At 40.0% G+C, this 121,172-nt stretch overlaps 2 protein-coding genes across 3 annotated transcripts; both read left to right on the top strand.

Annotated features, from left to right (window-relative positions):
* The first annotated feature begins 4,207 nt into the window (after positions 1 to 4,207).
* On the top strand, positions 4,208 to 104,868 carry xpo4.S (exportin 4 S homeolog). 2 transcript variants are annotated; one of them, XM_018250288.2, is made up of 23 exons: positions 4,208 to 4,343; positions 20,520 to 20,625; positions 21,755 to 21,896; positions 23,465 to 23,603; positions 49,984 to 50,100; positions 52,218 to 52,371; positions 57,882 to 57,994; positions 69,001 to 69,158; positions 72,021 to 72,195; positions 77,026 to 77,202; positions 86,086 to 86,228; positions 86,700 to 86,845; positions 89,071 to 89,248; positions 90,774 to 90,933; positions 91,415 to 91,584; positions 93,055 to 93,229; positions 95,375 to 95,668; positions 98,079 to 98,259; positions 98,957 to 99,075; positions 99,605 to 99,735; positions 102,236 to 102,353; positions 102,435 to 102,527; positions 104,123 to 104,868. In XM_018250288.2, exons 1-23 carry the CDS (start codon positions 4,278 to 4,280, stop codon positions 104,318 to 104,320), a joined length of 3,453 nt encoding a protein of 1,150 aa, XP_018105777.1. In that variant the 5' UTR covers positions 4,208 to 4,277; the 3' UTR covers positions 104,321 to 104,868. The 2 variants fall into 2 exon arrangements, with proteins under 2 accessions (XP_018105777.1, XP_018105778.1); XM_018250289.2 differs by lacking the exons at positions 4,208 to 4,343; positions 20,520 to 20,625; positions 21,755 to 21,896; positions 23,465 to 23,603 and adding an exon at positions 36,775 to 36,813.
* A 6,595-nt stretch (positions 104,869 to 111,463) lies between these two features.
* On the top strand, positions 111,464 to 118,001 carry eef1akmt1.S (EEF1A lysine methyltransferase 1 S homeolog; the record flags this gene model as incomplete). The annotated part of the gene is given in 5 exon segments (NM_001092497.1): positions 111,464 to 111,475; positions 112,813 to 112,983; positions 114,252 to 114,334; positions 115,476 to 115,756; positions 117,490 to 118,001. Coding segments are annotated over 4 exon segments (663 nt in total). The 3' UTR covers positions 117,633 to 118,001.
* Between the last annotated feature and the right edge of the window lie 3,171 nt (positions 118,002 to 121,172).

The raw sequence follows: 121,172 nt of genomic DNA on the forward strand, positions 1-121,172 counted from the left end.
TGCTAACTTTTAATCTAAAATTGAATCAAACTAAGGTTAGGGAGATGAGTAACTACTTAAAGTAATACCACAGGTTGAAGCTGCTATGCTGGCACAAGTACATATATTTAGGGGCAATATTGTGTTTTTTTTGGCTGCTGCTGGCACAGGTACATATTGGGGGCAATATGATGGAATTTTTTGCCTGCCACTGGCATAGGTACAGATTGGGGGCTTGGGAGCAATCTGAGGGATCGACCATTGGCACAGGTAAATGAGGCAACACGATGTCTGCTGGCAATATTTGCAATGTCCCACAGGACTTCAAGTAACTTTTCCCACCTACTATCTGTCTTGGGTAGTGCAATTTCTCTATTTAGCTACTGACTGTTCACCTACCTTCACCTACTCAATCTCACTCATGGGAAGCACCGCTAAAAATTCGTAAAGAAGTAGTCCTCTCTATGAGGGGCCTTTTGGGCATTATGTACAATTTGGGCTAACTTGCACAATGTGCATTATCTGAACCAGGACTAGCAGCAAGTGCCTTAGCTGTTAACCCACCTTAAAGGACCTGTAACATCGAAAAATTAAAATGTTTTAAAGTAATAAAAATATTATGCAGTGTTGCCCTGCACTAGTAAAACTGGTGTGTTTGCTTCAGAAACACTACTATTGTTTATATAAATAAGCTGCTGTGTAGCCATGTCTGCAGCCATTCAAAGTAGAAAAGGCTCAAGTTACAGAGCAGATTGCAGATAAACTCTGTAGAACATAATGGTATCTGTGACCTATTATTTATCCTGTGCCTAGGGTTGCCACTCGACCGGTATTTTACCAGCCTAGCTGGTAAAACACCTGCCAAGGCTGGGGCCGGTAGTACAAATTTACCGGCAATGTAGTTGCCGGTAATTTGTAATGCCCTTAAAAAAAGCCCTTGGCCTACCCCAAGTTCGCTCAGAATTTACCTTTTTTCAGTCTTCTGGCCATCGTGCGATGTTGCTCTGCCCCCTTCGCATCACGATGCCCATACCCCCACCGGCCGGTAAACTTTTTCAGAAAAGGTGGCAACCCTAACTGTGCCATTTTCAATTTCCACCATTGCTACTCAGCAGCTTGTTTATATGAACTAAAGTAGTGTTTCTGAAGCAAACACATCTGTTTTACCTGTGCAGGGCAACACTACATAATATTTTCATTACTTTAAAACATTTTCATGTTTTGGTGTTACTGTTCCTTTAAGTGTTGCAGTCATTAAAATGAGCTTTATATTGAAAACATTTTCTGTAACTTTGATAGTGTGGGGTACATATGGTTGCCACATTTTTGGCAACAACAAAAAAACTAGACCTTCTTTTGGTATTGCATCTTATAGTACAACACCAAGTAGGTTGAAACCATTCCTAGAACAGTAAAAGTTTTTAATCTTTCCACCCACTGAAACTTGCTGATTATGTTTCTGTGAAATGATATATACATTACACCCATGCCAGGGGTGGGCCAAGGTATTTTGGCACCCTAGGCAATGGCTTCAATCAGTGCCCCCCCACCCGGTCCTGAATTACCATTTCCCACCTTACCATTCATATTGCCCCTGTACCTGTGCCAGCAGCAGTCAATCCCTCAGATTGCTCCCAAGCCCCCAATCTGTACCTCCAAAATCCATCATATCCCCCCTTATTAGTACCTGTGCCAGCAGGAGCCAAACATCCATCACATTGCCCCAAATATTTGTGTACCTGTGCCAGCAGCCCCATATACCTGAGCCAGCAGCAGCCAATCCCTCATATTGCCCTCAATTTGTACCTGTGCCAGCAGCAACCAAAAAATCCACAATATTACCCCCAAATATGTACTTGTGCCAGCAGGAGCCAAAAATACATCATATTGCCCCAAACATTTGTGTACCTGTGCCAGCAGCCACCACATTGCCCCATATACCGAGCCATCAGCAGCCAATCCCTTATATTGCCCCCAATCTGTACCCCTGCCAGCAGCAGCCAAATAATCCACAATATTGCACCCAAATATGTACTTGTGCCAGCAGGAGCCAAAAATACATCATATTGCCCCAAAATATGTACCTGTGCCAGCAGCAGCCAAGAATTCATCATATTGCCCATAATCATCTATTTACCTGTGCCAGCAGCAGCAAAGATATAGCCCCCAAATATGTACCTGTGCCAGCAGCTGCCAAGAGGGAGGTGGGGAGTGCTTATGCCCGCAGTATGAATCACGGGCAAGAGGGAATTGAAATAAGCGGTTTATAAAATTGCAAAACTATTAAAGGTCATGCAAACTAAGGTTTAAAAAGAAAGAGAAAAATTCCCCTTAAAAGTGTGCCCCCCCATGATTGCACCTTAGGCAGGCACTTACTCTGCCTACCCCTAGTTCCGGCCCTGTCCCCTCCCCCCATGATATTAAGTAGTCCTTCCTAGAGATGTGAAATATATAACAGTATTCCCAGTGGTCAGTGTTTCAAGCATGGTGCCCATCTCTCATCTTGAAAACAATAATCTGGCCAATACATGAAAAACATTTAAATACTAAGATACTCACCTCAACATGGCTTAGTTACTATCAAGTGCAGTTCATTTCTTATTATTACAGATACAAAAAAAGCAAATCAATCAAAAAAAGGATTTTTTTTTTATAAATTAGCATTTCTGTATTTCTGTATAATAGAACTCATACCTGTAATTAAAGGTTTGGGCTCACTCATCAAGCAGAATTTAGCTAGAGATGGGGTTGCCGTCTGTGTGATTTTGAATTGGGCATCAACACTTTAGAACATTGCGAAAACTGGATAGAAATCAAACAGTTGCATCTAAGTGATGCAATAGCCTCAACCTGGTGTCATAACTCCACCAACATCATTGTGCCCACCTCTGATGTCATCATGCCTGTTATTACATCACTGCCCCACCCCCAAATGTATCTGCCTCACCCCTGTTTTCGGGTTTAGCCATCAGCAAAGGTGGCAACCCTAATTTATGGCCATACCACTTCACTTTTACAAAAGGATGCTACTTCTTAATCCACCATACTTTATGTTTTCCCCTAAACACCAACTGGCACCACCAGGTTTGCCAGGTGGGTGGGGTTTCCAGCCAAACTGGGCTTCTAATTTAAACCCAGGCTGGTTTTGAAAGTACAAACTAGCCAAGGTACGTATTTGGGCTACTTTTTGGGCCTTTGGCAGGCTTCCAGCCAAATTGGGCTACTAATTTAAAGTTTAGGCTGGTTTTGAAAGTACAAACTAGCCAAGGTACGTATTAGGGCTACTTTTTGGGCCTTTGGCTGGTTTGTACTTTGGAAACCATGCAAAGTTTTTTCTTGCCCTAATGTGCTAAGCCTGTGCCTCCCAATGCATGTTGGGTAATATAGTTTTTATTTAATAATTTGCCAACTGCCAAGTTTAATATAAGACTACAATCAGGGTCGGACAGGGGGGCCCAGGGCCCACCGTTACTCCTATTCAGGGCCCCCTCTGGACCCCCTACTGCGATGCCGTGCATGCGCAAAAGACGCCGCAAATTGTTTGTTTTTTTGTAGGGCTAGATCGGAAGAGGTGGTTTGGCCTGGCGGGGGCCCATGAGGGCCGAGGCAACCGGGTTTTTTCCAGTCCAACCCTGACTACAATACCCAGAATGCAATGAGGATTGACTTGTGTAGAAGACTTGAGAGTTACCACATTTTGGGCTCTGTACCCCAGTCTCCAGTCACGCATTTTCCGGTGACTTTCCTCGATTTCAGGCAATTTTGGTAGCAAAGATCTGCTGACCACCAAAATGCCTAGAGGTTGGCCTGTTTTTACCAATATCTATTGAAACTGTATATGAATTAGGGTCTTACGGGGGTGAATCTTTGCTTTGTGGAAAAATTTGCAAAACAATGTTGAAAATTTTAAAAAGCCATATTTTCACATATATTTATTTTCAGACTCTTTTTTTTTTTACTGCACATATTGGGCTATTTTTGGGCTACTTTTGAAGTGCCTCTAGTTTTGGGCTGGTTTTGTAGCTGACTTTGGCTGGTTTTGAAAATTAGACCTGGAAACTCTAGTCACCACATACTCCCATCAGAACCCAACTCTTTCCTCCTTGTACCCTCATTGCCCAGTTTGTCACTACTTGTCCCCTCACCAACAACTCTCCAGACCCTCCCATCTGCCCTCCTTCAATCCCGACTCTTCATCTCTTTCCCGAAGCTCCGCCCCCTCCCTTCAGTGGCGCCATTGGCTCTGCTCCCCGCTTTCTCCCACACTGCACCGCGTGGCGCGTCATTGAACAGAGCCCATGATGGCGGCGCTGGGTGCGAGCGAAGTGATCGCCCAGCTGGAGAGCGCTGCCAAAGTTTTAATGGTGAGCCGGGGGCCCGAATGGGCCAGGGTGGGTGCTTAATGGGGTAAAGCAGACTCGGGAATAAACTGAGGGATGTGTTTAAGAAGCAGGTTGGTAGTATTTGCCCCGTTGCCATATGAGCAGTGCTTGTGGGAATAGTATGTAGAAGGGTTAGTTCCGGTACCGGTGATGCGTGGACTGCTCTTGTTGTATCATTGGGATACCTCTGCTTTAGGCTTAACAGCTTTTGTCGAACTGCAACTCCCAGAAGCCCCAGATAGCCATGGTCTGTGTGAGCTCGTAGTTCTGCAGCAGTAGCATCTGTGGAGCCACAGGTTGAGGGGTTCACTTGTGCTTTGAGTTCTTATTGGCCTGAGACACACGAGCACTTTCATTACTTTACTTTTTTCGACATCGGTAACAAATGAGCGCCAGTAGTTGCTAAGCAGGAGAACTTGGGAAGCCACATGGGGGATTAGCAGCGACTGTTGGTGCAGGACTGGCTCTGATTGTCTTCAAGTCTGTTGTCTGCAATTCCTGCTGCCACATAAACAGCTTAAAGGAGAGCTAAACCCTAAAAATGAATGTGGCTAAAAATACCATATTTGATGTACCGAATTTATTGCACCAACCTGACGTTTCAGCTTGTCAATAGCAGCAATGATCCAGGACTTCAAACTTGTCACAGGGGGTCACCATCTTGGAAAGTGTCTGTGACACTCACATGCTCAGTGGGCTCTGAGCAGCTGTTGAGAAGCTAAGCTTAGGGGTTGTCACTAATTATCCAGCAGAAAATGAGGTTCCCCTGTAATATAAGCTGATGCTACAGGACTGATTATTAAATGCTGATGCTAATTGTGCTGCCATGTAGTAATTATCTGTATTAATTACAGATAGTGACATTTCTATTCTATGTGTACTGTATATTGTGAGTGGGTCCCTAAGCTCAGTAAGTGACAGCAGCACAGAGCATGTGCAGTGAATCAGCAGAACAGAAGATGGGGAGCTACTGGGGCATCTTTGGAGACACAGATCTTTACTGTGGTTGCCTTGGGTTGGTACAGAAGCTCAAAACATAATGTACAACATTTCTAGCTACTTCTTTAGTTAGGCTTTAATTCTCCTTTAATGGCTGTGACTTTCATGAGGAATTAAAAAACAGAATTTCATATTACTGCATCTTGTCATGTCCGGATATTTTGCTGCATCCTAAATATGCAATATTCCCTTCTCATAGGCAGCCTGTTCTCCGTTTGTGTGTGTGTATATATATATATATATATATATATCTATCTATATATATATATCTATATATCTATATAGATATAGATATAGATATAGATATAACCCTTACTGTCTCTAAATAGAAATATACCCTTGGCAATCCCATGGGCCCTGAGTCCCTTTTGCATATGAAAAGTACTGAGAACTGGGATTTACTGTGCAGTGCCTCCACCTATGGAACACTGACAAAGTTCTGCTGCTTTATTTGATATCCGCCTATGGAACACTGAGGAGCACATCTTAGGGGATTTCCACTAGGAAAAATAAAACACAGTTTGCAAATGAATCAGATATAAACTTTATATAAAACAGTAGTGAAAGAACTTGGGCAATCTAATACACAATACACTCCTGCACTGCGGACACGTGGGACCTACCTATCTCACTATTAGGTACCTGACTGTTTCTCCAACACAGTCCGTATTATTATCAAAGTCCCAATCCTCTGGAAGGGGTGAATAACCACACAGTTCAGTTTCAATAGAATGTCCCTTCCCCATAGCTCTTATACCCCAGGTAGCACTACCTTTCCCAAAAGTACCTTTCCCTTTGGAATTTAGCAGCCGCTCCCACGTAGCATGCACAAGACCGGTCCTCAGATTGGGGCCCCACGTTTGTATCCTTGCCAGTATTCTCCCTTGGGTGGCTCACTCACCGGGGTGCTCTCAGAGACAGTCACACTGGAGATTACAGGCAGCTCTGCAGCAGGATCAATCTCACCAGTGGCACCTTTCACCTCCTGAGTCTCTAGCAGCTTGGCAAGGAACAGAATGGGCTCTCTCTGTACTTCTACAGATGCAACAGGTTGGACAGTCTCGTTACCACCATCAGTTATAATAATCAGTACTTAGTTAGGTCATTTCTGTCACATGACTCACTGAAACTTTTTTATTCTAATAAATAAAGTGCCCTCTGTTGTACAATATGAGGACATTAGAAGTCACTTCCATGGCCTGTATAAAAGCACTTTTTGTAGTCAACCCTTTTAATGATAGTATTACAAATTTGCACCCCAAGTGAATTTGTTGTGCTTTGAAACTATATTAGGAAGCCTGTAACAATAATGTTTTTATTTTGTAATGTTATTATAAGCAGGGGTGAACACATTTTATATTCCAAAGAGTGCTTGGACCTAAAAACCTCAAACATCTGGTTTCAGATAAAAACCTTTTCTGTTTATTCCATATTCCTCCAAACTGATTGCACACTTAGCCCTCCATTGTTGTGTCTCCTGTTCCTCCTTGTGCTAATGGTCGTCGGTTATTTGAAATCTAAATGGGATACTCCTGAGATTCTCACCCCATTTTTGTGAGCCTGGCTACTTGCCGTTTGTTGTTGCTTTACTCTGAAAGGGTCTTCCCAACAATTTCAGCTTGGGACCATACAATTTCCAACTATTCTGCATGCAGTGTACATTGTGATGTTCTTAGAATGGCAAGACATGCACGTTCTGTAAAGACCAAAAACTGCATTACAGTTGTTTTAGCCTAAAACAGAGTTTGTTGTTGCTGAGAATAATATGAGGACATTAGAAGTCACTTCCATAGCTTGTATAACAGCACTTTGTGATCATGAAATACATTGGTGAATTATAATGTCCTTTATATTTTACAATGGAGGAGGCCACATTATTCACTTTATCTTGATGTTCTGTGCTCGAAAACGGGTATGGGATCCGGAAACCAGTTATCCATAAAGCTTACGGGAAGGCCCTCTCCCATTGACTTCATTTAATCAAATGGTGACAATTTTAAAATATGATTTCCTTTTCCGCTGCCATAATAAAACAGTATCTTGTACTTGATATAATTATGGTATAACTAATGCTTATTGGAGGCAAAACAATCTTATTGGGTTTATTTGAAGTTTAAATTATTTATTTTTATTAGACATAGGGTATGGAGTTCCAAATTACAGAAAAAAGCCTGGAAAAACCCAGGTCCTGAGCATTGTGGATAACGGGTCCCATACCTGTAATGTGCTATAATTCGAAAACTCACAGAATGGCACAATCGCCCTGTTTTTGCCAACAATGTAGATTTGCCTGGGATTTGTGTCCTTCTAGCAGTGTTCCAAGATAAGTTTACCAGAACATTTGATGTAACTTGCGGACAAGGGTGTACCAATTTGTTAGGTACCCCACAGTGTCAAAAATCACCTTTCTACCCAGTGTGGGTACTAGTCCAATTCTCTCTAAAAAACAAAAAACAAACAATATAGTAATGTTTCTCACTTAGCTGTACTGTGAATATGCTCAGCAAACGATTGAAGATGGCGTTGCCATAATTAGGGATGTGCCAAAACCCAGAATCCTGGGAAACCGATTTAGCTAAATATTTAACGTAGCACAAACAAAAATTGACACTCACAGCAAATTTTTACAGATGTATAGGGTTCGGATTAGGTTCTGCCATGCTTTTGGATTTGCCTGAATCCTGCTAATAAAGGCTTGGATTTGCCCAAATACTGAACAAATTGGGATTCGGTTGCATCCCTAGCTGTAATGGAAAGTACCCTGTGGCACAGGCCTAGAGTCTCAGATTTGTGATTGGTGTCATTAAATGGGTTGTTCACCTTCCAAACAATTTTTCAGTTGAGTTGTTTTCAGATTGTTCTCCAGAAATAACGGCTTTTTTTTCCCCTGAACAGTTACAATTTTGCAACATTTAGTTGATTCATTTCTTAGTGGCATCTCTGGAATATTAACTATTGTATCAATTCTAACAGCTGGCAAACTAAGGGATTCTGCTCAGCATGGTTAAAGGGGTTGTTCACCTTCAAACAACTAGATGTTTTCCGATAGATCACCAGAAATAACTTTTTCCAATTATCTTCTGTGTGTCACCATTTTTCTAATATTAAAGTGTAGTGTCTTTTTTTCACCTTCTTACAGACTAATTTACTCACACAGGCGCATGTAGGCGCCGAACGCAGGTTGAGATGCAACATGATGCATTTTTCCTGCGTTCGGCGCCTACATGCGCCTGTGTGAGTACAGCCCCATTGAAAAAAACTAAATGCGTCTTTTCCTGCACTCCCCTGTGGCTGAACGCACAAAACCGGAACGCAGGGGAGCGCAGCTTCAAATGCTCTTCTGTAAGAGCCATAAAGCAGTTCTGGGGGGGGGGTCGCCAACCCTGTAAACTGTTCTAAATTGATACATTTAGTTGATACATTTCTCATATTTGTCCCTGCTGAGCAGAATCTCTAGGTTTCATTAATGACAGCTGTTAGAATTGATACAATAGTTGCTAATACTCCAGAGATGCTGCTGAGAAATTTATCAACTAAATGTTGCAAAATTGTAACAGTTTACAGTCTGCACCTGAATTACTGAGCTGCCAGACTCAAACACCAGAGACAGGGACATTCAACTTAGATTTTGAAAAAACTGTAAAAAAATAAATAATGGAAAGTAATTGAAAAAAGTCTTTATTTCTGAGGAACAAGCTGAAAACAACTGAACTGAAAAAAGTGTTTGGAAGTGAACGACCCCTTTAAAGATAAGAAATGTATCAATTAATTGTATCAATTTAGAACTGTTTAAGAAGGGACTCCCCCCCCCCCCCAGCTGCTTTAGAAAGACATAAGAAGGTGAAAAATGAAAATGTAATCTTCAATATTGGCCCCTTCATAGGCCAATGGCCCCTACACGTTGGGTGTTTGTTCTTTGGTGTTCTGTTGCTTGAATTTTAGGTGTTCCACAGAACTACATCAATTACACATGGCTACATGAGAGGCAGAAATTATTCCCATATTGCCATGGAGTGCAACGGCAAACACTTGTCTGTAGAGGCACTAAGTAAGGTACCCTTATTAAAGGTCTTATTACAAGTTTCTTCCTTCTACCTGTGGAAGGCCCTTGTAAACTTTGGGGGTTTCAGGGCCCCATAGGTTCTAAATTGGACTTGTAAGGGAGTCAGGCTTTGAATTATTAGCCCATGACCAGTGATGCTTCTTTGTGGGTCTGAGTATACCAGGGGATGCTTGATGGATGGTTGTAGGTGTGGTTTACAGCAGGTGTTTGTTTTAAAAGCTCTGTCTATTGAGATTTGCTGTACAGGTATAGAATCCATTATCCAGAAACCCATATCCAGAGAGCTCCAAATTACGTAAAGGCCATCATCCATAGAATCCATTTCATCCAAAAAAATTAAAATGTTAAAAATGATTTCCTTTTTCTCTGTAATAATAAGACAGTACCTTGTACATGATCCAAATTGAGATATAATTAATCCTTACTGGAAGCAAAAACAGCCTATTGGGTTTTTTTTAACGTTTACATGATTTTCTAGTAAACTTAAGGTATGAAGATTCATATTACAGAAATACCCATTATCTGGAAACCCCAGGTCCAGAGCATACTGGATATCCGCTCCCACACCTGTACTATTGAAAAAGAGCTGAGAAATTGATGAGATGAGGTCTTTGGTTTAATACTGGCCAGGGAACGGTCGTGTGTGGGTTTTGGGCTTTTTCCCACAATCCAAAAACATATTGACAAGTTCATTGGCATCTAAAGAAACTGACTGCTAAGTGTGTATATGAATGCCTGTACATAAGGGCTGATTTACCAATATAGGCTCTAAATTGAATAGGGATGCACCGAATCCACTATTTTGGATTCGGCCGAATCCCCGAATCCATCATGGACGATTCGGCCGAATCCTGAATCCGAATTCTAATTTGCATATGCAAATTAGGGGCGGGGAAGGAAAAAGTGGAAAAAATTGGTTTACTTCCTTGTTTTGTAACAAAAAGTCATGGTAAATCCCGCCCTCCCCACAATTTGCATATGCAAATTAGTATTCAGATTCGGTTCGGGCAGGAACAAGGATTCGGCCGAATCCGAATCCTGCTGAAAAAGGCCGAATCCCGAACCGAATCCTGGATTGGGTGCATCCCTAAAATTGAACAAGTGCAAACAGTCAAGTCTTTGCTTTCCCACCCTGTAGTACACTGTATAAAACTAATTGTTAATTGGTTGCTATTGGCAAACCAGTCCCGGTGTAGATAACATTTACTGTAAAATGTAAGTAAACCTTTGTGCATCATTCATGTAAGGGCAGTGGGATTATACTGTGATTCCTTTACAGAATGTACAGAACTTTTATTTTGCTTGAGGACCTGATTTTCTTTACTGAGCCTGTTTGTTTAGGTTACATACAGGCAGTTGGTATCTGTGCTCTTCTGTTCCGTGTGCTTAGTTAAAGGTATTGGTGCATCAAGGGTATGGATGATTGATCAAAAACCTAAAATCCATAATCTCCCTAGTATTCCCATGGGGATGTCTGTGTTTTCTGGACTCAAGATAGCCGTATAACAGCCACAGGATTCAATGGTTCTTGTTAATATGTAATTGCGGCAGTTACTAATATGAGCTGAAGTCAGCAGCTACAATTCTGGCGGCATTGTTGGTTGCAGGGTAGGAAGATAATTTCAAAAGCCTAGAGGCACATTTATCAAGGGTCGAATTTAGAATTCATGTGAGTTTCTTTTTAAACTCACATAAACTCCCATGAACTCGTAGTTCATTCAAATTGTATTAATAAAATTGAATTTTTAAAGCTCTGATGAATAGAATCGACCCAAAAACTTGAATCGAATTCTAATCGAATTTGATTCGAATTTAAAAAACTTGATTCAAGTTTTTTTTGGAGAATGTCAGGAAGGCTGCAAACCATACAAAATTGATCCCTGGACCACTTCCATTAACTTAAACAGCAATTCTGCAGGTTTTAGGTGGTGAATAGTCAAATTCGAGTTCTTTAAAGGACCAGAGTATGAAAAATTTCGAATTTATTAAAAAACCTCAAATTGAATTTGAATAACTCCCTAGTCGAATTTGACAGTTTTGACCATAAAAAAACGTGAGAATTCGAATTTTCAATTCGACTCTTGATAAATCTGCCCCTTAATGTCTGCTTTTAAAATGAATGTTTAGGCTCAGTTAATGTGGCCATACATTGAAAGATATAGACAAATGCCAAAATTTCCCTGGTTTGTTATACATTGAAAGATCCGCTCTTTGCTAAGGTGACCAAAATGAGCAGATCTTTCCCAGATATGCCCACGTTTGAGGTTGGCGACATAAGGTTGATCCAATCTTTTTGCACTGCGGCCAAACAATCAGATCGTTATGACAGGTCTGCAGTTTTTCAGGGCGATAGCCGCATCAATGAGCCAATGCAACCTTTGTCCTGACAGGATCTGGAACCTGGCTGATTAACTGCCAGAAGGGGCTACTGGGGGGGGGGGCAGCCATTCTCTCCTGCTGAATGGTTAGTTTAGTAAAGGAAAATGATCCCCAACCAGTGGCCCATGTTGCTCTCTAACCCCTTGGATGTTGCTCCCAGTGGACTCAAAACAGGTGTTACTTTGAATTACTGGCTAGCATTTGTTACATAAAAACTAGGTGTACTGCCAAATTTGGGACTCATGTAAGCAAGTCCACATAGAGGCTACCAAATAGCCAATAACAGCCCATATTTGGCACCTTATGGACTTTTTGAATTTTTATGTTGCTTTCCAACCTTGTTCTACATTTGAATGTGGCTCACTTGTAATACAAGTTCGGGGAACCCTGGTATAGGGCAGGCAGTAATAAGGTGCCAGTTTGGTGGGAAGGGAGATATCTACCACTGTATTTAGCCAAAGTGAAAGTCTGGTGTTAACTGGTATTATTTCTATATTATAATGGCCATTTACATTTGGCTATGAAACATATCCACACACTACTTCTTGACAGTTTAGTGTTGGGGATAACAAATTACCTCAAGCTTCTGTAACGTGCTAAACATTTCCCTGACTCTGCATTGTTCTCTGGGGATATCGCTGCGCAATACTTGTTCGCACCTAACTGCTATGGCACGCCTTCCAATTATTCAATAATTTCATAAAACAGCCCCAGTTACCACATTTCCCTTTGGTATGCTGATAAATATTCTCTTTTAAATGTCTAATTGATCATAAATCCTTGCTTAAAGGGGTTGTTCACCTTCCAAACACTTTTTTCAGTTCAGTTGTTTTGAGATTGTTCCCCAGAAATAAAGTTTTTTTTCAATTACTTTCCATTATTTCTTTTTTTTTTTTTTTTACAGTTTTTTTCAAAATCTAACTTTAGAGTTGAATGTCCCTGTCTCTGGTGTTTGAGTCTGGCAGCTCAGTAATTCAGGTGCAGATTCTGAACTGTTACAATTTTGCAACATTTAGCTGATCCATTTCTTAGCAGCATCTCTGGAATATTACCAACTATTGTATCAATTCTAACAGCTGCCAAACTAAGGGATTCTGCTCAGCAGGGTTAACAAAGATTCGAGAAACGTTTCTAATTTTTTTCCTAAGCAGAACATCAGAGCAGCCTCTTGACAACTTCCTTGACTACTTGGTGGTCAGACTGGTTGGAAAATGACCAGCAGGTGGCGCTGTTGTAACAAAATTAATTCATATTAACAATACATGTATCACTTAATATCTTGGAATTAAAAATAAATAAATAATGAATGAACATTACAAAAGTGCTTAGAATAGCACCCACATCAATTTTACATTAAATTATTTTTAGTTTACTTATCCTTTAAGTGATCCAAATATCCTGGCAAACCCAAGCTCCCCTTTGTCTCCCTTAAAGGAGAAATAAACCCCTTATTAAAAAAAACCTACCCCACATAGACCGCCCCCCCCCCAGTCTAGCTGCAACCCTGGGCAAATGTCCCTAACTTTTTACTTACCCCTTGGTGCAGATTCAGGGATCGGAGTTCACTGCAGCCATCTTCCAAGTCTTCTTCTGGCGCTTCAGCAATTTCCGTCAATTTCGGCACATGCGCAGTTGTCGCGAACCGGGAAATTGCTCCTAATGCACATGGCTCGCTTCGCCAGTCTCATTCTCAGATTATCGAAGACCCGGAAAATGGCTGACGTGAACTCCGATCCCTGAATTTGCACCGAGGGGTAAGTAAAAAGGGGTAGCAGCTAGGCTGGGAGGGGGGGGGTCTAGGTTTTTTAATAAAGGGTTTAAACATTCAGTAGCTGCTTCTCATGTTGGGCATTGAAAAACATTGCAATGCCCTGGTGTTTAGAAGAAACACACCAATTATGGCGTCTAATATTAGTAAGTGCTTCCAGATGATCTCACAAAAGGAGGAAATGGCTGAGAAAGCGACACTATTATTTTACTTGACATTTTCAGGCCACCTTGAGGTGCAGATCCATACAACGTGCATCACAGTCGGCAAACATTGTTATTAAGGATCTCGGCAAAACCTTCCATTGTTTGTTTGTGTGTGTGCAGCCAGCTGCCTGCCATGCTTAAGCATTGCGCTTACACAGTTCAGGGTGGCACAACTGTAAGCAAAGATATCTCCTAACTTTTTCTTAAATAAATGTTTTTATTTATTTTCACAAAAGAAAGAAAAAAACAAAACAAAATTAAACAAAGTATATAAATAATCTGTTCGGAATTTGGAAGACCAACAGGAAATGCCATAAATTACATAGCTTAACATATATAGATACTGAACAAGATATTCATACGATTTTACCATGTCTAACAAACGGCAGATTTAGAGGAATTAAGGACCATACCCAAAATATCACCCCTGTCGCTTATAGATTACTTGTGGAGAGCAGATTTGGTGACTCCTGGGGGGTGATTGACGATTCTGTGTCTGTGATCTATAAAAATTCTGTATATATTGAGTTGTGTCTTGTACTGCGTTGTTGCTGAGTAACAGTTCTGTATCAAACCACGTGGTATGTCGAAACGCGTAAATCGTTAAATGTTAGTATGAGTGGGGAGTGAGGATATGTATGTCATCCAGGTCGAAAAATTTTTTTCTGTGTATTCCTCTTTATTCGTAGTGGTTTCTAGCCAGTCCATGTGAAAGATATAGTGAAGTTTTTGTTTAACTAGCGAAAGTGGGGGCACCGATGGGGAAAGCCAATGATGAAGAATAGTTTTTCTAGATGCTGCCATTAGTCTGTCCGCTAAGCGACTCTCAGATCGTGATAGCTTTAGTTGTGAAGGGGGAATCCCAAAAAGTACCCATAATAAAGAAAAGGGAGCTGTCCGTTGAGTTAAAGATCTCCAGTATCCCTGTACATTTTCCCAAAATTTCTGTATTACAGGGCAAAGCCAAATGCAGTGTACCAGGATATCTCCTAACTTAATACAGTTACTGTACACTAATGCATGTGAATTTATATTTGAAACCTTAATCCTGCAGTGAGGCGAGTACCGGCAGCAATCCGGCAGTGTGTGGCAGGTTGCGGCACAATAGCTAGTGGAGAATTTTCACATGACCTCATAGAAAATAGGTGGATAAACTCTATTTGAACTGGCAAAAATGTCTATACTGTATATATTCCCTTTTTACATACACAAACCTGGTTACTCAGCTTGAGGGAAACCATGATAAGCCTACCTCTGACTCCAGAGCATCATTTTCCAACCTGTTTGCCTTGCAAGTCATGCAACCCCCTCCCTTACCTTATTCCATATTTAAATAATTCTAGGACTTGAAGCCCCTCTGCTTTCCAGCCAATGTATTCACCAAACTCTAAGTAAAGACTGAATTCAAGTCCCAGAATCATTTAAACATAGGAGAAGGTGTGGGAGCAGTTGCAAATCTTTGCCAGCCAAAGTGAGGTTGGAAAATGATGCTTTGGGGACAGTGAATGGATTGAAAGGTTCTATCAGCCTAAGCAGGGGTGGAGAAATGGTCCCTACGAGTCAGAGGCAGACTCATGGTTTCTCTCAATTTTGCTTATGTTAAAAAAAAATTTAAATAAATAAATCAAGATCTGCTATCCAGAATGCTTGGCACCTGGGGTTTTCCAAATTAGGGATCTTTCCGTAATTTAGATTTCCATAGTTTATATAAGACTCCATACAGATCGCTTAAAAATCATTTAAATGTTATGTAAACCCAATAGGATCGTTTTGACACCAATATAGATTCATGCAGCATAGTTGCCATCAAGTATATGGCACTGTTTTATTATTATTATTATTATTATTATTATTATTATTATTACTATAGAGAAAACAGAAATTAATTTTTAAATTCTTTGCTTAAAATGTGGCTTTCCCATAATTCAGAACTTTCTGGGTTAATGGGTTTTCCCATAATTCAGAACTTTCTGAGTAACTGGTTCCCGGTTAAGGAATCCTATAGCTTTAAAGGTATTAGTGTATTTTTGCCTTGTATTTGTTACCTGGACACTCCTATGTCTGTTGGAGTTTTATTAAAGAGGATGTTCACCTTTCAATTAATTTTTAGTATGATGTAGAAAGTGATATTCTGAGACAATTTGCATTTGGTTTTTATTTTGTGTGGTTTTTTTGCTTTCTATTCAGCAGCTCTCCAGTTTGCAATTACAGCAATATGGTTGCAAGGCTCCAGATTACCATAGCAACCACAAATTGATTTGAATGAGACTGGGATATGAATAGAAGAGGCCTGAATAGAAAGAGAAGTAATAAAAAGTAGCAATAACAATTAATTTGTAGCCTTACAGAGCATTTGTTTTTTAGATGTGGTCAGTGACCCCCATCTGAAAAGATGGAAAGAGTTTTAAGAAGAATGCAAATAATTTAAAAACTATAAAAAATAAATAATGACTTAAAGGTGAACCGCCATTTAAGTGCCACATTGTTTTTAAGCACAGTTGCCCAAAAATGAATTTCTGCTGCTGTTGCAGTCTGTGGGGAATAAACCACCACAGGTAAACAATATGGCAGCTCTCACGAATACAAGCACTGAGAGGAGCAAATTGTCTTCCCTTGCAAAAAGCTTTGCCCTTAGGGCTAGTCCACACGGGGAGATAGCCACGCGTTTGCGGTTGCGGCGACAAAGCGCCGCGCCAGTCGCCGCGACCGGCGCAGGCGACAGTTTTGTATGGGCGCCTATGTAAAAACGCCTGTGCTAACCACACGAGGCGATGCGCTTTTCAACAGTCGCCTGAAAAAGCCTGGCGAGGCATTTTCAGGCGACTGTTGAAAAGCGAATCGCCTCGTGTGGTTAGCACAGGCGTTTTTACATAGGCGCCCATACAAAACTGTCGCCTGCGCCGGTCGCGGCGACTGGCGCGGCGCTTTGTCGCCGCGACCGCAAACGCGTGGCTATCTCCCCGTGTGGAATAGCCCTTATACAGGAATTTAACTCTGCTGATAAGAAGTGTGTATAGCGGGGAAGGGGGGGATGGTACATGGAGGGAGTAAACGTGGTCCCTGAAAGGTGTTTATTGTGATTGGCTATATACTGTCTCAAGGGTATGTCATTCAAATGCTATCTGCAGATGTGTCTCATTCACTGTCTATACAAAAAGAACTTTGTGTCATGGGCTCCTTATGTAAATAATTTAAGAAACGGACACGGATTTTAACTCTATCAGGACCTTGTGCATCTGCTGACTTAAAGCTTAGGTAGCCATACTCCTGTTTTGTACAGAAATGTTCACTGCATTTTTTATAAATACAGTAGAACCCCTATTTTACGTTTTTCAGGGGACCAGAAAAAAATTGTGTAAAATCAGGGAAATGTATTATGCATAATATATAGGTGGGACCACAAAACAACAATGTAAAATGAGGGAATGATGCACCAAATCCACTATTTTGCATTCGGCCGATCCCCCCAAATCCTTCGCGAGAGATTTGGCGAATACAGAACCGAATCCGCATATACAAATTAGGGGTGTGCAAGGGAAAACATTTTTTATTTCCTTGTTTTGTGACAAAAAGTCACACGATTTCCCTCCCCACCCCTAATTTACATATGCAAATTAGGGGTCAGTCTGGCTGGGCAGAAGGATTCAGCCGAATCCTGCAGAAAAAGGCCGAATCGCAAACCGAATCCTGGATTCGGTGCATCCCTATTATGATTAGTGGTATGACTATACCTGATTAACCCCCCCCAGCACAGATAAGCCAAGGACTTTCATTGATTTAAATGGGTGGTTCACCTTTAAGTTAATTTTAGTATGTTATAGAATGGCCAATTCCAAGCAAATTTTCAATTGGTTTACATTATTTATAGTTTTTAAGTATATATTTTTTCCCCTCTGACCCATTCCAGCTTTTGAATGGGTGTCACTGACCCCATCTAAAAAGAAATGCTCTGTAAAACGAAACATTTATTGGTGTTTACTTTTTATTGCTCCTCTTCCTATTCAGGTCCTCTTCTATTCATATTCCAGTCTCTCATTCAAATCATTGCATGGATGCTAGGGTCATTTGGACCCTAGCAACCAGCTTGCTGATACTGCAAACTGGAGAACTGCTGAATAAAAAGCTAAATAACTCAAAAACCACAAATAAAAAATATAAACCAGTTGCGAATTATCTTAAAATATCACGCTTTTATACTAAAATTTAACTCAAAGGTGAACAACACCTTTAAAGGCAAACTATACCCCAATTCAAAGTATTGTATGATTTCTTTACTGCTTTCCTTATAAAAGCAGTAGGGATGCACCGAATCCAGGATTCGGTTCGGGATTTGGCCAGGATTCGGCCTTTTTCAGCAGGATTTGGATTCGTCCGAATCCTTCTGCCTGGCCGAACTGAATACGAATCCTAATTTGCATATGCGGGGTGGGAAATCACGTGACTTTTTGTCACAAAACAAGAAGTACACAATATTTTCCCCTTCCTACCCCTAATTTGCATATGCAAATTAGGATTTGGTTCGGTATTCGGCCGAATCTTTCGCGTAGGATTCAGGGGTTCGGCCGAATCCAAAATAGTGGATTCGGTGCATTCCTAAAAAGCAGCCCTTGCAGTTAATCAGTGTCTGTGTGAGGCTCATGGCACACTGAGTGTTTCCATTCCCTGTGGGAGAAGCATCATGATCAAAATACCACTGGCAGCTGCTTCCCTAGTCCTCAAAATAGGAAAGGTACTGTATGCGGCAGAGCTTTCTGTTGTAGCCAGGTATTTCTCTGCTACACTGAATTCCATGGTTCTACCTTTCATATCCTCCCATTTCACTAACGTGTGTGTGTGTGTCCCTTTATGTGTGATATTGTATTTTCCCCTGCAGGCTTGTCATGATATAATGCCCAGGGGGCAATTGGTGCCTGTGTGCCATAAGTGTTTTGACTTCCATCAAATTTTGACTCCCAACAAAATCCTTCATGTAGAGAGACAGACTGTTGAGAGGGAATAGCATTTTAAATTGTGTGTATCTATGAGTCTTGCACTACTCCTCATATTACTATAACACACTCTGACGTTTATGTTTGCATCAGCCAACATTAGCCAGTAGATGGCACCATCACTCCAGGACTCCAGGGATTCAAAAATGAAAATAAATCAGGGCATTCTTTTATCTTAAATGATATCCTAGAAGGCAAGCTATTACTCTGTGTTGGATGCTACATCAATATTCAGATATCCCTAAGAGCATTTGCAGTTTCTATTTTTTTTAAAGAAAATAAATAAATACAATTGCCCCTAACTTTTGAATCACCGCTTTCTAGTCACTTGAATGACACATTTACCCAGAAATGCATCATTAACTCAAATGTGTAGCCTATGAGAAGGTATTTTTGGAGGGATACTCTTGCTTGTGGGGACCGTGTGCCATTGCCTTAAGACTTGCATAACATAATTTTATGTCAATTCTTAATCAAACAAGTACTGAGAAATACAGGGTGATGGCTTAGTAATATATGGCTTCTATTTAGATTGAATTAATATAATGCAGTTCAGAAGTATGGTAAAAGGGAAAGGAATCTATGGTTAAAGGAACTTAGTGTAAAAATAAAAACTGGGTAAATAGACTGAGCAAAATAAAAAAAATTCTAATATAGTTATTTAGCCAAAAATGTAATGTATAAAGGCTGGAGTGACTGGATGTCTCACATAATAGCCAGAACACTACTTCCTGCTTTTCAGCTCTTTTGGTTTCCACTGATTGGTTACCAGGCAGTAACCAATTAGTAACTTGAGGGGGGGGGCACATGGGTCATATCTGTTGCTTTTGAATCTGAGCTGAATGCTGAGGATCAATTGCAAACTTACTGAACAGAAATGGACCATGTGGCCCCCATTATAGTCACTGACTAACTCAGAGTTAGAGAGCTGAAAAGCAGGAAATAGTGTTCTGGCTATTATGTTACACATCCAGTCACTCCAGCCTTTATACTTTACATTTTTGGCTTACTAACTATATTAGAAACATTTTTTATTTTTAATTTACCCAGTTTTTATTTTTAACACTGAACAATTCCTTTAACCGTAGAATTCTTTCCCTTTTACCATACTTCTGAACTGATTGTTTGATTAAGAATTGACATAAAATTATTTTATGTAAGTCTTAACGCAATGGCACATGGTCCCCACAAGCAAGAGTATCTTATAGGCTACACATTTGAGTTAATAATGCATTTCTGGGTAATTCAAGTGACTAGAAAGCGGTGATTCAAATGTTGGGGGCAGTTTTTATTTATTTATTTATTTATTTATTTTAAAAAAGAGTTCAAAATTTTTCCAACAATTTGAGAAAGCTTCCATAGAAGTCATTGATAAGCTTTGATTTTTCAGGTTGCTCTGGGACAAACGCATTAGCTGCTGAGAGATGCAGTAACGGGTGCTAGTGCTGTCAGGCCATGTTAGCTTACATACTGCATGTGGAACACATCTGACCCAAAATCCTCTAGTTGAATAGCCCTCTTATCTATCTATCTATCTATCTATCTATCTATCTATCTATCTATCTATCTATCTATCTATCTATCTATCTATCTATCTATCTATCTATCTATCTATCTGCATCAGAAGGAGAGACAACTGATTGCCTGTCCCTGTTTTAACTAGTGAATAAAAAGAGCAGTATTGGTGCAAACCCACTACATATGTTTGGCTGGTGTCTAATCCATTTCCATATAACTGATTATTTTTCCTTACAGGCACCGCCATCAATGGTTAATAATGAACAACGGCAGCATGCAGAACACGTTTTCCTGTCCTTCAGAAAGTCCAAGTCGCCTTTTGCAGTTTGCAAGCACATACTGGGTAAGTTGGTTTGCACAGATTGTGTTTTAATTTTTACAATTTACAATATAAATACTGGCACACTCAGGATTTGTACATTATGTCCACATTTAGGGGCAGATTTATCAAGGGTCGAATTGAAAATTCTAATTTGACTGTCAAATTGACTATGGAGTTATTCAAATTCTATTAGTTTTTAAAAGCACTCAAATTCGTTTTTTGAGATATTTCATACTCTGGCCCTTTAAGAACTTAAATTCGAATATTCGCCACCTAAAACCTGCCAAATTGCTGTCAATGGGAGAGGTCCAGGGATCAATTTTGAGTTGTTTGCAGTCTTCCTGAATCGAGTTTTTTAAATCTGAATCAAATTCGATTCAAGTTCGAGTTTTCGGTTCGATTTTATTCATCCGAGTTTGAAAAATTTGATTCTATTAATATATTTTTAGATTTTTCGAATTTCAATTTCATGGGAGTTTATTGGAGTATTAAAAAACTTGCATGAATTCGAAATTTGACCCTTGATAAATGTGCCTCTGTCTACAAGTAGCTGCATTCACATCGAAGAGCTCTTTCAGGGTGCAAAAATCTTGACAAAGATCTCTGGGGCAAAAAGTTGTTTTTTAAATATTATTTTTCAACAACAGAACTATGTTACTATTCTAAGACATTGTTGCATTTAATAAGTAAATGTTTCAACTTACATACAAATTCAACTTAAAGGGATAGTGCTGCTCCAGCAGAATTCTGCACTGAAATCCATTTCTCAAAAGAGCAAACAGATTTTTTTTATATTTAATTTTGAAATCTGACATGGGGCTAGACATTTTGTCAATTTCCCAGCTGCCCCTGTTCATGCGACTTGTGCCTTTCTGGCAGGCTGCTGTTTTTCCATCTCAATGTAACTGAATGTGTCTCAGCGAGACATGGGTTTTTACTATTGAGTGTTGTTCTTAGATCTACCAGGCAGCTGTTATCTTGTGTTAGGGAGCTGTTATCTAGTTACCTTCCCATTGTTCTTTTGTTTGGCTGGTGATATCACTCCAATTTACAGTACAGCAGTAAAGAGTGATTGAAGTTTATCAGAGAACAAGTCATATATCAGTCATATTTGCCTTTTGTGTCTAAATCTAAATTTTTTTTTTATCAGAAACAAGTAAAGTCGACTATGTCCTTTTCCAAGCAGCAACAGCTATAATGGAAGCGGTAGTAAGAGAATGGATCCTATTGGAAAAAAGTAGCATTGAATCACTCAGAACATTCCTTTTAACCTATGTCTTACAGAGGCCTAAGTGAGTAAAAGCTTCTGATCCAATACTGTTCTAGTACAGGTTAGCCTGAGAAACATAGGGTCAGATATATTTTCTCTGGCTGGTCAAATAAATGTAATTTTAAAATGTAAAAAGTGGAAATGTGTTCTGTGGTTGAAGTTACATAGTTAAATACATAGCATCCATACCCACACCCCTCCATACTTTTACATAAATTATATATACCCATATCTATACTAACTATAGAGTTTAGTATCACAATAGCCTTTGATATTTTGTCTGTCCAAGCCATTCTTATAGTCATTAACTGAATCAGCATCACAACATCACCCGGCAGTGCATTCCACAACCTCACTGTCCTGACTGTGAAGAACCCCCTACGTTGCTTCAAATGAAAGCTCTTTTTTTCTAGTCTGAAGGGGAGGCCTCTGGTACGGTGATCCACTTTATGTGTAAAAAGGTCCCCTGCTATTTGTCTATAATGTCCTCTAATGTACTTGTAAAGTGTAATCGTGTCCCCTCGCAAGCGCCTTTTTTCCAGAGAAAACAACCCCAACCTTGACAGGCTCCCCTCATAATTTAAGTCTTCCCTCCCTCTAACCAGTTTAGTTGCACTTAGTCTCTGCACTCTCTCCAGCTCATTTATATCCCTCTTAAGGACTGGAGTCCAAAACTGCACTGCATACTCCAGATGAGGCCTCACCAGGGACCTATAAAAGAGGCAGAATTATGTTTTCATCCCTTGAGTTAATGCCCTTTTTTATGCAAGACAGAAATTTATTTGCTTTAGTAGCCACAGAATGACACTGCCCAGAATTAGACAACCTGTTATCTACAAAAGCCCCAAGATCCTTCTCATTTAAAGAAACTCCCAACACACTGCCATTTAGTGTATAACTTGCATTTATATTATTTTTTCCAAAGTGAAGAACCTTGCATTTATCAACATTGAACCTCATTTTCTAGTTTGCTGCCCAGTTTCCCAACTTAGACAAATCACTCTGCAAAGTGGCAGCATCCTGTATGGAACCTATAGTTCTGCACAATTTAGTATCATCTGCAAAAATAGAAACAGTACTTTCAATGCCCACCTCCAGGTCATTAATAAACAAGTTGAAAAGCAAGGGACCTAGTACAGAGCCCTGCGGTACTCCACTAACAACACTGGTCCAATTAGAAAATGTTCCATTTACCACCACTCTTTGTAGTCTATCTTTTAGCCAGTTCTCTGTGCTAATTACAAGACCAATGAATAACAGCCTACCCAAGTGGTAGTTATGTGCAGGTCGACATTGTCAACCCCCACATCACTTCACTATGCGCACCCAACAGTTGCCATAACTTGCAGCTCAGGGCAGTTTTACAACATTTTACCCGAAGGGCAAAGTGTCAAAGAGAAAACAGAATGGAGCTTCCTTGCCCATAGAGCTTACAATCTAAGTAGCACTAACCTGGCTTTGTACGTTTCTTTCTTAAATATGTAATGTTCAGTTTTGCCTTATCCTTTTAATCTTTTATTGATTTTTTTTTTATGATTTAATGTTGCTCTCAAAATACCGGTCCATTTAATGCATCTTTTTCCTTTGCAGCCTTCAGAAGTATGTACGAGAGCAAATTCTTTTAGCGGTAGCTGTTATCGTGAAAAGAGGATCTTTAGACAAATCAATTGACTGCAAGAGCATTTTCCATGAAGTCAGCCAATTAATAAGTAGTTGTAACCCCACAATGGTAAGTAAGAAATAGATTTTTTTTTCTCTTTAGTAGGTGAGCAAAAAATGTGTAATTTTTTTTTTGTGCTCCCAGCCAGAAATAGTGTTTTGACACGAATGACTGTATGCTGTTCCATTTTGCAAAAAATATAGGATAGGAAAGGTAACCTAAAACTACACAGCACTTTATGAAAAGGTGCACATCTTATCCATATTCTCCCTATAGCCACTCTTTTAAAGGGATACTGTCATGGGAAGACATGTTTTTTTCAAAACACATCAGTTAATAGTGCTACTCCAGCAGACTTCTGCACTGAAATCCAATTCTCTAAAGAGCAAACCGATTTTTTATATTCAATTTTGAAATCTGACTTGGGGCTAAACATATTGTCAGTTTCCCAGCTACCCCAGTCATGTGACTTGTGCCTGCACTTTAGGATGGAACTACTTTCTGGCAGGCTGTTATTTCTCCTACTTAATAATGTAACTGAATCAGTCTCAGTGGGACTTTGCTTTTACTATTGAGTGTTGTTTTTAGATCTACCAGGGAGCTGTTATCTTGTGTCAGGGAGCTGCTATCTGGTTACCTTCCCATTGTTCTGTTGTTAGGCTGCTGGGGGGGGGGTGATATCACCGCAACTTGCAGTAAAGAGTGACTAAAGTTTATCAGAGCACAAGTCACATGACTGGGGGCAGCTGGGAAACTGACAATATGTCTAGCCCCATGTCAGATTTCAAAACTGAATATAAAAAAATCAGCTTGCTCTTTTGAAGAATGGATTTCAGTGCAGAATTCTGTTGGAGCAGCACTATTAACTGATGTGTTTTGAAAAAAACATGGTTTCCCATGATAGTATCCCTTTAATCCAACACTTGCACAACATGCTGGCGTGCCTCATGCACATCTTTTAAATCTCTGAGGAAGTGCCGGGCATTCGGCAAGAAACACGTAAGTCAACGAACACAGCACAGCCCTCTGCACGCTAAAAAAATTTCCACTGTGTGTGTTGAAAGAAAGCTACCTTTTTGCACAAGACTGTGTCCTTGCATCATCCTCCGAGTTAGCGACTATCTTGCGGGAGAATCTGTCTCACAAGCATCTTTTAAATCAAATACATTTGCTTCTCTTTACCTCCATCTGCATAACTTGCTGTGCTGTCCATTGCACCTTTTCCCTTCACTGCCATCTAAATCTGCTACAATTGTATGCCATTTAGATTTGCCCACTACACAACTCCTGAAACGTATTTAACCACATAACTTGATGATGCCTTCCCAATGCCAATCTTCCAAATTCGCAATGGCAGTATTATTTTGCTGACCTGCCCTTTCAAATCTGCTGAACCTCCTCCCATTTGCTACCATCTAAATCCCTGTCTCATTCTCACCACCTTCCTGTCCTTTTGCCTATCTATCGAATGTACACTGCTTTCCTTTCTCACAACCTGCCTTCGGAAGATGCTATTACCAGCTTCACCTGCAGATGTACCCCCTCACAATCCAGTTAATAGTGCTGCTTCAGCAGAATTCTGCCCTGAACCCATTTTTTTTTAAAAGAGCAGACAATTTTTTTATATTTAGTTTTGAAATTTGGCATGGGGCTAGACATGATCAACAGCCTATCAACAGAACAATGTTCTGTTGATAGAACCAGATAATCAGCTCCCTGATACCTCTGCTAAAGGATTAGTTTGCATTGCTACAAGTGCCCCCTAGTCCCTGCCTTTATGACTGGGGTCGTATTCAAGTTCGAAGAGATGGGGAGAAAGCAATAGCTGTCTCAAGCATTGCTGGCTCAGTCTCAAAACTCAGGCACAATGCACTGAGATGGCTGCCTCCACGCCAATATTACAGCTAAAAAAGATACATTTGTTGGTTCAAGAATAAAGTTTTAAATGGCAGATTGAATGATTTCAATGTAGACCGTGTAATTTAGAAATAAAAAGTAAACCATAAAAATCCTGACTTTGCCCAAGTTACTGCAGCAGCTCCACCTGCAGACATACTCATGTTAGAAATTCACTGAATCTGGTTCCTCTTGCTATCTTTCGTACTTGCCAAAATTTAAGTCCACTGCACCTGCAATGACTGGACTAGTGGTCACACTTCAATGACTTTTCTCATACTCAAACACAGCTGGGAAGTCTCCTACCGAGGCACAAGCCTAAAAGCATTCCTTAGACTCCAGGATTGGAGAAAGTTATGCCAATAATTTTGCACTTAACATTAATCACAAACCTTAGAAAGCGAAACCTTCAAATCTTAGCAAAGAAAATTGGGAGTGCAAAAGGAAATTACTTCCAGTCTCTCTTAATATCAGACTTTGTTAATGTAATGTAATTTTTTTATATGCAGACTAGGTTAGATTAAATTGGTTTGTCACTGCCCTTTCTGTATGATCACCTTTCATTCCCAGCACACTTGCTTCTTTCATTAAAATAAGTTAATGTTTATGGTCTAGTCATGTGACCCAAGCGTGCAATCCACATTCTTTCCGTTTGAGATGAAAATGCTATCCATCAGGCTGAGAAACTGGAGAAGTCTTTGAATCAGGACCATGAGTGATCAAAGCTATAGGGAAATGCACTGCGTGGTTCAGTAGCTGAAAACATTGGTAAATGTAATTTAGTCCTACAACAGGCCACAAACACCCAAGGGCAGGGGATATTTAGCTCTGCGGCCTTGCAGAGCTGGGATTCTCCATTAGATTACAGCGTCCTTGTCTGTACAGGTTCCTGCATGTATTCCTGTTTCCTCCATTGCTCCAAAACATACCTACTCGATCGATCTTCGCGGGTGTGTGTGAATGCGATAGGGATCTAGATTGTAAGCTCTGCCTGGCAGGATTTGATAGGAATGATGTATAATCTATGTAATGTAAGGCTCTGTTTGGCAGTACTCATGGTTTTTATGCAACAAAAACAAGCCTAGAATTCAAAAATAAGCACTTGGTGTGAGGCCACTGGGAGCAACATCCAAGGGGTTGGAGAGCAACATGTTACTCACAAGCTACTTGTTGGGGATCACTGGTCTAATCCATGGTCCTTTGGGTACTGTGTGTTGTACTTCAGCAATAACTGAAGAGAGTAACTGGTTGACTCTCGTTGCCTTCTGCAACCCAGACAATGGGACAAATTCAAAATTTCCAGAGATGTATTTGAAACCGCTAAAGCGTGTCTTTGTTTACAATAGAATTCAGAATTCTGCTACTGTCCCTAGAGCAATACATAGTGTTTTGGATTGAACTAACCAAGTGGGGCTGTCAGAGCTATAAAACCTGTGATGGCAGACAGATCTCTCTGAGTGTAATTATAATCTGTATTATGCAGCATTATACATAGCATATTTCTTAATAAAAATACACTTAAAAAAAGCACAGAACAGTAGAACTCCCAACTTTTTTTTTTCCAAGGACTGAAAGGATTTAAGCACAGAAGTCAGTTTTACGTTGAAATTTATACTGCTTTAATAACCAGGGTTAAGCAATTGACAGAGAGGCCTTGCACATGCCCCCCCCATTATGTAAGTCACATGCACAACCTAAAGCAATAAGTGATTGGGGCAGACTAATTGGAATTGACTATTTACAGGCAGAACCATGGCAACATATAAATCTGGTTAGTATGTTAAACCTCTTATTTCACTAATATTCTCAGAGGACAAATGGCAGTTTGTGCCAACATCAAAACTGACACAATTTTTATGTAAAATCCAGGAAACATTATTTAAATTCAGGGAATTGTACCTATTGAGATGCATTATACATTTGTTGGACCATAAAAATGTTTCACTGAATATTTATATTGCTAAACTTGGGTGATTTAAAGGGATTGTTCACCTTTGAGATAACTTTTAGCAGGATGCAGAGAATGATATTCTGAGAATTTGCAATCGGTTTTCATTTTTTATTTAATATAATTTTGAGTTACTTGGCTTTTTATTCTGCAGATCTTCAATTTGCATTTTAAGCAATCTGGTAGCTAGGGTCCTAATTACCCTAGCAACTATTCATTGATTTGAATAAAAGACTGGAATATGAATTGGAAAGGGCCAGCATAGAGAGATGAGTAATAAAAAGTATCAATAACAATACATTTGTAGCCTTAGATAGGGCCAGAGACGCCTATTTGAAAGCTGCTAAGAGTCCAAGAAGGCAAATAATTATAAAACTATAAAAAATAAATATCGAAGACCAATTGAAAAGTTGTTTCGAATTGACCATTCAATAACACACTTAAAGTTACCTTAACGTGGACCTGTCACCCAGACATAAAAATCTGTATAAGTCCTTTTCAAATTAAGCATTAAACCAATTTCGATTTTTTATTAAAGCATTCATAGCTGTTGTAAGCTCGTTTAAAAATCTCAGCTGTCAATGACATATTGTCTGCCCCTCCTCTATGCCCTAGAGGCAGGGCAGACAATTACTTTCACCTTCCATTCAGCACTTCCTAGATGTCACTGCTCTCCACACATTCCCCCAGTTCTCTTAACCATTTAAGGGCTAGTCCACACGGGGAGATAGCCCTGCGTTTGCGGTCGCGGCGACAAAGCGCCGCGCCAGTCGCCGCGACCGGCGCAGGCGACAGTTTTGTATGGGCGCCTATGTAAAAACGCCTGTGCTAACCACACGAGGCGATGCGCTTTTCAACAGTCGCCTGAAAAAGCCTGGCGAGGCATTTTCAGGCGACTGTTGAAAAGCGCATCGCCTCGTGTGGTTAGCACAGGCGTTTTTACATAGGCGCCCATACAAAACTGTCGCCTGCGCCGGTCGCGGCGACTGGCGCGGCGCTTTGTCGCCGCGACCGCAAACGCAAGGCTATCTCCCCGTGTGGAATAGCCCTAATTGTGTAACCAGTACATGGGAATCGACATCAGGTCCCCCCATTCTGATGCACAAACAAGATTCTGAGATGATACAAGGCTTGTCTTAATAACAGTGTCCACAAAATGGCTCCTGCCTGCTTGTTATAATTATGAATTCCCAGACTGATAGAAATAATTAAATAATTGATCAAATAATTTATATTGTGTAATTAAAGTTAATTTTGCTTGACTAATGTGATGAAACAAAACCTTAAAAATGATTATGGCTAAAAATGGCATATTTTATATAGTGAACTTATTGCACTAGCCTACAGTTTCATCTTGTCAATAGCAGCAATGATCCAGGACTTCAAACTTGTCACAGGGGGTCACCATCTTGGAAAGTATCTGTGACACTCACATGCTCAGTGGGCTCTGAGCAGCTGTTGAGAAGCTAAGCTTAGGGGTTGTCGCAAATTATCAAGCTGAAAATGAGGTTGGGTTGTAATATAAGATGATGCTACAGGGCCGATTATTAAATTCTGATGCTAATTACACTGGTTTTTGTGCTGCTATGTAGTAATTATCTGTATTAATTACTAATCGGCCTTATTTTGTGACATTTCTATTCTATGTGTACTGTATATTGTGAGTGGGTCCCTAAGCTCAGTAAGTGACAGTAGCACAGAGCATGTGCAGTGAATCAGCAGAAAAGAAGATGGGGAGCTACTGGGGCATCTTTGGAGACACAGAACACAGATCTTTACTGCTAAAGGGCTGTGGTTGCCTTGGGCTGGTACAGAAGCCCAAAACATAATGTACTACATTTCTAGCTACTTCTTTAGTTAGGCTTTAGTTCTCCTTTAAAGATCCTTTAAGATCTGGCTCATGCTGTGGACCCTGGATTCTAAGTTCTGCTGGGGCACAATTACTATAAAAGTAAAGAATTCACCACCCAGAATTGATCAGTTATACCTTGGGTGGTGTTCTCGGATATTTAAATAAAAGAGCAGCTGAAAGCCAATGTCTCCTGTAACCTTTGGTGGTTTATTTTGGGGCATAATGCATGTGGACCTGTGCCAGACTATTATGGGATACAATCCTTTCTGAGAACAAGAGGAGGGCGAGCAGCCAGCACGTGTTTCTTTTGTATTTGAGAAGCTGCGAAAATAAGGACCAAATGTAAGGATATGACATGCAAAGGCTTAGTAACAAAGGCACACACACAAAAACGAATATAAAAGATCTTCTATAAAATCAACTTCTAACAATACAAGCAACAAGAAAGGCAGTTTTGAATAACTGTAATCTAATTATCTGCCTCTCAAGGACCAAACATGCAGAAACTTAAATTTCCATGGCTAGCGCAAGAATAACGTCATTATTCGTAATTAGGAGTTTCCTAATTAAAATAGGGATGCACCGAATCCACTATTTTGGATTCGGCCGAACCCCTGAATCCTTTGTGAAAGATTTGGCCTGATACCGAACCGAATCCTAATTTGCATATGGAGATTAAGTGTGGGAAGGGGAAAACATTATCTACTTCCTTGTTTTGTGACAGTCACGTGATTTTCCTCCCCACCCCTAATTTGCATATGCAAATTAGGATTCGGTTCAGCCTGGCAGAAGGATTCAGCCGAAGCAGAATCCTGCTGAAAAACCCCGAATCGAATCCTGGATTCGGTGCATCCCTAAATTAAAACAATAGGAAAAAAGGTATTTTTAGCACAAGACAGCTTCATTGAGGTTGAACATTATGAAAGGAAGTCATACATTGTATCACCCGCAAATGTGAGGTTGGCCCATATATATGGCAGCCTTTAGTTATTTCCTGAAATCCTGTCAGTTATTCCCAAGTAGGGACTAAGTGTTTTAAATTAATAAAAAATATCCTGTATTGGTGCTCTGCACTCTGCACTGAAACACTACTATAGTTCATATAAAAAATATGGTGGAAACTGAAAGACTATATGGCACAGGTTAAATAGTGGATAACTGATAACGCCATTATGTTCTACAGAGCTTATCTGCTGTATTACCTGAGCCTTTTCTCTTTTCAATGGCTGCCCCCATTGCTATACTGCAGCTTATTTATATAAACAATAGTAGTGTTTCTGAAGCAAACACACCAGTTTTACCAGTGCAGGGCAACACTCCATTATATTTTTATTACTTTAAAAAAACAAATTTTTTGATGTTACTGTTCCTTTAAGGTGGGGTTTTTCTTGGATTCCCCATTCGATACCATGCGCTCCCCAGTTCGTCCTTCAACTGATACATTTTGAAGAAAGGGCATGGTCTTCTAATGCACAGGTTATTTTGCCTTTCCTTTTCGGAATTGCCATTTCTGACATTTGTGCTGCCAAAAAGAAAACTATTCTGATGGTCATGCAGAACAATGGATATTGGTGTACTTAAAGGAAAACTGTACCCCCAAAATGAATACTAGAGCAACAGATGGTTTATATGAAATTAAGAGGCATATTAATGAATCTTACCAAACTGGTATATATATTTTTATGTAAATATTGTCCTTTTACATCTTACCTTGAACCACCATTTTGTTATGGTCTCTGTGCTGCCTCAGAGATCACCTGACCAGAAATACTACAACACTAACTGTAACAGGAAGAAGTGTGGAAGCAAAAGACAGAACTCATGTGTCCTAACATACATAGTAACATAGTAAGTAAGGTTGAAAAAAGACACATGTCCATCGAGTTCAACCTTTTTTTTTTTTATTAACTACCTATCTGCCAGTTGATCCAGAGGAAGGCAAAAACCCCATCTTAGAGGGGAAAAATTCCTTCCTGACTCCAAAATGGCAATCAGACTAGTCCCTGGATCAACTTGGACTATGAGCTATTTCCCATAACCCTGTATTCCCTTACTTGCTAAAAAGCTATCCAACCCCTTCTTAAAGCTATCTAATGTATCAGCCTGTACCACTGATTCAGGGAGACAATTCCACATCTTCACAGCTCTCACTGTAAAAAGCCCCTTCCGAATATTTAGGCTGAACCTCTTTTCTTCTAATCGGAATGGGTGACCTTGTGTCAGCTGGAAAGACCTACTGGTAAATAAAGCATTAGAGAGATTATTATATGATCCCCTTATATATTTATACATAGTTATCATATCACCCCTTAAGCGCCTCTTCTCCAGCGTGAACATCCCCAATTTGGCCAGTCTTTCCTCATAGTTAAGATTTTCAATACCTTTTACCAGCTTAGTTGCCCTTCTCTGTACCCTCTCTAATACAATAATGTCCCGTTTGAGTGATGGAGACCAAAACTGTACGGCATATTCTAGATGGGGCCTTACAAGTGCTCTATACAGTGGAAGAATGACCCCTCCTCCCTTGACTCTATGCCCCTTTTAATACAGCTCAAGACCTTATTTGCCCTTGATGCTGCTGACTGGCATTGCTTGCTACAGCCAAGTTTATCATCTACAAGGACTCCAAGGTCCTTTTCCATAATGGATTTGCCTAGTGCAGTCCCATTAATGGTATAAGTGGCTTGGATATTTTTACATCCCAGGTGCATGACTTTACATTTATCAACATTGAATCTCATTTGCCACTTAGCTGCCCAGATTGCCAGTTTGTCAAGATCATGTTGCAAGGATCCTGGATGGAATTAATTGGGCTAGATCATTTTGTGTCATCTGCAAACACTGATACATTACTTACAATACCCTCCCCTAAGTCATTAATGAACAAGTTAAATAAAAGTGGACCCAATACTGAGCTCTGGGGGACCCCACTAAGAACCTTACTCCAAGTAGAGAATGTCCCATTAACAACCACCCTCTGTACCCGATCCTGTAGCCAGTTTCCTATCCATGTGCAAACGACTTCATTAAGCCCAACAGACCTTAGTTTAGAAAGCAGTCGTTTGTGGGGCACAGTATCAAAACACTTTGGCAAAATCCAAATAGATCACATCTACTGCCCCCCCACTATCCAGAATCTTACTTACCACATCATAAAATGCAATCAAATTCGTCTGACATGACCTATCCTTCATAAAGCCATGCTGATTGTTGCTCATAATGCCATTCATTAGGACAAAATTTTGAATGTGATCCCTTAACAAGCCTTCAAATAATTTGTCCACCACAGATGTCAAGCTTACTGGCCTATAATTGCCAGGCTGAGATCGTAATCCCTTTTTAAATATTGGAATAACATCAGCTTTTCTCCAATCCATAGGCACCATACCAGATGACAGTGAATCTGAGAAAATCAGAAATAAGGGCTGGTCTAAGACTGAACTAAGCTCTCTTAGAACCCGGGGGTGTATGCCATCAGGCCCTGGAGCCTTGTTTACATTAATTTGTATTAAAGCTTTTTGAATCATATCCTGAGTCAGCCACTGACTAGATTGAGCTGAACCCTTCGTGCAGTTATTAAGTGAGCCTGTGAACCCAGACTCCTCTATTGTATACACTGAAGAAAAGAACTGATTTAACACATTTGCCTTATCTGTATCTGTTACAACCATACTGGTACCATTATTTAATGGAGCAACACTCTCAACCTGCATCTTTTTACTATTAATATATTTAAAAAACTTTTTAGGGTTAGTTTTCACCTCCACCGCAATTAACTCTTCATTTCTTTTCTTAGCCTTCCGGATTGCTGATTTACAACATTTATTACAGTGTTTATATTCATTAAATGCAGCTTCTGTCCCTACAGATTTGTAGTTTTTAAATGCCTTTCTCTTCTTTCCCATTAACTTCTATACTTCTGTTTTAAGCCACACAGGATGATTCTTAGAGCTTCTACGTTTAGTCCTTAAGGGAATAAATTGAGAACAGTAATGATTTAATATCATTTTAAAGGACAACTATTTCTGTTCTGTGTTTTTAGCTGAAAACCTAATGCCCCAATCAATGCTCTGTAGGGCAGCCCTCAAGGCACTAAAATTAGCTTTTCCAAAATTCATGGTTTTTGTTGCCCCAGTATATTTTAGTTTTTTGCACCAGACATTAAAAGATATAACATTATGGTCACTATTACCCAGGGGTTCAATGACTTGCACATTTGCTATAAGTTCTGGGTCATTTGAGATCACTAAATCAAGAATAGCATTTTTTCTGGTAGGCTCCTCAACAACCTGTGCTAAAAAATTGTCGTGCAATAAGTTTATAAACTTGTTCCCATTAACTGATCTAGCAGTACCGTTGCTCCAGTCAATATCTGGGTAATTAAAATCCCCCATTATCATTACTTTACCTAAACTAGCAGCCTTTTCTATTTGCATTAGGAGCTTTGTCTCTTCCTCCTCACTTACATAAGGGGGTCTATAACATACTCCTACAATTAATTTGCTGGATTCTTTACAATTGGTGAAGAACTCCACCCATACGACTTCTGCCCCCTCATTTTCTAACATAACCTCCTCCTTTATATGAGCTTTTAAATCCTGCCTAACATACAGACATACCCCTCCTCCTTTTCTATTGCCTCTGTCCCTCCGAAACAAAGTATAGCCACTGATATTTACTGCCCAGTCATGCGACTCATTCAGCCATGTTTCGGCCACACCAATCACATCATATTTTCCTTCCAACACCAGCAGCTCCAGCTCTCCCATTTTACCAGTCAGACTTCTTGCATTTGTAAACATACATTTAATACTGGTACCATATTGAACATATGACATGTGGTCCTCCCTATCCTTACATGTATGATTTGTTTGCATGCACTGTGAATCCTACGATCCTAGGGGGCGGCCCTTATTTTTTTTTTTTTTTTTTAAATGGTTTTCTAGGATTACCCAATGTCACATATTACTAAAAAATTTAATTTTATGAAAATGGTTTATTTACATGAAGCAGCGTTTAACATATGAGCTGTTTTATGCAATATATTTTTTATATATTGCATAAATAAATATATATATATATATATATATATTTATAATTTTTTTTTTTTTTTTTTAAAGAGACCGATATTGCTCGGGAGTTATAGTTTTCCTTTAATAAAAAAAAAAAATTGCTCTAATTCACTTGTCCCAAAGAAGAGGGACAACATCTGTTCCTGCTCCCCTTTGTCTGGTCTGTGGTCGGCACATGCAAAGAACAAATCTGTCTTTGTCATATCTTTTACCTCGCTTCAAGTGCATGGTAGCCCAGCTCTATCTGCTGGGGTTGTTAATCATAAAAGGGATGCAGACCGAAGTTACCCATGTGCTAATGTCTGCATCTTGAGCTGAAGTGACATCATTCAAGATGCGAACTATGGAGATCTACTATTACAGGTTTGGGATCCGTTATCTGGAGACCTATTATCCAAATTATGGAAAGGCCGACTCCCATAGACTCTATTATAATCAAATCCAAATTTTTAAAAATTCTTTTTTTGTTCTTTGTAATAATAAAACAGTAGCTTGTACTTGATCCAAGCTAAGATCGAATTAATCCTTGTTGGAAGCAGAGCCAGCCTATTGGGTTTATTTAATGATTAAATGGTTTTCTAGTAGACTTAAAGTAAGAAGATTGAAATTACGGACAGATCCGTTATCCAGAAAACCCCAGGTCCCGAGTATTCTGGATAACAGGTCCCATACCTGTACTTTTCTGCAAAATAACCTGTGCACCTGTGATTAGAAGACAATGGCCTTTCTTATAAAGGCTCTTTAATATATTTTTTATATAGGTAGGCACATTGACCATTGTAAGTATTTGTTTATCTTTTCGTAGGTGCAGCACAAGCTGTTACGGTTCCAAATTAAGAAAGACAATGAAGTGCAGGAAAAAATATTGTTACTATTTGGATGGGTTGATTCTAATTTCATAGACTTATTTCTTCTTCCTTTTGAGAAGTTTAAAATCCTAGCTGTAAAGCTTCAGTTCACATTGTGCTTCTGGCATCGTTATTTTCTGACACTTGAGCTAATACCTCTTTAATGAGAATGATGTGATAAATTCCGGTTGGGGGAGAGGACAGTAAATTATTCCTCTGACCTCTAATTCCTTTTATCCTAATACTGATCTTATGTCGCTTGCGCTGTTGCCTTCTACCCCCCTTTAGGGCAATCCCTTGCCTACATGTACTGCTAGGCAGCTGTTAGTGTGTGTGTGTGTGTGTTATCCATGTGCTGCTTGTTAGTAATACTTCCTCTTTAATGAGCTGCACACGCCTTTTGATGCACCGTTGTGTCAAAAAAGAATTGGGAATTTGAATCTGATTATTTAAAGCCTAGTGGATGTGCCCCTTTTCCATATTATTGCATAAAAGGGGACCCGTCACCCAAAACAATTATTCAAAATCCTATTTTATCACATTAGTCAAGCAAAATGAACTTTAATTACACCATATAAATTATTTGAATCTTGTTTCCTTTAGTCTGGGATTTCAAAATTATAGCAGGCAGGAGCCATTTTGTGCACACTGTTATTAAGGCTAGCCTTGTATCATCTCAGAATCTTTTTTGTGCATCATAGTGGGGGACCTGATGTCAATCCCCATGCCCTGTCTACACAATTAAATGGTTAAGAGAACGGGGGAATGTGTGGAGCGCAGTGACATCTAGGAAGTGCTGAATGGAAAGTGAAAGTTATTGTCTGCCCCACCTCTATGCCCAAGGCATAGAGGAGGGGCAGACAATATTTGATTGACAGCTGAGATTTTTAAATGCGCTTACAACAGCTATGAATGCTTTGATAAAAAATAGAAATTGTATTTCATATTTAATTGTAAAAGGACTTTTATTATACAGATTTTTGTGTCTCGGTCACAGGTCCACTTTAGGGCAGAGTTTTTCCATTAAGCAGATCCTCATGATATAGTACAGTACTAAATAAATATAAATTTCTGACATCTTAATATTTTATTGCGCTGACTTTTAAGGTTTTAAGGCAATAACAGCTTTGTATCTTTTAGAGGACAGTTGTTCCAGCTTTACTCACTGTAAGAATGGGTTTTAGGCCCATTCTTCCAGGTAGATTTTGCTCCATCTTGTTCAGGTTAGTTATGACACTTGTGCTCCTCAGCCATGAAATAGACTTTGTGTTGGATTGATATCAGGGTATTGGCTGGGCTGATGTAAGACATACAACCACTCCAGTGTTAATATGGCCTTGAATTGTCATTCGTTAAGCTTCAGTTTTGTTGCAAGGCTGAAGAAAGTTCAGTTGAAGAGTGTATATCACGGAGCACCACAAAGCCATGAATAAAATTGAAACTTCATCCTTTTTTATACCTTTAATAGCATGGATAATTCTGGGTCACATTCATATCACAGAACCATATACTTAAGTTTTAATTTTATTCTAGGCATTGTGTTGCTCCGTAAACGCTTCGATTGAATACTGATGCTGGCCAGGGGCAGGACTTCACATCGCAGTATGCCAGAGTGGAATTCCAACTGGGGTTCTCCCACATGCTCCGGTTGAGGCTGAAAAAGGTTCCCTTCCAGTATTTTATTTCCAGTCTCTTCTGCTGACATGCACCATGATGCTACTAACAACTAAAAAGGAACATTAACATCTAAAAAAAAAAATTAGAGTTTTAAAGGAATGACAATATAAAGTTCAGTTCCTTGCACCGGTTAATCTGGTGTGTTCTTCAGGTACAATTTAGGGACCGCCATATGGTGTTTACCTTGACGTGGTTTGGTGGCTTTTCAACTTTATGATCATAACTTTGTAACTAAAAACCCCTGTCTTTGTTAACACATGCATTTGCATATCTACTGAATTACTTAGACAGGGGCCCAGGGAATGTGCACTGACCCATTTGGTTATGCCAGTAGCACTTCCCTTATACTTCTATATATTTTTACTTAGCAATGCGGGTGCTCCCACAACCCCCCTTTTGTATGTGTTCTTCAGGTAGACTACTATAGTTCATGTACACAAGCTACTGTGTAACCATGGGGGCAGCCATTCAAGCATAGGATACATTGTAGATAACAGAAGGGTTTGGAGGTGTTACTGTAGACATGAGTCATATTGCTGTGCCTAACTTGGGCCTGCAGAAAATATGCCTTTACTCAAAAATAACCATATAAAGGAACATCTGGAGTTTCACAAAAACACAGATGACTGTTACCTTGTGGGGAATGGTTCTTTGCTCACATGAAAATAAATCCTGGCCCTTGTATAAATCAGGTTTGCCAATGTAACACTGCCCGCATCTAAAACACCGCCCTCTTCTAAAACACAACATTGTAGTAAAGTATCTGTCGTGGGCCTGCTGTTCATCAGCTGATGGTGGATCTGAGCTGTGGCTCCTCTTAATTTGCCAGCACCCCAACCATGTGTCAAGAAGTGGTATCAGAAGGCATTTTTAGTTCAGATGGATCAGCTGCAACTGTAAGGTGCCATACACACACACATGTTCACGCAGTATGGTTACTATCATCCTGGCCAAATCCTCTTTATGCCTCATCAGAGACCCTAACAATGGGAGGTTTTTAATTCAGAACTGAAAAAATACTAACTGCAAATACCTTTGTTTACATACTAGGAAAAATGTTAAATTTTCTGCTCTTTAACGACTTCAGAGAGTTTATGAAAAGGGCATATGCATCTGATTTGTTGCACATTGTTTGTAGTTGTGTATGGAAACTGTTCGTGAGCCAAGATGCTGAAGGAAGCAATCATTTATAGCAAAAGCTATGGTTTCTAGCGCATAAAGTTGCTCCAGGAAAACACTTTTTGTGCCATCAGCCAAATTGTTGCAGTTGTGCAACCAGGTCACATCAGAGTTGGAAGCGCTGAGCTCCACACCTCACTCCTGCACAGTCGACCAGCTCAAAACATTTGGGAAATATCTAGAAGGTGATGAGTGAAGCTGCACAGACTTGAAAGTTCTTAAACTGCATCTATTACCCAGAACGCACATCTCTGCTCTGCTTTAGATGTAGTCTTAGCATTTTACAGCTTGTGGGTGCTGCCATACCATTCATTGCTTTGATGTCAGAAAGTGATCCCTGGCAGCTGAGCTGTCACTATTGTGACTTCTTGACCTGTCTGCATTGAGTAAAAGTGCATACACCATTCATTGGATAAACCCTGACTGCCACAGTTGTTTAACTATAGAACCTCAACTCTAATGGCCATAAATAGATAGTAGAAACAACACTGATTGGTATCCCTGTGTGTATATATATATATATATATTATATTTGATCCTTATTTAACCCAAACTATAGGTAGAGGTCTGATGAAGTCAGATGAAAAAGTGTTAATATTATTTAAGAAAAAAGAAACCCCACCAAATAGATAGTTACTATATCTATACCATGTAAACTCAAACCATAAATTGCAAAACCAAAATAATTAATGAAAATAATAATTCATTCATAAAGGTGCTGACTAATAAATTAGGTAAAGTGCTAGTGCAAATAAATAAAGTGAAATCAATCAGTCCGAGGACTGATAAAAAAAGTTGATTATTCCTGAATCCAAAGGGTGTATTACCCCACCAATAGATTCCAATAACACCCCTTAATAGATAAATGAATTCATTAATTAATATATAAAGTGTGATTCATCAAGATAGATTTGGCAAATTGATATTGCAATAAATTACACCAATAAAGTGCAGTGCAATAAATAGGCTAAAAAATGAGACTTGGTAATTAATTAAATGGTTAAAAAGGAATTGGTAAAAAAATGGCCAAAAATTCAATATGGGTTAAAAGGTTATTCGGTCATATTCCAAGAATAAGATTGTCCCAAAAACAAACTGCCTATTTTGTTTCTAAGGCCTGGGACACCACAAAGTCAAGGCAGGACAGGGTAACCGGAGCTGTGGCCTTGTAATTTAAATTGCCCTAACAGTTAAAAGAGGCCAAGTAGCCCTAAAAAGCCACAAACTCACGGCCCCTTAGAATGGAAGGAAGATAGAAGAGGTGGTAAAGCAAAGGATTTAGACCAAAATTCCTGCCCCCATCAAGAATATCCAGTATGTTCCCCTAATGGAAATATTTCTTCAGAATCAAAATTGTTATCTTAAGGAGATCAATTTTCAAGAGGACGCCGACACGCGTTTCGCTTAGAAGCTTTGTCAAGGCGAAAGTTGGTCTAAATTTTGGAATTTTGGTCTAAAGGAATTTCTTAAAATCTATTTCTTGAAAGAGCAAACAGAATTTTTTAGATTTAATTTTGAAATCTGACATGGGTCACTCTTTACTGCTATACTGCAAGTTGGAGTGATATCACCCCCTCTCCTTCCCCCCCCCCAGCAGCCTAACAACAGAACAATGGGAAGGTAACCAGATAGCAGATCCCTTACACAAGATAACAGCTGCCTGGTAGATCTAAGAACATCACTCAATAGTAAAATCCAGGTCCCACTGAGATACATTCAGTTATATTGAGTAGGAGAAACAACAGTCTGCCAGAAAGTAGCTCCATCCTAAAGTGCTGGCTTTTTCTAAAAGAAGGTTTCTTTGTGGGTGCAGCCCCTAAACGAAGCATCGGTGTGCCAGAACAGATTGCCTAAGGTTTATCAAGTTGGGGTTGTCACTGGAAGACATATAAGCTCAATAATATGATTATTATTAGGAATAATAACAAATTTATATGAAGCTCTGCCATATTCAACAGCACTGTACGTACAATATATGGGTATATACACTGAACATAAAAAAACAATAAATACAATAGGTAGAGAGGGCCCAATTTTAGTTGCTAATGTTTTTTTCAGTGTCATTATACAAATGTGTTTGGGTTGTGCTCATTTTTTTCCAATGGAAAAAGCTCTGTTAGGTTTTTTTACTGTGTAGTTACTATTGTGGAATTTGTGCTAGTTTGCTACAGGTTGCAACACTTTGTCTATATTTTTCGTCTGAGGCGAGTTTCTTAACTTCATTGGTGCAGCGCCCCTGACTGTAGGACAGAAATTGCTATCGGTAAAATATTTGATTTGTTCCAGTTGACCTTTAGCAGTGAGAGCACTTTCACCACCTGTAGTATTTTATTTATTGCGCTGTTGGTATTTGCAAGATAGTCTAAGGCAGGAGTCCCAACAGGCCCAGACTGGCAATCTGTGGGTTCTGGCAAATGCCAGCTGGGCTGCTGTAAGATGCCATAGTGGGCTGGTGGGAACTGTTTGGGCCTCTTTTTACTTGGAATGTCAGGGCCTATTTTTGATCCCAGTCCAGACCTGATCCCCAACCTTTTTTTTTAACCCATGAGCATATTCAAATGCAGAAAGAACTGGGGAGCAACACAAGTATGAAAAAAAATCTAAGTGGGTGCCAAAAACTGCTGTGATTGGCTGTTTGGTAGCCCCTATGTGGTTTGGCCATATGTTGAAGTCTCTGTTTAGCAGTATGCCTGGATTTAATGCAACCAATTGAGATTGAAAAACAAGCATCTGCTTTGAGGCCCCGGTTAGCAACATCCAAGGGGTTGGGGAGCAACATTTTGATCACTGCATGTAGCTGTCTGGGTATAAAGAAAGCTTTTCCTTTCAGTCTCAGACCTCTTATTCCAGGATTGACCCTAATTGTGGAGATAAGGGGCATCACTGTGCTAGAGAGGTGGGGGGGAACAACCCTGCTTGGAGCATCTAGATGGATGGGGGTGTGGAGAGGTAGACCTTTACCAAAACCAAGGGTAGAATTTCAAATTCATGTGAGTTTTTTTAAACTCCCATGAACTTGAAATTTGACCAATCGGAATTTATTTAAAAAAAACACATTTTTCAAACTTGGATGAATAGAATGACCCGAAAACTCGATTTTAAATTAAATTTAAAAAAAACCTCGAATGTCAGGAAGGCTGCAAACAACTTAAAATTGATCCCTGGACCTCTCCCATTGACTTAAACAGCAATTTGGCAGGTTTTAGTTGGCGAATGGTTGAATTTGAGTTCTTGAAGGGCCAGAGTATAATAAATCTTGAAAATCAAATTTGAATTTTTCTTTTTTTTTTTTAAAAAAACTCGAATTGAATTTGACAGTTTTGACCATAAAAAAACTCATATTCTAGTTTTGAATTGCAGTGCATGCCAAGTGCCCTGCCGAGCTTGCAGATCCAGGTAGCCAGTCATAACGAGGCATGTTTTGTGGTCTTTAAAAGAAAGAGAAAACCGAACTAGCAGAGAAACCGCATAGATTCACTTTAAGTGAGAGATTTTGAATAATTTTAAAGAACCATTTGCATCTCATCCCCATGACTTGATTTCTATTGTACAGCTGCTCGAAATTTCTGGCCGAACTCAAAGACCATGCGTAGAGGTTTGGGTGACTGTACGTCCAGAAAACTGGGTGTTTGGGGCTCCCATGCCAATAGTATCCCTTTAGTGAGGTCTCCAGTAGCTGCTCATTGGAGACACAATCATCCATCTTTTCCCTGTGACACTTTGAACTAGTGCTTGTGTTTACAGTTTACATTAACCTCTGAAAAGCTTGAAATAGCTGCCATTGTTTTGGAATTGAATTGCTACTTGAATTGAGCACTTAAAGCAAAGCGGTACATTATAGCCTGTGATATGCATAGTATTCCAGATTGATTTGCTTAGGTATCGTGCAACGAGCAGGGATTAAGTTAGGCGCGTGCTAGCTAAGATAACAAGCGTCTGTAAGGTCAAGGTACTGACATGAGAGGCATTTATGAACAAAGATATGGCAGTTGGTGGATATATGGAACGGCTCTCAGCTGTTGTTGGAGCCTACATAAATAGTATCATGTCGGCTTTAATCTTTCGGGTGCTGCGAGGTACTGCAAATATTTCCATTTAACCCATGGGCAATTGCTAGTGCGCCACTCTTTAAAAATATATTCTCTTCTTTCTATCTTTGGCTCCTTCCAGTCTACAACTAAAGCCGATTGCTTTAACGCTGCAGCATCATTGGCACCGCTTAGAGTCGTAATTGGAGAGAAAAAAAAAAAGACATATAATGCTTAGGTTGGCATAGGAATGATTTCCATTTGTGTGATCAAGGATAATGCATAGATCAAGGAATGCCCAAGTTTATGAATAAAAAATTCTCAGCTTCCACCCTGAACTTAGATTTTGCGTTTCACAATCTGGTATTAAAAATAGTCAGACAACAGTAAAGCAGTGTTAATGGAGGGTGGCTATGCTAATGTATCAAGGGATCTAAAAATGGCTCAGTGGTTAGCACTGCTGGGTTACAGCACTGGCATCAGGAGTTTGATTCTAGCCTAGAGACTATTTGCAAGGTGTATGTTTGTTGTTCTTGCTTCTGAGTTTGCTCCTGTTGTGTTATGGTGATGTTAAATTGTAAGCTCACAGATATAATATTCAGAGCAAGCTCACCGAATTTCTTTGTTGGCTTCTTCCACAGGTATTCTGTGTGTAATACCCAATAGTTCAATGCATTCAGTAGTTGTGGAACAAATCCAGGGCAGCAACTTGTCTGCAAAGTTCTTTATTGGGATAATGAGTTACACCAATAATGAGTTAAACACCGGTGTAACTCATTATCCCAATAAAGAACTTTGCAGACAAGTTGCTGCCCTGGATTTGTTCCACAACTACTGAATGCATGTAAGCTCACAGAGTAATAACAATCACGAATAATGAACAATTATTATAATGCCATTTGTAGAGATGTCTTCACTGTATAAACACGTAATTCGGTTTAGTTTTAATGCTTGTGGCACATGGGACCTTTGAGCTGACCAGAAAGCCCCCAAAGCAATACCCTACCAACTCCAGTGTGGAGGATTCCCAGTCCAGAAATAATGTAGTGTGCATTTTTGGGCTGGATAGTGTCAGTACTGGTACTATCAGGTGGTTTCCACTTAATGGGGTGGTTCACCGTTAAGGCAACTTTCAGTATGTTATAGAATGGCTAATTCTAAGCAACTTTGAAATTGTACTTTATCTTTTATAGCCTTTTATTTGCTGCCTTCTGCTGCCTTTTTCCAGGTTTCAAATGGGGATCACTGACCCCGTCTAAGTATCGTTATGGCTACTTATTATTACTTATCTTTTTAGTCAGACCCTTCCCTATTCATATTCCAGTCTGTTATTCAAATCCGTGCATGGTTGATAGGGTTAGTTGGACCATAGCAACTGGATTGCTGAAATTGCAAACTGGAGAGCTGCTGAATAAAAAGATAAATAAAAAAACTAGATAAAAAATGAAAACCAAATGCAGATTCTCTCAGAATGTCACTTCATTATACTAAAAGTTAATATAAAGGTGAGCAACCCCTTTAAAACAATAAGAGGCTTTGGGGGAAGAACTGCTTTAAAGGGGAAGGAAACCTAGTCGGCACAAACCCCCCACCCCCCCTCCCGTTTGTTGCCCACCCTCCCTCCTCCCCCCTGGCCTACCCGTCCCGCTGGGCAAATGAGCCTAACTTGTTACTTACCCTTCTGTGCAGGTCCAGTCCAGGGAGTTCACCGGCAACATCTTCTTCCACACGATCTTCCTGCTTTGAACGGCGCATGCGCAGTAGGATCATTTCGCCGGTATGATCTATTGCGCATGCGCGTGACTTATGTCGCATGCGCAGTAGATCTGTACCAGCGTAATGATCCTACTGTGCATGCGCCAAAACGCCGTTCACAGCAGGAAGAAGATCACGTGGAAGAAGATGTGGTCGGTGAACTCCCTGGACTGGACCTGCGTAGAAGGGTAAGTAACAAGTTAGGGGCATTTGCCCAGCTGGACGGGTAGGCCAGGGGGGAGGAAGGAGGGTGGGCAACAAACGGGAGGGGGGGAGGGGGGTTTGCACCGACTAGGTTTCCTTCCCCTTTAAGGAATACGTTAGTGGCAGAAGAAAGGCCCATGTAGCATCGGGGCAAACCGATAATACAAGGCTACGGATATTAATATTCAACTGCATGTTGATCCAGGAACTGGTCCAGTTGCTCTTTAAAGTCCGACACCCATTGGATCAGATAGACATTAAAGGAGAACTAAACCCCCCCTGCAGCTGGGGACCCCTGTTAGCCCCACCTTCACTGGTCCCCCTCCCTGCTTTCTCCTTGCATGGTGTTGCACTGGAATGGGTCTCTTCTTTGGTGACACTGACCTGTATGTGCAGAACAGCACAGGGGAGCCATGTTCGCTAGCTGCGGTATCTTCTGGATCCTCTTCTTTCTTTTCGGTAATTTACGGAGCTTTTCAGCTTCAACTGCGCATGCACCAAAAGTGCAAGTGTCTGCACTCACTTCAGGTAGATACTGAGGCTGTAAAACATGGCTTACCTATGCTCCACTGCTCTGTTCTGCATATCAGGTCAGTGTTGCTAGAGGGGAGACCCATTACAGTGCAGCACCATGCGGGGAGGGAAGGGGGCGATTGGGGGACCCCAGCTGCAGGGGTTTTCGTTCTCATTTAAGGGGCCTATTTATTATGCTGTGCTGAAATTCACTAACAAAATGGTGTAAAAAGCTGTGTTGAAAAAACTGTGAATTTATCAAGGTGTATTTTTTTTCAATGCCATGTGAATGACCTATTTGCCACCGTTTTTTTACACTGCTTTAGACCTGGCAGAAGTTGCTCAAAGAAAAAATGTTTTAAAAAAGTATGCCTTTTTACATGATGATGTGTGGCGAATTATGTACGTATTTTTTTTAGGGATGCACCAAATCGAATCCGTATGCCCGGCTGAATCGAATCCTAATTTGCATATGCAAATTAGGATGGGGGAGGGAGATCGAGTGGCTTTTTGTCACAAAACAAGGAAGTAAAAATGTTTGCAATTCCCACCCCTAATTTGCATATGCAAATTTGGTTTGGTATTCGGCCGAATCTTTCGCAAAGGATTCGGTGCATCCCTAATGTTTTTTACAGTACATAATAAATGCCCCTGTGGAGCATGTATGTTTGGGGGGGGGGGGTAGAATAGAGTAACTGATGCAGATTAATAGAGAAGGGATAGAGCCCCTTATACACATGTATGTTATTGGGGGGGAGTAAATGATTTTAATGCACAACCCTCATTACTGTGTTAGCCCACCCCACTGGTCTGGGCACAGAAGTTAATTGTAGTGTACATATAAGTAATACCCAGTCACCTTTATTACATTTTGGGTTATTGCTTCCTGCAAAAGGATTGTAATGCACAAATATAAAGATACCTAGTTAGTCACTTTAAATACATTATAAAGGGAAAGTTGTGCATGTGGGCTCATAAATGTCACATTGCAGAAATACAGGCGGGGGAATCCAGGGACTAGGGGGATCTGGTATTTCTGTATGTTCAGCATTGAGGCAGGGGTAGAATCTGGTACCTAAACTGAAGAGTCATGAAAGGGCAAGTTAACCTTTCTCATGGTTCAGGCAGCAGTTATTTCCAAGGCAATTGGGTGTCTAGAAAAATTGTGCTCATCAATGTTTTTTCTTCTTAAAATGAGTTGCTTCACAAGTTGGTATTATTTAAATGCTATTAGGCAAGTGTCGGACAAGGTGGTTTCTGCACTGGTGTGTTTCCATCTTGTACCCTGCTAGTAAATGTTGTTCAGCTGAGAATACACAATCTATGGTCAAAAACTGCCTGGACCAGCGGTGCCAGTGGAAATAGCCCTAATCTCACAATATCCTTGGTGTAAACTTATGTATTCCATGGCAGGATGATATCTGAGGCACGATTGCTACACTAAAAGTATTCCCCACGCCTGTCTGGGAATCCCTGCCGTAAAGAATATTAAAGCGGTTGGTCTCCTTCCAACACTTTTCAGTTCAGTTGGTTTCAGACAGTTCACCAGAAATATAGATTATTTTTTACAATTAATTTTTATTTTCTGTTTGTGACTGTTTTTTCTAATATTGAGGTGTAAAGTTTTATTTTTTTACCTTCTTAAGCAACTCTGGGAGGAGGGTGACCAACTCTGTAACTGTTCTAAATGATCCATTAGTTCATTTATTTCTTATCTTTGTCAGAATCCCTGAGGGCAGAGACACACCTGGAGATTCAGGTAGATTTAGTCACCCGGGGACAAATCGCCTCTTCTTCGGGCGATTAATCTCCCCTAACTAGAATCTAAATCGCCAGCGGGATGGCACTCGGAGCACTTCGTTTTCTGAAGTCGCCCCGAAGTTTCTTTGTGAGGCAACATCGAAAAATGAAGCGCTCCAAGTGTCATCCCGCTTGTGATTTAGATTCTAGCCTGCGGGAAGGCATTTTGGGGAGATTAGTCACCCGAAGAAGAGGCGATATGTCGTTGGGCATCTAATCTCCCCGAATCTCCAAGCGTGTCTCTGCCCTAAAGGCAGCTGTTAGAATTGATACAATAGTTGCTAATATTCCACAAATACTGCTGAGAAATGTATCAACTAAATGTAGAAAATTTTAACAGTTCAGAATCTGCACCTGTATCACTGAGCTGCCAGATTGAAACACCAGACAGAAACATTACATTTTAAACTTAAATAATAAAATAACAATTGGAAAGCAATTGGACTTATCCAAACTAAGATATAACCAATCCTTATTGGAAACAAAACCAGCTTATTGGGTTTATTTAATGTTTATATGATTTTCTAGTAGACTTACGGTATGAAGATCCAAATTACAGAAAGATCCATTATCCGGAAAACCCCAGGTCATTTGCATTCTGGATAACAGGTCCGATACCTGTATATGGGGTACTGTTGATCATGCATTCTATGAGGAATGTCTCTAGCAAGGCAAGCAACACATCCACTCACAAGTGCACATACACCCAGCAGGAACACAATATATGCTCTCATATTTTGAAGGTTTATTTAATGGAAAATAATTGGAACATGAGAACTACTTATAAATAGGGAACATGTTTGAGAGCGAAACCAGAGCATGTTCTATGTCAGGCACCTTTAATCTGCTCCTCAAACACATAGTAGGAAGTGATAAAACTCGGATTCCTTTCCACGCGCTGCTGGAAGGAAACGGACGCATCATCGTATGTCTTTCTCTCAAGGAATGGAAATAGTTACACGTGTGTCTGAATATAACTGTACACTGTTGGCTTTTAATGATCTTATGGTTTAGGCTTGCTTCCCCTTTGTATTAAGAAAAGAGGGCTGTATGCTCTGTGCAGCTGGACAAAGTGGGTTTTGACCCAGCGGTCTGTTTGGGATATAACTATGAAGGTTGTAGGGATGGACAGAGACATACACATAGTAGAGAGTCAGTATAACCACTTTTTATTCTTTACAGGGAACCTAATTTAGCGTTATCTGACGAATTCTGGCTTCATTGTGGGACCTGTTATCCGGAATGCCTGGGACCTGGGGTTTTCTCAATAGGGGTCTTACCATATTTGGACCTCGATACTTTGAGTCTGATAATTTAAGCATTATATAATACTAGGGATGCACCAAATCCAGGATTTGGTTCAATATTTGGCCAGGATTCGGCCATTTTCAGCAGGATTTGGATTTGGCCGAATCCTTGTGCCTGGCTAAACCTAATTCGAATCCTTAAAATCATGTGACTTTTCGTCACAAAACAAGGAAGTAAAAAATGTTTCCGCCGTGCACTTTGTGCGCTGCTCTATTTTACCCTCCCCCTCACTGATTTGCATATGCAAATTAGAGTTCAGGTTCAGTATTCAGCCGAATCTTTCACAAAGTATTCGGGGGTTCTGCAGAATACAAAAAAAGTGGATTCGGTGCATCCCTATACAATACATATATTGGACCCATTATCCAGATAGCTTTGAATTATGGAAAGCCTGTCTCCCACAGACTCCATTTTATCCGAAGAATCCAAATTTCAAAAAATGATTCCTTTTTCTCTGTAATAATAACACGGTACCTTGTACTTAAACCAAACTACAATTAACTATAATATAAATAAAATATAATTAATCCTTATTGGAAGCAAAACCAGTCTATTGGGTTTATTTAATGTTTACATGGTTTTCGATTACTCTTAAGGTATGAAGATCCAAATTTCGGAAAGATCCGTTATCCGGAAACCCCCAGGTCCCAAGCATTCTGGATAACAGGTCCCATACTTGTAATATAATTTATTTAGTATATATTTAATATATAAGTATTTAAACGTTCTATAAACCAATTAGTTTTGTTTTGCCAATAGTAATAATCTTATTCCTCAATAATGATACTTATCATTGTTGGGTTCAAGTACAAGGTACTATTTTGTAATAACATAGAAAAAAGTAAATTTTAAATGCTAATTTTGATTTTTTTTTTTTAAATAAAATATGGTCTATGGGAGACTACTTTCCCGTAATTTGGAGCTTTCCAGATAAGAGATTCATACTTACTATATTGGAAAAGGTTTTTATACTTTGAAACCTCAATTTTACATTCCCTGATTTTAAGTTTTCCCTTATTTTACATTGTTGTTTTGTGGCTTCACCTTTATATTATGCATACTACATTTCCCTGATTTTACATTTTCCTGGATTTTACTGATCCCCTGAAAAAAGTAAAGTGGGGGTTCTACTGTATTAAATATATATTATTAATGGCTAGCTTAGGTTATATTCATGCAAATCTAAATTATACTTTAACAGATGGCCTGTTCTTTATATGGGTGCATGGAAAACGGTCAAAATGCTGTACCTGCTGCTGACACATTGGGTGAATGCTGCAAATGTATTGGGTGCAGATACTGTATTTTTAACTACGCTTGTCATCTGTGCCTATGTAAAGCACAGGCTTCCCTATGGGTGTTTGTTTGAGGGGCACTAACTCACGGTTGTGAGAAGGCACTGGTTTCAATGCCTTCAGTCTCTGCTTGGATGGTTCTCTATGGTGTGCCTCAAGTTCAGCTGATCTGTACAAATAATGCATGCACACTGGTAATAAAGGGAAAGCGCACAGCCAAAATATTAAGGGGAACTATCGAGAAAATGAAAATTTAATACAGCTTCCGCATACTGAAATAAGAAATTTTCTTAATCCAATTAATTAAAAATTCTGCATTGTTTCTGAAATAAGTTTGTCTTCACTATTCCTCTCTCAGCATCTGTTTCTCTTCATTCTGTCTTAATGCAGCAGTTGGGTGTCAGATGAATGATCCAATATAGGGGGGATCCCTTTCCTAGCAGATGTATTAGAGCTCACTCAAATAACTGATTCCAGTACAAACAAAATCTAACAAAATAACTGCCTTTTGCACAAATGCTGCATGTAGAGAGACATGATGTCTGGTGATTTTAATAGTGAGCTCTAATGCATCTAGGCAAAATGACCCCCCCCCCCATAAGATATTTTGGATCATTTATCTGACACCCAACTGCTGCATGAAGACAGAATGAAGAGAAACAGATGCTGAGAGAGGAATAGTGAAGATAAACTTGATTATTTCAGAAACAGTATAAAATATTTAATTTATTGTATTTAGAATATTTATTTCAGTATGCCCAAGCTAATATTTTCATTTTCAGCTCAGAAACCAGCACAATTCCCATTAGAATAATCCGCCTTGTGCCATCATCTTATACATGTTTGAAGTACTGGATCATTGCTGCTATTGAGATGCTGAAACTTTAAGCTGGTACAATTAGTTCAGTATGTGAAATATGGCATTTTTAACCATATTCATTTTTAGGGGTTAGTTCTCCTTTTATACCTGTTTTATTTGGTTTGATTCTTATTAAAATTCTTATTTATTTGTATTCATTGTATTTAAAAGTTCCTGTTCTAAATGCTTTTGTTTCTTTTTTTTTTTTACCATAGCAAACATTGGCCTGTTCCATATTAACGGCACTTTTAATAGAGTTCTCCAGTTCGAGTAAAACCAGCAACATTGGCCTGAGTATGGAGTTCCACGGGAGCTGCAAGCGAGTATTTCAGGTATGGCCTAATTAATCAAGTTGCATCATGGGATTCAGGCTATGCAGTATTAAATGCCTCCTGTAATTCTATATCCTGAAGCATTTTGCAAGCATAATGGAATCTATATCACCTTATATTCAGATGCCTGATGTCCCATGACAGGGATTGTTCTACCATATAATACCTGCTGAAATATTATCTGAAAGGCTATTTTCTCTTTTAGCGTCTGGAGATGAAATTCTTCAGCTTAATAAGATTAATGAGGCCCTTTGCAGCAGTTGCCCCTTAACCCCTGATGGCCACCTTGGGAGTGTCAACCTCTTTATCCTGTCATCTTCAATTACTGCTTGCTTTTTTTCTCTGCTGTCCTTGAATCTCAACACCAAAATGTAGCAGTGTATAGAACGTTAAGCCCGTTCAATATGCGGCTGATTTTAGCACTAGCGTTAATGAGTTCAGAGGAATGTAACGATCTGCTGCAGCTGTAAGCGACTGTCATATGCAGTGAAAGAGTTAAGCAGCAAGGGGGCTGATCGCCTCATTACTTATAGATGACAGTTGATTTTTAGGCTGTTAGGAGCATATTTCCATGGACCATGGAGCCATACACCACTTGGCTTACCCCAAGAGAATAGCATGTTTTAACAATGACTGCTCTAAAATAACATTGGCTTCTAGCCAAAGCCATCCATGTAGGAGCATTTCTTGCAGATGGCCTGCTTGTCTCAGATGTATTGTTCAGCTCTTGAGCAGTCCTTGTAGGCATGTAGCGCCATAAAACTGTCCTTGTAGAACAAGGGGGCTTTATGTCTGGAAGGACTTCAAAATACCACGGAGATTATGAGACTTGAGAGGCTAAAGCCATGAAGAGTAAAGTCTAGTCGTATCACTCTGGAAAACATTGTTTCCCTAACCACAAAACTGGGTCGAAATCTGCCAAAAATGAATCTGTCTGTAGTAGTCGTAATAGTATTCTCCTGTGGTTTTTGCTGCAGAATGTAGTTTACGTAATTATGTATATATGTTGTATAACCCGTGTGACTGTTCATTTAAAGCTTTATAGATTTTGGGTGATAACTCAGGCACTCAAGACTGAGCTGGCGGCAATAGTATAGGCACAAACCGTGGCTTCCCTTATCAGTATTTGATTCATTTAGATCTAGATTGGAAGGCTAGAAAGTCGTATCAGGTTAGTATCACCTGACTATACAGAAGACCATGAATTACCACAATCTGCACAAGCTCCAGCTTCATTGTTGGCCATTTAGTAGGCAGGTCAGGCAGAGATACCCTCATATCTGACCATGCCAGACTAGCAGATATTTCTGTATATAGCTGTCTTACCTCTCAGAGTTTTGCAATTTAATTATAAGAAAGTGCAAAGAGGAAACTTCATGAACAATTACATGTAAATTTACAATGTGTAATTATGGGTTGGTGCGCTTAAATAATTAGGAGCATGTAAGTATATCATATCAAATTAGCATTCTGCATACCTGGAAATAGATTTTGTTATATTCTCTTTGGCATCAGTCTTTTATGCCCTTATAGAAAAGAATTTTCTTCTACTATTCTGCAAGTACCAGCCACTATTCTGTCTGTGTCCCATAAGCCTTAGAGGGGTGGTTTGCCTTTATATTCACCTTTAGTATGTTCTAGAATGGCTAGGTCTAAGCAACTTTTCAATTGGTCTTCATTATTTTTTTATAGTGTTTTTAATTATTTGCCTTCATCATCTGACTCTCTCCAGCTTTCAAATGGGGGTCACTGACCCCATATAAAAAACAAATGCTTTGTAAGTCTACAAATGTATTGTTGTTGCTGCTTTTTAATACTCATCTTTCTATTCAGGCCTCTCCTATTCATATGCCAGTCTCTTATTCAAATCAATGCATGGTTGCTAGGGGAATTTGGACACTAGCAGCCAGATTGCTAAAATTGCAAATAATTAAAAATGAAAACGAGTTGCAAATTGTTTCAAAATATCCCTCTTTACATCATACTAAAAGTTAATTTAAAGATGAACAACCCCTTTAATGATTTTCTCGTCAAAATCTGAAATACTGGACATTTGTGATGTTCTCAACTTGTCCATGATGGATTCTATCCGTATAATCTGTGTTGTTTACTTTCAGGACGAGGATCTCCGGCAGATTTTTATGCTAACGATAGAAGTACTACAGGAATTCAGCAGGCGAGAGAACCTTAATGCACAAATGTCTTCAGTGTTCCAGCGCTACCTTGCACTAGCCAATCAGGTTTTAAGCTGGAACTTCTTGCCTCCAAACTATATCCTTTTTATTGGCTGCTTTATGATTTTTGGAAGAATTTGCATCAAATTGTACATAGGAATTATCTAGGAATCATCTGCTTGTCTGTATCATTATGTGACTTATAGTTCCATGGCAAAGGCTTGCCCCTGTCTAGTAGCCCATCTTAAAAACAAACTGTAAGGGGTATACAATAGTGTTTTGAATTCTATGTAATCACATAGAAAATAGTGCCATGTGCCATTAGCCTTCTGTGCACTTTATTGGGCAAGATTACCATCTGATAGGTTCCCAGATTAGACAAGATTTCCCTAAAGACTTGTTTTTAAAATTGATACTTTACATTTTTAACCAATGGGAATAAAATTAATTTCTGTTTTATCTCTAAACTCTGTAGGGATATACATTAAAAAATGAGGAGGTGCAGAATTAGTCATTCTGGGTATTTTATACTTTTAACTGCAGTAGAACCCCCATTTTTTATTTTTAGGGAACTACAGAAAATGCTTTAAAAATCATGATATTGTAAACCAGGGAAATGCATTGTATGTTGGTGGGAACACAAAAAAGTGTAAAATGAGGGAAAATTTATAATCCAGGTACGTAAAATTGAGGTTTCACTGTACTTGAATTTTTCCAGTTGAGACTTCTTTGTGTGCTATCTACATTATTAAAGGGGAGCTATCGCGAAATTGAAATCATCATACTCAAATAAAAAAGTTTTCTAAATATAATCAATTAAATATTCTGTACTGTTTCTGAAAAAATCAAGTTTATCTTCACTATTACTCTCTTAGCATCTGTTTCTTTTTATTCTGTCTTCATGCAGCAGTTGGGTGTCAGATATTCATTGACAGTTAGATCCAATATTTATTATAGGGGGCTCTTTTTGCCTAGAAGATGTATTAGAGCTCACTCTATTAAAATCACCAGACATCATGTCTCTCTATATGCAGGATTTGTGCAAAAGGCAGTTTTTTTGTTAGATTTTGTTTGTACTGGAATCAGTTATTTGAGTGAGCTCTAATACATCTGCAAGGAAAGGAAGCCCCCCCCATAAGATATATTGGATCTAACTGTCAATGAATATCTGACACCCAATTCCTGCATGAAGACAGATTGAAGAGAAACAGAACAGATGCTGAGCTCTCATTGTATTTAGAAAGTTTCTTATTTCAGTGTGATGAAGCTTATATTAAATTTTCAAGTTTGCGATCGTTCCCCTTTAATAACAGTGATTCTGTCTCAGCTTAGTGTGAGGGATGGAGGGGCGTAGATCCTGAAGTGTATACTCCTTTTCTGTTGGTCATATTTTAACTGAACCAATATTACGCATGCTGGATCCCAGGATTGTCAGCTCCCTAGTCAATTTTCTTAAGAATATGTACAAACAAGTGAGAGGAACAGTTCTCCTCTTGGTACCATGAAAACTCGTTTGCCTACTACATTGAGGCCACTTTTACCTTTCTGCATTTTCCACCCAGCTGGACGATACTATATATTAGCATTCAAGGCCACCGCAAAAAACAAACCCCCCTCCCTCTGTAGACCCAATCACTGCCCTGACCATGTTAAGCAGTAAACAGCTGTATATGACTTTATAACCTTACATGTAACTGAATGATGTGTGCACTACTCCCCTGTCACATGCTTATAAGGGATGTGACTTCCATACCTCTGGTATAAATAAGCCACAGTATTATATTACCTTTGTCTCTGTTAATCCCTTATGATATTATTGTATTTCAACATCCCTTGGAGTCCTTTTGGCTGAGTGTATTGTAGATGAGTTTAGCACAATGTCCACCAGGAATGTAGCAGACAGATTTACGCTCCATTTAAAGCTAACTTTGGGTGGCCGATATTAGCGGTGCATTGTTTCAGAAGATGCTGCCCGTTGTTAATACACAGAGGCACAGTGATCAAGTGCTTTACAAAAGGTCAGTGAGAATGCCTAGAGGTTCTGTTGTATGTGGACCTTTCAATAACTATTTATGTTCTACCTTCTCTTTCTCTTCGCTGGTTTTTCCTTTGTGTTTCAAAATAAATGAGCCATTTTGGTGCTTTCTTAGATCTGAAAAAATATAACTTTTTGGCATCTGTTTTAACTTTCTGCCAGTGTCTATTCTGGTTTCTCCAGGTAAACCAACTAAAACTTGCCTTGATTAAGTTGCCTGTATTTTTCCATATGATCATAGCTCTGAATGGGATTGGTGTGATTAGTTTAATCACGGAGACCGTCCCAAGATTAGTGGGAACCTGCAAATTAATTCTCCAAAATTAGCACATTTGATCATTATAATCTGCTATCATTTGCTTGCAACCTAAACTAACCTGGATCTGTAGCAATCTGCCATTCTAAAGGTTATTTAGGCCACCCAATCGGAAGCACCCTGTGTGAGTAGTATGTTTTGGGCCATAGTTATAAAAGTTAAGACTTTATACAACTAAATTGCATTGGCTGTATCCTATACATATGGTCTAGCATCTTTGTTTTTTATTATGTGAGTTTATGATGTTTGCTGTTCTTAATTCAGCATTTTTAAGCAATTACTGAAAGGGGCTTGAGACCTGGAGAGCTTCTATTGAAAATGTGGTTTTGGTTTAAAATATAAGTATAGTCTCTCTAAGTACTTGCACAATTAAATGGAGCACTGATCCTAAAAATATCTAATTATTTGTTTGATCACCCCAGTACCATCACACAATTTTCCAAATAGCATATTGGATATATGAATGAAACAGCACATGTATTCATTATATCTGTACTAACTGGGAGTTAAACTTATTTTTCTTTAAATCATTACTATCACATACAGTGGTTTGAAAAACTATTTGCCCCCTTCCTGATTTCTTATTCTTTTGCATGTTTGTCACACAAAATGTTTCTGATCATCAAACACATTTAACTATTAGTCAAAGATAACACAAGTAAACACAAAATGCAGTTTTTAAATGAGTGTTTTAAATGGGTTTTTATTATTTAGGGAGAAAAGAAATCCAAACCTGTGTGAAAAAGTAATTGCCCCCTGAACCTAATAACTGGTTGGGCCACCCTTAGCAGCAATAACTGCAATCAAGCGTTTGCGATAACTTGCAACGAGTCTTTTACAGTGCTCTGGAGGAATTTTGGCCCACTTATCTTTGCAGAATTGTTGTAATTCAGCTTTATTTGAGGGTTTTCTAGCATGAACCGCCTTTTTAAGGTCATGCCACAACATCTCAATAGGATTCAGGTCAGGACTTTGACTAGGCCACTCCAAAGTCTTTATTTTGTTTTTCTTCAGCCATTCAGAGGTGGATTTGCTGGTGTGTTTTGGGTCATTGTCCTGCTGCAGCACCCAAGATCGCTTCAGCTTGAGTTGACGAACAGATGGCCGGACATTCTCCTTCAGGATTTTTTAGTAGACAGTAGAATTCATGGTTCCATCTATCACAGCAAGTCTTCCTGGTCCTGAAGCAGCAAAACAACCCCAGACCATCACACTACCACCACCATATTTTACTGTTGGTATGATGTTCTTTTTCTGAAATGCTGTGTTACTTTTACGCCAGATGTAACGGGACGCGCACCTTCCAAAAAGTTCAACTTTTGTCGCGTCGGTCAACAAGGTATTTTCCCAAAAGTCTTGGCAACCATTGAGATGTTTTTTTAGCAAAATTGAGACGAGCCTTAATGTTCTTTTTGCTTAAAAGTGGTTTGTGCCTTGGAAATCTGCCATGCAGGACGTTTTTGCCCAGTCTCTTTCTTATGGTGGAGTCGTGAACACTGACCTTAATTGAGGCAAGTGAGGCCTGCAGTTCTTTAGATGTTGTCCTGGGGTCTTTTGTGGCCTCTCCGATGAGTTGTCTCTGCGCTCTTGGGGTAATTTTGGTCGGCCGGCCACTCCTGGGAAGGTTCACCACTGTTCCATGTTTTTGCCATTTGTGGATAATGGCTCTCACTGTGGTTTGCTGGAGTCCCAATGCTTTAGAAATGGCTTTATAAACTTTGAAATTGAACTCAGGTGTGATAAACCACAGTTAAGTTATTTTTTAACAAGGGGGGCAATCACTTTTTCACACAGGCCCATGTAGATTTGGAGTTTTTTTTCTCCCTTAATAACGTAAACCTTCATTTAAAAACTGCATTTTGTGTTCAATTATGTTATCTTTGACTAATAGTTAACGGTTTTTGATGAGCAGAAACATTTAAGTGTGACAAACATGCAAAAGAATAAGAAATCAGGAAGGGGGCAAATAGTTTTTTACACCACTGTAAATCTGGAAATTAGTATAATCATTTCTGGTTGCCAAAATGTCCAGAAAGCAGTTTAAATTATGTTTTGTTCAGATATATAAAGATTTGGACAGGCTTTTGTTTTTGGTTATTTTTATTATTTTTATTATGTTGATAGATGTCCAGAGCTTTAAAACCTTGATTTTTAGAAGTTTCACAGAAAGCAATTCAAACCCCAAGGATCCGAACGCTGTAAAAAGTGCCTGAATTAATATAAATCCTAAATAATTAGGCTGGATCCTTTTGGTGCTTCCATTATTTGAAGAGATGTGTACAGTACATGCAGTTTACTTTATACACATGTTTATAGATTCCTATGGATTTTATTTCCATATCTTTAACTGTTTTAACTTTAACATACCGTTTTAATTGGCATCTGTTTTGACAATCTTTACAGATGATTACATGCCAAAATATTGTGTACTTTCTATAAATTACATGTAGCTAGACTACAGCTCAAAAATGTTGGTTTTATATTTTACCGAAAAGCATTTAGAATGTAGTTTAATAAGAAATCAAAGCATTGGCATAGACAGAGATGACTTCGGTTGGAAGAGATCACTTTAGGAAGCAGAAGGTTAATGGGGATACGTTTGAAGTGCATTACTCTTACAACACTGTATGGGCTGTAAAAGGCATCAAAAGAAGACATTCCGATTTTGCTTCCATTTGTGTGACCTGGCTGTCATCCTCTTGTTACCAGCACTGTGCACATCTATAAATAGTGTCATTGTACCCCCTTATCTCCACTTTGCTACTTGAGTGTGTTTAAAGCTTTAGAGGTCACTAGCCATACCTTCTGCTTGCCCCAATTTAACTCCTCCACACACCAAGCCCATGATAAATGTTTAGTAAAGCTTGCTTTAACTTTGCAAGAGGATGATTTGTGGCAGCCCAACAAAGGCTTCCATTTTCCATAAATCGGAGCACCTGTCGTGGGCGGTTGCTCTTTCCAAACCTGCTCCTGTCACATTAGTCCCACTGCTTATCATAGTGACTGTATCGCCCTGGCACGCCACATAATAATGATCAAGTTGTTATCTAGCATTCTTTAAGCATTCTTATTTTCAGTACTTAATACCTTTTATTCCTTGGCCTCATGCAGGAATTATGCCGTGTATGTGAAGAGGCTTAAAGTCTGTTTCCATTGCATTCTTTTTCAGTGGGTGCTGGTGTAAGTGGGACGTTTCCCCCCCCCCCTTCTTTAAAGACAAGTAGGAATGTTATTGTTGACCTTGACACCAGATAACTGGGCAGACATTATATAGCAATGTTCGAGTCCTCCCAAAATGTGATATTGAAGCCTACAGAGTCCTGGCGAGAGACCCTCCTGGACAGCAGAGTCATGGAGCTTTTCTTTACTGTAAGTCATGGATTCTCTGCATTGCTCTTGTGCTGCTTGATCTCTGACCAGTACCTTTCATCTTGCAAAGGAAACTAGCCAGGGGAGCTTTGTTTACCAACATGTAAGAAGGTAAGTCTCCTCCCATTGCGGCCAAATTTTTAATAGGATCCACAAATGGGCTTTAAGATAAATTCATGTTATTCATCATGTATCAAAGCAACTGATGTTCGGGAAAGGCCACTTTGGAACACCTGTTAGATACTGAACTGATGATACTGAAAGGTGCTGGGTTTTGACGCTCCCTGTTAGCTGGAGAGTGATGTAGTCTATCTCCAGTTTGGATGAATGTTCAGTAAATGTTTAAAAAAAAAAAAAAAAAAAAATCTTACCCATTTTGGCTTTTCCCTGCTTGCAGTCTGGGCATATGGATATAAATATATTCTGCCAGGATCCGATGCTGAAGGAAAGACTTTCCTTCTGGCCAAAATTGGTATTGCAAATGATTTAACCTGCAACAAATTTTGACCAAAGTTGAGGCAGACCCCCCCCCCCCTTTATAACTAAATAAAAGTGTATGACTTTTTGAGAAATAAGTATCTGTTTTTTGACTTCCCACATTTTGTCTCTTTAATTAAAAACATAAAACAAGGCTTTCCAATGTACATGGGGGTGCTATGCAGAAGGACACTTAGGGGCAGATTTATCAAGGGTTGAATAGTAAACTCGAATTTTCCAGTTTCAAAATGCACACATTTGAATTTTAATCCCCCTATTCTAATGTAAATTCTAATGTGAGATTTATCACATCTCGACCATGGAAACAAATTGAATATTCGCCACCTAAAACCTGCTCAGTTCATGTACAAGTCAATGGAAGAGGTCCTTTGAGCCATTTGGAGATTTTAATAGCCTTCCTGGCATTCAATTTTTTTTGGGTGAAAAACTAGATTCGTATGAATTGAATACGGACCAGATACAATTAGAAATTTCAGGTCGGAACCATTCAATCGAATATTAGAAATTCATATTTTTTGTTAACCTCTCAGTCTAATTGTGAATATATTCAAATAAAAAAAAATTCATGATTCATGATTTTGAAATTCAACCTTTGATAGTTGAGCCTCTTAAACTCCTTGTTGGGGTTTGTGAACCTGTGTCCCTCCAGAGATGAACAAAATCTTTAAACAACCACTGCCAGTTTTTTGCTCTTATTTGTTGCTTCGGTGTGCCCCCATACTGTCACCAGTTATATAGAGTTTCTGTGATTTGTGGTGTAAATATTTTTGTTTGTGTACATGTGGAAACAAAAGCTCGAGACATTTTTCTTAAAGTGATTCAGATCTTTCTTTTTGGCACAGTTTGATTTTACTGAATGGTTTCACCAAGCCCTTGCTGTTCATGGGTGCTGCCAATAGGGAGGCATTTACTGGTGTCTGAAAAGTGTGTATTGGGTTAGATTATTTTTTTGTTTTAAAAGATGTCCCACTTCAGGCTATATAACCAAATAACCGTATCATGCAACCACGGCAAATCTCAGCACTACACTGTTAATTATTTCTCGGTCACTTTTCCTTTTTATATTAGGAAATAATTGTCATTCTGCTTCATTTCAGACATAGAATATATTATATTAGAATCATAATTCAAAATTGGCACGGAATTGGAATTTCTCTTGTCATGTGTTCTGGGATAATATTTACATGAAAGTGACAAAATTTTCCCTGCACTGGGGGTAGTAAACAAGGAACTGGTTTTTGGGATACCATGAAGGATTCTCTATAGAAAAGGAATTACCCCAGGCTGAGCCATAACTACAGAGGAAGCAGACCCTGCAGCTGCAGGGGGGCCCAGGAGGTATAGGGGCCCCATGAGGCCCTAATGCATGTACAATTTCAATAAATATTGGTAAAACAGGTCAACCTTTAGACATTTTGGGAGCCTGAAAAATAATTTGCTGTAGGGCCCAGTAATATCTAGTTACATCACTGACTCCAGGAGATTAATCGGTCTATTACAGTAAACACCATTTTCTATTGTATGTGCCCAACTCACAAAAGAATGTTGCAAGGGTTCCAATGAGTAAAAGTGACAGAATTAATCTGGTGGTGTGCTTTGTGCTTACAGACATGGCCCCTGTTCTTATCCCTCTTAAACCAACAGAATATTCTCTACAACTTTTAGCATTGCAGATCTGAATTGATCAACTGAGATGAGTATTATAGTAAAAGGATTCATTTTAGAGTGGCCAATGTTTTCTTTTAATCATCTTTAATGTTTAACGTTTGGTGTATTATAAGTATATTGGCTTGGGGTTTGTCCAAATTCTTCAGGATACTTATTGTTGAAATAAAGATTCTGTTATAAATATACTTAATTTAAGGCCTGAAAGAACAGTGTATTAAACGTGTGTGTGTGTGTGTATATATATTGTGGGGCTTCACTTGCTGGTAGGCTGCAAATGAGGCAACTTTACACACCAGGATCAGTTTTAGGGCTTCCTGCCCACATTTATTTCCACTCCCTGGGTAAAGGTAACCGAAGAAGAAATAGTTCAACAGAAAAATCCAACCTTTTGGTTAACACAAAGCAAATGCTTTGGTTTCTCTCCTGAAGCCTACGGCAATCCGTCCCACCCTACTCTTGCGGGTTCCCAGTAAGACCAGTCCCGGATCATCAATTACAAAAACCTTGCAGAGAGAAATAGTGTTTCTCTGCTAACAGCACTACTGGTCTCACCTCAATAACAATATGCACAGTTGAACTGTAACTCTAGTAAAGAAGACACTTTTAGTTACAAAGTTTGTACAAAATATGCATAAGCTGACGTGCCCCGTCAAGGCAGTGTCCATGCGTCAGTCCTATACTAAGTGAAGAAAAGAGTGTTATCTTTGGGGGGAGAAAGACCATACCTGCTTTTCTCTTTATTTAGCATGATCTCTTCCAAAGACACCATTAAGCGGGGTTTGGGAGGGCTGGCATTAAGGAGAGAGCCACCTCCCCATAATATTTAGAAAAAAAGTCCAAAGTAATGCAGCTCATCCCTTTTCATTGGGTGCACATGGGTCCGGCCTGTTATACATATTCCACTATATAGAATAGTTCAGAAGGACCTACACTCCTTGTACAGCGAATCAATGTATTTTACTCAACAACAAAAAAAAGATGAAGATGACAAGTGCTGAGGTACATTTTGTAGTTTGTATATTAAGCCTGACCACGTGCACCCAATGAAGGATGGGAATATAGTAACCTTCATAAAAGTATAGATGTTTGTTTTCACACTTCAAGGATAATTGTGTGTAATATATATATATATATATATATATATATATATATATATATACTATTTTGGATTCGGCCAAACCCCTGAATCTTTTGTGAAAGATTCGGCCGAATACCAAACCAAATCCGAATCCTAATTTGCATATGCAAATTAGTGTTGGGAAAGGGAAAATTGTTTTATTTCCTTGTTTTGCAAACAAAATCTAACAAATAACTGCATTTTGCACAAATCCTGCAAGTAAAGAGACATCATGTGATTTTAATAGAGTGAGCTCTAGACAAAAGGAGCCCTCCTATAAGATATATTGGATCATTCATCTGACACCCAACTCCTACATGCAGACAGAATGAAGAGAAATGGAGAGTTACCGTGAACTTTATTATTTCAGAAACAATGCAGCATTTTTAATTGATTGTATTTAGAAAGTTTCTTATTTCAGTATGAGGAATTTATTTCAAATTTTCATATTCGCTATAGTCTACTAGAAAATCTTTTAAATATTAATAAACCAAATGAACTGGTTTTGCCTTTAATATAGATTAATTATATCTTAGTTGGGATCAAGTATTGGGTATTGTTTTATTATTACAGAGAAAAAGGAAATCATTTTTGAAAATGTGGGTTATTTGATTTTAATGGAGTCTATGGGAGACGGCATTTCTGTAATTCGGAGCTTTCTGTATAATGGGTTTCCGGATAACAAATCCCATACCTGTATAATCTATATGAAATGACTTAGAACCTAAGTACTTGGCTCTCTTGAGTCTCTGTGCCTTATCAGAAATGTCTGCCTGGCAGCTCACTTATAGCTAACTCAGCTGGACTGGCAAATGTCATTAGCTAAAAAGCTGATAGAATGGTTCTGCCACTGGCATGTGTTTATATAATTTACTAGTGTACCATCAAGTGCAGTGTACAAGGTACTGTGATATTATGGAAAAGTCTGTATTTTAAATATATGTCCTTGAATAGGGCACTGTGGAACGGCTGTCTCTGATAGGCTCCATTTTAAACAAGTTATTTGAAAGGAAAATGTGCAAAAGGGCAAAATTTAGGGGGTTATTTATTAGTCAGATTTTTTTTATCAATGGCCTTTTAATGGGGAGAAACCGTTTTTTTAGTGGAAAAAAAACCCTCAAATTTTTCGGGTTTGATTAAACCCCAAGGGTGTTAAAAGTCAAAATAAAAAAGTACTCCAACTTAAACCTGCCGAGTTCCTGTAGAAGTCAATAGGATAAGTACTGAAGATGTCCATATCATGCAGTGATCTGAAGATTTCTTGGTTTTCGGGCATCAAATCTGAAAACGTCTCAGTTTTCGTGACAAATCCGCAAAAGTAGTGGTATTCAGATTTTTTTCACGAGAAAAACATAAAAGAAGAACAAGAAATTTTCAGGAAAATCTATTGATAAAGGGAAAAAAAAATCCGTGCTGATTTGGTCTGGGTAGTTTCACAAAGTTTGGAGATATTTTCGGATTTTGATAAATAACCTCCTTATTATTATTTGTTCGGCAAATAGCCCCCCCCCCAGTGGGTATAAATGCCTACTCTTTAACCCTGGCCAGAACAAGCCTGGGGTGATTTCTCTCTGATCATTACACCAACATTTTGGGGGGGGAATTCACAAAAGTGTTGGTAAAATAAATAACCCAGAAGTGGTGGTCGACAAATTTGTAAAATGTTGTACAAACAGCAAATTCACAAAGGCAGATGTTACCATCTCTGAATGTCTCGTAAGTCTGTCAATTTTCTAAAATGTCGTATATCTTTTCATCGTACAAACGACATTTACCAAGACTTTTTAAAAGACAATTTGACTGACATTTTCATTTTGGAGAGGCTTAAGTGTCTGAAAAATTGTCGGTAAAAAAAAATGAGTTTACGAGTAATTCATAAAAATGACGGGAAAAGTGGCGCTGAAAAAACCACGCCCACTTTTAACGACACTAATTCAAAAGTGTAGTACATGTCGGAAAATTGGCGGAGAAATGCTCTGTGAATTTGTCGGCTGTTGCTACGACACTTTCTACGACATTTTAAAGACATCTTTCCGTTCCCGACACTTTTGTGAATTCCCCCCTTTGACTTTTTACTAATAGAAACCCTTGTGGCCCTCCAGGTCTTTTGCATGTTCAGTGGACTAGTCAGAAATTTTACTCCGGTAACGCCATTTTGGAGATGTTTGGATCCTTTTAGCACTGGATTTAGTCATCAGTCTTCTGCAGGATTTTCGGAACTGCAGTTAAACCTTCCCCTCTATTTGTTCCACTGTACATACAACATTCTCCATTAGTCACAAACGAACATGTGGCTTTTGTAAGGCTTTGCTTTTGTTGGACTCTGCCGTATCTTTCTTTCATATTACTTGCTCTTCATATCAAACAAATCCTCCCAGCAGTCGCAGGCACCAATATTCAACATTCACTTCTAATTCTGATTCTGATATTTGTTTCTGACTTTTTTTGGTCTAGTTCTGTATTCCAGCTTTTGTGTTCTATAGTAATCAGTCTATTTTCACTTTCTTTAAATATTCATCATCGTGTATTTATATAGCACCAGCAAGTCACACAGCACTTTACATTGATTTAGAGCAGTGATCCCCAATCAGTGCCTCGTGAGTAACCTGTTGCTCTCCAAACCCTTGGATGTTGCTCCCAGTGGCCTCAAAGCAGGTGCTTATTTTTGAATTCCAGGCTTAGAGGCAAGTTTTGGTTACATAAAAACCAGGTTTACTGCCAAAAAGAGTCAATATTAGGGGCTACCAATAGCAACTCACAGCCGTTATTTGGCACCCCCAGGAACTTTTCTTCATGCTTGTGTTGCTCCCCAATTTTTTACATTTAAATGTGGCTCTCGGTAAAAAAGGTTGGGGATCCCTGATTTATAGCAAGCAAGGCTTACAAGGGTTACTGAATAAAAATAGGATCAGAAGGCCCTACTCATAAGAGCTTTATCTATTTATGTGACCTGCATTTACATTGGGGGGTGCTGGTGCATTTTATTCTATGTATTTAGCAGCAGCCGGTGCATTATCCTCAATATTATGTACAGGGCCGGATTCCTGGGTTTATTGCCCCCTAGGCTGCATGGTCCTAGTGCTTGCCCACCTTTGCATTCAGCCCCGGAGCCAGATTTACATAATGGGCACCCTTAGGCTCGCTGTTGTTCATCACCCCCCTCCTCTCACATTTATTCAATCAAATTCATCGGGACTAGAGCAATGGGGATTGGTGCACCGGCAATTTAAAAAACTTTTGTATCTCCTGCGCATTCCCCAGTGTTTCTGAACCAACGCAGGTGTGGTTGGGCAGCATGCTACCCCCTAAAATCCTGCCCCTGGCCTAGGTGGCCTCTCCACAAATCCAGGCCTGTTCAGCCCCAGCACGAGCAAACCCGCCAATTACTTGTGTATATATAGAGAACGTGGCTGGGAGGCCAGTCACCCCTAATATTTTGCCACCCTATGATTATGTAGCCTTGGCCATCTGTCATGGAAAAGATACATTATAACGGGCCATGTCAGCATGTCATGTAGCTATAGATTCTTCCTTTCTCCAGTGAATGACTGCTATTTTCTGCTTGCTTGAGGGGGATTTATAATCTGGAAAACAGTTGACCTATCTGCAGCACTAACATAAAACATATGATGGAATTGCTCTCATTAAAGCTATTTTTATTAACGGAAATACTTGATCATGTTCAAGCTGAAATCATCTGCCTGTTTCTACTGCCAGCAAGCAATTTCCGTTAAATAACAAAAGCCTTGCATAGAGTAAGTATCTCCCCCTGCCCAAACAGCACAAACTTTGCCTTCCAAATCTGCCTAGTTTTTTTTACCTGTTGAAAACAGCACAGTAGAGAGGTGGGATTGAAACTGCCATCTCACACTACTGAATCTTCTCTTGCAAGTGATTCCAGACATTTGCAAATTAACCCAAATCTGGGTTGGCTTCAACTGCTCATGCTCAGTGTAGGTGATCATTTTCAGGAGAAGATTCAGGGACAGGTTTGGGGGGAAAACTGGACAGGTCCACACGGTGGAAGGAATGGAAGTTTTCATGCTCATTTACTACTGACGACAAGCTCCTTGGCAGAATTCAGGTGTTTCTCAGGTGGCTGAGAACATGTTCCATGGGCCACCAGCTTTATATACCAATGCTGCAGAACCCTTAAAGCTTATTAAAAGACAAATTCTCTTATATTATAGTCTTTAGAAATGGCCTCAGCTGAGGCAAATCAGATGTCAACTTCCACTTAAAGGAATTCTGTCATGAGTTTTATGATGTAGTTTTTTCTAAATTACACTGCAAATAATTCACTCAACAATATAACATTTCATTCCTGAACCAGCAAGTGTTTATTTTATTAAGTTGTAATATCTGTGTGTAGGTGCCATCTCAGGTCATTTTGCATGGTCATGTGCTTTCAGAAAGAGTGAGCACTTTAGGATGGAACTGCTTTCTGACAGGCTGTTGTTTCTCCTACTCAATGTAACTGAATGTGTCGCAGTGGGACCTGGATTTTACTATTGAGTGCTGTTCTTAGATCTACCAGGCAACTTCTCTTGTGTTAGGGAGCTGTTATCTGGTGCTGCCCCTGCAATAGTTCCCCTCAAAGCCGCCTCCAGCCCCGTGAAACTGCATTGACCTGACCCTCCACCACTGCTTAAAGATCTTCTGTGCTGTTTCAGTGATGCTGGGCTGGGGGTGGCGTGATCCTTTCATAGGCTGATTATGAACAAAAACAGGACTTCGGCCTATGGAAAGATAAATCGGCCCCCAGCCCAGCTTCACTGAAGCAACACGGAAGATCTGTTCATCGTGTCAGCCGGTCTGCTTCACCAAGGTTCACGGGACTTTGAGGGGAACTAACTATTCTGGGTGCAGCACCTACTTGACACTGATGCATTTCTATGATTTTTATAGGAAGAAGTCGCAGTGGGACCTGGATTTTACTATTGAGTGCTGTTCTGATATCTACCAGGGAGCTGCTATCTGGTTACCTTCCAATTCTGTTGTTAGGCTGCTGGGGGGGAAAGGGAGGGGGTGATATCACTCCAACTTGCAGCACAGCAGTAAAGAGTGACTGAAGTTTATCAGAGCACAAGTCACCTGACTGGGGGCAGCTGGGAAACTGACAATATGTCTAGCCCCATGTCAGGTTTCAAAATTAAATATAAAAAAAAATTGCTCTTTTGAGAAACTGATTCCAATGCAGAATTCTTCTGGAGCTGCACTATTAACTGATGCATTTTGGGAAAAAAAAACATGTTTTCCCATGACCGTTTCCCTTTAAAAAAAAAAAAAAAATTCCAGTAGGTTGCAAAAGAATGTTCTTTGCACTTGGTAACCAATGTCCTCATCAGTATTTTCTTTCTGTACTTTTGCAGTTGGAGGGAGTAAAGGGAAAGTTAACTGCATTAAGACAGTAGGTGGGTGAAAAACATGGACTAATTTATGGCTTGTCTTCAGCCTTTACCAGTACAGAGAGGCAGCAAGCTGCTCGTTGTGTCTAATATGCAGGTTCTTGGGCAAGACAAGGTCTACCATGTGCCCAGTCGGGTACTTTTTTATGATTGGTGCAAACCATATAGTCGCGGAGCAGGCACGCTCTGAACAGCTGTCTAGACATAAAAACAGCTGCTGCTGTCAGCTGTGAGACCGCTTCTGCAAATATCCTCTGATTATTGCACTGCTTAACCCCTTACAGACTTTCCTGGGCTGTTAGTGCTCGGGGACTTTACTTTGCATCACCAAATATATAAGCACATATATAACTATATATAATCTAAAAATCTAATATAATATTTAAAATAAAAATCTTTTATCATGCTGCTCTGGGTTTTCTGTATCTATCTAGCACTGCTCATCCCCCTTGTATCTGTACACGGTACACCAATCCTTTCAGTGGGAGCACGCGGGCTCTTTATATTGCCGGGTGCACAGCCAGCTCGTGCATAATCCATCAGCTTGTTCTATGGCACAACTTTGATCTTCATGTCCATAAAGCATAGTATAATTGCTGCTCTGTTTATATAACACCAGTATATTCCAAATCTCCGCACTAACACAAAATATAATGGGAATGGTCCCTGTGCAGGAGAGAAGTTGCTCTAGCACTTGTCTCTAAACTTTTTATCCCTTTTCTTCGGGTCAGGGTACACGCTCAGATTTGGGGAGATTAGTTGCCCGGCGACAAATCTCCTCTTCTTTGGGGCGACTAATCTTCCCGAACTGCCTCCCGCCGGCTAGAATGTAAATCGCCAGCGGGATGGCACTCTGAGCACTTAGTTTTCAGAAGTGAGGCAACTTCGGGAAAACAAAGCGCTCCAAGTGCCATCCCGCCGGCAATTTACATTCTAGCCGGCAGGAGGCTGTTCGGGGAGATTAGTCGCCCCCCTGAAAAGAGGAGATTTGTCATCAGGCGACTAATCTCCCCGAATCTGACCCTTCGTGTGAGGAAAAATGTACTAGCTGTGTATAAAAGAGCAACACGAGCCAAATAAATAGAGTATGTATTGAAGATATTTTACTGCCTATAATTTTAATTAAGAAAAAAATATTCCTTTTATATTGCACCACTAAACAATTGTTGTTTTGTTTATTACATATTATCCTCCGCACAGTAGCTTGCAGCCTATATAGTAGTGTTGCTACTTAGGTATCATTAGCCCTGTTCATCCCTTCTGCTGACCTATAAAGTGACACTACAGTTAAGTTAATACAAAAATTATACCTAGAACCACATACAGGTGTGGGATCCGGTATCCAGAAACCCATTATCCAGAAAGCTCCGGATTACGCAAAGGCCGTCTGCCATTTGCTCCATTATAATTAAAAAAATCCAAATTTTAAAAAATGATTTCCTTTTTCTCTGTAATAATAAAACAGTAGCTTGTACTTGTTCCTAACTAAAATATAATTAATCCTTATTGGAAACAAAACCAGCCTATTGGCTTTATTTAATGTTTACATGACTTAGACTTAAGGTATGATGATCCAAATTATGGAAAGATCCCTTATCCAGGTCCAGAGCATTCTGGATAATAGGTCCCATAACCTGTATTTAGTTTCTGTTTTACAGTATTTTTTTGTAGTATTGCCTGTTTCTATGTATGAAGTGAGTCGTTAGCTGGCAATGGAGACCGTGTTTGTTGGAGAGCAGCAATTTCCCCCAAAGCATGGATTTGTACGTTTATGGAATGTTGACTGAAGTCGGACAGACGTTTAAAGGTGAACCCCCCCTTTAATGAAACCCGGCTAGTCTCATTATGGTGTCTTATTAGTTAGTAGTGCTATTTGATGAATGCTGATTCTGGGGTGTACAGTTGTAACTGGGGTACACACCCTCATTAGCACCGTTCTCGTGGTGTTTACCTCCACCAAAGCTGCATCCCTGTACTCTTGATTGAACTTGTCAACTAAGTTTAGCCAGTCTCAGTAGCCCAGGCATAGTTTGCATATCCTGGATGACTGTCATGACTGCTGTTTTTAGAAGGAGCACTACGTATCTGGCATCTGTTTTAGCTCAGCCTTCAAAATGAAGGTAGCACCCAGAAACGTTTTAATGACTTCAAATCATGCGGACACGGCTTGGGGAAAAGAGAATCCCCGGAGGAACGGCAGTGAATTAAAGCACCTGCTGATGCCTCCCCACTTTTACATTTTCTAACACTTGTTGAATACCCCTCTGCTGGTGACCTAAAAGGAGTCACATATTATCGTGCTGTGTTCCCGGCAGGTTCATCGCAAGATCCGAGAAGATTCAGATATGGCCCAGGACTCTCTCCAGTGTTTGGCACAGCTCGCTTCTCTCCACGGCCCCATCTTTCCTGACGAGAGGTCTCAAGTGGATTACCTGGCACATTTCATTGAAGGATTACTGAATACTATCAATGGGTATGTTTATTTTAACTGGATACGATTTTAGTACAATAATTTTAGCAAAAATTTAAAAAAACAAAACAAATAACAATTGATAAATAGTAAATATAATCTGTCTTCCCTAATATATTGAATATACCGATTGATGTGTTTGGATTAATCTGAAAAATATATTTATATAATGCACAAAAGCCATGAATATCTTGTAAAATATATCCTTATAAATGGTGACTAGTGATGTCATCAGTTATAAACAGTGAGTAGTGATGTCATTTTTGTCACATGACTCTTAAACGTCTGTAATATAATCAAGTAACCCTTGTTGGAAAATATGAGGATATTAGAAGTAATCTCTGAGTTCCATGAGCTTTATATGGTCATGGAACTGCTTGGCGACTTATAATATCCTTATATTTCACAATAGGGGGTACTTTATTCACTATATATTTAGGAGATAAAGTAGCGCCCACTATATACAGGTATGGAAGCTGGAAACCCTGATCTTGAAAGCTCCAAATTAAGGAAAGGCCGTCTCCCATAGACTTCTTTTTATCCAAATTCTTAAAAATGATTTCCTTTTTCTGTGTAGTAATAAAACAGTAGCTTGAACTTGATCCCAATGATGATATAATTAATCCTTATTGGAAGCAGAGCCAGTTTTTGGGTTTATTTAATGTTTACATGATTTTCTAGTAGACTTAAGGTATGAAGATCCAAATTACGGAAAGATCAGTTATCTGGAAAGCCCCAGAGCCCCGAGCATTCTGGATAACAGGTCCCATACTGTGCGGGCATGGGGTCCATTATCCAGAAACCTGTTATCCAGAAAGCTCCGAATTACAGAAAGGCCATCTCTCATAGGGGTAATTTTTATCAAAGAGTGAAGTTAAGATCACCACAGTCTGCTAGATTAAAATTCCGACACATTCCATTCATTTCTATAGGATTTTGAAAGGCGTATTTATCAAAGGATGAACTTCACTTTCACCTATTGATAAATACTCTCTTAAAAATCCCATAGAAATGAATGGAGAGTGGCGGAGTTTCACTGTAGAGGACTGTGGCGATCTCTAACTTCACTCTTTGATAAATACACCCCATAGACTCCATTTCATCCACATAATCCAAATGATTAAAAATGATTTCCCTTTTCTCTGTAATATTGAAAGAATACCTTTTACTTGATCCCAACTACGATATAATTAATCCTTATTGGAAGCAGAACCAGCCTATTGGGTTTATTTAATGTTTACATGATTTTCTAGTAGATTTAAGGTATGAGGATCCAAATTATGGAAATAAAGTAGAACCCCCATTTTACACTTTACCAATGAGGCGAGTTGAGGCTATCGCCTCAGGCGGCAGTGCCCCAGTAGATACCAGGGGCGGCATAAATGCTGCTCCTGGTACTTTGAGAGACGAATTTCCAGTTTTCCAACCGGAAATCCGGCTCTTCTAGCGCAGAAAGCGCAGTTAGGCTCTCTGCGCTAGCATCCTGGCCCTCTCATGTACCCCCCTGGACCCCCTCAGGCACAAAAAGGTAAGCGCACGGGGGAGGGGGGGCAGCAGCTCAGGCGGCGGAGGGGCCAGGATTGCCCCTGCACGGACTTGCAAAATATGTCTCAACCCCACTTCTAAACGTTCGTCAGGGTAATGAGCTCTGTATGAACCCTGACAAAGGCTCATAAGTTTGGCCAAACCGTTGATTCGTATGCACTAATTAATAAATAAATGTTATGTTCTTTTTCCAAACACTTTTTAAAATATATGCAGTAGAAACCCCATTTTACATCCCCTGATTTTAAGTTTTCCCTCATTTTACATTGTTGTTTTGTGGTCCCACCTTTATATTATGCATATTACATTTCCCTGATTTTACATTTTCCTGGATTTTACCCCATTTTATTCTGGTCCCCTGAAAAACATAAAATGGGGGTTCTACTGCATCTATATTTTTGTTTGTGTGCGCCTGCTATAAATGTATGTGCCCGTGCATCTGTATACATTATACCAAGTCATAGGGGACTTTAAATTCTGTCCTGACAGTGAAGCACCTATGTCAGGACTGTATACCAGATCTTTATACAGCATTGACTTTTCAGCCCCCTGAGTGTGTCTGATTTTCTATAGTGTACATTATATGTATTGAAGCTACAGTACAGAATACAGTAGAACCCTCATTTTATGTTTTTCATGGGACCAGGAAAAAATTATGTAAAATCAGGGAAATGTGTTAGAGTAAATTTTTCTTCAAGTACTGAAAGGATACAAGCACAGGAGTCAGTTTTACTTTGAGATACAATATTTACTGTGTTAATAACAAGGATTAAACATTGCAGTGTTAATGTTACACTATGGGGGGCATGTGCAAGTCTCTCTGTCAGTCACATACACAACCTAAAGCAATAAGTGATTGGTGCAGGACTGTATAAGGGGCAGACTAATTGGAATTGACCATTTACAGGCAGAACCATGGCATAATAAACATTTGGTAAATATTTAAACCTCTTTATTTCACAATTAACATTCATAGAGGAAAAAAAACAGTTTTTGGGAACATCAGGACAACATTTTGATGTAAAATCCGGGAAACCATTACTTAAAATCAGGGAAATGCACCCATTGAAATGCATTATAAATTGGTGGAACCACAAATAATAAATGTAAAATGCGGGGAAAGTTAAGTATTACATATACAGCTGTAGAGAGTGTATTTCAACTTTGTTGTGTGATGTCATCAGACATTTAAGAAAAATAGGGAAATGTCACTTTTCTGTGCCAATGTTATGTTTCATTTAAGCCTCTTAATATTGTTAATGTCCGTGTACCTGTCTGTGATCTCTTAGTATGTCCTTTTTCTTTCCCTTCACTGTTCAGGATAGAAATTGAGGATTCAGAAGCTGTCGGGATTTCCAATATAATCAGCAATTTAATAACGGTTTTTCCACGTAATATTTTGACCGCCATTCCCAATGACCTTTTCTCGTCTTTTGTCAACTGCCTCACACACCTCACTTGCTCTTTTGGAAGAAGTGCTGCACTGGAGGAAGTAGTAAGTAATGCTTGTTTGAATTAAGAATTTCCACCTTCAGTTTATGAAGGTTCCACTGCCACCATCACAATCCAAAATTGTTTTAAATGGCAAGCTGGTGATTTTATCGATTTTTAAAGATTAAATAGTATGATTAGACTTCAGGTTTGGGATCTGTCATCTGGAAACCCGGTATCCAGAAAGCTCCAAATTACAGGAAGGCCATCTCCCATAGAGCCTTTATTTAAGCAAATAATTAATTTTTTCTTTCTTTTAAACATAATTACTACCTTATACTCCTTATTATTAAAACTAAACTGTGTACAGGTATGGGATCTATTATCCAAAATGCTCGGGACCTGGGGCTTTCCGGATTATGGGTCTTTCCATAATTTGGATCTTCATACTTTGTCTACTAGAAAATCATGTAAACATTAAATAACCCCAATAGGCTGGTTTTGCTTCTAATAAGGATTAATTATATCTTAGTTTAGCTGAAAGTACAAGCTACTGTTTTATTATTATTATAAAGAAAAAGGAAATCATTTTTTAAAATGTGGATTATTTGATTGTAATGGAGTCTATGGGAGACAGCCTTTCTGTAATTCAGAACTTTCTGGATAACGGGTTTCTGGATAAGGATCCAATACCTGCACCCATATTGGTGGAAAAAACATCCTAACTGGTTTATTTTATATTTAAATGATTGTTTGCAGAGCTACGGTATAGTTTCTCAAAAGAGAAAACAGAATTTATTTTTATATTTAATTTTGAAATCTGACATGGAGCTAGACATATTGTCAGTTTCCCAGCTGCCCCAATCATGTGACTTGTGCTCTGATAAACGTCAGTCACTCGCTACTGCTTTACTGCAAGTTGAAGTGATATCACCCCCCCCCCCCCCAGCAGCCCATCAGCAGAACAATGGGAAGATTACCAGATAGCAGCTCCCTAACACAAGATAACAACTGCCTGGTAGATGTAAGATGTAAGGGCAGAGACGCACACTCAGATTCAGGGAGATTAGTTTCCCGGTGAAAGATCTGACTAATCTCCCCAAACTGCCTTTCCCTGTGCTTCGTTTTACGAAGTCGTCCAAAGTTGCCTCACGAGGAAACCTTGGAAAACGAAGTGCTGTAAGTGCCATCCCGCTGGCCATTTACATTCTAGCTGGTTGGCGGCAGTTCGGGTAGATTATTTGCCCCGAAGAAGAGGAGATTTGTTGCCTGGCAACTAATCTCCCCTAATCTAAATTTGTGTCTCTGCCCTAAGAACAGCACTCAGTGGTAAATTCCATGTCCCACTGCGACACATTCAGTTACATTGAGTAGGAGAAACAACAGCCTGTCAAAAAAGCAGTTCCATCCTAAAGTGCTGGCTCTTTCTGAAAGCACATGACCAGGCAAAATGACCTGAGATGCACCTACACACCGATATTACAACTAAAAAAAATATACTTGTTGGTTCAGGAAATAAATTTTATATTGTAGAGTGAATTATTTGCAGTGTAATTTAGAAATAAAAACTACATCATGACAGAATTCCTTTAAACTGCCCCATCTACTGTTAATGAACATAAACCAAGGGGCCATCTGTATCCACAATGGAAAAAATTATTATTACAAGAATATTGTCTTTACCTTGCAATCATTTAGGGTTTCTAATTGCTTTCCTGAAAGTATTTAAATGCTGTTGATGGAAATGTAAAAGTCACTACAAAAAGATATTTAAGGGGAAAAAAGGGTATTCTTCATTTTATATAGGGCCTTGGGCCGTGGCAGCTCTTCCCAGCTGCTGTATCTCGCGTCAGTGCTGCTATATGATCTGTTGACCGAGTCACTTTAGCTTTGAACTGGGGCGTCTAGACCATGGAGATTATGTGGCAAGCAGAACGGATTTAGAGGGGAAGAAACAGCACCCATATGTTTATAGACACTCGGCAAAATGTGAGGCTGCTGTGGCTTATGTGGAGTTTATTCTTGTTCTCTTTGCGTTATCCTGTTGAACAAGCTGGACGAGAGCTAGGGTTGTGTCCCTAAAGAAGTTGCCATGGTGCCGTGAGAAACCTCTGGATTACTTACACTATGATTCCAAATGTTTGCAATCCACTTCAAATACATCCTCGGAGCAGCAGATGGCATTTTCCTTGCAAAAGTACCAAAGCACTGGCGTCATTCATCCCACAAGATGCAATGCACAAATATTGGGTTGCTATGTTCCATTCTATATTTCCTGGTAACGGATTGGGATCTAGATACAAGATAGGTAATTCTGTATTCAGATAAAGGGTGCAGATTTTTAACCTGATTAGCTAAATCTACTCGAATCGAATATCAATAGCCCTTTGTTGTCATAAGTAATTTTGAGGTACAGAGAAACTTTGATTTTAAGTACCCTGTTTTTAAATTTTCCCACATTTCTCATTTTTATTTGTGCTCCCACCAATTTATAATGTGTTTCAATGGGCATATTTCCCTGATTTTAAAGGGGATCTATGGTCAAAAATTGAAATCCCCCTTTGGCTTTGGGGAGTTAATATAAGCGTTTTTCCAAAAGCGGTTAATTATTTTTATGAGCAGTTTCACAGCGAAATCATATTGCCCACATACCTGCACTGGCTATAGCGTCGAACAAAACCTTCACGGCCAGTGGCCGCCTCCTCTTCTTGGTCCGCCTGCCTCTGCTAGTTCCCGCCCACCTACCAATGAAAACCGAGTAGGCAGTGGCGGTGCAAGTGACGGTGAGGCACATCGAACAGGCGACTGCAAACCGTCACTGCCTACTTGTTTTTCATTGGTAGGTGGGCAGGGACTAGCAGAGGCAGGCGGACCAAGAAGAGGAGATGGCCGTGAAAGTTTTGCGCGATGCTAAAGCTGCTGCAGGTATTTGGGGGATATGATTGTGCTGTGATTGTCTGAAAAACTGGTCATAAATATAATCACTATTGGAAAAACACTTATATTAACTCCCCAAAGCCAAAGGGGATTTACATTTTTGACCGTAGGTCCCCTTTAAGTAATGTTTTTACAGATTTTACATCAAAATCTTGCCCTGATGTTCCCAAAAATTGCTGTTTGTCCTCTGAATGTTATTTGTCAAATACAGAGTTTTAAAATACTAACCAGATGTATATTTTGCCATGGTTCTGTCTGTAAATGGCCAATTGCAATGAGTCTGCCCCTTATACAGTCCTGCACCAATCACTTATTGCTTTAGGTTGTGTATGTGACTGACGGAGAGACTTGCACATGCCCCCCATAGTGTAACATTAACGCTGCAATGTTTAAACCTTGTTTAAATCATTGTTATTAACACAGTGAATATTGTATCTCAAAGTAAAACTGACTCCTGTGCTTGTAATCTTTCAGTACTTGAAGAAAAACTTATTTTAACACATTTCCCTGATTTTACATTTTCCTGGATTTTACATCATTTTTTCCTGGTCCCCTGAAAGATGTAAAATGGGTTTCTCCTGTATTTCAAGACAAATGGCCCACTATAAATTAGGGGTGCACCAAATCCATAATTTATAGATATGGATGACTAACGAATCCCCCAGCAATAAAAACCCTGCTAAATGCCAAGCTGTATTGGAGCCTGAATTAGCAGATTCAAATATGAGAAAAATAGCAAACTGGCATTCAGTAGTCCCGCTGAATCAGAATTCTGCAAAAACTGCTTTTTGGCTAAATCTCAAACTGAATCCTGGCTTCTATGCATCCCCACTATAAATTCACTTCTTGGCTTTGCTTTGGCTCTGCTGCCTCAGAGATCACCTGACCAGAAATACTGCAGCTCTAACTGTAACAGGAAGAAGTGTGGAAGCAAAAGACAACACTCTGTTAATTGGCTTATGTGACCTAACATGTATGGCGTGCACTGTGAATCATATGATCCCAGGTGGTGGACCATTGTTTTTAAAATGGCAATTTTCTATTTATGATTACCCAATGGCACATACTACTAAAAATGTATAATATTATGAAAATGGTTTATTTACATGAAGCAGCGTTTTACATATGAACTGTTTTATGCAATATATTTTTATAGAGACCTACATTGTTCTGAGGGTATAGTTTTCCTTTCAGTGCCGCTCACTATAATTCCGGAGCATAAATGTACTGTAACTGTAATCCATTGGCAGTTGGGTGAATTGGGATTTTGAGTGCACTAATGCCATTATGAAATTGTATTCCATTTAACAAGGTTTCTGTTTAGCGTATAGGTGACTTGTATTGATGCCAGCCTGGGGTGCAGGTGATGCAATTATCATGATCATCTGTGCATTGTATATCCATACACATATATAATGAAAACGAGTCACCTTACAGCTACAGAAGTGTAGTAGATAGTCATGCTGCTGTATTACTGTGTGTTTCATACCCATTTGAAAATTTTTATCTTGCCTGTGAGCTTCACTATGTTCTCCTATGAGGCAACAAACCTACTCATGGATTTGTGCAGGTTTCAATTAGGGATGCACCAAATCCAGGATTTGGTTTGGGATTCGGCCTTTTTCAGCAGGATTCGGATTCGGCGAATCCTTCTGCCTGGCCGAACCGAATCTGAATCCTAATTTCCATATGCAAATTAGGAGAGAAATTGCGTGACTTTTTGTCTGAAACAAGGAAGTAGTAAATGTTTCCCCCTCCCACCCCCAATTTGCATATGCAAATTAGGATTTGGTTCGGTATTTGGCCGAATCTTTTGTGAAGGATTCGGGGGTTCGGCCGAATCCAAAATAGTGGACTCGGTGCATCCCTAGTTTCAACGTTGCACCTGTACAGTGCTCAGTGAGAGCTGGTATTTGTCATGATCACCTTAGTTAGAAATTCTGTTTTCTTCCTGCAGCTCGACAAGGATGATATGGTCTATATGGAAGCTTATGATAAGCTGCTGGAATCCTGGCTCACTTTAGTACAAGACGATAAGCATTTCCACAAGGGCTTCTTCACCCAACATGCGGTCCAGGTCTTTAATTCCTACATTCAGTGTCATCTGGCAGCTCCCGATGGCACAAGAAATTTGGTAAGTTGGATTATGGTTGTTTTTTTTCCCCCTTTTACTTTATTTAAAAAAATATATCTTTTTTTTTTTTTTTTTTTTTTAATTACACTTCAAAGTTAAGCTGAACCTTTGTCTGTCTTATATAAAATGCTGGGTGCTGCTAGTATAAGTGCTATGTACTCTGCTGCCAAAGGTTAAATGACTTCCCACACAGGACTGAATGTGTCCAAATTCTGTTTTCATGGGTGGAACAAACATCACAGAGATAAACATAGCAGGCATATTTGCTTAGATCCCTTAACATGACGTAAAAGTGGATTCTTTGAACTTTAATTTAGAAGAACATTGAGGACAGGGGCACAGGCAGAGCACATTGAAGATGGAGGACAGAGGAAATAAAGCAGATGTTGAGGACTGTGGTTTTTCCCAATATATTGTGTATAGTGAATGTTTTCTGGGATGCCTGCAGTTAATCGAGTTAAAGGACCAGTAACATCAATTTTTTTTAAAGAAAAAAAAAATTTCATCAGTATAGAAAGAAAAAAAAAAACACAAAGAAAAGGCGATCCATTGTGCAGCACTCGATTTTTCCTCCCTGCTTTCCTTATAGGAGATAGCCTAGGAGGAGAAATCGAGCGCCACATGATGGATCGTCGCCTTTTCTGAAGAGGAGTTTTGGCAAGTTATTTCTTAATAAAGAATTAGCAATTTAAAAGTTTAATATGTCTTTGTGGTTTTTTTCCCCGTCCTATACTAACAATTTAAAAAAAAAAAAAAAACAATTGATATTACTGATCCTTTAAGTCAGATAGCCACATTGCAGCTGGTGTGTTGTGTAGTAGGTTAAATGTAGTTATAGTGCAGGTTGCTGGGTCATATCTAGTGTGACATATAACTACTTTTCTGAACTCAGCATCTCTACTCCCAATTCAGTTGTTTGTCTGCCTTTGTACGATGTCACTTTCTTTGTGATGATGTCACTTGTGTGTTGCAGTGTGTATAGGGAGTCTGTGAGGTAACAGCTGCTGCTGATCATCCAAGTGGCTATTGCTGATCCATATTTCCCTGATAACACCTGTACAGGTTTCTATACTGCAGCATCAGGTGGGCTCCCAAACACAACAGCCAGAATGGTAAAACACATACATTTTTGCGGTTCTAGATGGAGACATTTGACTTAAATACTGGTGCACCTCACATTCCCCAGGAACATGGGACTTTAATCTAGTTGCTGAAGTCGCTCTCTGTCTACCTAGCTGTTTCGTTAAATAAACAGTGACACTAAAAAATGAAAGTGTTTTAAAGTGAAAATATAATGCAGTGTTGCCCTGCACTGGTAAAATTGATGTGTTTGCTTCATATAAACAAGCTGTTGTGTAGCAATGGCGGAAATTCAAAAAATATGGCACAGGTTAAATAGTGGATAACAGATAACACCATTATGTTCTACAGAGCTTATCTGCTGTGTAACCTGAGCCTTTTTTACTTTGAATGGCTGCCCCCATGGCTACACAGCAGCTTATTTATATAAACAATAGTAGTGTTTCTGAAGCAAACACAGCAGTTTTATTAGTGTAGGGCACCATTTCATTACATTTGTATCACTTTAAAGGACCAATAACATCAAAAATGTAAAAACCAGGAAAAAAAAAACACCAAGACTAATTAAAATCTAAAATCGCACGGCTTTTATTAAGAAATAACCTAAAGAAAGGCAATCCATCGGGTGGCGCTCGATTTCTCCTCCCTGCCTTCCTTATAGGAGATATGCGTCACACGATGGATCGTCGCCGGTTCGCCTTTTATGTAGAGGAATGCAAGCAGAGTTTCGGTAAGTTATTTCTTAATAAAGGCTGTGCGATTTTAAAGTTTCATTTTTCTTGGTGTTATTTTTTTTTTGTGGTATACTAACTTTTCATTTTTTTTATGTTACTGGTCCTTTAAAACTTTCATTGTTTGATGTTACTGTTCCTTTTAAGGGGCTGGACCCTTCCTGCTGCCAAGTGTATTGAATGGGGAGGAAGACATCACCAATGGTGTGCCGATAACCAAAAGTCACATCTTCTCTCTTAGGGCTATTCCACACGGGGAGATAGCGACGCGTTTGCGGTCGCGGCGACAAAGCGCCGCGAGAGTCGCCGCGACCGGCGCAGGCGACAGTTTTGTATGGGCGCCTATGTAAAAACGCCTGTGCTAACCACACAAGGCGATGCGCTTTTCAACAGTCGCCTGAAAATGCCTCGCCAGGCTTTTTCCGGCGACTGTTGAAAAGCGCATCGCCTCGTGTGGTTAGCACAGGCGTTTTTACATAGGCGCCCATACAAAACTGTCGCCTGCGCCGGTCGCGGGCGACTCTCGCGGCGCTTTGTCGCCGCGACCGCAAACGCGTCGCTATCTCCCCGTGTGGACTAGCCCTAATAGCAGGCTCGCTTGCTGGGAGGCTGATTTTGATGGCGTTGCCTTTACCTTGTAGCAAGCCAGGCCTTTGACATATAGGTGGAGGCCATCCCTATGAAATACCTTATTTATCTCAAAGTAACAAATTCAGGCACAGCTGACATACCAGAGCTCTATTCGTTTGGTTTCAAAGCGATGGTCAGGGCTTACAAATAGTTGTGAAGCTGTATGCCGAGGGCAGCTGCCGCTTTGAAGTTACCAAAAGAGAAGTGTTTGGGGGTTTAGATTAAGGAGAGACAGGAATCTAGAAAGCGGGGTGGAAGAGGCAGAGAAGTGTTCAGCAGCTTTCTATGACATACTTTTGATACCCACTTTCCTGTCTGACCCTTTGCCTGCCGGAGCCGAGACAGAACATGGCGTGGGGTTTACTTTTGTTTTGCATCAAGCCGTCAACCTTTCTGCAAACTAAGGACATGTTTACTAACATTTGAGATAAATATCTGGAGAGATTTTTGCAGATGTTGCCCATGGCAACCAATCAGCAATTAGATTTAAACAGCCACCTAGAAGTTAGAAAACAAAAGCAAAGATCTGATTAGTTGCTATGGGCAACATCTCCATAAATCTCTTCAGATATTTATCTCCAGTGTTAGTAAACATGCCAAAGCCCATCATTCTGGTAATGGCAGGGGGTGGGGTTTGGGGAGAATCTGTATTTTGTATTCAGTAAAACTAGGAAACCTTGACCTGGAAGTGATATTAGGGTAACATGTTACGTCACCATAACTTTAATGGGGCTTTCTGTTTTACATCGTTTTTAAATTACTTGCCTTTTTTGTTCTGACTCTGGTTGCTGCTGTCAGAAATGCCCGGCAACCAGTTCATTCTGAAGTAGGATGTTTATGGTTATAGTTCTGTTCAGACTTATTCCTAATTGTCTTCTTTCAAATTACTATCTTGTTGCTAGGGTAGGTTGGACTAGGTTGGAACCAAATACAGTAGAACCCCCATTTTACGTTTTTCAGGGGACCAGAAAAAATGTGGTGTAAAATCCAGGAAAATGTAAAATGAGGGAAATGTATTATGCATAAAATATAGGCGGGACCACAAAACAACATGTAATGAGAATGGATGGGTGAATTTGACCTGTTTTTAATTCGCCAAAAATTCACCACTGACGAAAATTCGCAGACGCCCATTAAAGTCAAATTCGCCAGCGTGACGTAATTTCTTTAACGGGTGCTGGCGTAAATTCGCTAGCGAAGTGGACCTACCTCAACTCCGCAGATTAGTGAATTTGCCCCTGTGACCGTCAAAAAAAATGTTTTTTGACGCACAACGTCATTCAAGTCTATAGGCGGCATTTCCACGGCAAAAAAAAATTGCCTATCCCTAAAAATGAGGGAAAATTTAAAATCAGGGGATGTAAAATTGAGGTTCCACTGGAACAGCTTTGTTGCCAAACTGGAGAGGAAGAAAAAAAAGCTTAATATATTTACACAAAAAGGACACAAAAATGGCAATGAAAGGTTTAAATGATAAATGTCTATTTTGAAGGGATAATTTAAGTACTCTGCAAAAATAGAACATTACATTTTTATCCTTAAAATCATTGTTGTCCACCTCTTTCCATGGTATGGGACAATTAGCTGGTATACTACATTCCTGTGGCCTTGGCCATGGACATCCAGTATTTGGAAGATTTCATGCCTTCCTGGGATATCAAATTGCATAATGCAATTTTTTTTTTTTTTAATATATGTTACCACTAAAATATATGGGTAGAAATAAGTGAGTATAAAAAAACACTTTAGAGAGGTAATTCACCTTTAAAGGGATACTGTCATGGGAAAACGTGTTTTTTTCAAAACACATCAGTTAATAGTGCTGCTCCAGCAGAATTCTGCACTGAAATCCATTTCTCAAAAGAGCAAACAGATTTCAAAATCAGACATGGGGCTAGACATATTGTCAGTTTCTCAGCTGCCCCCAGTCATGTGACTTGTGCCAGCACTTTAGGATGCAACTACTTTCTGGCAGGCTGTTATTTCTCCTACTTAAAGGGATACTGTCATGGGGAAAAAAAATTTTTTCAAAATGTATCAGTTAATAGTGCTGCTCCAGCAGAATTCTGCACTGAAATCCATTTCTCAAAAGAGCAAACAGATTTTTTTATATTAAATTTTGAAATCTGACATGGGGCTAGACATTTTGTCAATTTCCCAGCTGCCCCAAGTCATGTGACTTGTGCTCTGATAAACTTCAATCACTCTTTACTGATGTACTGCAAGTTGGAGTGATATCACCCCCCTCCCTTTTCCCCCCCAGCAGCCAAACAAAAGTACAATGGGAAGGTAACCAGATAACAGCTCCCTAACACAAGATTACAGCTACCTGGTAGATCTAAGAACAACACTCAATAGTAAAAACCCATGTCCCACTGAGACACATTCAGTTACATTGAGAAGGAAAAACAACAGCCTGCCAGAAAGCATTTCTCTCCTGAAGTGCAGGCACAAGTCACATGACATGGGGCAGCTGGGTAATTGAAAAAATGTCTAGCCCCATGTCAGATTTCAAAATTGAATATAAAAAAATCTGTTTGCTCTTTTGAGAAATGGATTTCAGTGCAGAATTCTGCTGGAGCAGCACTATTAACTGATTCATTTTGAAAAAAAATTTTTTTCCCATAACAGTATCCCTTTAATGTAACTGAATCAGTCTCAATGGGACTTGGCTTTTACTATTGAGTGTTGTTCTTAGATCTACCAGGGAGCTGCTACCTTCCCATTGTTCTGTTGTTAGGCTGCGGAGGGGGAAGGGAGGGGGGTGATATCACTCCAACTTGCAGTTCAGCAGTAAACAGGGACCGGAGTTTATCAGAGCACAAGTCACATGACTGGGGGTAGCTGGGAGACTGACAAAATGTCTAGCCCCATGTCAGATTTCAAAATTAAATATAACAAAATCTGTTTGCTCTTTTGAGAAATGGATTTCAGTGCAGAATTCTTCTGGAGCAGCACTATTAACTGATGAGTTTTGAGAAAAACATGTTTTCCCATGACAGTATCCCTTAGTATCCCTTTAAGTTAATGTGTAGTGTATAGTGCAATAACAATACATTTGTGTGCCTTACAGAGCATTTGTTTTGTTTTTTTATACGGGGTCAGTGACCCCCGTTTGAAAGCTGGAAAGCCTCAGAAGAGAGCAAAGAATTCAAAACGATACAAAATAAATAATGCTGACCAGCTGAATTGTTGCTTAGTATTGGCCATTCTATAACATACTAAAAGTTAACTTAAAGATGAACCACCCATTTAAGCACTAGGCATGGTATGTAATTTGTCAGTAGTGATGCGGCATTCTCAGGGTTATCAGGAACTGTAACTTGTTCTCATCTATTTGTAACCAGAGTTGTGGTGCCCCCTGATATATCTGGCCTGTCTAGTTCAGTTTCCCTTGGTAACTGGAATGTTTGCTGTGTAAGTCTGGCCCGTCTGTAGGTCGTACAGGTCGGCTGTGTCTTCTATATGGAATGTAGTCATATAGATCAAGTTCTAATTCTGGCTTTTGTATTTCTCTTCAGTCTTTCCTTGTCTCCATGAATTCTGTGAAATGTGCTAGTCTTGTGTCCTCCTGATCTGTACTAATGTCTTCCCCTGCTGTCTGTAGTCTGGCCCACCAGTGCTAGTCTCCCCTTCCAGTTATCCCCTGGCTATTCAGAACTCTGTGCTTCTTCAGTCTCTCTCTATTCAGAACTTTATGCTTCTTCAGTCTCTCTCTATTCAGAACTTTATGCTTCTTCAGTCTCTCTCTATTCAGAACTTTATGCTTCTTCAGTCTCTCTCTATTCAGAACTTTATGCTTCTTCAGTCTCTCTCTCTATTCAGAACTTTATGCTTCTTCAGTCTCTCTCTATTCAGAACTTTATGCTTCTTCAGTCTTTCTCTCTATTCAGAACTTTATGCTTCTTCAGTCTCTCTCTATTCAGAACTTTAGGGCTAGTCCACACGGGGAGATCGGCAGGCGTTTGCGGTCGCGGCGACAAAGCGCCGCGCCAGTCGCCGCGACCGGCGCAGGCGACAGTTTTGTATGGGCGCCTATGTAAAAACGCCTGTGCTAACCACACCAGGCGATGCGCTTTTCAAAAGTCGCCTGAAAAAGCCTGGCGAGGCATTTTCAGGCGACTGTTGAAAAACGCATCGCCTCGTGTGGTTAGCACAGGCGTTTTTACATAGGCGCCCATACAAAACTGTCGCCTGCGCCGGTCGCGGCGACTGGCGCGGCGCTTTGTCGCCGCGACCGCAAACGCCTGCCGATCTCCCCGTGTGGAATAGCCCTTATGCTTCTTCAGTCTCTCTCTCTATTCAGAACTTTATGCTTCTTCAGTCTCTCTCTATTCAGAACTTTATGCTTCTTCAGTCTCTCTCTCTATTCAAAACTTTATGCTTCTTCAGTCTCTCTCTATTCAGAACTTTATGCTTCCTCAGTCTCTCTCTATTCAGAACTTTATGCTTCTTCAATCTCTCTATTCAGAACTTTATGTCTCTCTCTCTCTCTATTCAGAACTCTATGCTTTTCAGTCTCTCTCGCCTGATAGTTTGTGTTAAGCTCATTCTACAGGTATAGACTGTGTATAGGTTGTGCAAGATGTGCCCCACTTTTTGTATTGTCCAGCTAGATTATGCTAGTCCAGTCCCCTGTGTGTATGTTCTTATTGGGTTCTTCTAGTCTGTTTTGTAACCTGGATATAGTTTCTGTTAAAGGGGTTGTTCACCTTCCAAACACTTTTTTCAGTTCTGTTGGTTTGATTGTTCACCAGAAATTAACTTTTTTCAATTGTTTTCCATCTTTTATTTTTTTTATAAAAATGTTTCCCCCAAAATGGAAGTTTAAAGTTGAATGTTCGTGTCTCAGTTTGGCAGCTCATTGATCCTGGAGCAGATCCCGAACTGTTATAATTTGCTACATAATGTAAAAGGCCCCCTGAATATCAGCTTTGCTACAATACCCTGTCAGGCTTTCACTTAACTATGAACCAGCATATATTTTTATACCTGTAATTACATATAAAAGATTTTGGTAATGTATGAACATAAAACCGCATTCTTACCACAATTAACAAATACAAAACATCCCATAACTCCGATGAAACACTTTCCAGTTGAAGTCACTGTACACTATGAAATATTTCCAATCCCGTATGTCTTCATTCATCTCCAGTAACCTGCTCTACTTGATGGTGTCCATTCTGTGTCACTGTGTGCTCTGTCCCATGGACCTTCCAGGTTTACCAGATTCCTGATAAACCAGTTTTCCTTGGAGATGGTCAGCACAAGATTTGGTTGAGGAATGCTACTCTTTTTGTTATAGTACCAACTGTCTTTCAAGCATTTCTTTTTTCTGACATAATTCCAAAGGCTTGGTTTGGTACATATTAAGTCCCTTAGCTAATATTGTTTTTTATCATGACATGTAGCACGTAGTCCGCTATAACATATAAGTTGATACATTTCTCAGCAGTATCTGTGGAATATTCGCAACTATTGTATTAAATTTAACGGCCGCCTTTAAAGGGATTCTGTCCTGATTTTTATGATGTTGTTTTTATTTCTAAATGACACTGTTTACACTGCAAATAATTCACTCTACAATAAAAAATTTCATTCCTGAACCAGCAAGTGTATTTTTAGTTATAATATTGGTGTGTACGATCATCTTCGGTCATTTTGCCTGGTCATGCGCTTTCAGAAAGAGCCAGCACTTTAGGATGGAACTGCTTTCTGGCAGGATGTTGTTTCTCCTACTCAATGTAACTGAATGTGTCACAGTGGGACTTGGATTTTACTATTGAGTGTTGTTCTTAGATCTACCAGGAAGCTGTTATCTTGTGTAAGGGAGCTGTTATCTGGTGCTGCACCCGCAATAGTTCCCCTCAAAGCCACCCCCAGCCCCGTGAACCTGCGTTGACCCGACCATCCAACACTGCTAAAAGATCTTCGGCGCTGTTTCAGTGACGCTGGGCTGGGGGCGGTGCGATCCTTCCATAGGCTAATTATGAACCAAAACAGGACTTCACTGACGCCGGACTGGGGGAATAGTGATCCTTCCATAGGCTGAAGCAACATGGAAGATCTGTTAGTAGTGTCAGTCAGTCTGCTGCACCAAGGTTCACGGGGCTGGGGGCAGCTTTGAGGGGAACTTTTGCTTGTGCAGCGCCTACTTGATACTTACACGTTCCTATGATTTTTATAGGAACATGTTGGTATTGCTTTAACTGTCTAAGGGGGTCATGTGATAAAAGGCACTGTTTGCTCAGGTGCTGTAGTTAGACATGTGTTGGCCAACTTTCTCCTCTGTATAACGTGGGTCGGTCAAGATTCACTTCTAAATATAATGTGCTGGCTGAGTTCCCCCTCTGTATAGCATGGGCTGCCTGGTTTTGTGCCTGTCATGTGTATTTTCTGTATCCTATTTATATTAACATATATTTATTTTCTCATTCAGACTGCTAATGGCGTGGCCTCCAGGGAGGAGGAGGAAATTAATGAAATCCAAGAAGATGATCGTGACTTGTTTTCTGATCAACTGGCCAGTGTTGGGATGTTGGGGAGAATTGCATCGGACCATTGCATACCTCTGCTGACTAGGTATAGTGAGCATTGTGAAATTAATCTGCACTAATTAAGGCTTAACTGATCTCATACTATCTTTATAAAACAACAAGCTCCTTTTTTAGTAGTGTAGTAGGAGGGGGTGCATATTAATACTCCAATTGAGAGGTGAAGAGGATATTTGCAGGGCTTCATAGGCAAGTGATGAGCTGGTGGCTCGTAAGTTAAGGCTCGTAGCCATACAGCAGGGCAAGGGCAAGGTAATACAAAGGTATAAGTATTGGGTTGAAATTTTTTGCAGGCAAATAATAGATATTGCGATATAAGCGCAAAAACAGCTCACTGTATAGAGGCTGCTGGAAATGGGCAATGGGTTTATAATCATCTGGGAAGGGGGTTTTCTGTGCAGCGGCTAGTCTGTGTGCCGCACTGCTAAGGATGATTTATTGGGAGTGGTGTGATTCTTAATGTATGGCCAAAGCTCATTCTGGAATACTGCTTTTTTAGCTTGTTAGAAGACAGAGTAACCAGGCTTCATGGGCAGCTGCAAAGGCATCAACAGCAATTATTGGCCTCCCCGGGGGCTGGCTCCATAGATAATAAAGTTCTGGATGACCTGTATGAGGACATTCATTGGCTTATCTTAGTTACAGGTAAGTGATATGTTTGTTCTGTAGGCAGGGTTCCAGCCCATTGCTGCAATATTGAATAACATTGCTTTTATGTGCAAGTGCAACATTTACAGAAACGTGAATTATTTCCAGAAGGATTGGTACATCATCTCAATTAATACAAGCAGCTATATAGCCCCCTTTTCTCATCCGTGTATGTGAGCTGAATCTGCATGCCTGCAGATACAGGGCCACAATCTTCAGCCTGATGGGGGCCCCAGCTGAAAGGAATTTCCTCAACTGCTTTCAGGCCTCTGATTAGTATGTTTGGTTCCATTCTCTACTAGGCTGCTAGTGTACATTTAGGGTAGGGGCACACGGGGAGATTTGTCTCCCGAGATTTTTAAAAGCGAGTTCTGGCGACAAGTTGTTTGTTTTGTCTCTACGTGCAACTCACTGACAGAGCGATTTGAAATCGCCTTGTAGTTCCAAAACGCACTGAGACCCTTTTAGGAGCAATTTGTCAGAAATAGCATGTACATAGAGAAGTACTGAAATCTCCTACCAGCACACACACATAGAGATTAGTAGCCGCGATAATATACAAATACTTACGTGTGTGCAATGACGCAGTTACGTAAGGATGCTAGCAAAGGTCGTGCCGGGGGAACACCATTCTTTTACCAAACGCTCGAGGCAAGACTCCAAGAAAACACGTGGAAACAACGCTGAGACTACTTCTGTTTCCCTTGTGGGAGGAGAAAGTAGCGCGACACACTATGGCATACAAATCGCTCTGGAACAAAAGTCGCTCTAAATCTTCTCTTGCACAAGAACGATCGCCTTGTCTCAGAGACTCACTTTTTCAAAAATTGTGGGTGACAAATCTCCCCGTGTGCCCCTACCCTAATATACTGACTGCAGTTTTATGTTCTGTCAATATCCAAGGGCTACTATCAGATGTTTTATAGGCTGGAAACTTTATTTCCGAATGACCCTGGAATTGAATTATACATCAACCTTTATAATTAGGTATATATATTTTTATTTAGCTTTATATAGTGCCAGTATATTACAAAAGCTGTACAGAGAGTAATCATTCAGAACAGTAGCGTGTATCAGTGGAGTGTCTGGATTGGAATCAAGTCTGGTTGGGTACATGCCCTGGGAAGTCTTAAACAGCCATTATCATTCCAGTCAAGCTGTGACTTTGTTGAAGCCACAAACTTCAATCACGATACAGCAATGGGATCCGTTGTCCGGAAACCCGTTATCCAGAAAGCTCTGAATTATGGAAAGGCCGTCTCCCATAGACTCCATTTTATCCAAATAATCCATGTTTTCAAAAATGATTTCATTTTTCGCTGTAGTAATAAAACAGTAGCTTGTACTTGATCCAAACTAAGAGATAATTAATCCTTATTGGAAGCAAAACCAGCCTATTGGGTTTATTTAATGTTTACATGATTTTCTAGTAGACTTTAGGTGTGAAGTAGTAGTATATGTTTTTCTATAATAATTTCTATAAATTATTTAGAAGAAGTTGATCCTTACAGCTGCAATAAATTGAGGTCATTGGTGGCTCATTAGGGTCTACTAGAGAGGAACATCACCATGAAATCAGGCAGATTAGAAACACAGCAGACCGGTGTCAGGCCATTGCCTCAATTGTGTCGACAGCCCTGGTAGCAAGAAGACATGGTCACAGACTTTCATAGAAATACAGAACTGTCGGACAGTCTACTTAGAGTCATGTAAGAACTAGGAACTGGCATGTGATAAAGCATCAGTAAGTAACTTAAAGGGATAGTAACACAAAAAATGTGTTTAAAGTAAATAAAATAAAATGTACCTTTGTCCTGCACTGGTAAACTGGTGTGTTTGCTTCAGAAATGCTTTTCGTTTTAGTGCCATGGGGCAGCCATTCAGTCTGAAAAAGGAGAAAAGGCATAGGATACATAGCAAATAAACTCTGTAGAATACAATGTATTTAATTCTTATACAGGGATCAAAACCCACAGTATTCTACTACTTCTGTAACCTATGCCTTTTCTCTTTTTTCAGCTTGAATGACTGCCCTGTGGTTACACAGCAGCTTACTTGTGTAACCTATTGTAGTGTTTCTTATGCAAAGGCACCCGTTTAACAAAGTGCATTTTAATTACTACAAAACAATTTCATTTTTTTTGTGCCACTATTTCTTTAAGAAGGACCAACCCTCTGTGATTTTGTTGTGCGCCAGTAATGTGTTTTTTTTTCCTAAAAAGGCTGCCTCTTAGCTGATGATACTCAGGGTGAGACTCCGTTAATACCTCCAGAGATAATGGAATATTCCATAAAGCAATCGACTGAGGTTGATATCAACACAACGCTTCAGATCCTGGGATCTCCTGGAGAAAAAGCCTCTTCTATACCAGGTTGCAACAGGACGGATTCTGTCATTAGGTGAGTAATTAATAAATAAATCTATATTATTCAACGTTTCTACTCAAACTGTCTTTAGGAAATGCCTAAATGTTGACTAGATCACTTTTTGATTGCATCAAAGACCTGTGAGTGCGGGTTGCTTTTAAAGCATATATATATATACACACTCCGTTCTGGGTCACGGGCGGGTGCAGGTTGAGCTCTTCTGACTGCTCTCCGACCTTCCAAATACCGTTTTCCGACTTCCGGTTTGAGCTTTTATAGAGGCGCACCTCTCGCCCCGTCCCTTTTGTAACATAGTTGGCACGGGTTTATAAAAGGAACCTAGAAGTCGGGCGCAGGTGGTGGTAGGGTGGTCGGGTCGGGGAAAGCCCGACCGCACATCAATAATATATAGAGAGAGAGAATAATGTGACTAGAAATGTAGTTTAAAGGGGTGGTTTGCCTTTAATTAACTTTTAGTATGTCCTAGAATGGCTAATCCTAAGCAACTTTTTAACTGGCCTTCATTTTTTCTTTTTTTTATAGATTTTGAATTGTTTGCCTTATTCTTTTGACTCTTTACTGTTTTTAAAAAGGGGTCACTGACCCCATCCAAAAAAAAATGCTCTGTAAGGCTACAAATGTATTGCTATTTTTTACTCCTCTTTCTTTTCAGGCCCTTTCCTATTCATATTCTAGTATCTCGTTTAAATCCGTTCATGGTTGCTGGGGTAATTTGGACCCTAGCAACCAGGCTGCTGAAATTGAAGACTGGAAAGCTGCTGAATACAAAGCTAAATAACTCCGCCACAAATAACAAATAATAATAAAATACGCCATACTTAAAAGTTAATTTACGGTGAACAACCCCCTTTAAGTTCTGCTTCAAATAATACTATTGACATATTTGTGTTGCCAAATGTCCATTCTAATACTTACTCTTTTCTAGGGCTAATTTAGTAATCCAGTGTGAAAACTGGTGGAATTTAGCCAAGCACCTATGGCGCCTATGAGTGCGGGTTGCTTTTAAGTATGTATACATATATATAGTGAAGTCAGGGACCTTGCACGCTCCTTTCTGGGTCACGGGCGGGTGCAGGTTGAGCTCTTCTGAATGTTCTCCCACCTTCCAAATACCGTTTTCCGACTTCCGGTTTGAGCTTTTATAGAGGCGCACCTCTCGCCCCGTCCCTTTTGTGACCTAGTTGGCACGGGTTTATGAAAGGAACCCAGAAGTCGGGCGTGGAGGGTGGTCGGGTTGAGGAAAGCAAGACCCGCACATCAATAATAAATATATATATATATATATAGAGAGAGAGAGACATTATTAGGACAATATACTTTAATATCCTCATATTTTACAACAGGGGTATTTTATTTATTATAATACGCAAGTTTCAGTGAGTCGTGCAACAATTTAGATTAGTAAACACCAATACTAACTGATGACATTTACATATTACATGATGCAAATTCCAAACAGATGAAAGGCTACAGGTAGGACAGTGCTGGAAAACAGTGGAATGTTGTTATTTTCACATGCTATTTTTATATCCTACAGGTTAGTATCTGCTATCCTGAGAGCTTCAGAAGTAGAGTCTCGTGCGACACGGGCAGATTTAACCCATCTCCTCAGCCCCCAAATGGGAAAAGATATAGTTTGGTTCCTGAAACGATGGGCAAAGACATATCTACTGGTAGATGAGAAACTGTATGACCAGGTATGGAACTAAAATTGTCTGCAGCTGTAGAATGTCTTAATATTTGCATCAAATGTTTGACCTGCACCTGAGGCAATCTGATATTTTATTTTCAACATATTTAATATGGGGCATCCACAGAGGAAGACATGCTTGAAACAGAGTATATATAAAAAATAAAAAAATCAGCTCCTCTGAACACTTCTGCAATTTCTACATAGGAACACCTTGTGAGGAGTCTGACATTTCTCTGATCAGTTCTAAGCAGAGCAAAAGACTTCTTCATAACTTCGTTTTCTGGCTGGCCAAAATGAACAGTAGTCGAAGCTGCTGTTTCAATTTCATTATATTAGTGTAAAAACTTCTAATATCTTTAAAGCTAGAAAGCATTTATATAAAAAATCGTAAAGTGCTCAGAAGAACTGGGAATGAAGGGCTGTGTATATCATCAATGTCATGTGCTGTGTATTACATTAATAAGGGCATTTGTTGTGTCTTATAGATCAGCCTACCATTCAATACGGCCTTTGGTGCAGACACAGAGGGCTCTCAGTGGATTATTGGCTATCTCTTAGAAAAAGTGATCAGTAATCTCTCTGTGTGGAGCTCTGAGCAGGAGTTGGCAAATGAAACGGTCCAGTTGCTGGTTACCCTGGTAGAGAGGAGGGAGAGGTAAGGCAATTGCTTTCATAAACAACATGTATATCATTGAATGCAGTGAAAACATGAATCACACCCTTATTGTGTGTGTTGATAGTCATCACTGACTTCTTGTACGCGTGTGTGCATTTACACACCCATCAACTGCATGTGATCTATGGGCACAACATTAAATAACTATGGGCACAAAAAACAAAGGAAGCCTGTACATAATTCTAGGTCAAACCATGTCTTGAGTACAGGTTATATTGGAACACAAGTACGTGTGCCCATTTTCTGCTCAAACTATGCCTAAACTTGTAGTTTAAAGGGGTGGTTTGCCTTTAATTAACTTCTAGTATGTCCTAGAATGGCTAATCCTAAGAAACCTTTTAACTGGCCTTCATTTTTCCTTTTTTTATAGATTTTGAATTGTTTGCCTTATTCTTTTGACTCTTTACAGTTTTCAAATAGGGGTCACTGACCCCATCCAAAAATAAATGCTCTGTAAGGCTACAAATGTATTGCTATTTTTTACTCCTCTTTCTTTTCAGGCCCTTTCCTATTCATATTCTAGTATTTTAGTTAAATCCGTTCATGGTTGCTGGGCTAATTTGGACCCTAGCAACCAGGCTGCTGAAATTGCAGACTGGAGAGCAACTGAATACAAAGCTAAATAACTCCAACGCCACAAATAATAAAAAATGAAAACCCATTGCATATTGTCTCCGAATATCGCTCTCTACGCCATACTAAAAAGTTAAAGGGACCCTGTCATCAGAAAACATGTTTTTTTCAAAACGCATCAGTTAATAGTGCTACTCCAGCAGACTTCCGCACTGAAATCCGTTTCTCAAAAGAGCAAACAGATTTTTTTATATTCAATTTTGAAATCTGACATGGGGCTAGACATTTTGTCAATTTCCCAGCTGCCCCTGGTCATGTGACTTGTGCCTGCACTTTAGGAGAGAAATGCTTTCTGGCAGGCTGCTGTTTTTCCTTCTCAATGTAACTGAATGTGTCTCAGTGAGACATGGGTTTTTACTATTGAGTGTTGTTCTTAGAACTACCAGGCAGCTGTTATCTTGTGTTAGGGAGCTGTTATCTGGTTACCTTCCCATTGTTCTTTTGTTTGGCTGCTGGGGGGGAAAGGGAGGGGGGTGATTTCACTCCAACTTGCAGTACAGCAGTAAAGAGTGATTGAAGTTTATCAGAGCACAAGTCGCATGACTTGGGGCAGCTGGGAAATTGACAATATGTCTAGCCCCATGTCAGATTTCAAAATTGAATATAAAAAAATCTGTTTGCTCTTTTGAGAAATGGATTTCAGTGCAGAATTCTGCTGGAGCAGCACTATTAACTGATTCATTTTGGAAAAAAAAATTTCCCCATGACAGTATCCCTTTAATTTAAGGTGAACAACCCCTTTAAGTTCTGCTTCAAATAATACTATTGACATATTTGTGTTGCCAAATGTCCATTCTAATACTTACTCTTTTCTAGGGCTAATTTAGTAATCCAATGTGAAAACTGGTGGAATTTAGCCAAGCAGTTTGCACGAAGAAGTCCGCCCCTCAACTTCCTGTCCAGTTCTGTACAGAGAACTTTGATGAAGGCTTTAGTTTTAGGTGGCTTTGCTCACATGGACTCTGATACCAAACAACAGTACTGGACTGAGGTGAGCTGGCAGTAGACTTGCTTTTCTTATTTCGAACCCTGGTTCAAACCTCTAATGTCTGATTATCTTGCTTAAATGTAGACCACATTCCCTCTCCTATTTATAGTTGTGTTTAGCTTATTACAAATTCAGGTCCGATACAGCTTGGCATTTAGCAGGTTCTTTTACTGGGGGGGGGGTCGTTAGTCATCCATATCCAAAAATGATGGATTTGGTGCACCCCTAATTTATAGTGGGCCATTTGCCTCGAAATACAGAAGGACGAGAAAAAATTATGTAAAATCAGGGAAATGTGTTCAAGTAACTTTTTCTTCAAGTACTGAAAGGATATAAGCACAGGAGTCAGTTTTACTTTGAGATACAATATTTACTGTGTTTAACTTCAAAGTGGGGGACAGAAGGACAACAATGCAAGATTACTGCTAGTGTGCAAGTTTATTGCAGTCCACACAACATGTTTCGGCCATCACAGGCCCTTTTTCAAGGAAAAAAAAAGAAGAAAAAAGGGCCTGTGATTCCTGAAACATGTTGTGTGGAACGCAATAAACTTGCACACTAGCAGTAATCTTGCATTGTTGTCCTTCTGTCCTACGAAGAAGAGTCCCCAGCACCATTCCCAGGTTCCACTATAATCAAATCGGTTTTAATTTTGCAAGAAATGCTAACTCCAGGCTAATTTTCATATGCAAATTAGGGGCGGGGGAGGAAATCACTTGACTTTTTGTCACAAAACAAGGAAGTAAAAAAATATTTTCCCCTTCCCCACCCCTAATTTGCATATGCAAAGTATTAGAATTCGTGTTCGGTATTCGGCCTAATCTTTCATGAAGGATTTGGGGGTTCTGCCAAATCCATAGTGGATTCGATGCATCACTAATCACCCCAAAACTCCCCACACAGGACATCAATCATATATCTTCATAATTAGTAAACTGTGAGTCTTACCCCATTCACGCTGTGACCCGTTTGCCGCCGCCCTGAGTCCGTCACTAGGAGGAACGTTGCCAGCACATCTATCATTGGGAGCAGCTCACTCCTGGCCTGCCTTTTCCCTCTGTGAATATTATTTGTGAAAAAGTGGGTTAAAATACTAAGCAGATGTATATTATGCCATGGTTCTGCCTTTTCACATATCGCACTTTCCAGACTCTAGGTAAAACAATTGTTCTTTATTCAAACATCTGATTAATTACAAAAAGCGTCTGAGGTCTGATGCTTTCCTCAGAGACCCATGACCCCCACTTTGAAGTTATACATTCGACTATATGGTGTTAGGACGGAGCACCAGTGGGACATTTATAGGACAAGCTACACTCTGCCTCTGCGTGTATAAACAGCGTGAAGAATGTTTACTGTGTTAATAACAAGGATTAAACATTGCAGTGTTAATGTTACACTATGGGGGACAAGTGCAAGTCTCTCTGTCAGTCACATACACAACCTAAAGCAATAAGTGATTGGTGCCAGACTGTATAAGGGGCAGACTCATTGGAATTGACCATTTACAGGCAGAACCATGGCAAAATATACATCTGGTTACTATTTTAAGTACTATTATTTGCGAAAGATTCGGGCGAATACCGAACCGAATTTGCATATGCAAATTAGGGGTGGGAAGGGGAAAACAGTTTTTACTTCCTTGTTTTGTGACAAAAAGTCATGCAATTTCCCTCCCAGCCCCTAATTTGCATATGCAAATTAAGATTCAGTTTGGTCTGGCAGAAGGATTCGGTTGAATCCTGCTGAAAAAGGCCGAATCCCGAACCGAATCCTGGATTCGGCCATCCCTAATTTTAAGCTCTTTATTTCACAAATAATAATATTCATAGAGGGAAAAAAGCAGTTTTTGGGAACATTAGGACAACATTTTAATGTAAAATCCGGAAAACATTATTTAAAATCAGGGAAATGCACCCATTGTAATGCATTATAAATTGGTGGGACCACAAATGCAAAATGCAAGAAAACTTAAAATGGAATCCATATTTGGAGAGTTTCAGGAGCCAAAAAGCACAGCAATACAGCAAGTGTGTGACGGCCATTTATGACAGGATTTGGAAAGTCTTCTTGTCTGCACCACGATCATGTTACTCTCCGTAATATTGTCTGAGGCCTTCAGCCCCCCTGTATCTGTCTGTCTCACAGGTTCTGCAGCCGCTCCAGCAGAGGTTTTTGAATGTCATCAACCAAGAAAATTTCCAGCAAATCTGTCAAGAGGAGGAGGTGAAGCAAGAAATCACAGCCACGCTGGAAGCCCTCTGTGGAATTGCGGAGGCCACGCAGATCGACAATGTGGCCATACTTTTTAATTTCCTAATGGACTTTCTAACGAACTGCATTGGGTTAATGGAAGTGTACAAGAACAACCCCGAGACTGTGAATTTAATTATAGAAGTTTTTGTTGAAGTTGCACATAAGCAAATTTGTTACCTTGGAGAGGTGAGTGATACAGCAGCGGTTATGTGGGCTTCGTTTCCAGCCCTTCCTGGCCAATGTTAAAGAAACCGTAACACCAAAAAATGAAAGTGTTTTAAAGTAATAAAAATATAATGTAATGGTAAAACTGCTGTGTTTGCTTCAGGAACGCTACTATTGTTTATATAAATAAGCTGCTGTGTAGCAATGGGGCAGCCATTCAAAGGAGAAAAGGCTCAGGTTCCACAGCAGATAAGCTTTGTAGAACATAATGGTGTTATCTGTTATCCACTATCCACTATATACCTGTGCCATACAGAATTTTTTCAATTTCCACCATTGCTACACAGCAGCTTCTTCTTATGAACTACAGTAGTGTTTCTGAAGCAAACCAATCCAGTGCAGGCCAATACTGCATTATATTTTTATTATTTTAAAACACTTTCCTTTTTTGTTGTTAGTGTTCCTTTAAAGGGGAAGTAAAGTCTAAAATATTATAAGGCTAGAAATGCTGTATTTTGGATACTAAACATAAACATGAAATTACTGCACCACAAGCATAATCAAACGATTTATGCTTTCAAGGTTGGCCACAGGGGGTCACCATCTTGTAACTTTGCTAAACATCTTTGCAAGACCAAGACTGTGCACATGCTCAGTGTGGTCTGGGCTGCTTAGGGATCGTCATAAATTATCAAAACAGCACAAGTCAAATATCTGCCAGAAGCCAATACAGGAAGACTGATTAATAATCAGAATATACAGACTGCACTGGGTCCTGTGCTAATGTGGGTTTTATAGTTGTTGTATTGTTTAATACAAATTTTCTCCAACTCTCCAGAACCAGTGACTGCAGCAAAATAATCCTCCACGTAGAATCCCAGTTTATCTGTTTAAAGGGCCAGTTACACATTTTAGAGAACCCAGTCAATGCACTTACATAAGTAACATCAAATATGCAGCTGCATCCTGCTTTCTAGTAAGGAAACCGATAAAAATGGAAACCACAGCTTTCTTGTGGAGTCCAAGGGGGCCCGCCATCTTGCAGCACTAGAAAAGCTCCTTCTCCCTGCCTGCGCGCTGCTGTGAGCCTCTTCCTGTTCTTCGGGATCCAGCTTCTTGGTTCGTGATGTCACTTCCAGAATGGACATCACCTAGCAACCACTAGTTACCTGAAAGCATCTTCTGCGCTGTCAGTATGCTCCTATCTGTTCCAACAAACTGTTCCACTCCACTGCCCTTCGACGCTACTCTGACATGTGCGCCTCTCTCCTCCCCAGCTCTTCCGTGTGCGCGTGCCTCTCTCCCAGCCCTCTGCGATCATTGAAGCAGCCCTTCCATGTGTGCTTGTCCTCCCCAGCCATTCCGTTGTGTGCCTCTACTCCCCAGCTCTGTGAGCAGCGTCTCTGTATGGATCCTCTCTGGCTGCTCTGAAAATTAAGCAACTTTCTGGTTCCGTTAGTCATGTTAGGAGGAGAGCTGTCAGGGACGCGCACATAGGTAGAAGCTGCAGCTGCTGGTCGCCTTTTCGCTTTTTTTCTTTAGCTAAACCAAAGGTTAATATAGAATGCAGTAGGACATGGGTATTATTTGGAGGGTGTAGTTTTGATTTTTTTAATGAAAAAAAAATGGTGTTACTGGTCCTTTAAATATGGCTCAATGATCTTTGTCCCTGCAGCTGGAGTTGGAAATAGTAAAGGGGATGTAAAGGCAAAAATAAAATCGAATAGAAATCTCTTCACAATCACCGACTGCTTTACAGGGAAACAAACAAAGCTGCTTGAGTTCTGCATGGCTGGGAAGTAAGGCAGGGGCTCCCCCTGCTGTTCATAAGTATGATTGTTTCCCTGCTCAGCAGTTAGGGACTGTCTGACAATTCCTATCCACAGCAGTAAATGAAGAGAGAATTTCTCTGCATACAGTCAGGTTTCTTATAAAAACTGTACTCATTTTATAATTTAAGTATATTGGAGATAGGTTTTTTTTTTTTATTTCCATTTTTCAAGAAAGTAAAAATGGGATATTATTTTTTTTTCCTTTACATGCCCTTTAAATGATTTTCTAGTAGACTTAAGCTATGTAGATCCAAATTACGGAAAAATCCATTGTCCGGAAAACCCCAGGTCCCGAGCATTCTGGAGAACAGGTCCCATACCTGTACTATTCAAGTTGATTGGTAGAGTCCAGTATATCTACTTTACAGATTACGTTTAGTATTTTATAGATACAGCTCAGAGCTTTATAGGAGCCATATGCTGTGAGACGGCAAATCCTAGCTTTGTCCTTGAGTTTTTACACTTCTAATATCATGGTGTAAACTGATGAGAATAAATACAGAGGGACCCCAGCAGGGCTTCTTGGAACTGTAGTTCACTATGAGGCAGGAGTTTGCAGTCGCTATCAAACACAGCTCAATTATTTGATTACTTTTCAGTCCAAGGCCATGAATCTGTATGAAGCGTGCCTGACTCTGCTGCAAGTTTATTCCAAGAACAACCTTGGGAGGAAGCGCATTGATGTGACCGCAGAAGAGGATCAGTACCAGGATCTCCTCCTCATTATGGAGCTTCTTACTAATCTGCTTTCCAAGGAGTTCATTGACTTCAGTGATACAGGTAACCTCAGAATCAAGTTCTTGGTCCACGGTGAATGGAGTGGGTTGTTACACACGGTCTAGAAACTATTTTGCACATTCATAGTAAAAGTCATATTTATTATGCTTGTGTACGACATTAATTACCCTTCTCAATGTCTGTAGATAATTCTGGGAAAAGCGTGCCGTTCGCTAACCTTTGCTGCAGCCCAGTACAATTTCTTTGTAAACTTTTCATCTCTGCATGCTATTCCCTCCACGGGTTTCAGTTTCGCTTCTGAGCCAGTGATACCCGAATCTGACTCTCGCCCTGTCTCGTGTTACAGCTGTGTATCTGCCATGCTCTTGCTTAAGTCTCTGCTCCTTATTTCTATCTTGGTAACACATACCATTGGTAACACATACTACGTGCGAAAAAAAATTTTTCGCACGTAGCACAGCGCCATTTTTAAGCTCTCTGCTTAAAGCCAATTAAGTTAGAAACTTTATCTCTTTTTCTGGCTGTTCAGTGTAGAGAAAATAGGGACTTTCCAGTACAAATGAGGGACAGCAGGTTGAGCTGTCAAAAGAGGGACTGTCCCTGCAAAAAAGGGACAGTTGGGAGGTATGGTAACAACAGCAGGACTTGTAGCCTTGTGTCTGTTTCTTTACATAGTTTAACTTATGCATATTGGTATTAAATCTGAATTGTCTCTTGAATGTGCCTTGTATTCTTCCAGATGAAGTGTTCAGGCCTCATGAACAAGGACAGGCAACCAACAGGCCAGTGTCTGCAGCTGATGTTGTTTTATACGGTGTTAATATTGTTCTGCCATTAATGTCACAAGATCTGCTGAAGGTAGGTAGCCACAAGATATTGCTTACAATATTTTTTGATCTTGTTTAAATGGATATATGTATGTATGTATGTATGTATGTATGGAAGAAGTCTCACTCGCAGGTCTTATGAAAGTGAAAAAAGGTTTTATTTGGCACAACTGACGTTTCGGATGTAACACCAGCTTTCTTTCAAAAATGAAACCTTTTTTCACTTTCATAAGACCTGCGAGTGCGACTTCTTCTACCTAATCCTGTTGAGGACTGCGCCCAGAGGTATTGATTACCTGGGTGCAATCCTTTGGTTAGCTGTACAAGGTTCTCAAAATGAAGCAGCACTCGCATGTAGGGTTGCCACCTTTTCTGGGGAAAAAATACCGGCCTGTCTATATATTTATCTTTTTTCCCAATTAATAACATTGGGATCAACCTGCATTTTTACCGGCCATGGTAGTAAAATACCGACTAGGTGGCAACCATACTCGCAGACTTACGGTGAAATAAAAAGAATTTTTATTGTAAGCGTTTAAGTGAGTATGTTTTTATTTTAGTTTCCCTCACTGTGCAATCAGTACTACAAGCTGATCACTTTTATTTGTGAGATCTTTCCTGAGAAGATTCCTCAGCTCCCTGAAGACTTGTTCAAGAGCCTAATGTACTCCCTTGAGCTAGGGATGACCTCGTATCCTTCACTGCATTTAAAGGGATTTTTTCATGATTTGTATTTCTAAATTACACTGTTTAAACTGCATATAATTCACTCTACAGTATAACATTTAATTCCTAACCCAACAAGTGTATTTTTTTTAGTTGTAATATTGGTGTGTAGGTGCATCTCGGGTCATTTTACCTGGTCATGTGCTTTTAGAAAGAGCCAGCACTTAAGGATGGAACTGCTTTCTGGCAGGCTGTTGTTTCTCCTACTCAATGTAACTGAATGTGTCTCAGTGGGACCTGGATTTTACTATTGAGTGATGTTCTTAGATCTACCAGGCAGCTGTTATCTTGTGCTAGGGAGCTGCTATCTGGTTACCTTGTTTGGCTGCTGGGGGGGGGGGGAGGGAGGAGTTGATATCACCCCAACTTGCAGTACAGCAGTACTCCTGGGAAACTGACAATATGTCTAGCCCCATGTCCGGTTTCAAAATTAAATATTAAAAAAATCTGTTTGCTCTTTTGAGAAATGGATTTCAGTGCAGAATTCTGCTGGATCAGCACTATTAACTGATGCATTTTGGAAAAAAAATGTTTTCCCATGAGAGTAGCTCTTTAAGATCGGCAATATAACAAAGCAAAGCTGTATTTCCATGTATATAGAGTACCAGCTGATGATAGCCTATTAAATCCGTCTATGTATACCTAAATTTTTTGCATAATTTTCTGCCACACTGTGGTAGAGTCCTGCGTGGAACCAATTTCTAAGACCCGAACCCGCAGACCTCATATTTTACCTACTTTGATCTGCTACCGGACCCGCAACTGCCTTATCCACAACCCGCTGACCACCATCAAACAGGAAGTGATGGTGCTGCAAACCAGAAGTGACCTCATCAAAAGTGGGCGGGGACCTAAACAAGTTTTGTAAAACTTTAAAAGGAATAAAGTATATAAAATATTACATAAGATAAGACATTTAGATGAGACCCGCAACTCTGCAGACTCTCGAGTATACCCACACCTGAAAATCCTCCCCTCATTCCGCAGGGTGCCTGCTTTTTTTGTGGGTAACTCGTGGGTACCCGACTCTCTGCAGGACTCTGTGGTCCTCAGTCAAGACATGTCCCATAGATTTCAGTCTGATCCTCTATCCTCATCCAAACCTACAATTTATGACCCCAAATATATTCAGACACCCATTCAGGTACTGGCCGGAGTGGTGTAAACTCTGATTCCAGTGGACTCTGGAGTAGTCTTCAAAAACATTCTGCAATTCTGTGCTTCCGACTTGGTGTTTGCAGAAGGCTCTTTACTGTTTCAGCATGATTCCTCCATTCACAATATCATATATATTATAACTAGATATCTTCTGGTGAACATTATCCAGTTGTCTGATTTAAATAATAGTTTAAGGCTCTAGTAATATGGCTGTTGCAACATATAGAAGCTGTAACTCAGAATTTTCTCAGGATTGTTTCCACCTTCTAGTTTTAATGGGGTAGTTCACCTTTGAGGTAACTTTTATTATGTTGTAGAATGTCCAATTCCTAACAACTTTGTCTTCATTATTTATATGTTATACTTTTTGAGTTACTTGCCTTTTTCTGCTGACCATTTCCAGCTTTCAAATTGGGGTCACTGACCCCATCTAAGAAACAAATGCTCTGTAAGGCTACACATTTGTCATTGCTACTTTTTATTACTTATCTTTCTATTCAAGCCCTCTCCGACTCATATTCCTTATTGAAATCCATGCATAATTACTAGGGTAATTTGGACCCTAGATGGCTGAAATTGCAAACTGGAGAGCTGCTGAAAAAAAAGTTAAATAACTCAAAAAACACAAGTAATAAAAAATGAAAACCAATTGCAAATTGTCTTAGAATATCACTCTTTACACTATACTAAAAGTTAATTTAAAGGTGAACAACCCCTTTAAGTCATCAACATTAGTCCGGCACTTGGATTGGTGTTTCTGTATGGCCAGAGTAAATGTACTTTTTTTATAGGAAAACTATATACCCCTCAAACAATGTCGGTTTCTATAAAAAAGATATTGCTTAAAACAGCTAATGTGTAAAACCCTGCTTTATGTAAATAATTGATTTTCATAATAATATACTTTTTTAGTAGTATGTGCCATTGGGTAATCCTAACTAGAAAATTGCCATTTTAAAAAAATAAGGGCCGCCCCCTGGTATCCTACGATTCACGGTGCACACAAACAAACCATACATATTAGGTCACATGAGCCAATTAACAGACAGAGTTGTGTCTTTTGCTTTCACACTTCTTCCTGTTACAGTTAGAGCTGCAGTATTTCTGGTCAGGTGATCTCTGAGGCAACACACAGACCATCACAAAATGGTGGTTCAAGGCAAGAGATGTAAAAGGGGAATATTTACTTAAATATATATTCCAGTTTGGTAAGATTCTTTAATATGCCAATTAATTTGATATAAACTATCTGTTGCTCAAGTATTCATTTTGGGGATATAGTTTTCCTTTAACTGTTTGAAAATCAGGATGAGTTCGGAGGTCTCCCAGCTTTGTCTTGAAGCCCTGACTCCACTGGCTGAGCAGTGTGCAAAAGCCCAGGATACCGACTCCCCTTTACTTGCAGCAACGCGGCACTTTCTAAAGGTGAGGACACTTTATTTTAACCCCTTTGGTGCACCACAGTATTATGTTTGGCTCACTGTCTTCACTTTCTTTCCCTTGCAGTTGGTCTTTGATATGCTTGTTTTGCAAAAACACAACACTGAGATGACGACGGCGGCAGGGGAAGCATTTTATACGCTGGTGTGTCTAAATCAGGTGCGGACTCCTTTTTTTTCCCCCCATTATACGAATAAAAAAAGAGACTTCATAGAAAATCTGGGGAAGCTTTCCTGCCGAGTTTGGTTTATCAGTAACAGGCTGCATGCCACAGTAATGATGGAAAATTAGCCAGCAAGCAGCATGCTAGTCTTCTAAATCAGACCTGGAACCCAGCTATAATAGATATTTTCCTATATTAGATTGTAGCATTGCTCATTGCTCGGTGCCCGTTTATCACACACAGAGCTTTACGAGTAGTGGTATTCATGCTTGTTAACTGGGATGTGGTTTTCACTTGATTCTGATCACATATATATGTAGCTGGGACGAATCCCTTTGCTATTCCTAATGTCATGTTCATGGAATATAGTGATCATTGCTGTGCGTTACAAAATAATGAATGCAGTGAATATACCAGATCTGGTGGTGTATGTTCTAGGGATGCACCGAATTCACTATTTTGGATTCGGCCGAACCCCCAAAACCTCCATGGAAGGTTCGGCCGAATACTGAACCGAATATGAATCCTAATTTGCATATGCAAATTAGGGGTGGGAAGGAGAAAACATTTATTTGTTTTGTGACAAAAAGTCACAAGATCTCACTCCCCACCCCTAATTTGCATATGCAAGTTAGGATTCAGTTCGGCCAGGCAGAAGGATTCAGCCGAATCCTGCCGAAAGGCTGAATCCCAAACGAAATCCTGCATTCGGTGCATCCCTAGTACAGTATGTTCATAGTCTTGGCATTCCATCCTGCAGCCACCTGTCAAACTACAATTCCCAGCATCCTCCAGTAGCCAATGCAGGATTGTTGTATTTTCATAGCATGCTTGATGTATCACATAGGTATTTCCTTAAAGGAGAAGGAAAGTTACCAAAGCAATTTATTGCCAGTAATGCAAGCAATACGACTATGTTTATTCTGCAGAATGTTTTTCCATACCTGAGTAAAAAGCTCTCGATAGGATAGCAGCTGCCATATTAGCTTGGGCTGCCATATTAGCTTGGTGTGACATGACTTGCTGCCTGAGTCTCTCCCTGCTCACTCCTAACTCTGAGCTTAGATTACAGCAGGGACTAGGGAGAGGAGCAAACTGAGCATGTTCAAGCCCTAGCCCTGGAGGTTTATGCTGAAAACAGGAAGTCTGATACAGAAGCCCACGTGTACACAATAGAAGGAAAGAGATGGTGTTTCTTTTAGGGATGCACCAAATTCACTATTTTGTATCCGGCTGAATCCTTTGCGAGAGATAACGAAGCAAATCCATATCCTAATTTGCATATGCAAATTAGTGGTGGAAAGGGGAAACCATTTTTTACTTCCTTGTTTTGTGACAAATAGTCACTCGATTTGCCCCACCCCTAATTTGCATATGCAAATTAGGATTTAGTTCCGCCGGCAGAAGGATTTTGCCAAATCTGAATCCATCTGAAAAAGGCCGAACCGATTAGTGGATTAGGTGCATCCCTAGTTTCTTTTGACAGAGGACTCCGAGCAGCATTACTTTGGTGTATTTATATAGACCTTTCTGATAAAGTTTACTTAATTTTAGCCTTTCCTTCTCCTTTAACATATTTCTCCCCTGGCAGGCTGAATATGCAGAATTAGTGGAAACGTTATTATCAAGCCAACAGGATCCTCTCATCTACCAGCGATTGGCTGACGCCTTCAACAAATTAACAGCAAGCAGCACTCCTCCTACCCTCGACCGCAAGCAGAAGATGTCCTTCCTCAAGAGCTTGGAGGAATTCATGGCCAACGTGGGCGGCCTCCTCTGTGTAAAATAAAGGCTCCGGCTGTAAATCGTCTCTGCAAAATGCACTGAAAATGCTGACTGCTGTCTACGACCCCAGCCCATCTCCCCCAGGCCTTTCACATGCATGTCTGGGTCACTCGCTGGCCGTACTATTTAACTGAACAGGGGGGTGGTCTCGATGAATTCAGCACAAGACTAGAACTGAATGGGTAGATGTATTTTTTTTATTAAATACCTGCAAACAGTAATAGGCACAGTCACAGCACTTGTTAGTGCCTTGCCCACATCCCTGAACTCCATTGGCCAGAAGCAAAACATTGCCTGAACTCTTTTATAGAATGTATTTTTCCACTTTTTTTCCAGCAACAACGTTAGACTGAATGTGCGACTGACACCTGGAGGTGGGGGGGTGTTAGGAGTTTTTTTCTTTTATGTTTCCCCCCTGTCCTTGCTTCTACTTCAGTGGATACACCAAATGATGTTTAAAAAACAAAAAACAAAACAATAATGGGGATATTTTTGTGAACATTGTCGAATTGTTGCATGTTTTTATGTTTATTTTTTTGTTATTTTTTTCTACTACGTCCAACCTAAAAATCCAGAAAGATGGACCGGGATAAAAGAAGAGGATGTATATTTTTCGTTTCTTCGAACGAATCTTAGGAATTGTCACCATTTCATTGCCTTAAATAATAATTTCTATGTATATAGATATAGATATATACACTGTGTATATGGTTTTGGAAATGCTCCCAAAGTAAACTTAAGTCGCGGGTTCCATGCAAGGCCGTGCCGTATACAAACTCCAGCCTGAGCACTTGTATATCTGGAGTTACCTCCAATGCAACAAGTCCTGCGTGGGTCCATTTTTTTGAACCCGTACCTGCAACCCGGACCCGCAACCCGCATTCTTACCTGCTTGGACCAGCTACCCGACCGGCAAGTACCTTATCTGCGACCCGCTGACTATCAAGAATCCGGAAGTGACATCAGCAGAAGTAGGCATGATCAGAAAAAAGGGAGTAAAACAGGAAGTGCTGTCATTGTAGTGACATCATCGGAAGTAGGCGTGATCAGAAAAAAGGAGTAAAAATCGCTATTGAGAAGACCTGCGGCCCAACCCGCAGAACCGCCGACCCACGTCTATACCCGCACCCGGAACTTCTACCTGAAACCTGCAGGTTTTTGCGGGTAACCCACAGGTACCCGACCCGCTGCAGGACAACAAGGACCTTGTGATTTACTTTGGATACGTGTTTTGCACACCCGGACGCAGCTTCTTCTGAACCTCTCTGTCGGACTGTTAGTTTCAGCAATATAAAATGAAAGGATTGTAAGCTGCAGATTTATACACACTATTTTTTAAAGCTGGGGCATTAGGTGATGCAGAATATGCTAAATGTGCTGTCAGATGTCTCCCCTCCTCTTTTTTTAAAAAAATTTGTATAAAGTGTACAGTATAAACAAGTGCAGTGTTTCTGGTCTGCTTCATCATGGGCTTTTCAGATGCCAATAGAGCTGTGAATACCCCAGGGAGCTTCTCATGAGGCACATTCTGTAAGACATGTTTAAGGGGAACTATCGTGAAATGGAAAATTTCCTGGCCAGGCCGGTAAAAATTATGGTTGATCCCAATGTTATTAAAAGGGAAAAAAGCTAAATATATAGGAAGGCCGGTGTTTTTTTCCAGAAAAGGTGGCAACCGTAGCTTCCCCATACTGAAATAAATATAATCAATTAAAAATTCTGTTTATAATCAAGTTTATCTTCACTATCCCACTCTCAGCCTCTGTTTCTCTTCATTCTGTCTTCATGCAGCAGTTGGGTGTCAGATATTCATTGACAGTTAAGCTGGCCATACACAAAGAGATCCTCTCGTCTGGTGACATTGGCAAACGAGCACATCTTTCCCCGATATGCCCACCAAAGGCAGGGCTATATAGGGGTAATCCGAACATTCGGCCCCAGGGCCAAACGATTGGTTTACAATGAGGAGCAATGGGCTCCCGACGGGTCAGTCGCCGGGAAAATGATACCTTCCTGATCGATATCGTGACCAGATATCGATCGGGAATACCCGTCGGAAGCCCATACACGGGCAAATAAATTGCTGAATTGGTCTAAAGGATCGATATCGGCAGTTTTATCTGCCATTGTATGGTCACCTTTAGATCCAATATATTTTATAGGGGGATTTCCTTTCCTAGCAGATGTATTAGAGCTCACTCAAATAACTGATTCCAGTACAAACACAACAAACATCTAACAAAATAACTGCCTTTTGCACAAATTCTGCATGTAGAGAGACATGATGTCTGGTGATTTTAATAGAGTGAGCTCTAATACATCTTCTAGGCAAAAGGGCCCATCTAAAAGATATATTGGTTTATTCATCTGACACCCAACTCCTAAATGAAGACAGAATTAGGAGAAACAGATGCTGAGAGAGAAATAGTGAAGATAAACTTGATTATTTCAGAAACCGTACAGAATTTTTCATTGATTGTATTTAGAAATTTCAGTATGCTGAAGCTTATATTAAATTTTCTCTAATTTTCTTTAATATATAACTTGCCTTATGGAAACAGTAGTATTTCAGTAGTGACCTAAAATTTATTGTATTAACAGAAAATATGCAAAAATATAACAAAATTAGGTGCATAAATTTGGGCTCCTCAACAGAGATATTACATCAATACTTAGTTGAACCTCCTTTTGCAAATGTAACAGCCTCTAGACGCCTCCTATAGCCTTTGATGAGTGTCTGGATGGAGGTATTTTTGACCATTCTTCCATACAAAATGTCTCCAGTTCATTTAAATTTGATGGCTGCCGAGCATGGACAGTCTGCTTCAAATCATCCCATAGAGTTTCCATGATATTCAAATCGGGGGACTGTGACGGCCATTCCAGAATATTGTACTTCTCCCTCTGCATAAATGCCTTTGTAGATTTCCAAGTGTGTTTAGGGTCATTGTCTTGTTGGAATATCCAACCCCTGCGTAACTTCAACTTTGTGACTGATGCTTGAACATTATCCTGAAGAATTTGTTGATATTGGGTTGAATTCATCCGACCCTCGACTTTAACAAGGGCCCCAGTCCCTGAACTAGCCACACAGCCCCACAGCATGATGGAACCTCCACCAAATAGTAGGTAACGGGTATTTTTCTAGGAATGCAGTGTTCTTGCAGGTCTTTGGAGATGATCTTTGGGTTGTCTGTACATTCTCACAATTCTCCACATTTGCCCCTATTTTTTTGGCCTGCCAGACGTGGGTTTTACAGCAACTGTGCCTGTGGCCTTCCATTTCCTCATTACATTCCTTACAGTTGAAACTGACGGTTTAAACCTCTGAGATAGCTTTTTGTAGCCTTCCCCTAAACCATGATACTGAACAACCTTTGTTTTTAAATCTTTTAAAATTTGCTTTGAGGATCGATCCAATGCTGTCACTCTTCAGAGGAGAGTCAAACAGAAGCACAACTTGCAATTAGTCACCTTAAATACATTTCCTTGTGATTGGACACACCTGCCTATGAAGTTCAAGGCTTAACAAACTAATCCAACCAATTTGGTGTTGCCAGTAATCAGTAATGAGCAGTTATGCATTCAAATTAGCAAAATTACAAGGGTACCCACATTTTTGCACAGCCAATTTTTCATGTTTGATTTAATTTCATACAACTGAATACTGCTTCACTAAAAATCTTTGTTCAGAAAACACCCCAGTACTCAGATGTTCCTGGGATATGAAAGACATACCACTGTTATTTTTTTTGTTGAAAGTGGAGGTAATTATTATGCAGGCTGAGAGGGGTTCCCAAACTTTTTCATATAACTGTATGTAAAGTGGTTGGGCCTTGTTGCACCTCATTAGAGTAATTACCATGCTATGTGGACAGTTATTTGTTGTACTAACTGATTAATGGGAAGGATTGCAGGGTGTAAGTGAATTTTATTCTGTGATCAGTGTAAATCATGTGTGTAAAGGTCATAGCTGCAGCTAAATATATCATGCCACCTAAGAGGAGAAAGTCCCCTTCTGCCCGATCCTGGCAGTAGTTCCAGATTAGCCTTCCACTGATGTTATGGGAGGTGTGTGGCATAGTTGCTGCTTTCCAGTAGTCACTGAGCGGATTAAGTTGGCCATAGACCAAACGAGTGGATCTCTCCCCTATATGCCCACATTGAAGTGGGCCCTCGGGCGCAACGATCGGATCATTATCATCCGATACAGGCGGTCGGATCGATGGGCCGCGTAGCTGTAGCCGCGATCCAATGGGATTTTTTGACCTGCCCGATCGAGATCTGGCTGACTTTTCGGCCAGATCTCGATCGGGGAAACCCATCAGATGGCCCCACAGAAGGGCCAATAAGCTGCCGACTCTGTCTGTCAGCAGCTTGATGGCCCCACAGAAGGGCCAATAAGCTGCCGACTCTGTCTGTCAGCAGCTTTTATCTGCCCCTGTATGGGGGCCTTAAGCCACTAAAGGCAGGTGCAGCAGTGAAAGACAGTAAAAGTAAATCTACAAAGACATTTATGCAGAGGGAGAAGTACAATATTCTGGAATGGCCGTCAAAGTCCCCTGACTTTTGAATATCATGGAAAATCTTTGGGATGATTTGAAGCAGACTGTCCATGCTCGGCAGCCATCAAATTTAACTGAACTGGAGAGATTTTGTATGGACAATGGTCAAAAATGTGGGTCGGGAAAAGCCTGACACTCACATCACTAGTATCCTGGGCTTGAATGGCTGCCCCCATGGCTACACAGAAGCTTGTTTATATAAAGTATAGTAGAGATTCTGAAGCAAACACACCAGTTTCAGTTTTTGGTGTTACTGTAACTTTACCCTGTTTAGTAACCAGCCTGTGGTCTTGGAGGGGGGAACCCTTGCAAGTAAGGGGAGAATATATACAATATATACAAATGGTATATATATATATATATATATATATACACACACACTGCATCATGTTGGCAGGTTTCTAGTGATGCTGTATGTGTATGTTAACTGTTCCCATGAACAGCCCCGTGCACATTATGATCCCCAGCAGGATTAATATCTATGGGATGTGCCTTTACTCAGTGTCAGACTGGGTCACCAAGAGTCCACCCAAAAAAACCTTAGACCAGGGGCCCATTCTCAGTACCAGTTTTCATCCTGTGCCTTTTGTACTTTTTCAGCCCCCATGGCTACACAGCAGCTTGTTTATATAAACTATAGTAGAGTTTCTGAAAGAAACACACCAGTTTTGCCAGTGCAGCACAAAAGTACATTGTTTTTTCATTACTTTAAGACACTTTAATTTTTTGCTGTTACTGTTCCTTAAATGAGAAGTCAGCATCTGCCATGTTCTTACTTACAGCCTGGCCCTCGGCTCGTGCTACAATGTGGCCTGAAGCCGAAGCACCTGTAGGTACCTCCCCATGGAGTTAGACACAGCGGCCACACCAAATCTCTCATAAACAATGTACCTATATTTATGTCGGCTGCTGCACTATATAAAAGGGCAACTACAGCTTAGGGTTGCCATCTTTTCTGGAAAAAAACATCAGCCTTCCTATATATTTTTCTTTTTTCCCTATTAATAACATTGAGATCAACCATCCTTTTTACTAGCCAGGTGGCAACCCTATCTACAGCCTCCCTGTCTGTTTCTTAAATTGTTTTCCACTGGCCCCCAGGCCTCCTCCTGATCTGCATCAATGAAAACTTCCAGAACTAAATGGAGAGAGAGAGAGAAGTGCAATGTATAATGACACGGGCCCAGGACCACATGTTGCGTCCGGTGTACCAGTCCCATGACAACTGGGGAGATCTGAGCAGAAAATGGCAGTGGCTAAATATGGCAACTGCCAACAGCGCTGTTCAGCGTCACATTGTCACTGTTTCGCAGGGGAATAGTAATGTCAGGGCAGCAGCATTGCTTTCTGGTAGTTGAATAAAAATGCTGTACCAGCCCAGGTGGCCAATATTCTACCCTGCCATAGTTATAGGAAGAGACATCAGTGACTTCAAAATGTTTGGTGCATATTGGGCAGAACCTTTAGGGGCAAAGAGAGAGAGAGAGAAACAGAACTGATTGTACAAACTCCATCAATATATTTATACTGTATATGATTTCTCATGAGGAAATTGTATTCACACCCATCCAGCCACTTGTATTTTGGGATTTTAAATAGGCCCCGGCATTTCAAGTAGAGACAGGCCCAATAATAGTGACTTTCTGTAGCACCTTACAGCATACCTCCCAACTGTCCTGTCTTTCACGGGACAGTCCCGATTTTGACAGCTCACCCTGCAGTCCCGGGGATTGTTACTGAAATGTCCCGACTTTCTCTTTCATCTCCTGCACTGAACAGCCAGGAAAAGATACTAAAAGTTTCTAAAACTCAATTGGTTTTTGGCAGAGAGCCCAGAATACAAGGCAGGTGCACTTCGATACTTTAAAACAATTTAAGAGAAGCAAAGAAACAATTTAAGAGAAGCAAAGAAACAATTTAAGAGAAGCAGGTCTCTTGGGGAAACTGTGACTCAATTCACTGTACTAACACATAAAAACCACAGAAGAGTCTTCAAACTTTCATAACCTGCTAAATTTTGGAAAATGGACATGGTAATCGGGGTGTGGCCACAAAAATGGGCGTGGTGATGCATTTGGAGCAGCTCCAATTTTACAACAATGGTTTGCTCCAACCTCCATGCCTCCTCTGAACAGCTCAGTCATTATAAAGCTCTAATGGGGTAAAATGAATTATTTGTGCTTATGGGCCCCATTGCAGTCACATTCCCTCATGTGACCCCCTTGGAGGAGAGACTATTGCACTTTTCTACGCGCAAATATATTCTCGGTTGTAGTAGCAGAGCATTTATATTTTACACAGAGAGAGGAGAAACCAATATCTACGGGGGGCACCACTCTACAGAAATGTTCTCACAGTTCCAAGTCTTCTCTCTACAAAGCATTGAGTCTGGGGACTGTCTGTGTGACGTTAGGATAATAGCCACGCCTACAACCCCCATTCACAGGTTTGGTACCTTCCACTCGCCGCCTGCAGGTTATAGCTCCTCCTCCGGGGGCGGAAATAGGAAGTGTAGCTGCATTCTGGGAGTTGTAGTCTGACGGCCACATTGTCACGTTGTTACAGCCAGAGACTTATACGGTGCTGAACTACGGGTTGGTATAAGGCTCATGCACAGCCATAGGGTCTTCTAGGAAAACAGACTGTGCGGCTTCGGCGGGAGGGAAGGGCTTTTCAATCGGAGGCTGCGGCGCAGAAGTGTATGTTTATGGCACCTTCCTGCCTGTGGGCTTATAGAATGTTTGTATCCATTTGTTTGCTACAATCCCCCAACAAGTACCGACAGGGCTGCCACTATGGGCCCATAGAGAGTTGCCACCCATTCGCTTTTGAGCCGAACAGTTCGGTTTTTGTAAGTCCTGTTCGGTCTCAACTTTCTGTTCTGTTTTCAGCCTTATGAAACCTGAACAATAATCTGACCAATACACGAAAAACGTTTAGATACTAAAATTCTCACCTCAACATGACTTAGTTACTATCAAGTGCAGTTCATTTCTTACTATTACAGAAAAAGCAAATCAATCAAAAATAAGATTTGTTTTACTAAATTAGCATTGCTGTATTTCAGAACTTTCTGGATAACTGATTTCTGTATAATAGATCTCATACCTGTAATTCAAGAATTGGGCTTAATCATCAAGCAGAATAGAGATAGAGTTGCCACCTGGGTGGTTTTGAACTGGGCAATAGCCTCACCCCAGTGTCATAACTCCACCAACATTATTGTGCCCACCTCTGATGTCATCATGCCTGTTATTACATCACTGCCCCACCCACCTGTTCATGTTTAGCCATCAGCAAAGGTGGCAACCCTAGCCCCATACTAGTGAGTTTGTAGAGCCTTCCCTTGGGGGAGCCCGGTATATTTAAACCAATATTTTGTGTGCCAACAACTAGAATGGGGCCCAAATTAAAAGAATCCACCCCAGCCACACCCCATTATGAAGCCCCGCCCAGCTGTCATTTCTGGGGACACCAACTGAATGGATCTTGCCCATGACCTTGCCATGTAATATGTCAGTAACTCGGCCATTCCATACAGGGGCGTAACTACAGAGGAAGCAGACCCTGAGGCTGCATGGGGCCCAGGAGGTATAGGAGCCCACAAGGTCCTAATTCATATACAGATTAAGTAAATATTGGTAAAATTGGTCAGCCCGTTGGGCCTGAAAAATAATCTTCTGTAGGGCCCAGTAATATGTAGTTACACCACTGATTCCATGGATAGATTTACGTAGCACTTACACTCAGCTGAGCCGTTATTACCAGGGGCCACACATGTATTTTGAATATGAGAGTATCGTGGGGTAACTTGCAGGGGGTGACCTGGCTGAAATCAACCAGCACAATGTCCTTTTATGTATAAACTGTGGAATCTGGTGGGAATCTTCCCTGCCCAAGCAGGAGTCCTATTATATTGACTCTTCTTCAGGTGCCTGCAGGAGAGATGGAAGGCAGTGATGATGACGATGGGGTTCCCCAGCTCTCCTCTCATGCATTAGCAGCTCTCCAGGAGTTTTATGCTGAGCAGCAGCAACGTGAGGCGCAGAAACTGGGGCCTGACCATGAGAAATTCTCTGTCGGGTCGGTGGAAGAGGATTGGGTGAGAACCATTCACAGTGTCTGCCCGGGGGTGACTGAAATATCTGAATATATTGGGAAGAGGTCTCTGCTTGTTCATTGTTTGCCGATTTCCCATTCTCAAAACATTTCATGTCTATAGTCTATATTCATGATGTCATATTCATGGCTGATTAATATTCATTTCCTCAACCTATAAATCAGCGATACTGACACCAGGAAATAACCTACTTTATATCTATCTAATTTTGCCATAAAAGTATTTGCTCAATGCTTTTACATTATCTTTCTTACCCCCGTGCTCTCTGAGGGGAACTGCCATATTTGTGCCGCAGTAGTCCCTTAGCAATAGAAACTCTGACAGTTTGGGAAGGGACAGTCAGGTTGGAAACACAGTCAGGGTTTGGAACTTCAAGTAACAGTTACAGTTATCAACATGACCTATAGGTAACTTTTTATGTAGATTACTATTTTGAAAATAAAATTTTTAGTGTCAGTATCACTTTAAATGTTATTTTATTTGCACTTCTGTCCAGCTTTAAAATGGGGGTCACTGACCCCAGTATAAAAGAAAACCTCAGTGAAGCTGTTACTTTTATTCCTTATTTTTCTATCCCAGCCCTTCTCTTATTCATTATCAGTATCTTATTCACACTGATACTTGGTTGCTAGGGTAAATTGGACCCTAGCAACAAGAAAGTTGCTGAAATGTCAAACTTGAGAGCTGCTGAACAAAAAAAAGATAAACAATTAAAACAACATAAAAAATGAAGAACAATTGCAAACCGCTTCAGAATATCACTGTCACAGTCTCTGCCCAACGCAGAACGGTTTATTTGACTACTATGATATACGTGTGTGTAACATTGCTGTTCATATTAAATACAGGTATGGGACCTGTTATCCAGAATGCTCAGGACCTGGGGTATTCCGGATAAGGGATCTTTCCATTATTTGGATCTTCATACCTTAAGTCTACTAGAAAATCATGTAAACATTAAATAAACCCAATAGGCTGGTTTTGCTTCCAATAAGGATTAATTATATCTTAGTTGGGATCAAGTACAAGTAACTGTTTTATTATTACAGAGAAAAAGGTAATCATTTAAAAAAAATTGTGATTATTCGGATAATATGGAGTCTATGGGAAACAGCTATTCCGAAATTCAGAGCTTTCTGGATAACGGGTTTCCGGAAAACATATCACATGCTGTAATATAAATATAAAGCAATATACCAACATAAAATTCAATTTACAAATGATAACATAAAATTGTTTATTTTGTACAGCAATTAAGCCAGTTTTGGTACAGCGATGAAACTGCATTAAGTCTGGCCAAGGAGGCGATGGAGGTCTGTGGAGAAAATGGCAGGTATGTCCGTTATACCCCGGATTCTTTACATAGACTGTCCCATTATATCACTGGTATTGGTGCACAGAGAGAGGCAAAACCAACTCCCCCCTGGGTATAGCAAAGGTTTAGGGCGATGGCACACAAAGGCCTTCATACTGTTCCTATTGAGCAAAGGTGTTTTTGTCGCAGCAGAGAAGAATGTGTCCCATCACCCTTAGGCCAACGTGTATCTGCTGTATTCCACCTGACATCCATGTTCATTAAAGGAACAGTAACATCAAAAAATAAGTGTTTTAAAGTAATAAAAATATAATGCAGTGTTGCCGTGCACTGGTAATCTGCTGTGTTTGCTTCAGAAACACTACTATTGTTTATATAAATAAGCTGCTGTGTAGCAATGGGGGCAGCCATTCAAAGGAGAAAAGGCTCAGGTTACACAGCAGATAAGCTCTGTAGAACATAATGGAGTTATCTGGTATCTATTATTTATCCTGTGCCATATAGTCTTTTTTCAATTTCCGCCATTGCTACACAGCAGCTTGTTTATATAAACAATAGTAGTGTTTCTGAAGCAAACACACCAGTTTTACCAGTGCAGGGCAACACTGTATTATATTTTTATTACTTTAAAACACTTTCATTTTGTGGTGTTACAGTTCCTTTAAGAGGCGGATACCATGCCTGTCATTGGATACTGATATCCCAGAGGAATTTAGTAGATCAGTGTTTCCTCCAGTGGCTTATTTACAGCAGCAGACTGGGACAACTGCCAGTGTTACTCCTTATCACTTCCCACTTTTGTATTTCTAATTTTCTATTGTAATTTCCATTACAAGAAGCCAGACGGGACACAAGCTAGCATTCCAGCATGGAGCACGGTGTCTCTCTGAATTCATGGCTGACTGAACACTCTCCATAACAGGCAGGACCTTGTAGGATTTTACATTTTCTTTATTGAGAGATATTATAAATCTGTGCCAACATAATGATTCCCCTGTTTCAGCTGTATATCTGCCCTTTAATAAACTGTTTATTACTAATCTTCATTTTTAAATGATTTAATATGTTGTTACTCTTACACTGGGACCTTAATTAGTAATTAGTATCTGCTGGCCGTGTGCTGCGACTCATTATTACTGGCTAATTTGATTTTTCCCAGGATCGCTTGTATCAGTGCCCCCAGCATCTACCAGAAGCTCAGAGGACTTGCCGGAGAGAGCGTGCACGTACGGCTCTTAGAATATGACAATCGCTTTGCTGTTTATGGAGATGATTTTGTCTTCTACGATTACAATGAACCACTGAAACTGCCCGAGAGCCTGGAGCCGAGTAGCTTTGATATCGTCATTGCTGACCCCCCGTACCTGTCAGAAGAATGTCTGCAGAACACGGCTCAGACCATCAAGTACCTCTCCCGGGGGAAGATCATACTGTGCACAGGTGAGACGGTCCACACTGAATGCTGGGGGGGGGTACAATTGTCTATGTCTTGATGCTCATAACTACCATTATCATTATTCTTTTACTGGTTTAGGCCCTATGTCAGGTATTGTGAACATACAGGTCAAGACACAATTTGGGTCTTTATGTTGCTTATTCTTCATGATCCCTTTAATAGTAGAAGTGTTCCACCAACATACTGTAACTTAAGCTTTTTGAAAAGTAAACATAATTTCAAGCAACTTTGCAATATTCATCATTTAAAAAATTATGCAGACTTTTCATGATATTTATTGGTTTCTGACAGTTCCCTAAGCCTAGCCCCGTTCTCTAGCTGGTCTGTCTGACTACTTTGCTGAGCTGGCTGACTACTGTTACTTTGTATCAACAGCCATCTGTCCTCAGCCTGCATCCTCCAAACCCCACAATTCCCTGCACATGTGATCTCAATAAGGAACAGAACATCACAGTGCAATGCATTGTGGGTTATGTAGTTGCTGCATGCTGTCTGTAAGCTGTGGAGAAGTTGTTACAATTTGTAACATCAGTGTTTAGTCCCTCCTTCCCTGCCAGGATTTCAAATGATGCAGAAAGAGAAGAAACGTTAAGCAGCTGGATTTCAGCTTAGAAAATGCCATTTATTCATACTTTTTGAAGAACGGGTAACTGTGATGGGTATATTAGGTGTTTCTGTTATGTGGGCCTCTTTATCAAATTTTGGTTTGAGTTCCCCTTTAAGAGGCCCACTTATCAAAGGTGGAATTTCGAATTCATGTGATTTTTTTTTTTTAATTCGAATATACTCACAATTCAACTGGGAGGTTATTTAAGAAAAAATTTGAATGGCTAATCTTCGATCGAATGGTTCTGACCCAAAAATTCTAATCGTGCGTGATTTGTATTCGATTCGTACGGATCAATTTTTTTTTTCCCGAAAAAAAACAACTTGAATGTCAGGATGGCTATTAACATCTCCAAATGGCTCAAAGTACCTCTGCTATTGACTTGTACATGAACTCGGTAGGTTTTAGGTGTGAATTAGGGTTGTTTCCATGGTCAAGGTGTGATAAATCTCACATTCAAATTGGGGGAATTAAAATTCGAATGTGTGAATTTTGAAACTCGAAAATTTGAATTTGAATCCAAATTTACTATTCGAACCTTGATAAATCTGCCTCTCTAAGTAAGGTGCATAATTCAGTTCACGAGACACAATATATTCTTGGCCCCCTGGAGAATAAAGTTAAGGGCAATGGCGCACCAGGTGTTTGTTGCTGGTGGCACATCTCTGTCCAGAGTAGGCAACAAAATGCCTCAAATATGGCGGCTTATTCAAATCTCATGAGGCACCAACTCAAATTAGAATTTAAATGTGAGATTTATCACCCCTCGACCCTAGAAACAGTTCTAATTGGAAAACTCTCCACCTAAAACCTGCCGAGTTCATTTACAAGTCAATGGCAGAGGTTCGTTGAACAATTTGAGGATGGTAATTGCCTTCCTGAAATTCGAGTTTTTCTTCCAATTTTCAGGTCGTTCCTATTCGATCGAATATTAGACGTTCTAGTTTTTGCCTAAATCATCTCCCGTTCAAGTACATTCGAATTTATTAGAGTTAAAAAAAAATTCACATAACTTCGAAATTCGATCTTTGATAAATCTGCCCCTAAGTATTAACACGTTCTGTAGAAGGAGCCATTCACACAAAACATGTTTTGTTTTTTCTATTGCAGGGGCTGTGATGGAGGATCTGGCAGCTCAGAAACTGGGTCTAAAAAAATGCAAGTTTATCCCAGAACACACGCGAAACCTGGCTAATGAGTTCCGCTGCTACTCTAATTATGAACTGGCATTGGATAAGCAAGGTTTAGCGTGATGCTTCACACAGCAGGACTATGCCGATTGCTTTAGCACCTTTATCACTCACACATGGCCGACAGACTGTTCCATGCAATATAAAGCTGGCCTTCCCCTCTCATCAATTGCCTTTCATACTTTGTGTTTTTTTTTTTTAATCTACATAGAGATGTGGCTGTTTTTCATTGAGAATGTGACGTATCACTGCGAATATCAACCACTGGTAATGTAGCATTTATCAACTGTCAGGATGGATGTGACTGTCATATATACAGATGACCCTAAATTAACAGGTTTAAAGAGTGTCTATATCAGTTTTCTAAGGGTAAGCCTCAAACGTCAGATTTTTGGGTTTTCTGTAAGTAAATAAAATGACATTTTGTTGGTATGAAAATGTCCCTTTTCTGGAGGTTTCTGAACGTTTAATCTCTTAAAGGTGAACTTAATCCTAAAATAATGGGGCTACCTTTTCTTTCTTATACTTTCTATGCAATTTGGCGCTGTATGCATTTGAACATTTCATAATCCTGTAGGGATAAGGGACGCACCAAATCCAGGATTCGGTTCGGGATTCGGCCTTTTCCAGCAGGATTCGGATTCGGCCAAATCCTTCTGCCTGGCCAAACCGAATCCAAATCCTAATTTGACAAAAAGTCAATGCAATTTCCCCCCTCGTCCCTAAAGGAATACTGTCGTGGAAAAAATTTTTTTTACAAAATGTATCAGTTAATAGTGCTACTACAGCAGAATCCTGCATTGAAATCCGTTTTTCAAAACAAGAAATGGATTTTTTTATATCTAATTTTAAAATTTGCTATGGGGCTAGACATTTTGACATTTCCCAGCTGCCCTCAGGTCATGTGACTTGTGCTCTGATAAACTTCAGTCACACTTTACTGCTGCACTGCAAGTTGGAGTGATGTCATTACCCCTCCCTCCTACAAGCTGCTGTAATGTAAATAGAGCCTTGTCTGCTGAGCCTGTCAATTGAACAATAGGCAGGAATCAAGATAAACTCCCACTGACACCACTTCAGAAGGACTGAAATAAGATAGTCCTGTGATCACTGCCCCCACTTACGTTTCAAAAATAAATAAATATATATATATACACACACACAATTCATTTTGGGCACTGGAAAAAATATTTTATATAGATAATTTATTATATTTGTTTACACAAAAATGAATGGCAGAAACACAGGAGTACACTCCCAGGACTGATGGCAGGGAATAGAAAAAAGGATAATATAACGACATACTTGAAAACCAGGAAAACTTAGGAGGAAGTCTAGGAAGGGTTAAAATAGCTCAGGAGAAAGGAGGCAGTAAGTAGTTAATGAAAAAAGAAGTATTGCAGGCAGGAAAGGAGCGCAGTGTGTGTGAGGTGGATAGCAGAGGGAACTCACAGCTCCTTTACCTCATCTAGTAACCAGTAAAACTAACTAGGAAGGCAGCAAGGAGAGAAAGTTCCCCTCCTTCAAACGAATGCAGAGATCAAACTTACAGAACGGCAGGAGCTTTGATAGTGTCTGTGGGAGGAGGGGCTGCTAGTGCAGCTGTAGAGCAGGACGTAGGAAAGTGAAAGTAATTGGTTCCCTGCAAACCATGTGACCTCTCTCCTCCAAACATCACACGCATGGGCAGAGAGGGGAGGGGGAGTGTACAGCTAGATTCTCATGTCGTAGTGCGACCTGGCTTTTCATTACAGAGTGGCTGCCTCCAAGCACACAGGTAATGCTGTGCCTGCTGTTAGAGCAGCACAGGATGAATGTGTAATGAGCACAAATGGAAGCCCCCATGACAAAATACAAACTAAAATAACTTATGCATGGATTTGTGGATTAACATTTTATTTGCCAGACAGTGTTTATGGATGTGTGTTTTTTATAAAAATGCAAAAAAAAAAAAAAAGTTTAAAATGACGACAGATTCCCTTAATGTACATTAGGATTAGGTTTGGCTGGGTAAAAGGATTCGGTCGAATCTGAATCCTGCTAAAAAAAGGCAGAATCCCGAACCGAATCCTGGATTCGGTGCATCCCTACTTTTCAGCTCTCTTGGTTTCAACTGATTGGTTCTAAGATAGAGTCCTGCAGTGGGTCGAGTACCCTTGGGTTACCTGCAAAAAAAGGGGAGTACCCTGCGGAATGAAGGTAGGCTTTTGAGGTGCCGGTATAGATGCGGCACGTGGGCTATTGCGGGTCTCTCCCTGCAGCTTTCCCTCCACTCATCTCCCACTTCCATCTGACTTCCGGCACAGCTCTCTTCCATCACACGGCGTTCTCTCCCTCTCGACTATCGGCCACATTTGATGTCACTTCCGGTTTGCAGCAACATCACTTCCGGTTTGATGGTGGTCAGCAGGTTGAGTTATAGATAAGGCAGTTGCGGGTCGGTTAGTGGTTCAAAGGTAAATATGCAAGTTGCGGGGGTCAGGTTGCGCATCCGGGCCTTAGAAATTGGTTCCGCGCAGGACTCTATCACAAGGCATTAGCCAATCAGTGACTTGAGGGGGGGGGGCACATGGGTCATAACTGTTGCTTTTGAATCTGAGCTGAATGCTGAGGATCAATTCCAAACTCACTGAACAGATATGTCCCATGTGACCCCCCTTAAAGTCGCTGACTAACTCAGAGTTATAGAGCTGAAAAGCAGGAAGTAGTGTTCTGGCTATTATGTTAGACATCTGTTCACTCCAGCCTTTATACATTACATTTCTGGCTAACTAACTATATTAGAAACATTTTTTATTTTGAACAGCCTATTTATTTACCCAGTTTTTATTTTTACACTGAACTGTTCCTTTAAAATATTGAAAATATTGTACTGTAGATTAAGTTACCTATAAGGTCGTGTTGGTTGTTTTTACTGATCAGTTTATGGCAAAATTATAAACAGCATGCAAAGACAATGTAATGTTTTATTTATGGTGTCAGTATCAATTTAAGACCCATTCTCTAATGTTAATAGATTGAGAGGACCTCAAAGCATAAAGTGACATTTCAGGGACTAGAGTTAAGGGATTATATTCCCTGGTCCCTTCACTTCAAAGCCTTTAAAGTGGCCATAAACACAAAGATTTGATTGTACCAATCTCCGTTTCATACGATTTTCGGGCCGTGTGTGGATCATCCCGACATTTTTCGTGCCATGGTGATTGGTCGTTCAGACGATCGGACAGGTTAGAAAATTTCTGTCGGCTACCGATAATATTTCTGTATGTATTGCCGACAATATCAGTGGGTCACCAGCTTTTGTCGGACATAACTTTCATACGAAATGCTGTCAGGGGCAGAACATTGTCTGATCTTTTACTACTTTATTTAATCTGAATGGTTAGTTCCAGGTCGGGAGATGGCACCGAACGATTGTTTGTCCGATATGAAGGTAAATCTGCACGTCTATCGCCAGCTTAAAGGAAAACTAAACCCCCCAAACAATGTAGGTCTCTATTAAAAGATACTGAGTAAAACAGCTCATATGTAAAATCCTGCTTCATGTAAATGAACCATTATCATAATAATATACTTTTTTAGTAGTATGTGCCATTGGGTAAT

This window comes from Xenopus laevis, chromosome 2S (genome assembly GCF_017654675.1).
Source record: "Xenopus laevis strain J_2021 chromosome 2S, Xenopus_laevis_v10.1, whole genome shotgun sequence".
In the NCBI taxonomy this organism is placed as follows: domain Eukaryota; kingdom Metazoa; phylum Chordata; class Amphibia; order Anura; family Pipidae; genus Xenopus; species Xenopus laevis.

Excerpts from the sequence above, each read along its gene's own strand:
- xpo4.S (XM_018250288.2), top strand. The coding sequence starts at position 4,278 with ATGATGGCGGCGCTGGGTGCGAGCGAAGTGATCGCCCAGCTGGAGAGC. Across the intron at positions 86,846-89,070 it reads TTGGCTTATCTTAGTTACAG|GCTGCCTCTTAGCTGATGAT; the intron begins GTAAGTGATATG and ends TTTCCTAAAAAG. Across the intron at positions 102,528-104,122 it reads CGCTGGTGTGTCTAAATCAG|GCTGAATATGCAGAATTAGT; the intron begins GTGCGGACTCCT and ends CTCCCCTGGCAG.